This window comes from Rhinoraja longicauda, chromosome 16 (genome assembly GCF_053455715.1).
Source record: "Rhinoraja longicauda isolate Sanriku21f chromosome 16, sRhiLon1.1, whole genome shotgun sequence".
NCBI classification, from domain to species: Eukaryota; Metazoa; Chordata; class Chondrichthyes; order Rajiformes; family Arhynchobatidae; genus Rhinoraja; species Rhinoraja longicauda.
This window is the reverse complement of record NC_135968.1, coordinates 33164395-33308573: the sequence shown is the minus strand read 5'-3', so window position 1 is coordinate 33308573 and position 144179 is coordinate 33164395. Positions and strand designations below refer to the sequence as shown.

The 144179-nt window shown below is 41.5% G+C and overlaps 1 protein-coding gene across 2 annotated transcripts; it reads left to right on the top strand.

Moving 5' to 3' along the window:
- The first annotated feature begins 38623 nt into the window (after nt 1-38623).
- On the top strand, nt 38624-115400 carry LOC144600954 (carbohydrate sulfotransferase 15-like). Of its 2 annotated transcripts, none has more exons than XM_078412857.1 (8): nt 38624-38811; nt 74000-74715; nt 81481-81820; nt 91276-91419; nt 95288-95444; nt 100779-100935; nt 104839-104986; nt 111227-115400. In XM_078412857.1, exons 2-8 carry the CDS (start codon nt 74218-74220, stop codon nt 111412-111414), a joined length of 1632 nt encoding a protein of 543 aa, XP_078268983.1. In that variant the 5' UTR covers nt 38624-38811; nt 74000-74217; the 3' UTR covers nt 111415-115400. The 2 variants fall into 2 exon arrangements, with proteins under 2 accessions (XP_078268983.1, XP_078268984.1); XM_078412858.1 differs by lacking the exon at nt 38624-38811 and adding an exon at nt 39234-39305.
- Nucleotides 115401-144179: the final 28779 nt, after the last annotated feature.

Genomic DNA, 144179 nt, shown 5'->3' with positions numbered 1-144179 from the left:
ATTTTACTACTATGCTTTGCACTAGATATATTGCCGAGGTATATAGACAGCTCCTTCTGCAGCAGTTAAAGTGCTGCCAGAGGGGATGAAAAGGCACATATATTTGCACTTGATCTGTATATTTTCTTCTGCCACGGTCACTGACGTCTTTCCCACACGGTCGGCGCACATGCTTATTCATTCTCATCATCCACTCTGAGGCTTGTTTAACCTTCGCAATCTTTTAATCATCCCAAACATTCCTTCCAGGTGAAGCAGTGTTTTACTCCCACTTCTTTCTATTTTGTGCACTGCACTTGTTGCACACAATGTGATCTCCAATAGATTGTTGAAACCATCCACCACTGGGTGGATACTTTGCAGGACACCATACTTCAGGAGTCTGTAGGAGTCACCATGAGCATCCACTTGCCTGCCACTATATCCCTCTCTGGCCTCTCCGTCTTCAGCTTCCCATACCAGCATAAGCTCGAGGAACAGCAAGCACAACTTCTGATAAGACACATTACAGCATTTGAGACTCAACAGTGATTCAATGAGTCAATGGTACTTTGTTGTTACATGTACCCAGGCACAGTGACATGCTTTGTTTTGCTCACAAGCCAGTAAAATTGTGGAGCAGACCTCAGCTAGGCAGTACACGTGCCGCTATGTGTCTGGCACCAACAAAGTTACAAAAATTCACCAAACAGTCCTGTATACTGCCTGCTGCCGCAAGTGACAGCAGCCCCCCTCCCCACCCCATAATTAGCCATTCTAGCACTGTGTCTTATATTTCCCGAAGATAGACACAAAATGCTGGAGTAACTCAGTGGGACAGGTAGCATCTCTGGATAGAAGGAACGGCTGATGTTTGGGGTCGAGACCATTCTTCAGACTGGCCATTGGATGGTGCACCAGTCGGAAACCAGCCTGTTTGTTTTTCTAGCATGAGTGAGGGGTGATTCAGGATGAGCTGCTCAGAAAATCTGGAGCGGTGACTAGGAGAGTGACCAAAGACTCTGTTGATCTAAAGAGTCCACACTCTTCTTCAGAAGTACAACAGCATGTAACTTCCTCTGTACCTTTGGTAAACATTAGACCTCTGGAAGGTGTTGAAGTATCTCAGCAGGCAATCCCTCATTACTGCCTTGTTTGTGTTTCTGTTATTGATATTTTGTTTTCCATTTTAATCTCAGTGAAGTGATGACTGATATTGACTTCTTTATATCGTTTTCCTGTTTTCATTGCAGTTGCTTCTCTTGTGGTTTGGTTGCGGGTGTGATACCTGGTTAGTTGTTACATTGTGGTATTCCTCTGCTTTCTTATTCATTTTTTAAACTGCTGACCAAACGTTCATCCTGGACGCTCTCTATCGGTTTCTGCCACGTCTTGCAGAATTCTTTACAAAGCCCAACAGTACGTTTTACTCCACTTGCGATGCAATATGTTATGCAATATGAACTGGTGTGAGTAGTTTGTTCACCAGCCATGAGGAATGTGATTCCCACCAGCGTAACTGTTTGCATTTGCAAACTGCTCAGTTTACTGAGTCAGGTTTGATGTCTTCCATTGCTTTGTCAATCTTTGTGAAATTCTGCCACTTTTTTATTTGAAAATTTAAATGGCAGTAGATGGGGAATGTAACTGGAGGAATTTAGTGATTGGTTGAGAATTTGCACAGGGAGTCTGACCATCTTGACTTCTTGAAATGTAAGGCTGACGGCACTGATGTCAGCGATGGATTTGCATCAAGACCCATAGTAGTGTAGCCATGAAAGCTTTTCATACCTATTATCCCTTGTGAACACCATTTGCCAATTGCAGGTGTAAAGTTTTTCCTCAGTTCTCATCAGTGACATTCAAATGCATCTGCAATCATACTTCCTCAGGTTTCTGCATTGGAAGACTATCAGCTTCACACCCAGCATAAACATTGTTAAGTTATTAATGTTCTGAAGTTTATTATTGTACTGCACAGTCAGGAATGCACATTCATTGTAATGGGATAAATATAATTTGCATACAAATTCAAAACCTATTTTTATATTTTTATTTCTGCATTGTTTATGTAACTTTTATGTAACTTTTATAAGTCATTTTCACAGGTAGGCAAAAAAAAATCTTGAATTCCAACATCTTCAGTATTTTTATATGTAGATAAAAAACTTCATAGGCATAAAATGCCACTGGATATTATTAGGGTAGTTAACCCAGCAGGCTATTGACCTTATGATTTGGAAATACACAGCACCCTGGGCTACTTTGGCTTCTGTTTTTCAACATGTAAGAAAAAATATGCAGTGAATGGTTTATTGTCAATTCATTGTTGTTTAGTATTAAAATACACGGAGAACTATACCCAGCAATAGGAAATTCTTTCAAATTGATTATTATTATTTTGGGATCTGGGAATCTTTGGCAAGATCAGCACTTATTGCCCATAGCTAATTGCGCTTGAAAAGGAGGTGGTGACCTTGTATCATTTCACTCCTTCTAGCAAAAATGCTTTCATATTTCTGTTGGTACAGAGTTTTGGGATTTAGATCCAGAGACAATAAAGAAGATGTGATATGGGTCTGTATTATTTAGAGGGAAATGCTGCAGTGGGTGATGTTCCCAATCCACCGGAAGTTCGAGTCCTTCTTGTTTGTAGAGATCAGAGATTTGGGAGGCTGGAGTAGCTTCCGCAAGGTACAAGCAATGCATATTGTGGTGGAAGGAATGAATGTGTGGGGTGATGAATGGTGAGCTAGTCAAGTGTGCTAGTCGCTTGCTGAGCTTCTTGAAAGCTGTTAGAGTTACCGCCATTCAGGCAACTTGAGAGAGTGCCAACATAACCCTATCTTCTACATTATAGAGGCTTTGGGGCATCAGGAGGTGAGTCAGTCACCAAAAGACACACAAAAGACACATTTATTCTCTGCATGGTTGGTCCAGTTAAGGTTTTGGCCGGAATATTGATGATGAGGGATTTGCTAATAGTAATTCCTTTGAAGATCAAGGATAGGTAATTTGACTCTTCCTTGTTGGAGATGGTTATTGCCTGACAATTTGTGGCATGAACGTTGAATGCCACTTATTATCCACTGCCTGAATGTTATCCATGTCTTGCTGCATGCAGGCATGGACTATTTGATTTATTGAGCAGTTGTGAATAGAATTGAACATTGTGCAATCATCAACAAACATCCCCACAAACATCATCCCGACTTGATGATGGAAGGAAGGTGATTGATGAAGTAGCAGAAGCTGGTTGGACCTTAGTCACTGTCTTGAGCTGCTCATGCAACAATGTCCTAGGGCTGGGATGGTTGTCTCCAATATTGGCAGCATCTTCTTTTGCACAAGGTACAACTCCAACCATTGGAGTGTTTTCCCTTTTGTTGCCCATTGACCTCCTTTTGCCCATAGCTCCTTGATGTCACACTTGATTATACATGACCCTGATGTCCACTCAGTCTTGCCTCATGGAAACCTACTTCTCTGCTGAATTGATGAATGATGAATTGAGGCCACAATGAGGTCTGGAACCATCTGGCAAAATCTAAACATATAAATCAGCAGATTATCAAAACGTAAATGTGTTTTGTGAACACTTTTGACAACACATCCCGTCACTCTGTTATAGTCTGGTTACGAAGTATTATGATTTAGTTTATTGTATTATTGATTATTATATACTCATTTGTTGTGTTGTTGTGTTAATGTGCCTGTAAAGCTGCAGCAAGTAAGAATTTCATTGTTCCTATCCCAGTGCACATGATAATTAAACACTCTTGACTTTTAACTCTTGACTTTTGACTCTTGAGTCACTCTGTGTAGAATGAGAATCTGTATTGGATCCATTCTTTCCTTAAAGGCTTTGTGGTAACTATCCTAAATCTCAACAGTGGTTTCAGGGCTTGTGATGACTTTTACCTTCTAATGGATGCTTATTGCAAAGAAAAGGAAGGAAAGCAGAAACATAGAAACATAGAAAATAGGTGCAGGAGTAGGCCATTCAGCCCTTTGAGCCAGCACCGCCATTCAATATGAGCATGGTGGATCATCCAAAATTAGTACCCCGATCCTGCTTTTTCCCCATATCTCTTGATTCCCTTAATCCCCAGAGCTAAATCTAACTCTCTCTTGAAAACATCCAGTGAATTGGCCTCCGCTGCCTTCCGTGGCAGAATTCCACAGATTCACAACCATCTGGGTGAAAAGGTTTTTCCTCATCTCAGTCCTAAATGGTCTACACCTTATTCTTGAACTGTGACCCCAGGTTCTGGACTCCCCCAACATCGAGAACATTTTTCCTGCATCTAGCCTGTCCAATCCCTTCAGGGGCTGAAAACCTGAGTTGACAATACTTCATAAAGTTCACTATTCCCAATTCCATTCTGTATTCGTGCCTTAAATATTTGAAACCCAACTGAAAGTCCAGGCACTTTACTCATTGGATGCTTTGGAGGGCAGAAGTTTTTGCACTGAATTTTGCTTGCATTTTCTTGCAGTTAAAAAAAGTTGCTATTATTCTATTGATAATGGTAGCTGCTTACTAAAGCAAAACAGACTTCCTGTTGAACAGTTTTTGTCCATTTGTGTAACCACTCCCTGTCAACAGCAGCTAAGTAATAATGATAAAGTGCTATAGCACAATAGTTGATTTCAGTAGAACGCTGGCAATATTACAAACTAATAAAACCAGCCACTTTGATAACTGTAGGCATTGTCCTGAAGATGTAAATATTTGAAAATGGAATCCAGATTGTGTTCAGTATAGAGACCTTGCTGTTGAAATTGGAGCAGATTTTATCCATTTTACTGGCATGAACAGAAGCAACACGAGTCAATTTCATAGGCCAAGGATCTCTGAAATAAATCGGAATCAAGATTGTATTCACCTAATTTCCAGGACAGCTTTCTGCTCACTATAAGCAATGGTTTTAAAGGAATGTTTGGCACAGACATTGTAGCTGAAGGGCCTTTTCCTGTACTGCACCCTTCAATGCTCCCTGTTCTATGTTCTTATTAATGTTCTTAAGGTAGGAGGATGACTGAAAGTGTTTCTCTTGTCCGCTGTAGTTACAATTGTTTCTAATCCTACGTTCCACCTCTGGACTCTGCAAAGGAGTCACAGGCAATGATGGTCCAGTTTTATACTGCCATCATAGAGTCTGTCCTCACCTTCTCCATCACGGTCTGGTTTGGCTCAGCCACCAAGCATGACATCCGGAGGCTGTAATGCGTCCTTCGATCAGCCGAGAAGGTTGTTGGCTGCAACCTTCCTCCCATCGATGAACTGTACACTGTAAGGACCAGGAAGAGAGTGGGAAAGATCATCTCTGACCCCTCTCACCTCGGCCACAAACACTTTGAAGCACTTCCCTCTGGAAGGTGACTTCGGACTATCAAAGCCGCCACAGCCAGACATAAAAACAGTTTTATTCCACGAGCTGTAGCTCTACTCAACAGTCTGTAGCCTCCTTTTGCTCGGGTATTTTATTTCATTCTTCACATGCTTAAATGATAATGTTTTATTTTTAATTGTCTACTGTATATCGTGTTATTACTTGCAAGCAAAGTACCAAGGCAAATTCCTTGTATGTTTTCATATTTAGCTAATTAAATTTATTCAATTCAATTCAATTCAATTCAATGTAACTCGACTGTTGTCTAAATAAAGTAGGACAACAATTCTGGAGGTGTCTCAGGCTTAAGACAATAGACAATAAACAATAGCCAATAGGTGCAGGAGTAGGCCATTCGGCCCTTCGAGCCAGCACCACCATTCAATGTGATCATGGCTGATCATTCTCAATCAGTACCCCGTTCCTGCCTTCTTCCCATACCCCCTGACTCCGCTATCCTTAAGAGCACTCTCTTGAAAGCATTCTCTCGAGAATTGGCCTCCACTACCTTCCGAGGCAGAGAATTCCACAGATTTACAACTCTTAACCAATAGAACCTATTCACTCGGATATGTGTCAAAAATTGACCATAGTAAATTCCCGAGTCTTATTCCTCTCCTCTCCAAATATTGGAGTTGCCTAGAAAATCAGCTTTTAAAATGTTAGTTTATTAAAAATTCTTGCTGTGATAATTTTGAAGTGTCCAGGTCTTGGAGAGTAAGTACATCATGTTTTGTGACAATTCATTATTATCGGCAAGGAAGGTTCCAAGTCCAATTCTTGGTCTGTGTTGAGTTAGGGAATCACAGTGAGAAGGATAGTTTGTACTTGAAACAGGCTCCCACATATCCAGTTGTTAAACGTGCCAATGAGCGATTCATGACTGAAGCAGTAGGATGTGATACCATTTGGTCTTCTCAAATTTAACGGTAATTTCACATGTTGTGTGTCAGGGAAGCGGAAAAAATGAATCCAGAAATCGATGGAACTGACTTACATCAAAGCTTCATTGGTTGTTTTGATCACATTTGTACCTGAGCATGCTCTTAGAAAGCCACATGAGTTGGAAAAAAGAAATCCTCGGATGAAATGGATGTTTAGTTAAATATGAACAAAATAATAAACAAATGGATTGTCCGTATTCCTTTCAGTCCAAGAGTGAAATTATTTTGAAAACATTGTGGCTTCCCAATTGCTTGCATTTGGTGCTAATTTTACATGGCTTTTGCAAATGATGCAAGATGTTCAGAGACAGTGTTGGAGGAAGAGTGGCAGGCACTCGAATGAAAATAAAAGGTAGTTCGGCAATTTCTTATCAAAGAGGAGTGTTAGAATATGCAAACCTGGAAAATAGATCCGTTAGAGCCTGCTTTATCAAGAATAAAGGTATTCCCACCTGGGTTCGATTGCTCCTGTGACGATCTATGGGTGAAATAGTGTCCAGCAGGACACTATTTTCCACCCAGGTACTTGTGTCCATGCTCAACCCACCTGCTTGCTTTTTATGGTTATCAGTTACATGCCTAAATGGGTTCTCAAGTTGCGCATTGCATTTTTCCTCCCATACTAACACAATTAGAAATTTTGGGTGCAACCTTTGACTTCTTTTAAACAATCACCAAAGACTAGAAGCACATCCCACTGAGATTGCCAGTGGAACATCAATTTAAAAGTCTCCATTCTGACATTGACATTTTGCATACAGCTTCAGTTTTCAGTGCTCGCGGTGTGTGAAACCTCAGCAAAGTGTCCTGGGACATTGATTGCAGCCATTATTGGACAATGCACATCATGGCTAATTGTTGTGATTCTGTCTATTGATCAGTCCATGTTTCATTGAACTATGGGGTCACTTGCACCATGAAACTCAATAAGGACGGAAATAGCAATGGAGGGGTGCCTCGAAGATCACCATCTTCAACTCCACTTCCATGTGGTCTTCTGTGCAACAGTATCTGCCACAGGGAGCATTCCTATAACTTTATTGACCTTCCACACGACCAGTCCAATAAAGAAGAGGCATTTGTGAGGTTTCTCACTGTAAGTAGCCCGAGTTTTGTTTTCCATTATTTTTTTGTGAGGGTTCCTATTGGGAAGTAATGCTATATAAGTATAAGTTTACTGCAACAACAAAGGATGAAATGATTTATTGCAACTGGCAAATGGGAAACTTTAACAATTTTAAAGTGTGCTGGAAAAAAAATACCTGGAAAGAATGTAAAACTATAGTTTTTTGCGTTATTCAGTGGTATAGCTCAAAGGAATGGAAATAGTTCAGTTCTAAGAAAGGCAATCACTTCACTTTGTATCTCCAGAACTCTCTGGAACTCTCTGGAGCTTTTTCCTGTCCTCTGTTTTCAATCATCTCCTCTTTACATCTCCTCCGTTCAGATCAGTTGGGAGTAAAAAGCCTGTCATTCTCTCCCAGCTGGAAAAAACACTGCGCTCTCTCGCTCTCCACCAAAACACAGACTTTCCTTTGTTTTTTTCATTCCTCCCCCTTCTCTGCAGATTTAAAACACAGTTAATGTCAATTTTCCTGGTTCTACTGAAAAATCATCAACTTGAACCACCTCTGATTCTCCCTCCAGAAATGCTGCCTGATCTGCAGCGGAGTTCCGGCATTTTCTGTCATATTTCACTTTTCCAGTATCTGCACTTCTTTTGGTTTTTAAATATTAGTGTAGGGATTCATTGGGATAATGCTTGATGGGATAAACTCTCAATTCCAAATTAATATTCCAAGCCTCTGAATACGAGACCAGTAATGTCGCTGCTGGACTTCTGTACTCCCAAGGCGGGAAGGGAATTTTTCTGGCCTGTTAACATTCATTTGGTTCATAAGACAGCAGTGAAAGAGTACAATGGTCCCCGATGTTTACCTTCCAAGGGGTTCCTTATGCTGAGTGCAATATTCAGGCAGAACTTCATTCATGGAGGAAAATAGAGACGGTTCTTCAGTGCACTTGCAGATAACACACTTCAGTGTCTTTGGTGCTCAGGAGAAGTTCTCCCCCAGGACTGACTTGAAACCTGCAGATGGCTAATAACTTTCCAAAGCATTCTTGCAAGTTATTAGATTGTCATAAAGTAAAAATCTGTTTGGTTTACAGATATTTTTCAAGGCAAGAGATCCAAAAAATCATGGTTGACTGCAATGGCTCTATGAAATGGTTGAGAAGCTTGGGAGGCTAGGGAAGCAAGTAGGGATGGGGAGGAGAGAGGGTACAATAAGGGATGTGAAACAAATGCCACCTTGCCGATGATGTCCACATTTCATGAGCATAGAAATGGAGAAGGAGAACCCTTGAGTTGTTCCACAGAGAGAGTAAGGGGCGGTTGGTCCATGGATGTTTAACAGCTGGAAGGTGACCACAAGCAACATGACTCTGCAAGCTCCAGTAAATTCACTGCATTGCACCTGCCCATAATGATCCTTCACCGTTTGCACTGCAGTGGGTCAGGAATGCAGCTCCTCAATGTCTTTAACATCACACGGTGATGAGCAACAAAAGCTAACTGGCCATCATCTCTCACCAGCCACAAGTGATTAAAGCATAAAAAACACAAATCCCCACAATGACACAGATGCCATTTTGCCATCCTCTATATCTCTATGGTTATCTCTATATCCCCTTCTAATCAAATCTTCAAAGTACAAACCAAGAAAATCAACATTTCAAATATCTTTATACATCTAATCAAGACCAAAAATCGTAGAGTTGTCCGATTACTAATCAGCCTTACTCTAATCTCTCTCTTCTAAACACCTCTGCTTAGCTTTGTGTTCTGATGTTGTAGTTCAGCGTGGCAAAACCCAAACAACTGGACAGCTGTTCCCTTCATGTTGGTGTGTTCTGGTGATGGAGCGTTTCACCAGGCAAGCTGGGCAGTTAGATCTCGTTTGGCTGGCAGTGAGAGGGACCCTCCCAGTCTGATCCTTCCTGCACTGCTGGTATCTTACAACTAATACACACTGCCCTCTGGGTGGCCGTTACAGAGAAAAGATGACCACCCACCTCTTATCAGAATGTGGATTTGCGAAGAGAGTCTGGAGAATGATGCAAGTCTCCTTGTCACGGTTCATCTCTGGAGTACAGCTCCGTAATAGAGGGCTCTCTGATTTATTCTCTGATTTACGGGCTGTTGCAGAGACACATTCAGAGATAGACCCAGGATTGAACCAGGTCTCTAGTGGTGGAAGTCTACCGCTGTGCCACTGTACCATTTGATTTAAGGACAGTTTGCGAACCCAACCAAATATAACACTAATGAATGTGTAGACTATAAGAATGTCGGAAGAGCTTTTGCACTGGACCTGTTTTGTACGTATTTTTTCTTCGGAATAAACTTTAATTTTGGAAAAAATGTAATTCTCCTTGTGTGTGTGTCTGCGTCAGACTGTGCATAGAGCCAAGGCACATACGTATCATGTGTCATTATCTGCTGAGGTTCTAGCCGGTGTTGCGAAGGATGGACCTGGCGCAGATGCCACGTAATGTGCCAGTCAGCTGGACATTGCCGCACCATCTCTCCTTGGTGGAGAAGTTCTTCCAGATCAACATCTATGAGCATAAATCCCTCGGACAGTGGTCAGCAAGGAACATCAACCTTACTTGGTTGGTGGTGAGAGGGATCCTCCCAATCAGATCCTTCCTGTAATGTTGGAGTCTCACTACCGATTCACACTGACTCCCCCCCTCCCCGCCCCCAATCTTTGCACATCCTCAATCCTTTCCACCCATCACTTTAATTTCATATTTCATGGATTTTGTGTTTTCATAACTGTTGGCAGATCAATTTCCCTCCTGGGACAAATAAAGTCCCATGGTATTGTCCTCAGGACAGCTGCCTGCGGTAAAGAGGAGATGGTTGCCCACCGCAGAGTGTGGATTTGCATAGAATTATGCAAGGGTCCTTATCATGGTTCACCTTGAACAGCTCCACAACAGAACACTCTATGATTTACAGGCTGCACCCAGTGATGGACGTTAAGTCCTGCTGGAAGACCATCAACTTGGTAAAAAATGCGTGAGAAAAAAAAGCTGCAGATGCTGGTTTAAATCAAAGGTAGACACAAAATGCTGGAGTAACTCAGCGGGTCAGGCAGCATCTCAGGAGAGAAGGAATGGGTGACGTTTTGGGTCGAGACCCTTCTTCAGACTGATGTCAGGGGAGGGGTGGGACAAAGATAGGATGTAGTCAGAGACAGGAAGACTAGTAGGAGAACTGGGAAGGGGAGGGGATAGAGAGGGGAAGCAGGGACTACCTGAAGTTAGAGAAGTCAATGTTCATACCGTTGGGGTGTAAACTGCCTAAGTGAAGTATGAGGTGCTGTTCCTCTAATTTGCGCTGGGCCTCACTCTGACAACGGAGGAGGCCCAGGACAGAAAGGTCAGATTGGGAATGGGAGGGGGAGTTGAAGTGCTGGGCCACCGGGAGCGGACTGAACAGACTGAGCAGACTGAGCCTCCGCTCAGTCCGTCTCAACCAAAGATACTAGAGGAACAAGATGGACCATACCATTGAAATCGCCTATACTGAAGTGTAGTACGCAAAGGAGCCATTTTAGTAAGCAAAACCCACCATTCGTTATGCCTCACGCAGTGTAATCAGTGTTTTGGGGGAACAGTATGTGTGATTATACCATTAAAGTGCAGAATATATCTCATCTATCAATTCACAGATTTTTGTTATTTTGCTTTTAAAATGTTTCTGCAAGTTTCTGCCTACTAAAATGGTGCCTTGACGTACTACGGTTTTTAGGGTCAAGCGGTCTATCTTGTTCCTCTAGTATCTTTGGTCTCAACCAACCTGATCTCCCGGTGGCTCAGCACATCAACTCCCCCTCCCATTCCCAATCTGATCTTTCTGTCCTGGGCCTCCTCCATTGTCAGAGTGAGGTCCAGCACAAATTGGTCTGAACAGCCTGTTTCCACGCTGTATCTCTAAAGAACTGCAGGAAAATTGTTGGAGTGTTAGAGATGTGAGCACAAATGTCATCATGAGAGGGGTCAGCGGATTTATTTTCAACAGGCGTTTGGGCATCTCCCTGCCCTTGGGCAGCAACAGGCCTGGTGGTCTACCAGAGGGCAATTCATTGTATTATCATAAGCCCTAACCTTTGATCCAGTGTATATCCTCTTCAATTTTCAGACCAATCAAATAGCTAAGTAAGCTAAGTCTGAAGATGGGTCTCGACCTGAAACGTCACGAGTCAGAAGAAGGGTCGACCTGAAACTGGCCTGTTTCCTTTAACATCATTACTTTTTTGCATATCTTTCATTCATTTGTTCTATATCTCTCTATATTACTGTCTATTTCTCTCATTTCCCTCCCCCCCCCCCCCCCCGACTCTTAGTCTGAAGAAGAGTCTCGACCCAAAACATCACCTATTTCTTTTCTCCAGAGATGCTGTCTGACCGGCTGAGTTACTCCAGTTTTTTGCGTCTATCTTTGGTTTAAACCGGCATTTGCAATTCTTTTCTACACAACTAAATTTTGATGTTTGGTGTGAAGCAGTGGAAGTATTCTTAAAAAGAAATTTAAGCAGAATCAAACAGAATTGAATACTTTGAACGAGCGAAGATTTTCCAAGTAAGTTTTTGACCTTTAACATTTTTGATGTTGAACTTACATTTTTGTTTGGTTATATTTGTTTTAGGCTAGATTTCCATTTATTTTGAATGCTTTGGTAACTAACTATCAATACCACAGGGAAATTCTTTCCTGTCAGTTATCTTTTTGTATGAAACCTTAAAATGCTGCCAGGAAAATGGCAAAGAAATATGTCACTTTTCATTACTCCTCTTATTGGCTAATTATTTCCATCTTTAAATGTATTTTGGTCCATATGAATCTTGGCACACGGGATTATATAAAAGTTTTCCTTAAATATAAACTGGAATAGAATGAACTACTGTTGGAGTAAAACTGAAAACTGGCTAAAGCTAAGAAATCTGTCCCAAACTACTTTTGAATGTAACATTATTCATATTTTACAGCAAAATGCATTTGTGGGAGATCATGCTTGGCGTCTTATGTTAACAGACTAAATGGACTTTCCCTATTCTAATAAAAATATAGCTTTGGGATATATGTACGACAGGCACAAGGGGTCCACAAAGAATCTTATATGGTGAGCACATAAATAAAAATCCTGTGCGTATGGCTGTGTCTGGAAACTAAATGCAAGGTCTCAAGATAGAATGAATGATGTATTTATTGGCTGCATTGGAAAAAATGGTGACTCATGATGTTCCAACAATGTGGTTAAGATCATTTGCTTTGCACCTACATAGTTGAAAGTTCAGCTCCCAAAGGTGTCTAACATTCCAGCCCGCTGAGCAACGTGTGCTGAGTTTCACGAGCTACATCTAGGGTCTCCGCTGGCTTGAAGTAAAACAATGCCAGTGTAAGAAAAGAGCATCATTTATTCAGAGAAACGGAACTGATTAAATTTTAATCTTGACTGTAAGTTAAAAATGCGCACTCTCACGCAGATATTGTGATACGGTTCTGTTCATGTGCATGTAGTTTAGGTGTGTACAAAGCAGGCCTCAAGTTAATCAATCACAACTACAGCATAGATTTTTAAAGTAGCCAGAGGCATAATGGAATTAATAAAGCTGGCGAGGATTATTTGATTTTAACTTTTAAAGCAAGAGTGGAACCCTACCTAAATTGCTGAATTAATGATAATAGGCCTGTGCCACAATGGGCAAGATTGACCATCCAGCTGCTAATTCCAGACACTGTGGTCCCCCCCTCCCCCCTAGCCCCTCCCATTGTCACTGATCTTCCTGCTGACATCTTTGAGTTCTCTGGCCTCCTTCTCCGCCACTCTGGAAGTCTCTGATCTCCCTGTTGGTGATCGAGGAGCACTCTATTCCTCTTCTCAGCCACTCCTACAGTCTCTGACACCCCCCAACCTCTTGCTCCTTCCCACAATCATTGTTTCTGATCTCCATGCTCTTTTGCCTGCCTTTCATTTGCTCCTCCAGTCTCTGATCTCCCTCCTCTCTCTCTCCTGCTCCCAGAAACTCTGACCTCTGGCCTTCCTTTTGGCTGCTCTTGGAAGCTCTGGCCTTCCTTTTGGCTGCTCTTGGAAGCTCTGGCCTGCCTCTCAACTGCTCCCAGTCTCTAAAACATAGAAACAGAAACATAGAAAAATAGATGCAGCAGCCCATTTGGCCCTTTGAACCAGCACCGCCATTCAATATGATCATGGCTGATCATCTAAGATCAGTACCCCATTCCTGCTTTTTCCCCATATGCCTTGATTCCTTTAGGCCAAAGAGCTAAATCTAACTCTCTCTTGAAAACACCCAGTGAATTGGCCTCCACTGCCTTCTGTGGCAGAGAATTCCACAGATTCACAACTCTCTGGGTGATTTTGTTTCCCTCATCTCAGTCCTAAATGGCCTACCCCTTATTCTTAAACTGTGACCCCTGGTTCTGGACTCCCCCAACACTGGGAGCATTTTTCCTGCATCTAGCCTGTCCAATCCTTTAGGGATTTTATATGTTTCTATAAGATCCCCTCTCATCCTTCTAAATTCCAGTGACTACAAGCCCTGTCGACCCATACTTTCATCTCTCATGATTGCCTCCACAGTCTTTTGCCTCCTTCTCAGCCATCTTTGTGGTCTCTGATCCCTTTGCCTGTCGCCTCCTACAGTCTTTGGTCGCTCCTTCCTCTTAGACACCCATGAGGTCTATGGCCTTCTTCTCAGCTACTCTCATAGCGTTTTGACCTGTTTATTAGGGCCATCTACAGGGCTTGCAACCTGCCCACCTAATCCCAGATCACTTCTTTTTGCAGCAACTCCCATGAACCCAAACAATCACTTCCCTGGATTGGAGAAATCAACTTTAATGCTCCAAGGGATGTGTATTGTAAAGCTACTTGATAATTGCTTAGATTAAAATTACTTAGATTAAAATGCCTCACATCTTTAATTTGAATAAATCAATAATTTCATTAAAATTGGATAGTTAAAAGTTTTGCTTCCACTTTTGGAGTTACAATGAATTATCTCCATGCTTATTTACAGTAGATCTACAGGGGCAGACCACAGATGGTGAAATGGCATAAGAGGCTAAATATGTCAGTGCTTTAGATCATAAGACAATATCGCAAACGACACACAGTAATAGAGAAAAATTGCTTTGTGCAGCCTGCTTTAAGGTGTTACAATATACTTGTAAGTGGCGTGCGACATGTATTTAAAATCAGATCCCCAGTAAATTGTCAAATGCAAAGCTGAATTCATTGAGACTCGAAACACAAAGTATCAGGCTACTCTCACTTCCATGCCTCAGTCCAGGGATGGGTCTTCAAAACGTGGCCAATTTTGAACTTGATGCTTTCTCCAGTTACTGGCAGAAACTGAGTAATACATTCAGAAACATAGAGGCTCTTCCTTCTGCTAGCAAACCTCATCAGGATCACTTATTTGCTTGACTTACACAGAAAAGAACTGGCAGAATGACTTTTTTTTGCATTCTGTTTAACAAGACCGCAGATGACTGGGGTAATGAAGTATATATCATTGCTGAACTTCAAATGCAGAGCCGGAAAAATTGAAATCATTTGATTTGGACAATGCTATTCTTGAAGTGATGAATTATTCAACTGTGTCACAAGATGCCATGCTATGTCTGACAATCTAAATTGAACTTGACAAGGTATTTGGGATAGAGACAGACAACGCCATTTATATGTGCAATGAAGTTCTGAAGGGACTAGTTCATTCTTTAATGTGTACTAGACCAAGTGGACCCATTGGGCCCAAACCTCTCCTGCTTTGGTGCAGCAATCTCCCCCCCCCCCACTCCCCTCTCCCCCTCCCCCTTCCCTTTCCCCCTCCCCTCCCCTCCCCTCCCCCTCCCTCCACCCCCTCCCTCCACCCCCACTCCCCTCCCCCTCCCCCACTTCCCCTCTCCCCTTCCCCTCCCCCAACACCATCCCCCTCAACCCCACTCCCGCTCCCTTCACCCCCCTCCCCTCCCCCTCCCCCACTTCCCCTCCCCCATTTCCCCTCCCCCCACTCCATCCCCCTCAAACCCCCTGAACCCCCCCATCCTTCTCCACCCCCTTCCACCCTCCCTCCCCCCTCCCTCCCTAGGAGATAGATTTAGACTTTAAAATGTGAATAACTTAAAAAATATAACACCAATTTCAATGAAACGTCTTCCATTAACACTGGTGGGTAAGGTGGGCCGGAAATTGTTGTGCTATCGTGTACCATTTTGGCAGTAGTTCAGGAGCAAACAAACAAACAAACGAGAGTTTTAGGAAAATAGATAACATGCAGTGCATTGTTGTAAATCTGGTTAACTATCAGTGAAGCTCTCAAATGAGCAAATTCAGCAAAAAAAAATTAAAAATAAGATATTCAAACATTGCCCAACTTGCAAATTGGGTCTGTGTCCACAATCATCGATGAAAAGATGGAATCGTGATTTCAATAAATTCTTGATCAGACTGAATGTGTCAGTCGGACAGTGAATCAAATGAGTGGGAATTGATGCTCTAGTGATGTAAACACTGGTCTCTCTATTAAAAAGACTCAAACCTGCCATTTGACAAGCAGTTCATTGCTCTCAAGGATATACCATTGACAAATTATCAAATCTTTTGAGATTAAAAAAAAAGTGCTGAAGGAATTCACAGGGGCCAGGCAGCACTTATCGATGATGTTTCAGGTTGGGATCTTTCTTCACACTGATTGGAGTGGGTGTGGGGGATCTGGAAGAGAGAGGTAGGGATGGGACAAAGTGTGGCAAGTGATAGGTGGATCTAGCAGGAAATGCTAACCCACTGTTTGCTGCCTTAGTGCACGTATACTGGATCAATTTGAATGGAGAATTCTATGTTCACACCGTTATGTTGCAAACAAGACAAGTGGAATATGATGTGCTGTTCCTCCAGTTTGGGCGTGGCCTCATGCTGGCAATGGAGGAGGCCAAGGACAGAAATGTTATATGTAAATAGGAAAGAGGTCTAAAATGGTTAGCAACCGGGAGCTCCAGCAGGCCTTGACATACAGGTGGAAATGGTGAGTGTTCAGCAAAATGGTTGCCTCGTCTACGCTTGTTCTCGACAATGTAAAGGAAGCCACTCTGGGAACACAAAATGGAGTAGATAAGGGTAGAGGAAGTGCACATGAACTCTTGGTGTCCCTGGGTGCATGTGAGGGAGGAGATGTAGGGATATGTTACATCTTCTGTGGTTGCAAGAAAAATAACTGGAGAGAGGTTCTCTATGGAAAGGGGTGGGATGGGTAGATATAACTGGCGTTGGGATCCTGTTGAAAGTGGTGGAAATGTGGGAGAATAATGTGTTGGATGCGGAGGCTGGTGGGGTGAAATGTGAGGACCAGGGGAACTCTATCCTCGATCCATTTGAGGATCCTTGTGAATCCAGCATCTGCAGTGCCCTGTGTCTCCAAATCTTTTGAGCTGTTTGTTGTTTCCACCCATCAAGCACACAACACTGTAATGTAATTGACACAGACGTCTGTGCAAAGTAAATGCGCAGTGTGGATGGAGAGCAGAGTGATTTTCTTTGAGTATTCTCGGCCAAAGCAGTAGACATACTTCAAGAATGCTACTGTACATCAGCAGTCGAAAGAGAAATACCAGGGCAGCTTAAAGCATGCCAGCATTCACACAGTCGGGTCATTTATGGAGGCTGTGTGGGGATTTAATATCAAACAAGTGTAAACAATAGTGGTGCATACACTCATCCTGGACACAGTTCACAACTTTGGCCATAATGCTCAAACACAGCTTGCCTCATCCAAATGAATTTGTAAATGAAGGTGAAATAAATGCTTGGAGGAATTTTTGAGATGCACCTGAAATAGTGCATTAATTTCCAGAGTAAACTGAGGCACCAAGCTATTGCTACCCCCCCCCCCCCCCCCATTGACACATTTGTCTTTATAATGTGATTTTCTACAACAGGAAATTCCTTAGGTACACATCTATCGCAATATTGCAGAACTACCTGTAGTGCCCTTTGCGAATTCTGCAAGTAATGGCACAGCAAACCATGAAAGTAGACAATTCCAAAGATTCAGGGATTCCCTGACCATAGAAATGTCTCAGTCCTGCTCTCTTGATATAATGCTCCCCTGCTCTAGATTCTCCAGTCATGGGCGCAAGATTTACTCCATCACTCAACTATGAGACATGGTTAGCACGCAACAAAAAGCTTTTCACTGTCCTTGGTCCATGTGACAATAAACTGAGATAAACTGGGTGTGAGACTTTGAATGGTAATTGCTTCAGGGTGTGTAGTAGACTTGGTAAAGATTGTTATGGGACTTTGAGATTAGTGGTGCAGTTAATTACAAATGAAACTTGATGATTTTATATATATTGACATAAATCTAGCACGTGAGATTATTAAAGTTTTAGGAGCATTTTGCCCATGCCTGTCAGATTTCAGTCCTAGAATTGACTTTATTTGCAACCTCCTTCCAATTTAAATGTTATTCACAGGGAGTTTCCTGTCAGTCTGTCTCAACCAACCTGAACTCCGGGTGCCTCAGCACTTCAACCACCTCCCATTCCCAATCTGACCTTTCTGCCCTGGGCCTCCTCCATTGTCAGAGTGAGGCCCAGCGCAAATTGGAGGAACAGCACCTCATATTTTGCTTGGGTAGTTTACACCCCAGCGGTATGAACATTGACTTCTCCCACTTCAGGTAGTCCCTGCTTCCCCTCTCTATCCCCTCCTCCTTCCCAGTTCTCCTACTAGTCTTCCTGTCTCCGACTACATCCTATCTTTGTCCTGCCCCCTCCCCTCACATCAGTCTGAAGAAGGGTCTTGACCCGAAACGTCACCCATTCCTTCTCTCCTGAGATGCTGCCTGACACTCTGAATTACTCCAGCATTTTGTGTCTACCTTTACAGAGAGTTGTTGCGCAATGCCTGAAAATCAGGGTGTCCACTCTCTCTCTCTCTCAGTATAGCTTTCAGCAAATCCCAACGCCAGCCGACATATTTGTTTCCACCTACAAAACAGCTCTGCGTTGGATGTGCAAGCTTGGCTTTCATCTGCCCCTGATTGCTTCATCTAATACTAGCCCACACACACAATTGATCATGTATAGGAAGGAACTGCAGATGCTGGTTTAAACCGAAGATAGTCACAAAATGCTGGAGTAACTCAGCGGGACAGGCAGCATCTCTGGAGAGAAGGAATAGGTGACGTTTCAGGTCGAGACCTTTCTTTAGACTGAAGAAGACCCGAAAGTTTACACAATCCTTCTTTCCAGAGATGCTGCCTCTCCCACAGAGTTACTCCAGCATTTTGTGTCCATCTATTGATCCTGTATGTGTGTACTTCCAGCAAACGGTGGGTTAAAATTTGCTGGAAAATGATATCATAGGGTTGAAATGGGCACATTAATTTTGTGTTCAAATGGATGAGAGTGAATCTCAGCCCAAGTGCACATTTGCAAGCACTACACAACCTGGTCCACTGATTTATAATGTTTGAAACAGAATCAGTATTGATTTCACAAAGGTACAGATGTTGCACAGCTAAGACTATAATTTAATTCTAAGGTGCAGCTGCTTTTAACAAATTTCTTGTGATACATTAAATCATCTGAAAGGGGATAATATATAATCTTATAATCCATTTCAAAACAGTCGCCTGATGCTGTATATTTATTTCACCTGGAAATTAAGTAATCCATAGTCTAAATAAGCAAGTTTTATTTTCATGGAATAACAAGCAATTTGTGAAATAACACAAGCAATTTGAGGTAAACGTAAGTACAATTGGTCTTTATCAAATGTTTTCTTGTCTAGTTGATGGTGTACCCTTCCTTGTCTCCCAAAACCTTTTAGTTTATAAAATTACAATAAAATTACAAAGAATTATTTCTGCCATCTGCAGCAGATAAAGTTTTGAAACATGTGCTGAGGACTGAAAATGATGCAATTCAAAGAGAATTATTAATTTATTTTTAAAACGAACCAAATTCAAATATGCAAGCTTTACTCTAGTTGTACCCATTCCTTCTCTCCTGAGATGCTGCCTGACCCGCTGAATTACTCCAGCTTTTTGTGTCTACCTTCAATTTGAACCAGCATCTGCAGTTATTTTCCTACACATATTACTCTAGCTGTATATACATGCCAAGCTTTACTCTAGGTGTATAAAGGTGAATGTTCTCATTTTTACACAGCAGCAGCATTTAATTTGAAAATCCAGTAGTTTTTTAGGTTAAATTAATGACAGATACTTTATAAGGAGCAAAAATAATTGGCTGTGTAAAGCAAGCCCTGTAGACAGTGACTCAAGCCAGTAGGACTTCAGTCTGTGCTTGTGTAGAAATAATTTCTATGTATTGTAGCAAATCCTGTTATTAAGCCAAAAGGTGATTCTGTCAACATGCCATACATATTTTGTTAGTTTAAGAACTTACCAGATGGGCACATGTTTCACAGAGAGCTTTTTGTACAGGGAATACTAAATCTACTTCAGGTAACATCTGATTGTTACATGGTAACAAGCTGGATGGATGATAAGTAAACTCCAGACAAGAACTTCCTGACATCTGGGTAAATGTATAAAGTGTTTTACTACGTGCCACAGTGCAGAGAGAGGTTTGATGGCATGTGGCCGGCAGCGTGAGAGGTCACCTCTGTACTAATAAGGGACGGGAGCAGTGACCTTGGACCGAAAGCTGTCCACCCTCCTCAAAATACAGAGCTCAGTGGATTTATAGTGGAAAGCTCCCAATTTCAAGTGGGTCATTAGAGGACTAAAGAAGGAAAACGAGGAGAGGATCAGTACTGTTTTGGCACTTTCATTTATTCCTCCACAATTAATGGAAATATAAAGCTTACGCAGTCAACTGCAAAAAGAGTTGTAATGGTGATCACTGGATGCAAGTTACAAAGCAAACATTTACCTGGAATCAACTAAAAAGGTGCATGAGGATTAAATGTTCTTGAGGCCATTGACAATATAGCAGAGCTTGCCAGAAATCAATTGCCCTTCTCACGCACATTGCCAATTTGAGGTGGACTTAATTTTTATAAACTGGGCAGGTTTAAGATTGCAATCCAGATTCTCACTGGGTGCCTTGTTGCTGGAAGGAATGGACAAAAGGTTTAAGTGCAGCATTTAAAAGGCTGCAGCCACGCAAATGACCGGAGCACAGGAAATTAATTTAAGTAAGAGCTAGAGAGTGAAAAATAACAAGAAAACAACTTCAAAAAATAGAAGGAATCACGAAGTACTTATTTCGTGATGCTGAGGATATAGTGTGTAAACAGAGATAACAGTAAAGAAAGGCAGGCTGTTTGATACTTGGAGTGAAAAGTACCCATCCAGACTAACTTCAGGTAGTTCATTATCTACTCTGAACAATTGGGGTGGAATAACTCCAAATCCCTGAATAAAATGAACAACATTTAACAAGACTTTTTATCCAGTTTCAGTTTATTCTGTTACATGTTGTACACAGATTTAATTTGGCCTATTTGCTGGCAGTAGGTATTTCATTTATAAATAGTTAAAACCACTAGAAACACAAAAAACTATTTAATCAGACTCTTCTCACCAGAACTGGAAGGGGGTGACAATGGAACAAATTAGCCGCTAGCACAATGAGCTCTACTGCGTAATAATAACTTAAAAAATCGACAGGATCGTCAATATAACATTGTGTTTCTTGTGATAAGCATCTTCTTGGGAGGATATCAAGGCTATGGAAAGAATAAAGAAGAGATTTTCTGGGTGGATTCATGGGTTGGTCCTTGTGTCTCTTCACCAAAGTCAGGGATCCTTCCTGTGACAGCAACAACGGCATGGGTTTGTTTTGCGAACTGGGTCAGAAACAGAAAATGCAGAAAAGTGCAGAAGATCAAGAAGAAACAAGAAACTTTCCCTCTCCCCTCACTCTCATTCTGAAGAAGGGTCACCTATTCCTTCTCTCCAGAGATGCTGCCTGACCCGCTGAGTTACTCCAGCTTTTTGTGTCTATATTCGGTGTAATTCGGTATTCTAGCATCTGCAGTTCTTTCCTATTCAGAGGTCTGCATGGTGGACTCTCAGCGTGTGGCCCAGTAACAGAAGTATTAGGCTGTAATCAAAACAAGCATCCAGGCAAGATCTCAGCGGAAGTTGATGAGAATGTGTGGGGAATAAATATATAATCCTATCAATCTTATTACCACGAATCAATCAATGTATTTCCTTGTAACCCCATGACCATTGACTCCACTCGGATTGCCTTAACAGCACTTACATTAGGGCCAATTGACCTAATAGATAGACATGTACAAAGGCAAGTGGTAGAAAGAATTGGCCATAATGCGGGCACGTGGGATTAGCGTGGATAGGCAAAAATGGTCGATATGGATGTAATGACTGAAGGGCCGTTTCTGTATGTACAGGTATAACTGCATGGTTTTATGACCTAGCCTGTATCACTTTGGAAGAAACTGGAATATGTAGAGGAAGCCCATGCTGTCACAGTCAGATGCAACCTCCACACAGGCAATGCTGGGGTTAGGATAAAGGCCAGCTCGTTGGAGCTGCAGGTACTGTGACACTGTTTCTTTGCAAAAACCAATTGTATCCCTGAAGAAATTGCACAGATGGCCACCTTTAGCAATTTATACAGTTTTTCAAGGGACTCTGCCAATGTTGTGGTAGCAGATTTTTCAAACTCTGTGAAATTTTGACTGAAGGCAAGGTTTTAAATTAAATGTTAGAGCCTTATTATCTGCCCTGCTTCAAGTGGATTGTTGTGAAGGCAAGAAAATGGGGAAAACATATCTGTGGCCTTGACCCCTTCTGATCCTGTCTTCCTGTCCTTCTCCCATCTTTGCTGTGATCGTCAGAGCTGATCAGGTCTTGGGTTATGAGTGACCTCCATTACTGCAAGGAATGGGCTCATTAGCATGCAGAAATCATAGCATTTATGTCTCTGCAATTGTAGTCATTAAAGACGGATGCCAGCAATGATGTGTTATGAACAGTCGTCAGATACGTATTGTGAGAAAAGCATTGATATACCAGTTGAAAGTTTAATTCACACCTTCTGGGTGACTGTTTGCAGGGTTTGCTGTGAGTGAAAAATGAAAGTGGTAGGTTCCACTTTTATAAGTCCAGTTTCTATCAATAAGGCAGAGGTGAACATTGAAAGACACATAGTGAGGAGTACTTCAGCGGGTCAGGCAGTGTCTCTGGAGAACATGGATAGGTGACGGTTTGGGTCGGGACCTTTCTTCAGACTGGTGAACCCTGGGCTCATTGGTGTCATCCCCTGTGTGAATGATGGCAGCAGCGCTGAGGTGAAAGGTGGCTAGGTGTGCCCAATTCACTGACCCGATTTGTGGGGCTTCCCCCTGAGATGCGTGCCAATACTTTAAAACACTTGCACAGGAGCGGACTTATGCATGATTCATCCATGAGAAACAGGACCACGCACTCCAATTTCTAGGTAGTTATCTGCCGCATCTGTTCCTGAATCACGCAGTGTGGCACAGAACACGGAGTCTGGCTGCTCGCTGTTTTCCGTCTCGAGTATTGCATTGTTGGCGTGCAGGCAGACTAGCCTGAGTGCCCAGCAGGGCAACTCAAAGCATTTTTTTCCATCCTCTCCAAACGCTGAAAGACATTTTGCCCAAGGTCATTATATTCAAATGATTGCATCCTTTTAAATTGTACCCACAGCTTTTAAGGAAGCATGTTATAATCACTTAACTCAATTGGCCTCACGACCCCAGGCAAGGTCACATCATTACACAACAGGCTTCTCATGACACGACTACATAATTAACCCAGTAGCCATTTGATTGTGCATTTTGTCACAGTTAATCACTCAGCTGTAGACTTCAACATGCTTATTGCTTTGTATACATAATGAATAAATGTCCTGAGTTGACTACATTGCTATGATTCATTAATCCCCTGGTGAAAAAATAAATAAAGCTTTAAACTAAAAATCAAAATGTTCGCCATTCCACTTCCATTAAAATTAAATTACTGTTTTGGTTCACAGAATATAAAATCTGCAGTGTATATTTGGTTTTAGACGTAAGAGCAAATCAGTAGATTTTTTTCAACAATACTGTTTGGCTCCACAAGCCCATCAGAGATTAGTAGCAGCCATTCATTCACCATATGGTTTGCCTCAATCCCTCTCCTGTACATGGAATCCAGTTGCATTAACACTTACTTCAATGTTCATCTTCAGCAAAAATTCTACTGCCCAAAAAATACATTTCTAACAACTTTTGACTAATTTACCATTTTCGTTGATACTGATAATAGAGTTTGTGTATCTTTTGATGGGATCTTGAAATCGTGAATTACACGAATTGAAACTTTTCTCCTTGTGTTTCCTCATCAGTTAAATGTATAGGAAAGATGTTACTCTCTCTCAAGAGAAGTAACAACTTTCCAATGATTAGGTGAGCAGAACAGCAAAGCCTCTTAATCTCTTTTCCAAGCAATATTTCATAAACTAGTCCCTTTACCAGATGTTCCCCTTTCTCCTTTGCTATTAAATAACAAATGTCATTGTCCTGTCAATTGTCCCTCACAATAAGTGCCTGGAGCTTCAAGAGTTGCCATTAGGGTGGTGAGATTGACATGACAGTGGGGCACCAATATTCCTTTGATCATTAGACCTTCACGGACAACTTTGGTTGTGCCGAAGGCCTTAGATGCAAAACAGAGGCCATTACAGGATTTGATGGCTCAAAGTATACTGTTCAGTTGTTTCCCAAGACACAGCACGGGCAGTTCTTGGCCACAGAGGTAACTTGAGTTGTAAATTTGTGGAATTCTCTGCCACAGAAAGCAGTAGAAGCTAATTAACTGGATGAATTTAAAAGAGAGTTAGATAGAGCTCTATGGGGCCAGCGGAATCAAGGGATATGGGGAGAAGGTAGGCATCGGTTACTGATTGTGGATGATCAGCCATGATCACAATGAATGGCGGTGCTGGCTCAACGGGCCAAATTCTGCACCTATTTTCTACATTTTCTATGTTTTCTATGAACCTGGGCTGCAGCTGACTGGCAAATATATCATTAGCCCCAGTATTTGTGGGGTGTGGATCAACAGGAAGGACCAGCATCTGATGATTAGGGTGGTGAGGAATAGGGAAGATGGAGGCTGGGACTTGAGTGGAAATGGGAAAGGGCCAGCTGCTGGTATTTGAGAGGGAACAGGGTGGATAGTAATTAATGGGGGATGGGCAGAGGCGGATGGTAGGGTGGTTGATAATTAATGGGGGGATGGGAAGGATTGATGGTTGGTCCTTGATGGGAGGTTGAGAAAAGACATCAGTTGGTATTTTGCAGAGTTGGGGATGTGGGGTGTTGGGGAAAGATCAACAGAAGGTATGAGAAAGATCAGGACTGGGATACCAGTAAGTGGGGAAGGGATCGAGGTGAGAAGGCCAACATATTTATGGAAAAGAAGCAAATTCAGGAGTTGAGATGCATTGGGACAGGCAGCACATCAATGGATGGGATTTTGGGATAGGGGACCTCAGATCAAAGATAAAGCTGGAGATTTAGGATGTTGGGGCACTATCATTAGAGGATGACAGATTCAGGACAGATAAGGGATTTACTTCACTCGCAGTCCCTTCCAGTTATTGTTGTGACAGTAATATATGTTGTTCCTCAAGATGCAAGCTGTGGTTGCTTCCAGGTCTAAGCTGCAGAGAGAACGATATCATCTTGCGATGTGGATTGTGGAAGCGGATGTGGAATTATCGTCAAAGTCATAAGGTCAGTAATGTCAGAAAAAATGTCCCAATGAGCTTTTGGGGTGATGTGAAATGATACAAATAATGTCACGCTTCACTCCAGAAACGATTTTAATCTTCAATTGTTTGTCACCGATAAAGATGGCAAAACCCAATCAACTTTCTCGGCTATCACAGTCCTCAATATATATCTAACATTAAGCTTTAAAAAATGTCTGCAAACCAGATTTAAATTAAAATCGTATATTGGTGGGTGATAAAAAGACATGCTATTTCATATCATTTCTGCACTAATGTTTCTCCCCACAAATTCCACCTGGTGTGAATCTGTTCATCTGCTCACCATTCACCTGTAACAATCCCTTGTTTCTAAAACAACTGATTTATTTTTGAAATATTTTATGGACATTCACAATAATTTGGGGCTGCATTTTGGATGGTCTTATTACTGATTTATCAATCCATGGAAATAATTACCACTGTAACTGATAATTGTCAATAATGGTGCTTGAAACACAGAATATCACAAAAATAAGATGGTTGTAAAGTTTCTTTAATTCTACAATTGCACCCATTGGGATTTCATATTAAATTGGACAATTTCAGGTAATTCCAAATTTTCTCTCCTCCTCAGATGTGGCAGTACCTTTCAATTTCCATTTTTTTCCAGTATTTTTTATTCTATTTTGTCTCCAAATGTGGGTATTTAGAGTAATTATTGAGGTTTCCATCCCTCTGTAGGATCGTTCCCTCTGTTCTCTTTGATCCTGCTCTCCCCTGCGATTTAACAGCTTTGTTTTCTCACTTTTCTAGCTCTGATGAAGGTTGCTGGATCAAGAATGTCCGCTCCACTTTCTCCTCTGTTCATTCTCCACTGTTAACACCTGACCTGCTATTTCCAACATTTTCTGTTTTGTATGCAAGGTTCTTGACCACACAAAATCACAGAAAACCTTTTGAAAAGATAACCTGATGGAGTTGTGCTGGGCTGACCCTGATCCCATTCAACTGCATCATTTGGCAATCTACTTTCATTTGTGCAGGAGAACTGAAGAAGGGTCCCGACCCAAAACGTCACCCATCTTTCTTCTACAGAGATGCTACCTGATCCGCTGAGTTACTCCAGCACTTCGAGTCCATCTAAGAATACCATAAGCAGAAGCAAGAATAAACTATTTGTTCCCTTGAGCTCAATCTGCCACTTATAATAACATCAGGGCTGATTATTTACCTTAGTGCCCCTAAACCCCATATCTTTTAATTCACTTAACATCATTCTATCATGAACGTAGCCTGCACCTGAGCCTCAACAGCCATGTCAAGTACAGAGTTTCAAAGATCTGCCACTCTCAGGCTGAAGAAACTTCTTGGCATTTCATTGTTGGATACCTGATGTCTTATTTTGATATTGTTTTTTCTGTTTCTGCACATGCCAGCCAGGAAAACAAAATCACTCCTGCATCTATCCCGTCAAGTCCTGTAAGTAACACTAGTTCAGTGTTCCATAGACCATATAAAAGGCAGCATTAGAATATACCCACATATAGGAATACAAATAATTGTGTATGTCTAAAGGCACATAAATGGACAGGTGTCTCATGAGGAAGGTGAGACAAGGAGTTAGGCTCATATCTGTTGGAGTATGATAAAGTGAGAGGCTGATTTGAATGAAACATAGGATCATGAGGAGTCTTGACAGGGTGGATTTGGAAAGGGGATTCAAAAATCTAAAAGTCACAGTTGAAAAATAAAAGGTAGCCATTTCAGACAAAGATGAGATACATTTTTTTCTCTCGATTGGTTTATAAGATTTTGAAAGTTTTCTTCAAAGTGCAGTGGAAACAGGGAGAATATTTCTGAGGCAGATATGGACAGCTACTTAATAAGAAAGAGATGCAAAGTTACCAAGGGTGTAAGAAGGAACTGCAGATACTGGTTTAAACCGAAGATGGTTACCAAGGGTAGATGGTAAACTGAAGTTGATATGATAATCAGATCAGCCATGGTTTTATTACATGTTGCAGGCTCAAGGTGTCAAATGCACTACTTTTGCTCATAGTTCACATGCCTGCTTGTTCAGCAAGCAATGTGCAGAGGGCTAACACGTTTGGTATGTGAGATCACACCATATGCTGCAGAAAGAGCATATTGCAAAACTGAAAGTACTGACACCTCACCATTCTGTCTACAAAATGAAAAGCTAACTTTAATGTTAATGGGGATGAAGTGGAAATATTTTATTGTTACTTAATTATTGACATCTTGTTGTACGAAAACATGAACCTATCCATTCACTCCACAGATGCTGCCTGGCCCATTGAATTACTCCAGTACTTTATTTTGTTCAAGGTTACAACACCTCCAGTTCCTTATCAGTATTGTGTTTTGAGTGCGTACAGGTCCTTGAGTTGTGTTAGAATCTTAAGATGTCGGAGTTATTGAACTTAACAATGAAGAGGCTGTGGCAATGTACTGAAACAGAACCATGGCACAGAAATGATGGGTCAGTCCATTGTTACCAATGCACTGGGCAGAGTATGCAAAGAATGACACAAAGCAAGGCAAGTATACTCGTAATACTGAAACTGGCAGGTTCTGGTACAGTGGGGAATAATCACAAACATACACAGCAGTAGTTGTGGAGAGAATCAGAGATTCTGTTTTTATACACAGTTTATTTTAGTTTAGTTTAGAGATACAGTGGGGAAACAGTCCCTTCGGTTACCAAGTCCACACCGACCAACGATCTCCGCACACTAACGCTACCCTACACATGCTAGGGACAATTTACATTTATACCAAGCCAATTAATCTACAAACCTCTACGACTTTGGTGTGTGGGAACCCGGATCGCTGGTGCTGTAAGGCAGCAGCGCTACCGCTACGCCACCGTGCTGCCCAATCACATCTAAACCAAATAAGGTGATGGATGCAGAGCCAAAAATAAGTCTGAACTCTGAACCCAGGGTGGGAAAAGGTTTGATTAAAAAGGCTGCTGGAAGCATGGAATAGCTGATGAGAAAGGAAAGGAAATTCAAAATCCCCCATCACTAAAGTTACTTGTGGAATATGTCTGATCAGTGTTGTTCATGAAACTTCTTATTAAGAACACATAGTCCTTGAATAAAGTGGTAGATGAAATTAAGGAACTTAAAAGGTTCTTTTAAGAACACATAGTCCTTGAGTAAAGTGTTAGATGAAATTAAGGCCTCAAAGGTTCATTCATAATGTGGACAATGGAAGTCAAAGCCTTTGGCATCTGGTGGATCTTGGAGTCTGAATGGGTTGAAGCTGCAATGTGACTGGAAAGATGGTGGAGCGTTCCAATGGAATTAAAGCCCAACATACATGCCATAAAGAAAAAACAAGACAGACACAGGCTGAAAAGGAAGTTAGAACAGTTTAGCAACAGGAAAGTAAGGAATGTCAGGATGCATAGCAACATGGAAACAGAGGCAAGAGGACAGAATGCTAAAAGACTATTTAATATTGCCATTGAGATTATGATATTCAGCAGAATGTCAAATACATTGGGTAAATTTATCTGTTGCTGTCATTACATGCGGTTAATACACAGTTGTGCTGGGATTTATGTGCACTGTATACTGCATGCAGATGACAAAAAAAAGGATGGGGATCCAATGCATTTAATACAATCTATTCACAGGCTTGGAAATAATTATGTTAATGCAGCAGTTATAGAACAGAATGCCTCTGAGACCTGACTGCAGAATCACAAATGCCTGAAGTAGGCATTTTAGAGATGTTAATTACAGTTTAAAGTGTTTGGTAGACAAGAAGATTAAAAGATTGTGTGACTTTATAATTATTCAAATTTATAACTGTATCTCTGCAAGTAATTAGTTTATTGTCTATGTAAACAAGTACTTGGAGGTACAGTACATCTCTATGTTACCAAGCAGTTGCGTTCTTGGAAAGAAATCTTAGATTTTACATAAAGGAAACCTTTTGACGTAAGTTGACAACATTTATTGTTTCTTTCACATTTTGTGTATGTTAATTTTTTTTCCCTCGCATAAAATTTGTAAGAGTGATTTGTTTTTAATTCCGTATCCTAAATTTTAGGTAATGATCTGTGAAGTCCCCGAAGTGAATTTCCGTTACTTGAACTGCTGCAACATGGGGACACACTGCATATCTTGTTTTATATATCATGGGGAAAGAGTATACTATATGCAAGTGTAAGTGTACTTTTAGGAGCTGAGCGTATCATGGGGTGTGACCTTATAATGTAAGTGTCAAACTGACTTGTGAGCTGAAATGGAGTTGTCAGTTAAATTAGCAGCACCATATTTCCAACTCTGCTTAGGGAAACAAGTACATGTTTTCGAAGAATGCTTGGGCTAGTTCAAAGAGACCAGTAGATCATGAGGACACCTGGGAGGTCAGTGAGATAAGCTTTGCTTCCTCAGAGACATCTGAGACTAGCTCGGTGCCTGATAGGACACATACCTGTAACTCACACCATTATGGTGCCAAGGAGAATAGCGAGCTTGACACATAATCACCAGTTGCCCTTAGTGATGAAATTATTATATAAACACATGATTCTACCATGAGAGCATGAGCTTCATCTTCGGGGAGAGAAAAGAGCTTCACAAGAGAGAGAGGGAGAGCTTGGACCATGGTGTGTGTTGGTGCCTGCCAGTGCAGACAGGAGACTCAAATAGGGCGAGAGGCGTAAGAGTTATCTTGAATTGTTTCTTCATTGATAGTTGATTGTTTTTTTTGTGTTTTACTTGTGTTTGCTTTAGTAAATAGTAATTTGTGCTCTTCACCATGTGTTTCCTCCATTCATTGATCTGAATCCTTGAATCCAGCATATATTTCATGACAGACCTTGACACATTGTTTTACGTTTAGGCAACATCTAGCAATCTATGGATATTATATTGGAACACATTTACTTTTAGTTTAAATTTTAGGGATACAGAATGGAAACAGCCCACTGAGTCCACACTGGCCACCAATCACCCGTTCACACTATTTCTATGTCATCCCACTTTTGCATCTGGTCCCTACAAACCAGAAGCTAATTAAGCTCGCTGGAATTTAGACTGAGGGGGGATCTTATAGAAACATATAAAATTCTTAAGGGGTTGGAGAGGCTAGATGCGGGAAGATTGTTCCCGATGTTGGGGGAGTCCAGAACCAGGGGTCACAGCTTAAGGATAAGGGGGAAGTCTTTTAGGACCGAGATGAGAAAACATTTCTTCACACAGAGAGTGGTGAGTCTGTGGAATTCTCTGCCACAGAAGGTAGTTGAGGCCAGTTCATTGGCTATATTTAAGAGAGAGTTAGATTTGGCCCTTTTTGCTAAAGGGATCAGGGGGTATGGAGAGAAGGCAGGTACAGGTTACTGAGCTGGATGATCAGCCATGATCATATTGAATGGCGGTGCAGGCTCGAAGGGCCGAATGGCCTACTCCTGCACCTATTTTCTATGTTTCTATGTTTCTAAGCTACAGATCAGCATGTCTTTGAGATGTGTAAGGAAATTGGAGCACCTGGAGGAAACGTTGTTTGGGAAAAGTTCAGGATATTATGTCACGGGGAAGGTAATATTGTGCTATTGTGAAGAGGCCATGCATCCCAGTACACCTGCATTAAAACATTGAAGGAACTCAGCTAATATAAGCAGAAACCATTGGGTCTTCAAAATGTCAGTCAGACTCTGTGGAAAAAAGGCACAGAATAAACTTCTGAAGTCATTGACCTTGTCTCATTTCCCATAAATTTAACCTCCAGCAGAAAAGCCAGTGAAGGCTAAGCAAATAATGTACAAAGGAGATGAGGACAGCTTCATGCTGCCATTCACGAAAGATAAACGTCCTCGAGACCATTTTATTGACATACAACGAGTACAACATTTCAGTAGGTATTCGGAAAATAGTTCAACAAAAGCATGTGTAAAGGAAGGAGATTTCTTTCCACACTGGAGGAGGTTGAATGGCCTAGAAATGACACTTTCATTTTCAACATCTTATTAAATTCAATGTGTGAATCTCCACTGTGAAGTGTTGGAAGCAGAATGCCAGGAAGCAATGTATTTACATTTTACAGCTGCGCCATGCTGCTTTTAAAGTAGCAATCAATAATAGTTAAGGTGGATGAATAGCTTCCTCCCTGGGTCGGGGTTGTCACAGTTGTAGGCATCAACTATTTTACATCTGGTTTATTGGTGCTGCATTTGCTCTCACTATATCAATGGAATGTGAACCTGAAAGTTACGATAAATCAATAAAGTATTTTTAAATACAAGAATATACCTGAATAACAAACCAAAGTTAATTTAGATATGGCTTAAAACACAGGTATTTTTCAAAGCATTTTAACTGGCGTGGAATAAAGAAACTGAAAAATGCATTAGATGACAACACCAAAAATCAATAATAAATAATGACTGGTGTACTGTATTGATTTTTTTTGAAGGTCAAACATTTTAGAAAAATCCCAAAATTGCTGATGGGGAGGAAGGCTATTGAAGAGGTAAAGTAAGCAATTACTACTAATTTTGAAATAAATGGACCTCTGACTCCTTAGATTAGGACATAAAATGAATAACAAATATCTGCTGGTAAATATCCAATCTCTCAATGTTGACTTCCACCAATGAATTTTTGTCACTCAAGGAAATTTACCCTGGCCCTTGCATTTTACGAGTTGATTGCTGACGTGGTTACTGCATTACAGATTCTCACATTTGTTTCTTCTCATTGCGTTGTCATAATGAGGAGTACCAAGTTCTTAGGTACTTGGTAGCAAACTATGCAATTACTAACTTTAATCCAAGCAAACATCAATCTAGGAATATGAACCTGAGGGAGAAGCCTATGTATGACCTTATTCTTACCAATTTACCTGCGGCCAACACATCTGCCCATGGAAGGAATCAATCTAACATACAGACTATTTGGAGGCAAAGTTACACTGAATTCACCCTTCATGTTGCATGGCACAAGATACCTACTAAATGGGATTGTCCCAGAACAGATCTGATGACTACGAAACAAACATTGATAATAAACTGAGGACAATAAGGAGCAGCTGAAAAGTGTACCACAACAATCTGTAACCTCATGGCTACACATATACCTGACTTTACCATTATAAGCGTAGTGATGTTTAGTTGCAACATTACAAAAGATGGTTAGGCTTCACTTGGAGTATTATCTGCAGTAAGAAGGACTTGGTTGCATTGGAGAGAGTGCGGAGGAGATTCACTAGGATGCATTTGATTGGAGACCTTCAGTTATGGAGGATATTGGGTCAGTTGGACTTGGTTTCCTCTCAAGTGAAGGAGGCATCAGAGTGACCTGATAGGTATATGATGATGAAAGGCATAAAAAAGTAGATAGTTCAAATCATTATTCCATGGTAGGGATATCAAAAACAAGAAGGCATAGGTTTAAGGTGAGAGGAAGGAGTTTTAAAGGGGATCTAAGGGATGTTTTTTTTAACTCAGATAGTGTTGATATCTGCAAGGTGCTGCCAAAGTAGATGGTGGAATCAGATACAGTCATAATATTTAAGAGACAAAAGAAAATTTATAACATCAAGACTTCATTTATCCTAACGTGAACTGGCAAACTAAGTCATAGGAAAAATGGGGAGAAATGACTGAAATGTATTCAAGGGAAGTTTCAGGCTCACATGAAAAGGGGCAAGTGGGCCTTATTTTAGAAAGAGACTTTTTGAAATATAATGATCAGAATTTTGTTGGGTTTAGAGAAGTTCTGGATGGTTGAAATTTATGTGAACATTTTCAACTAGCAGGTGATATAGTAAACGTGCATCGGCAGACTTTAGCTACGGTTTGGACTTGCTCTTAGATGAACGCATTAGAGAAAGGAGAGAAGGAATGGGTGACGTTTCGGGTTGAGACCCTTTGTCAGACTGATATCAGGAGAGGGGGCGGGACAACGATGTCCCCTGACATCAGTCTGAAGAAGGGTCTCGACCCGAAACGTCACCCATTCCTTCTCTCCTGAGATGCTGCCTGACCCGCTGAGTTACTCCAGCATTTTGTGTCTACCTTCGATTTAAACCAGCATCTGCAGTGTTTTTTCCTACGCATTGGAGAAAGGGTAGGGTATCATAGCGAATGCTCCCTGGATGACCAATAATATACGGATTACAATGGAATAGAACAAGTTGGTTTACAACGCATATTAGTTTTAAATTTAGTGATGAACCAAGCTGAATACAAAAAGCGTAAGGGAAAATAAGATGGATGAAGAGTAGAGTTGTGCTTGAGTTCGATTCAAATTTATTGATGATTATAATACTTCCATACTACCTTTGAAAACAATAAAGTCATAGAGAGATACATCATGGAAACAGGTCTTTTGGCCAACTTCTTATCAACTCCCTCAGGATTCTACCATTTACCTATGCAGCAGGGGCAGTTTCTAGTGGCCAATTAACCTAGCAACCTCAACCTCATTTGGATGTGGGATGAAAATGGAGCATTCAAAGTAAAACCCATCCATTACAAGAAGAGCGTGCAAATTCCACACAGGTAACACTGAAGATCAGGACTGAACCTGGGATCCTGCACTCCGAGAAAGTGTCTCATTAGCTGCCACCATTATGTGTATCTTTGAAGGGTTGAGGGAAATCAATGACTCCATATATCTATAGCAATGCTGCACAATTTGTGGGATGAATACCCATACATTATTACCAAATGATGATTTCAAAGTACCCTGCAATGTGTCTGAATTAGTTTTAATCATGAAGGTGCCCATGCAAAGAGGAGCCCAGCTTTAGAACAGTATGAAGGAAAAAGGCTTATAACAAACACAAGCCCAGGATGTTTAAAGTCACAACCAAATTATTGGCTGTGGGCTTTCCCAGATATTAGTTTAAAAATCTTCTAAACTCCAGGCCATAAACTAATTAAAATTCTCTCAGCAGGAAGTGCTGTACTTATATCAAACACATCCCTTGCCTGTGTGAAAAGCCATGATTCCAAATCAATTCACTTAGGTAACACTTCAGGGAATATAAAGGTATCACATTTCATCGTTCATTGGTGGGAAAACTCCTGAGAAGTACAAGATCAATAGAAGGAATTGTGGTTGTAAAAGTGATGAGCACAAATGCTGTCCTGTTGGGGGAGACTATAATGCTTCAGGGGCACAGTGATAACCACAGGAGATAATGTTTGAGCATGATGACAAATCCTAACCTGAAACACCATCTATCCATATTCTTCACAGATGTATTCCGAACAGCTCCATCACAGAGGACTCTGTGATTTACGGACAGTTCCCAGGGACGCATTCAGAGACTGACATCGAGTGCTGCTGGAAGGTCATCAACTTGGTCAAAGACGCTCTTTGGCCTGCCCGAACTTTGTTGACCTCCCAGTAGAGAGAGATGTCCATCGGGGAATGTTGCTGACTGGCCCGCTGCAGACTGCAGGAGTACGTGCTGAGGGACGCACTGAAGCTTGGTGCAGCCAACGCCAAGGCTCTGTGGGGGAGGGCCACAGTCTAGGGTCCTTCCGCTGCTGGACATGGGGGGCAGGGTGTGGTGGAAACGCCCCTCAAAATAAGGGAAGGGATTCCAGTGGACCACATGGCAAAGGTGGGGGGTAATTTTTGTGTGATTGGTGTATTGAATGTATGTACTGAATGTATGTACTGAGGTGATAAAATCAGCAACAATTTTATTTCTTACATTCCCTTATGACATAGGAAGAGGCCATTCAGCATTCACTTTTATGCTAGCTCTCAGAACAATTCCAGCAATTTCATTTCCCCTCTTATTGACTGGCAAAGCTGGCACAAAAGGCCAACTGGTTTACTCTGGCCTCTGTTTCCTGGGTTCTCTGTCTGAGGAATTGTGCCAGGGGGGACATTGGATCTCTGTTTATGATGCAAGTTAGCAACCTAAAGCTTTACTCTTTCTCTCTGCACAGATGTTGACTGACCAGCTGTTCATTTCCAGATACTCTCATATCAGAATTCAAATATGTGTGGTAATTTTCTTGATGACTGAGCCCCTATTTGAGGGGTGGGTCGATGGAACCCTTTCTGTGACATTGCATCAGCAGAAAGGGAGTGTGGGCCCCTTTCTAAGAGATTGTATAACAAATCAGGGATGTAATTTTGAGGCTCTATAAGGCGCTGGTCAGGCCACATTTGGAATATTGTGAGCAAATTTGGGCACCATATCTGAGGAAGGATGTGCTGACTCTGGAGAGGGTCCAGAGGAGGTTTACAAGAATGATCCCAGGAATGAGTAGGTTAACCTATGATGAGTGTTTGTCGGCACTGGGCCTGTACTCGCTGGAGTTTAGAAGAATGAGGGGAACCTCATTGAAACATACAGAATAGTAAAAGGCTTGGATAGCGTGGATGTGGAGAGGATGTTTCCACTAGTGAGTCTAGGACTAGAGGTCATAGCTTCAGAATTAAAGGACGTTCTTTTAGGAAGGAGATGAAGAGAAATGTCTTTAGTCAGTGGGTGGTGAATCTGTGGAATTTGCCACAGAAGACTGTAGTAGCCGTTAGTGGATATTTTTAAGGCAGAGATAAATTGATTCTTGATTAGTACAGGTGTCAGAGGTTATGGGGAGAAGGCAGGAGAATGGGGTTAGGAGGGAGAGATAGATCAGCCATGATTGAATGGTGGAGTAGACTTGATGGGCTGAATGACCTAATTCTACTCCTATTCCTTATGACCTTATGATTGTGTTTGGAGACTGTATGTCTGCGGATTTGTATTGGTGCTGTTTTGTTGTTGGTATTGGATGATTGTCACATGTACCGAGATGCAGTGATAAATTTTATTTTGTGTGCTACCCAGGCAGATAATACCGTAGACGTGGACATCAGGTAGTGGAAACAAGAAAATAAGCAGACAATAAATAAATAAATATAGTGTTGCACCCGCAGAGAAAGTGGAAATAAAAAAATAAAGAACAAAGAACGTGGGCCTGTAGATTGCAGATCTCAACCTAGATTGAAGATTAGGAATTCATCCCTTATACAGTATATGAGAGGTCTGATAACAACAGGGAAGAAACTGTTCTTGAATCTGGTGGTACGTGCTTTCAAGCACTTGTATCTTCTCCCTGGCCGAGAAGATTGAAGGGGGAATGACTAGGGTGTGAATGGTCCTTTCCTGCGGCAGCATGAAAGATTGATAGAATCAGTGTGTGGGGAGGGGGGGAGCAGGCTGATTTGAGTGAAACACTGGAGCATGTTCACAACTCCCTGTGATTTGTTGTGGTCCTGGGAAGAGCAATTGCCATACCAAGCTGTGAAGCATCTGGATAGGATACTTTCTAATACTAAAAAAGGCAATACGAGGAGAAAAGATGAGGTACGAGGGTAAACTAGCCAATAATATAAAGGAGGATAGCAAAAGTTTTTTTAGGTACGTGAAGAGGAAAAAAATAGTCAAGGCAAATGTGGGTCCCTTGAAGACAGAAGCAGGGGAATTTATTATGGGGAACAAAGAAATGGCAGACGAGTTAAACCGTTACTTTGGATCTGTCTTCACTGAGGAAGATACACACAATCTCCCAAATGTTCTAGGGGCTGGAGAACCTAGGGTGATGGAGGAACTGAAGGAAATCCACATTAGGCAGGAAATGGTTTTGGGTAGACTGATGGGACTGAAGGCTGATAAATCCCCAGGGCCTGATGGTCTGCATCCCAGAGTACTTAAGGAGGTGGCTCTAGAAATAGTGGAAGCATTGGAGATCATTTTTCAATGTTCTATAGATTCAGGATCAGTTCCTGTGGATTGGAGAATAGCAAATGTTATCCCACTTTTTAAGAAAGGAGGGAGAGAGAAAACGGGTAATTATAGACCAGTTAGTCTGACATCAGTGGTGGGGAAAATGCTGGAGTCAATTATAAAAGACGAAATTGCTGAGCATTTGGATAGCAGTAACGGGATCGTTCCGAGTCAGCATGGATTTACGAAGGGGAAATCATGCTTGACAAATCTACTGGAATTTTTTGAGGATGTAACTAGGAAAATTGACAAGGGAGAGTCAGTGGATGTGGTGTACCTCGACTTTCAGAAAGCCTTCGACAAGGTCCCACATAGGAGATTAGTGGGCAAAATTAGGGCACATGGTATTGGGGGTAGGGTACTGACATGGATAGAAAATTGGTTAACAGACAGAAAGCAAAGAGTGGGGATAAATGGGTCCCTTTCGGAATGGCAGGCAGTGACCAGTGGGGTACCGCAAGGTTCGGTGCTGGGACCCCAGCTATTTACGATATACATTAATGACTTAGACGAAGGGATTAAAAGTACCATTAGCAAATTTGCAGATGATACTAAGTTGGGGGGTAGTGTGAATTGTGAGGAAGATGCAATAAGGCTGCAGGGTGACCTGGACAGGTTGTGTGAGTGGGCGGATACATGGCAGATGCAGTTTAATGTAGATAAGTGTGAGGTTATTCACTTTGGAAGTAAGAATAGAAAGGCAGATTATTATCTGAATGGTGTCAAGTTAGGAGGAGGGGGAGTTCAACGAGATCTGGGTGTCCTAGTGCATCAGTCAATGAAAGGAAGCATGCAGGTTCAGCAGGCAGTGAAGAAAGCCAATGGAATGTTGGCCTTCGTAACAAGAGGAGTTGAGTATAGGAGCAAAGAGGTCCTTCTACAGTTGTACCGGGCCCTGGTGAGACCGCACCTGGAGTACTGTGTGCAGTTTTGGTCTCCAAATTTGAGGAAGGATATTCTTGCTATGGAGGGCGTGCAGCGTAGGTTCACTAGATTAATTCCCGGAATGGCGGGACTGTCGTATGTTGAAAGGCTGGAGCGATTGGGCTTGTATACACTGGAATTTAGAAGGATGAGGGGGGATCTTATTGAAACATATAAGATAATTAGGGGATTGGACACATTAGAGGCAGATAACATGTTCCCAATGTTGGGGGAGTCCAGAACAAGGGGCCACAGTTTGAGAATAAGGGGTAGGCCATTTAGAACGGAGATGAGGAAGAACTTTTTCAGTCAGAGGGTGGTGAAGGTGTGGAATTCTCTGCCTCAGAAGGCAGTGGAGGCCAGTTCGTTGGATGCTTTCAAGAGAGAGCTGGATAGAGCTCTTAAGGATAGCGGAGTGAGGGGGTATGGGGAGAAGGCAGGAACGGGGTACTGATTGATAGTGATCAGCCATGATCGCATTGAATGGCGGTGCTGGCTCGAAGGGCTGAATGGCCTACTCCTGCACCTATTGTCTATTGTCTATTGTCTATTGTCTAATACTAGGATACTTTCTAAGGTGCAGCTGTTGAACTTGGTAAGAGGCGTTGGCCACATATTAAATTTCCTTAGCTTCTGAGGAAGTAGAGGCGTTGGTGTGCTTTCTTGGCAGATTGCATCAATGTGGTTAGACCAAAACAAATTGTTGGTGGTATTTACACCAGGAAACCTGAAGCTCTCGACCATCTCCACTTCAGCACCGTTGACACAGGCCATGATGTGTATCCACCCTGCTTCCTGCAACCCATGTCTAGCTCCTTGGCGTTGCTGATATTGATAGAGTGAGTTTGTTGCCTTAACACCACACCACTAAGCTCTCTATCTCCTCCCTGCACTAGTCTTCGAGATCAGCCCCTCTGCTGTAGTGCCTTTCTGCAAACTTGGAAATGGAGTTGGAGTAGTCCTGACGGTAAGGGGTTTGACACCAGATTGTCGCGGGGGGGGGGGGGGGGGGTGGGGGTGGTGGAGTAGTTTTCTCGGTGAGCCGCTGTCTGCTACTGTGTTGAGGCAGGTTTGGAGGGGGCGCGGGGTTGTGATCTAACTGGCTGCCGCTGAAGCTGTAACACTGCTGAGCTTGTGACTGGAGGTCACTGTCGGGCTGCAGCCTCGGGGAGACAGGGAGAGAGGGAGAGAGGGAGAGGGGGATAGAGATAGAGATAGAGATAGAGATAGAGATAGAGTCCTGGGCTGGGCTGGGCTGGGTACGTGTGGGTTCCTAGTCGTCAAAGAGAAACCGAACGGGACGTTTCTGTCGGAGAAGCCGAGCCGGCAGTGAGGTGGAGGGAGGGAGGGAGGGTGGAGGGAGGGAGGGAGGGTCGGTGCGCCAGGCAGGCAGGCAGGCAGCCGTGTGTTGGAGAATGTGAAGCGGCGTCTCACTAACAAGGAGCAGCAGCGGCGGTGGAGGTGAGTGAGTGAGTGAGTGAGAGAGTGGTAGCGCCGGGCTTTAAACTGTTGTACGGACCGCTGCGGCTTCAAAGGAAAGTGTCTGAAACAAAGGTGGGCTTTTATTGTTTGAAGCGATCTGTGCAATTCCCCCCTCCCTCCCTCCCTCCCTCCCCCCCAGGCTCAGCGCTGCCCCGGGAGCTGCTTGACAACAGTACCCGTGTCTCCGCTACACCCCGACCCGCGCCCAGCGGCGGCTTCACCGGCCACACTTCATTGTCGCTCCCGGGCCGGTCCCTGGTCTCTGGTCCCTGGTCTCTGGTCCCTGGTCCCTGGTCCCTGGTCTCTGGTCCCTGGTCTCTGGTCCCTGGTCCCTGGTCCCTGGTCCCTGGTCCCTGGTCCCTGGTCCCTGGTCTCTGGTCCCTGGTCCCTGGTCCCTGGTCTGGTCCCTGGTCCCTGGTCCCTGGTCTCTGGTCCCTGGTCTCTGGTCCCTGGTCCCTGGTCTCTGGTCTCTGGTCCCTGGTCTCTGGTCCCTGGTCCCTGGTCCCTGGTCCCTGGTCCCTGGTCCCTGGTCTCTGGTCCCTGGTCCCTGGTACCTGGTCTCTGGTCTCTCCCTGTCCCCCCGGGCGGCTACCTCGTCCACCCCGACTGCCCGCAACATGTACCGATGCTCACGCCCTGTCTGTCCCGCCACCGCCAGACATCCCCATCCCCCCCCCATCCCCATCCCCATCCCATCCCATCCCCATCTCCATCCCCATCCCTATCCCCATCCCCATCCCCATCCCCATCCCCATCCCCATCCCTATCCCCATCCCCATCCCCATCCCCATCCCCATCCCATCCCCATCTCCATCCCCATCCCCATCCCCATCCCCATCCCCATCCCCATTCCCACCCCAACCATCCCCACCCCACCCTCACCCCCACCCCACCCTCACCCCCACCCCCATCCCATCCCCATCCCCACCCCCATCCCCATCCCCATCCCCATCCCCATCCCCATCCCCATCCCCACCCCCATCCCCATCCCCATCCCCACCCCCATCCCCATCCCCATCCCCATCCCCACCCCACCCTCATCCTCACCCCCACCCCCATCCCCATCCCCATCCCCATCCCCATCCCCACCCCGGGCTGCCCACAGTCCGTGGACCAGCGATGCACTGAGGCTTCCCAGGGAGTTGGCGTAGAGAGGGCAGACAAGACAAGGAATCCCAGACTGAACAGGGGCTGAACTCCCCGGAGAGTGTGAGTGTGTATGTGTGAGTGTGTGTGTGTGTGAGTGTGTGAGTGTGTGAGTGTGTGTGAGTGTGAGTGTGTGTGTGTGTGTGAGTGTGTGTGAGTGTGAGAGAGAGAGCCTCTTGCCTCCTCGGTTGCGCTGATGAAGCTGTTGCTGGTCAGAGATGTTAAACACAGGAACTTTGTCCAACATTGGAACCAACTCCGACTTTATTCAGGAACTTTGCGCTTTCTAACTGTGAGTGTTTCCGATTTCGTGCCCTTTTATGTCACCGACTAATTCTTTTGTTTTGAGAGTTTGGGACTTGTGAACACACACACACACACACACACACACACTATGTGGTAGAAACGTAACGTCTATCCTCCTTTCACCCCGCCCTACGTAAAGGATGGATTTGGTTGTTCCGTTTCGGGGCACATGACAATAAAACACTCGTACACGTTCCTAATGCACGGCGCTGTGCGGATCGTGTCCTCGTTCAATGCTCCGGGAATTATTCCCCTGTAGTTTCTGTCTATTTGTGGCCTCACCTTGATCATCGCAAACGTGTGATCTACAGCGTGAAGAGCTGAATTGGATGGAATTCAAATTACACATCACGTGCAATGTAAAATGTGTGATATTAAATGTATCGGTCACATTTCATGATCAAAATAATTAGGGGAGGTATTAAAAATAAAAAATAAAGCGTATGGAATATGAAAGTAATATTCTTTCGTGAATGAAACCTTTGTCGTATTCTAATGCAAGATGTAGAATACAAAATAATTGCTTGTTTCACTTCAGTTCTGATCACTTGCTTTGATATCGCCATGAAAGTTGCATGGTAGTTTATTCCCACTACTCTCTGAAAGAATAACAAAGGAATAGCTCTGAACAAAATATGGACTGAAGTTTAGGGAATTGTTATGTTTTACGAAATAGCGTGTTATTTATTGTCTGTTCCCGAGTACACGAGACATTGCAGAGGCCTTCCCGGAGATGCTATAGCGTTAAACAGCTAGGGTTATCATATGTGTATTATGACCTGGTAGAATGAGCTGATTTATTTTAATTTGCCAGTAAATTGACTTATCATCGTCGAAAAGAATGTTTCATTTTTTTAAATAATAAGACATCCGATTCAACGAGGATTTCTTGGGGGTAAATATTCCAGACTTTACTGCGAAATCGCTTTTAAATTTGCATCGACTCATAACGGCAAAGCATTCAGTGCTCACTGTTGTACTTAAAGACATTTCTGGAGGATGTACACGGTCCATCCACTGGTAGCTGCTGGCGATTCGCTATTTCTCCGCTGGGTGCGCTATTTAGCAGCCTTTGTAACCCAAGAACATCAATGAACTGATGTGAATGATGCTGTTCCTTCTGTAATGTTGTGCTTTATGATATGAAATGGAACCAATTTGTTAATGGTGTACCTTTTAAAAAGATAATTGTATATCTGTCGTTTAACTTCTGTGCATAAGTTACAGAGTAGAATTAGGCCATTCGGCTCATCAAGTCTACTCCACTCCGCCATTCAATCATGGCTGATCTATCTCTCCCTCTCAAACCCATTCTCCTGCCTTCTTCCCATAACCATAAATTTAGACACCTGTTTGGTTGTTTAAAAAAATATATTATTTAACTTTAGGTATTAGCTTCAGCTTCCACCAAATCTTTCTGTTCTAAACTACTTTCATGCTTGATCATTTTCTTTGTTAAAACTTTCCTGTTCTGCTTGCAAGAATGTCTCTGAATGTCTGCCCAGCTGTTCAGTGCAATCGCTGTGACTGGACTTCAGAGATCCATTGAAGTGAAGAATGGGAAAGGTGAATCTGGTCAGAGATTCACAGGTCTTTAGAGAAGTTTATTTTGAGGTTATCGGAGAGCAGATTTTCTTTGTAGTTGACCACAAGGCCTGGACCAATAACTATTTTAGTTATTACACCATTTTAAAACTTTTCTTCTGCTCCCCAAGATAAAGCTTATCGAACAGCTTCCATAAGGTCATAAATGATAGGAATCGAATTAGACCATTCAGCCCATCAAGACTACCCCACCATTCAGACATGGCTGATCTATCCCTCCGGACCCCATTCTCCTGCCTTCTCCCCATAACCTTTGACACCTATACTAATCAAGAATCTATCTATCTATCTATGCCTTAAAAATATCCACTGACTTGGCCTCCACAGCCTTCTGTGGCAAATAATTGCACAGATTCACCACCCTCTGACTAAAGAAATTCCTCCTCATCTCCTTCCTAAAAGAACATCCTTTAATTCTGAGGCTCTGACCTCTAGTCCTAGATTCTCACACTAGTGGAAACATCCTCTCCACACCCACTCTAGCCAAGCCTTTCACTATTCTGTATGTTTCAATGAGGTCCCCCCTCACTCTTCTAAACTCCAGGGAGTACAGGCCGACAAACACTGATAATAGGTTATCCAATATTTTGATATCCAATATCTGCTTTCAATGGAACTAAATGTAAAATGTCCCTGTCACTGTAGTTGAGTAAATTATGTCAATGATGGAACATGAACTGTAAAGGTTCTTATTCTTTGCACAAGATAATACTGAATAAACAATATGGGAATTGTGAATTGTACTCATTGATCAAAATGGCTAGTCTGGTTAGTTGATTTTCAACTAAGTATTTTATTTAAACCATTTTTTGAGGGTGGCACAGTGGTGCAGCAGTAGGGTTGCTGCCGTACAGTGCCAGAGACCCAGGTTCAATCCTGCCTACAGTTGCTGTCTGTATGGAGTTTGTACGTTCTCCCTGTGACCGTGCGGGTTTTCTCCGAGTGCTGCAGTTTCCTCCCATGCTCCAAACATGTACAGGCTTGTAGGTTAATTGGCTTTGGTGAAATTGTAAACTGTCCCTAGTGTGTAGAATAGTGTTAGTGTACAGGGTTATCACTAGCTGGTGTGGACTAGGTGGGCGGAAGTGCCTGTTTCCGCACTGTATCTCTAAAGTCTAAAAGCTATGTGTCGCTTTACAAAGAAATCTAAATATTAAGTGAAAATTATCTGCACCATGTTAGACCTAGAATTGGTGGTTCCAGTCTTGAAGGAGTTGGTCCTATTTATTTGCCACATGGCATTGAAGGTGACCTTTAATCACTGTCCTTTATGTTTTACTAAATAGCCCCTCCATTGATTAAACTGATATTTTACCAGAAAATGTGATTATTTTTAACGTAACTATGGCATCCACAAAGATGTTTCCTGCTTCCGTTCCTCTGTTTCTTGTAAATGTTATCAAGCCCCTATCCGGTGATACAAGAAGACTCACGCACGTTCAAAATTTCATAGTACAGTACATTCAATTCAATTATTTTATGGAATTATAGAGATATGGAGCATGGAAAGCACCGTATATATGCTAATCCTAACTTTTTGTGTTCTCCCTACGTTCTTATCAACTTGCCCTGGATTCTACCACTCACGAACAAACTAGAGCAATTTACAGCAGCAAATTTACCGACCAATTGACATGTCTTTGGAATGTGCAAGGAATCAGGAGCACCCAGAGAAAACCCATGCGATCACAGGAAGAATGTGCTACTCTACACTGACAACACACAGCATCAGGAGTAAACCCAGGCCTCTGGCCTTGTGAGGTTGTGATGCCTCTATCTGCACTGCCATGCAGTTCATTCATCTTGAATCTCTTCCCAGCCTAGAGTGCTACTTCCACTTCTCCTGATTGCTCCAAAGCAAGCTGGAATTAATCACTTTGAATCCATTGCAAGCAACTGTGAGAAAACTGTCTTCTCCTGATCCATGCCAAGTAGATTCACAGCACACATCTACACTGCCAGGCTCCTTCCTGTCAATCTTTGTGAAAATTCCTTGTGAATCTTACATTTGTTTCATCTGGTTAAAAAGCACCCGATGGAAGGCAAGGTCTGATTTACAAAGCATCACTTTGTATCTGACACCCCTGATAAAGAGCTCCAGGAAAGTGTGTCCAAGCTGAATAGTTGGAAGCAGGCGATCATATCCTGATACTTCCTGCCCTACAGCTGAACAGAATTGGCATCGCTCGCCTTTCTTTGCTCCATCTACAACATTCTTTGAGTCTCTATCCTTGTTTGATTTTTTTCCTTCCCTATGTTTGGACTTTCTGACTCTTTCCCAATCCCACTTAAATCTCTGCCAATTGCCTTAGTAGTTTTAACCAACTCATTCCTTGTCTCTGTGCTTTCTCATTAAAAATGGGCTGTGCCTTTGGCCAGAATGGCTGCAATTGTAGAGTCACCAAGAGCAACTGGATCTGGATCAATTGGCCAGGTGGGCGGAGGAATGGTTCATGGAATTTAATACAGTAAAGTGTGAGGTGTTACATTTTGGGACATCGAACAAGGGCAGGACCTACACAATAAATGGTAGGCCTCTGGGTAGTGTTGTAGAGCAGAGGGGTCTAGGTGTACAGGTGCATGGTTCCTTGAAAGCCAAGTCGCAGGTAGGTAAGGTGGTCACAAAGGCTTTTGGCATTTTGGCCTTCATCAGTCAGATCATTGAGTATAGAAGTTGGGAGGTCATGTTGCAGTTGTATAAGACGTTGGTGAGACTTCATTTAGAATATTGTTCTAGATTCTAGGCACCATGTTATAGGAAAGATATTGTCAAGGTTGAAAGGTTTCAGAAAAAAATTACGAGGATGTTGCCAGAACTAGAGGGTGTGAGCTATAGGGAGAGGTTGAGTAGGCTGAATCTCTATTCCATGGAACGCAGGAGAATGAGGGGAGATCTTATAAAGGTGTACAAAATCATGAGAGGAATAGATCAGATAGATGCACAGTGTCTTTTGCCCAGAATAGGGGAATCGAGGACCAGAGGACATAGGTTCAAGGTGAAGGGGAAAAGATTTAATAGGAATTTGAGGGATAACTTTTTCACACAAAGGGTGGTGGGTGCCAGGAACAAGCTGCCAGAGGAGGTACCCCAGCTTTTAAGAAGCAATTGGATAGGACAGGTTTGGAGGGATATGGACCAAGCGCAGGCAAGTGAGACGCGTGTACTGGGACATTTTTGGCTGGGGTGGGCCAGTGGGGCCGAAGGGCCTGTTTCCACACTGTATCACTCTATGACGCTATAACCAGAAAAACTACAAACTAGTTCAATCAGCTTCTGTTTCAATCTGATATGCACACCTTTTGCCACTTCTGGGTCATTGCTGAGTTCATTATTTCTCCTACTTTAACACCTGAGTGGTAGATACAATAGACAATAGGTGCAGGAGTAGGCCATTCGGCCCTTGAATGAATGAATGAATAGGTTTATTAGCCAAGTATGTGCATATGCAAGGAATGTGCTTTGGTGCTCTGCTCACAAATGACAACACAAACATACAGTTAACAATTAAGAATAAAGCATAAACACATCAAACCCTTCGAGCCAGCACCACCATTCAATGTGAACATGGCTGATCATTCACAATCAGTACCCCGTTCCTGCCCTCGCCCCATACCCCCTGACTCCGCTATCATTAAGATACCGTGCCATCCCCAAGTCAGAGAGATGAAATTCTGAACTTGCCACTGAGACAGACTGGATAAACTCGTATCTTTCCTAACCTGCTGAGAATCATTTTATCATCAATAGATTGCGTATGTACAAACACAAACATTGTCTGAGTACCAAGGAAAGAATAACATTGGAATTCTAAATCATGAAAGTTCCAGAGCTATTGCAAAGGTATAGCCACACGCATTGATAGTAAGGCTTTTTTCTTTAGAGTGGTGCATTGGAGTGAAGTGCATTGGAGTGAAGAAGGATGCTTGTGATGTGAATGATGTGTGCACAATGATCTACTAGGTTTGCTAGTTAGAGAATACTACATGTGCCCTGCGAAGTAATCTCTGTGGTTGTTCTGAGGTTGTTGCAAGATCTGAGAAGAAATCTTGACTGGAGCTGCATTTATACCTGTGTAATTCCAGCATCAACAGGATTCACATTAAAGATTATATGCACGGTTGGTGAATAGGTACCAAATTTCCCAACATTTAAATTTATAGTGACAGATCTACTATTGATGGATAATTAATTGAGGATTGCAATATTTTTTATTTAGCAATATTCTATATTGATACGAGAACAGGAAGCTGTGACAATAAGACGAAACCTCAATGTTGCATGAAAGTCTGAGATGAGTAATGCAATGATGGGTTAAGGAGCAAAGACAATTTCCAATGATGCAACTACATTTTGGTCATGTTCATGTTTATACTTTGGGTAAAAATTCAAGCTTTGAAAATTAACCCCCCTCTATTTCCTTCAATAAATAAAAAGAAAACAAATGTCACCACAAAAGGCACCAAGCTCCAGTCTGACTTGCCATTTGTCTTTTATTGTTTTCTGTTTCTTGGGTTTAGTTTTTTTAGTTTAGAGATACAGCACGGAAGTAGGCCCTTCAGCCCACCGAGTCTGCACTGACCAGTGATCCCTGTACATTAACACTATCCCACACACACACTAGGGATAATTTTGCGTTTATACCAAGCCAATTAACCTACAAACCTGTACGTCTTTGGAGTGTGGGAGGAAACCGAAGATCTTGGAGAAAACCCACGCGGTCACGGGAAGAACGTACAAACTCCATATAGACAGTACCCGTAGTCGGGATCGAGCCCGGGTCTCCGGTACTGTAAGCGCTGTAAGGCAGCAACTCTACCACTGCGTCATCGAGCCGCCTCCTTCAGGTCTTCGGGTTGTAGCTTGTGGTCCACGTTGCCACATTTCTGGCTGACCATAAATTTCTGACCCTTAATCTGTGAATGCATTCGAACTTTCACACTGCTTGTGTATCATTTCATTCTCTTGCATGCCCACAGGTGCATGGCATTCATGTGTGATTGAGTCTTTAGCGAGGCATTATGATAATGTAAGCTGGAAGACATTCATGGACTAAGTGTTCGTTGATGGGACTTCTGTATCATTAGGGCAACCTATAGGATGTGGAATTGTTGCCTATCTGGTACTAGTTGGTCAGCACATTTCTGACTTCCCTCCATGCATTGTCAAGCCCGGACGTCTAAATGGAGTTGGAGTTAAGATGCCAGGGTACACCTTGTTCTCTCATACAGCCTTGCCATGAATCTAGCAGCAGAGTGCTGATGGGTTGAGGTGAGTGGCCGGGTATACATTGCAACCAGCCACCCAACTCTATGCAAAGGTTAGCAGACATAACAATTTGATTCCATACTTTATGTTTAATTTTAGAGGGTAAAAGATGTGCAAGACATTGGGAGATAGATTAATTGATCAGTAACTTGTTTTTTTAAATTCTAGTTTAATAGGGTAAAGACCAGATTAAAATGGTTTGTGGGTGTTGCTGGTTGTGAAGTTTAAGGCTTACCTGCACTATTCAGTCTTTTCTGCACTCAGTCTTCTCTCATTCTGTCTCTGACTCTTGGGTATGGCCAGCTTTCCAAACTTAGAGTGGATGGGCACTCAAGATGGGATGGAACACAGATGCAGATTTATGCAAGTGGGCTGGATCCAGGATGTTCTGGATCCTACATTTTGTGAACATTTGCAACTATTTGTGAACTATCCAGTGATCTAATGGAGTAAATGGGAGTACCTCAAGTCCTGTCTGGAAGATGAGTGTGGTAGAGTTTCAATATGTTCACCTACAGCTTACACCAAATCCAATATTGGTTTGTTCTTGCTTTTAGGCTCTTCATTGAACCAAGCGATTGTGAAGCTGCTGTGTTCCTAACATTATTACAAAATAATTCTGCAGCATTCAGTTTGGACTAGTAATTAATGTTTTAGAAGTCCCTAGTGTTGACAATGAGTGCTCGCCACCAAATTCTAACCAAATGGTTTCATTATATTCCTGGAGTCCAACCAGATTGTCCCACCTCCGAACTACCCAACAGTGTCCCAAATCCTTGATGATTGCTTGCAAAGTCAAATGATGCGATGGCATCCTGTGTGACAGACACAGAGAGAGAGAGACACACACACACACACACACACACACACACACACACACACACACACACACACACACACACACACACACACACACACACACACACACACACACACACACACACACACACACACACACACACACACACACACACACCTGTGCAGGTTCAATTCAATGCAACTTTTGAAGTATGGATTAATTGGTTTCATATTATGTGTAAAAATGCTCATATAATATTTCAGCTTCTACCATAATTACCTTTTTGTGCGTTCCAAAGTGCGTAGCACTCAGTCGAATTTTTAAAACATTGGATATCAATTGCAATAGATTGCCTTGAGAATTCTTTAATGGAAATGGCTGTCTAGTCAACTTAATGGTATCACAGCTGCTGGATGACAGTGATTTCTCTCTTCTTAAGTCATAAGTGATAGTAGAATTAGGTCATTCGGCCCATCAAGTCTACTCTGCCATTCAATCATGGCTGATCTATCTCTCCCTCCTAACCCCATTCTCCTGACTTCTCCCCATAACCTCTGACACCTGTACTAATCAAAAATCTATCCATCTTTGCCTCAAAAATATCTACTGACTTGGCCTCTGCAGCCTTCTGTGGCAAAGAATTCCACAGATTCAACACCCTCTGACTAAAGAAATTTCTCCTCATCTCCTTCCTAAAAGAAAGCCCTAAGGCTGACCTCTTGTCCTAGACTCTCCCACTAGTGGAAACATCCTCTCCACATCCACTCTATCCAAGCCTTTTACTATTCTGTATGTTTCAATGAGATTCCCCCTCATTCTTCTAAACTCCAGCAAGTACAGGCCCAGTGCCGACAAATGCTCATCATTGGTTAACCTACTCATTCTTGGGATCGCTCTTGTAAACCTCCTCTGGACCCTCTCGAGAGCCAGCACATCCTTCCTCAGAAACGGTGCCCAAGATTGCTCACAGTATTACAAATGCGACCTTACCAACGCCTTATAGAGCCTCAACATTACATCCCTGTTTTTCTTATGCAAGCCCTCTTGAAATAAATGCTAGCATTGAGTTTGCTTTTTTTACTACTGATTCGACTTGCAGATTGACTGATGACTGTTGGAAATAGATGCTGGAAGTTATTGGATCATTCTGTGCAGCTGTCAGTGAGGTCTATAGTGAGCACCATTGGTTTGCCAACTGATCTCAAAATCTGGACCATGATTTACATCCTGAATTAGCAGTGAAACAGTGAGGCCCAAAATTGACCAGTGAAGGTGCGGAGTTCATCGTTGCCTTGTACTTAATTGTTCCCAGCAGCGCTCGTGTGTTCAGTTTTGTAAATTGCACTCCAGCTAAAGAAAGAGGTCCTCAACTTTCTGGGAGGAATGTTGGTTTAACTTTCAGAATAACTCTACTCATTCAAATGCTAACCAGAATGTAACATTCAGGGAATTCATGACACGCTTAATTTGAAACTTGATGTGTGGTAACAATAATTGCTTGGAGGAAATAAAGATGAATATGGAATTATGCTTCCTAAACCCCTTCACCACAGGGGGTTTCCGAGTGACTTCCGAGTTGTTAAAGATTTATTGTTGGTATGGTCAACAACCCTATTAACACTCTTATGAGACTATCAGGGTGGTACAATTCCTACATGAATACACTGCAATATTTTCTCAGCTAGAAATTCTGATTGAAAGCTGCATGATGATATCTCCAATGAGTGTTCCATTATTCAAATCTGTTTTTATACTTCATGAATCTACAGAATTAGTATGTTTCACCTGACCCTAACCCTATCATTCATTCACTAATCTGTCAATCCTGTTACTTAGCCAGGTTAGAATGCTCATTTAAGGTAGACACAAAATGCTGGAGTAACTCAGCAGGACAGGCAGCATTTCTGGACAGAAGGAATGGGTGACGTTTCAGGTCAAGACCCTTCTTCAGACAAAGGCTAGATCATTACAATGCTCATTTTCTCAGCTTGGTCCTTTTAACTTTTTTCTTTCCCTATCTTTTAAAAAAAACTTTTTCAATCCATTCTCTTTATTCTTCGATAGTTGGAACATGAAGACAGTCTCTTGGGTTTCATACCAAATTATTAATGGCAGCTTCAGAGCTTCCACATCGCAGGAGATCCTTTGGTCAGGGGAGGAGAGGAGAAAAAGGGGCAAGAAAGGATGCATAGTATATTCATACAGATCCAGCAGCATGGCAATTAGGATTCAACTTCGCCTGTCCTGAAATTGCATCAATATTGCAGGGGAGTGAGCAATTTTTATCCAATTTCTCCAAAAGCTGACAGTTTCTGTTTTCACATTTACTTTCATCCCTTTTCCTGCATATAATTTATTTAACATCTCTCTTTTTTTTATTGGCGTATCCATTCAGTTTAGTCTAGATGGACTCTTTGAAAGTACACATCCTTCAGTAGTCTACAGAGAATAAAAATGCTCCTGGAAATTGAAGTCATTAATACCATTATGTAACTCCAGTGTATATTGAGCTCTGGGTCAGGTAGAATGGATCATTCAGCCCTTTTTATCCCTGTACTTTAGTGAGCAGTTTCATGAAGAACAGATGGAATGTTTTTTTATAAACATGGCATCACATACGCAGTTACTATTTAACCCTAAATTGAATGTGGTCTTACAACAGACAACTTTGAACTGTTATTGAAACACAACATGTTCTTTCAGTCTATTTCCTTTCATCTTTTTTCTTTTATGAACTTTGAATGGCATGATTTAATTGGCCCTTAACATTATCGTGTCTTTGTAACTGATCATCCCGGTGATTGCTCTCCCTTTATCTTTAAATATTCGATAGTAAAAAATGTGGTGGTGTTACTTGGGCTGTTAACTTTTGTTGCTGTATAAATGTCAAAACTGCAGTAAAACTAGAAAGACAGCAGAAGTCTTTGTGTCACCATTTTCCACTTTATATTAGTCCTCAGAACAAACAGGTCAAAACGAACAAAGAACTATATGGAAACAGTTTCCCTTTTGAGGAGGCAAAGTAGAAAAACACCACAAATCATGTTATGACTGTGCTTGATCAGTTTGGCATGTCTCTTGATTTTTCCCAATGACACTTTTGAATTACTAGCAAAAATTGATGCCAAAATGTATTGTTATGATTTGCCTGAAGATACTGCACTCCCATTCTGTCCCATGGACTATCTAGGTTCATCGTTGTCTCTAACAATATCCTGGTGTACAATTGATGTGAATGTACCCAATTTAAATTCCTCGTTATTTTGAAAAATTCTGCTATTCAGAATTTTCTGGAGGCAGGGGTAGAAGATTAATTCTTTGTACTGCCTTTGGTTTCAGTGCACACCTTTGCTATTTTAATATCGATAAATGCTTTCATATCAGGCATTTATTTTGATGTCACTTTAACAGCAAAATAATCTTAATTTCAGTTACAGTTTAAAAGCAGTAACATCTGTTTCTAGGTTTTTTTTCCTGTGCATTTGCACAGAAGAAAACCTACTGTGCTGTCAGTCTAGAATTTTATATATATTTTTATTTTTGTTGTCTGTCCCTGACTTTTTTTATTTATTAGATTATATTTTTTTACCTTAGCAGAATCTTTTTCAAGACCGAAAAAGAAAATGCTGAGGGAAACCATTAGAATGCAGATGTCACGTCGTCAGCAAAAAGTAAATTGCTCAAGAAGTTCAGCGGGCCAGGCAGCATCTGTGAAGGGAAATGGACCGTTGACGTTTCAGGTCTGGCAGTCCAGAGGAAGGGTCTCAACCTTAAACATCGACTGTCTATTTTCCTGCACGCATTCTTCCTGGCCCGCAAAACTTCTTGAGCAATTTACTTTTTGCTGACGATTGTGACATCTGTATTCTTCTGCGTCTCTCTTTCTCAAGACTGTATCATTATCTCTTTGTTACAGACATTATGCAAGGCATGGAAAATCACGTCTAGGTTCATTTCATCGTGCCATTAAGCAGAAAGCATTTGTCACTAATAATTGCTGTGTTTCTGAGCTTCTGCCATCTTTTAAAATATGCTGAGAGAACATCTTATTCATATTTTGCAAACTATTTGCAAAAATATAAACTATGAGAAATGTTTTTGCGTCAGTTGCTCTCCAGACAAAGTTGTTTTTTCTCCTATGCATAGCATCTGCATTTCATTCGTCTTGCAATTTGATGTAAGGAGGTTAGGCCACGAGCAAGTTTATCTATGTTTATTTTGGAAATAGCTTGCTTTTTCTTTAGAGAAAACATCTAGTTTTTCCCCCTGAAGCTGTCATTAGAAAACACAGACAAATCCAATGGGGATTTCAGAGGGAATGCCTGTAGGGTGGTTAGAGTGTTAAACCCATTACGACAGAGCCTGGTTGAGGTGATGAGCCATCAGTACATTCAAGGAGAAGCTGGATAAATACATGAGGGAAAGGGGTAGAACGATATGATGGAGTTGGATGTAGAAGAACAGGGGAAAAGTTTTGTGGACCAGTCTCTGGCATCCATCCACTGGGAGTTTGGCTTCTATGTCGTTAATAAATTATTCTCAGAATTAATTCCAGAATTGTTGATGTTCCCCCAGTCATTAATACTGGAAACATTCCAGATTATTTTTTTTAAAATAGTGGACAGTTGCTTTCAACCAAAATTATTTGTTAATCTTTCCCAAGGCAGTCAATTTTCAAATTCTTATTAACCAATCTTGGGAATCTGTGTAATTTGATCTTTGCCTTATTCATTCTTGAAACACCATTGTTAAGTTGGGCTAAAATTAGCTTGAAGATGTTTTGCCTGGTTTGCTTGGAGCCATTGTGCTAGTGACACCAGGTTCAGCATTCTGTCTGCACGCATAGGACCTGAACTTGCTGGCTTTTCTTTGTCAGTGATTTCTGAACGGGCTTCAACCAACTATACATAGGATTTCAGCAATGGAGCACGCAGGACCCCAGCATTTCACACTGGCGAATCTGCTACCCGAGTCTGAACAGCAAGTCCTTTTGGCTTAAAGATAGACACAAAAAGCTGGAGTAATTCAGTGTCAGACAGCATCTCTGGAGAAAAGGAATATGTGACATTTCAGGTCGAGTCCCTTCTTCCTTTTCTATTCCCATTCCTTCTCTCTAGAGATGCTGCCTGACCCACTGAGTTACTCCAGCTTTTTGTGTCTATCTTTGGTTTAAACCCGCACCTGTCAGTTTCTTCCCACACAGATCTTTTGGTTTAGTGGGCAGGAACAGATATAAAGTATCCAGGTAAGTATTGGGTAATTAATATGTTCTTGATTCAAATTTACATCAATATTTCTAATAGTTTTAAATTCTTGCACTAACTTTATGTAATACTTTAAAAAAAAATTGTTGCTTGATTTTTTTTGTTTGAAATTTTAGTTTAATGGGCATTTATAGTTTTGACAGGTTTGACAATTGACTAAGCCAAGGGGCATGGCTGTTATTTTATTTAGAACTTGTAGAACGGAACATAACAGAACAGGAACCGGCCCTTTGATCCTAATTGTCAGTGTCAAACATGACTCAAGGTTAAATTCATCTCCTCTGCCATTACACAATCCATACCACTTCATCCCCTGCATAACCAAGAGGCTATCTAAAAGGCTATTTAAAAGAGGCCTTTTAAATTCCACTATTGATCTGGCTCCACCACCACCCCCGGCAGCATGTTCCATGCACCCACCACTCTGTGCAAAAACAAAAGCTTGCCCCACACATCTCCTTTAAACTTTGCTCCCCTGTCCTTAAAGCTATGCCTCCTAGTCCTTGATATTTCTACTTTGGGGGAAAAGGGTTCTGACCGTCTACCATATCTATGCCTCTCATATTCTTTGTACTTCTATCAAGTCTCCCCTCAGCCTCCGACACTCCAGGGAAAACAATCCAAGTTTGTCAAACCTCTCATAGCTAATCCAGGCAGAATTCTGATAAACCACTTCTGTACCCTCTCCAAAGCCGCTACATCCTCGTAAAATGGGGTGACCAGAACGACACACAATACTCCAATTGTGGCCGAACCACAGTCTTATAAGGCAGCTACATGACTTTCTGACTCTTATATTCAATGCCCCAACCGATGAAGGCAAGCATGCCATACACCTATTATACCTCTCTATCTACTTGTGTTGCCATTATGAACCTGAACACCAATATTCCACTGTACATCAATGCTGTTAAGGGTATTGGCATTAACTGAAGACAGACAGATGCTAAAGACTGGACTAACTCAGCCAATCAGGCAACATCTCTGGTGACGTTTCGGGTCGAGACCTTTCTTCAGACTGAGAGTCGGGGGAAAAGGGAACAAGAGATATCAATAGTACTTAGGAGAAATGAATGGAAAATCTGCAAAAAGCAATGATAATCAAGGAAATGTGGGGACACAAGAGGCCATTGTTGGCTGTGGGATTGGTAATAACGAGTATACAGACAGAGGAACTCAACAGGATGACAGTAAAACTAGTACAACAACTGTGGAGGGGGAGGAACGGAGAGAGAGAGGGGATGCAAGGGTTACTTGAAGTTAGAGAAATCAATATTCATACCGCTGGTTTGTAAGCTGCCCAAGAACAAGGTGAGATGCAGATCCTCCAATTTGCATGTGGCTTTACTCCGACAATGGAGGATGCCCAGACAGAAAGGTCAGTATGGAAATGATAAGGGGAGTTAAAATGTTTGGCAACCGGGAGATCACGTAGGCCGAGGTGGACTGAGCAAAGATTTTCAGCGAAACAATCGATGAGTCTGCACTTGGTCTCGCCGATATATAGGAGTCCACCCCTGGAATAGCGGATACAGTAGATGAGGTGGGAGGAGGTGTAAGTGAATCTCTGCCTCACCTGACAGGTCTGTCGGGGTCCCTGGACAGAGTTAACTGTACGCTTTCCAATTGCATTTGACCTCCCAAAGTGTAACATCTCACCCTTGCTTGGATTAAACTCCATCTACTTCTTTCTTTGTTTCCAATTCTTTCAGAAGATCCTGCTGTATACTTTGACAGGCCTAATCATCAGATTTGTTGGGTTTGTTCTGACCCACCTACAAGGCAGCATTGTTTGTGGGAAGGAACTGCAGATGCCGGTTTACACCGAGGATAGACAGGAAATGCTGGAGTAACTTGACGGGTCGGGCAGCATCTCTGGAGAAAAGGAAGAGGTGAAGTTTCAGGTCGAAAAATCCATCTTCAGACTGAGAGTTAGGGGAGAGGAAAACTAATCAGTCTGAAGATGGGTCTTGACCTGAAATGTCGCCTATTCCTTTTCTCCAGAGATGCTGCCTGACCCGCTGAGTTACTCCAGCATTTCGTGTCTACCTACAAGGCAGCACTGCATTGCTTGAGGCCACAGTCCTGCTCATAATGCCACCATTGAGGATTGAACTAGTGTTTTGCATCAAATTGACAATGGTGAATGCAGAAAATGTAGATCCACCCTTACGATGTAGATCGGTGACTAGAAGCCTATTGATACTTCTCTGGCCTCTGGCTGATATTTCGCCGAACGAAATAAAAAAAAGTTGGTGGCAAGCCACATGGAAGAACCGTAAGCATCTGTTCTGCCACATTGAAAAATGGAAGGGAAGAAATGCAAGTGGGATCCTGGCTTGAGTTCTGATGTTTCTTTGAGCAGTGGAAAATACAGTCTTTTAATGTGTGGTTAACCAATCCATGGACAGCCCATATAAAAATCTGGCAATCCCCAACAAAGTTGGACAGGAGTCAAAGCTGTGACACATGTTTACAGTAATTTGATCAAAAGTCTCACTATGCTTAATGAAGATTTCCAGGTGCTGACGCAAATGTTTGTGCAAACTTGGAAGTCAAAAGCCAGGCTAGTCTGAGCATTGCCCACAATACCAGGGCTAATGTGATCTCGCCCTCTACTTGTGTGAACGTGAATGGGTTACAGATTCTTCATCAAATTAGAGCACAATTTATGGAGCGTTGGACAGTTCAAATACATAGAAACATAGAAAATAGGTGCAGGAGTAGGCCATTCGGCCCTTCGAGCCTGCACCGCCATTCAATATGATCATGGCTGATCATCCAGCTCAGTAACCTGTACCTGCCTTCTCTCCATACCCCCTGATCCCTTTAGCCACAAGGGCCACATCTAACTCCCTCTTAAATATAGCCAATGAACTGGCCTCAACTACCTTTTGTGGCAGCTGATAGTGCCCACAAACTAGTTTGGCATTAAATATTGAAAGGGAAATTTTGAGGTGTTCTGAAGAATTCTGCTGGGAATATAACCACCGATTTAGCAAATCGTATAACTATCGATAAGCCATTTCATCTAGATTTTGATCAAATGGATTAATAAATCCTGACCACTTTCCTTTGAAGTGGCATTAACATGCTTTAGTTTATGAATAATGTTACATATTGCAGAACAAGGGCTATACCTGGTTTGTATATAGTATTCTTGTAGGAACCACAGAATTTCACCATGCTCTTGGAAATGTATTTAAGTAGTTTCAACTTGAAGCTTGAGTTATGGGGGATTTGGAGTGAATTTGCATAGAGTGGCACAGCAGTAGAGTTGCTGCCAGAGTCCTGGGTTCAATCCTGACTGTGTTTGCTGTCTGTATGGAGTTTGTATGTTCTCCCTGTGACAGTGTGGGATTTCTCTGGGTGATCCGGCTTCCTCCCACATCTCAAGGACGTGCAGGTTGTGGGTTAATTGGCTTCTGTAAATTGCTCCCAGTATGTAGGATAGAGCTAGTGTGTGGGTGATGGCTGGTCAGTGTGGACTCAGTGAGTGGACCAAAGGGCCTGCTTCCATGCTGTATCTCTAAACTAAACTAACAAGGTGGATACTTCATTCAATTGTATCAGGTTATTTAGGTTATCTGTGGAATTTTGATGTAAGTGTGTTAATATATTTGTCCCGGATGACTTGCATTTACATTTAACACAAACACACTTTCAATTCAGTAGAGTGTGGTTGTGTTTTCATAAACCACACAATGATAAGTTCATGATTAGTAAAGGCATTAATGCTTGAGGAGTGATTAGATAATCTAAAGTTATTTTATTATAGAACCACGGAACATAGAAATGGGCTATTCAGCGCAACCTGTCCATCAGGACCATCGAGGCATTCAATGGAATTTGGAAGGTTGATGAGTGATTCAACAAATATTTTCATCGTATTAGGGAGAACAGATAGATATCCAATTGCAGGACACTTTCTTCAGCATAAGACAGTTAAGAGTTTGTTTTAGCAATCACATCTGCTTGGGTTTGGATCACTCTTGAAATTCAGGGCAATCCCACATTTGCAAATCAGAACGATTCATTGTCTCCTTCAGATGGGGCTGCATGGTGGCAAAGTGGTAGAGTTGTGCCAGAGACCGGTTTGATCCTGACAACGGGTACTGTCTGTATGGAGTTTGTACATTCTCCCCGTGACTGTGTGGATTTTCCCAAGGTGACAATAGACAATAGACAATAGACAATAGACAATAGGTGCAGGAGTAGGCCATTCAGCCCTTCGAGCCAGCACCGCCATTCAATGCGATCATGGCTGATCACTCTCAATCAGTACCCCGTTCCTGCCTTCTCCCCATACCCCCTCACTCCGCTATCCTTAAGAGCTCTATCCAGCTCTCTCTTGAAAGCATCCAACGAACTGGCCTCCACTGCCTTCTGAGGCAGAGAATTCCACACCTTCACCACTCTCTGACTGAAAAAGTTCCTCCTCATCTCCGTTCTAAATGCACCAGTTTCCTCCCACAGTTCAAAGATGTACAGGTTTGTAGGGTAATTGGCCAGTAAGAATTGGAAATTGTCCCAAGTGTGAAGGGTACTGCTAATGTACAGTGATAGATTCAGTGCAGATTCAGTGGGCAGAAGGGCCTGTTACTTTGCTGTATCTCTAAACTAAATGAAACTAATTCAATAAAATGCCTCCTTTGGAGTGTCGTGAGGGGACATAGTTCACTTTATTCAAAAGAGCGGGTATTGTTTGGCATTCTCAAAATAAGGGCTTTCCTATCACAGTGCTGGAGTGGAACATCCACCAGCAAAGCCATCTTGTATTCACTTCATTCCCTCAGCCCCTACCGCCTGATCTCCTGACCTTGTGATACTGCAATCTAGACCTGCACAGCTGACCTAGAGCTCCCATACCCCTATTGCTCAGCTTATTGCTGGTGCTGCTGCTCCATAGCACAATGCTTCTCTCATCCGCTGTCCTCTCCCGGAGAAGGATCCTAGATTCTTCATTTTCCTTGCATCAACCTCTCAGCTCCAGGAACAAGGCCATTGATGCATCTTAACACCATCCCACCCATCCTGCCACACTGTTCCCTGCACCACTAGGATGCAATATGTCTCCTGCCGGTTCAAGGAATGCAGCCCCCATTGCCCTTGCTTGCAACTCGAAGTATAAGGCTGCTGACTGTTCTTCCCCCTCCCCCCAATATCATACCATCCCCCCACAGCATTAGGGTCAGATGCCCTCTCCCCCATGACCTCGCGCACCAACAACAGCACAAAACACAACAGGCTCAAAGCTATCTATGCAGCTCCAAAACATGGCTTGGATCAGACTACCCAGTGGCATACTTTTAATGTCAATATCTGAATTTCACAGCATAGACAATGAGTTGTATACAGTTTACCGTGGTTGCCGCTGGTGCCCCACTGTAATGGCCAATGTGCAAATGTTTTGGCGCACTGGAAGTTTTAAAAATTCAGCAGGCAGAACCAAGCCTTTCAGGAGTGCAGATAGCAAATGTTTATACATTCAAAACATATCGCACATACAGAACTCTTTCCCGCAAATACACATTGATGCTAAAATTATGGCTTATTTGCAAATCTTAGGTTGGTAGATTTTTACTAACAAAGAGATGGCCAACCAAATGAACGACAGAAGGCTGAAGAGACCACTCCTTGCAACGTTTCAGAGTGAGGCGTGATATAACACAATCATGAATAGAGCCCAATATGCTTTTGCAATATGGCGTGAAATAATATAACATAATTTGCTCGTATGAATCATAAACATGCTGGCAGCTTGTCTCTGTGTCGCATGTCAATGCAGGAAATAATAATATTTCGAGTGCGAAAATGCTCGTCTCCTGCTCAATGGTAACCAAAACCAGCAAGTTCTGAGAACTTGCTGTTACTTACAATAATGCTGACAGAGTGAAAACTGCCGTGGTATCCATGATGCCGGTGAGGTTTAAAAAAAAACTGGAACTTTAATCTGTGTACTTTGAGTAAATCTTTCCAAGGAAATTAAACTGGTCTTATTTTCATATCAGTTTAAGTATACCATTTGAATTATTCTACTTAGTGAGATTTTATTTTCCCTGACTGTCCTTGAACTGACGGTAGTTTCAGCTGTAAATGCATCCGCTTATTGGTTTGTCAATAATCATCGGTGACTGTCTGCCTTTGATACTCACACAGACTGATGTTCTGCACACGCCCCATTTATTTATCAATAATTCTTCCATTTGGTTCCGAGTTTTGGAACGCTCGACCTGTAATCAGGATTGATCTTACCTACAAAGTGGTAGAGTTGATCTTACCCACAAAGTTATTGTATAAAATCATTCTGAGAAAAGATTTATATTAAAAATTAGGAAAATAATTTTCCAGGATAGGAAACGGATTATAACCTGCACTGGGACGGACTTTGCTAAGAACTGGTCATTGGAGAAGGTTTAAATATATAATTCACTGTTTTTCATAATGATGAGGGTTTCTTTGATATCGGCCAGCTAGTTCAGCTTGTGAAGTAGAGCAGTTGAAACTGGTGATCAAGTTGAGTTGTCACAGCAGTTAAAAAGTTACATCAAACTCTGAATCTCAAGCATAAAATCCCCATTGAAACCTGCAGTACTGGACATGATATTTCTGATGAGGAGCAGCCTTTCAGTGCTGAAGTTGTTATGTCAATCGTGTGTATAGGACGTTTCTGTGGGTTTACTGAAGCAGATACAAAATTGAAACCTTAAAGCACGATGTGACTGGTACTAAACGTTGTTCTGTCACTACAGGATGATCATTGCATTAATTCCCTAATGTGTTATTCCAATCTACTTTGAAAGGCAGAAAATCATGCTTCTTTGACCAAGCACCTTTGTACATTTATTTGACAATGGCTTATTTCAGGCCTAATGTTCCAGTTGTTTTAATAGTCATGGTCTTTCTTTGAGAAAGGGAGTTCCAGATATCGCTGACTTCTGTGCAATGAAGTGATTTTTCCACCTGTTTCAATGGTTCTAATTTTATGATGATGCCTTTTTTTTCTCCATTTCCCTCATTGGAGAAAATAATTTCTCTGTCCATCCTGTCCAATCCTTTTCAAAGCAGCAAGTAAAATTGTTATGCTGTGCTTGGCTTCCATATCATGCTTAAACTATCCCAAAAGCAATAAGCGACAATATTATTCACCCATTCCTTCTCTCCAGAGATGCTGCCTGCCCGCTGAGTTACTCCAGCTTCTTGTGGCTATCATCAGATTAAACCAGCATCTGCAGTTCCTTCTTACACAATATTATTCACTTTACCCCTGAAACATCGTTATAATGGCTAAAGGCAATGGACACAGAAAAGGAACATAAAACATGGAATAATATAGCACAGAAACAGGCCCTTCGATCCGCAATGTCTGTGCCAAACATGATGCCAAGACCAACTTTTAGCCGCTTCACATAATCCATATCTATCCATTTCCTGCATGAGCATGTCCCTATCCAAATGTCTCTCAAATGCCATTATTGTATCTGCGTCCACCACCAATCCTGAAATGTATTCCAAGTACTCGCCACCCTCCGTGTAAAGACTCGTCATCATTTCTCACTCTAATAACACTCCGGCAATAGCACAGAAGACTTGTGCTCCAGAACTAGTAGAGGCAGAGGAGCGGGGTTGGAGTGTAAGAGTGCGTCCAGTGGAGGTGGGGTGCAGGGGCTTTGTAGCCAGTTCCACTGCAAGACTCCTGGGGGAAGTTGGAGTCAGAGGGCAGGCCCAAAGGAGGGCAATCAAAGAACTTGCAAATGCCGCCGAACGGAGCAGTCACTGGCTGTGGCTGAAAAGAAAAGATACTGTCTGGGCTGTCACGTGACCATCTTGAGGCTAACCATAAGACACACACCCAGGTCTGATCACCCTGCGGTGGGCCTGCCTCAACTGAGGGTGTCTTGTGATAAAAGGCCGAAACACCCAGTGGCGTTGAGGTACACAACTGAAGATGTGTCGGAATGGTAGCAACATCACCTAGTGGTCACCCCCAAGAACAACACCAGTCAATTGTAGTGCAAACCTTAGGGATTGTAACATCTAGTCCTACTAATCATTCCCTTGGCCAAGATTTCCAGTACAGCTTCATCCCTGACAATGTCGAAAATACTCCAGGCGTGTCCTGTCGACTAAAAGTAGGACAAATCCAATGCAGACAATTGCCGTTCCATTAGCTTATTCTCGATCGGGAGCAAAACGAGGGAAGGGAGAATCAATAGTGCTGTAAAATGGCGTTTGCTCAGCAGAACCCTGCTCACAGAAGCTCAGTATGTGAATTCTCAAAGTCACTCAGCTCCTGACCTCATTACAGAGCTGAACTCCTGTGTTGAAGTAAGAGTAACTGCTGTTGACAAGAAGGCAGCATTTGATCAAGTGCAAGGAGCCCTGCCTAAACTGGCAATTGGGTGTAGAATTTAGCAATTGGTTTGCCTAGATAACTTTCACTAACATAATTCAGTCCACTACAAACATCTCACTTTAAGTTGGTTGGCAATGAAAGCTGGTCCTCTTGTGAAGCAAGTAGCTTCATTTGAATTTTAATTGAGTTTTAATTGGATGGCAATATTGCTGACTACTCTCATGGTTAGTTTTTTCAGAACGTGCTTGAAAAGTTTAAGCTGCAGCACTTCCATTATCTCCATTTGTGTTTTACATTTAAATTGAGCATTTTTTATGTTCATACTTCAATAAAGTGAATTTAACTACAGCAGTGGATATGAATCAGCATTTTAAAAATATATCTTGAGATCAAAGCATAAGTACAGCATAGGGCAGTTTGTATTCAAGATTAAAGGATACGATGGCATTTATATGACTAGCTTGACAACAACGTTGATAATTTAAATATGTGATATTTTCAGAGCTGTAACAAAATTGTGCAGCTATGAACTTTACATTGGGATGGAATGACGCTGCTAATCCTTGGTTTGTCTAATAATTGAGTTTGCATTGACATAAATCTCTCTGCCTGTATGTGTTGAAGATACTTTTGATTTGCTTTGAGTGAAGGTTCAGGTGCATGACAATCCCTGCACTTTCATTGTTGCTATTTCAAGTACCCGTGAACCATGGTGTATCATGAGGCCAGTGACAGTTTTGTTTCTCTATTTCTGTATCTTTATGAGGAAGGCCTATTCCAGGGGAAAAAGGCAATGTTACTACTTAATAAAACAATAGCCCCTGTTTAACCCAACGCTGGTGATTAATTATATCATCTAATCCCAAATTTAAACCGAATTCATCCATCCTCTTTTCTAATTTCTTAAAATGCCTTCCGTCACACTGAATGGCCTAGGCTTCTGATCCTGGAGCTGAGAAGACCCATGGCCGTATTTACTGTAGTTCTCTCACCTTTTATTTCACTGAACTTTCCACAGTGCCCTGTAGCTATTGTCCTAGCCGGGACTACCTTACTGTCACCTCTGAGTGCTGAAGGTAAAGAGCTTCCTGGACTGCTGGCTCATCATTTACTGAGAGGTAAAACATGAGAGGTAAAAACATTTCCATTCGAAGCTTGCGTGGGGCTACAATATCCACACAGTTACAATGGTAATGAATGTAGGGCATTTTGAATGAAATAAACAGGAAGAGTTCTTCCGCTCATCGTTTCCTCAATAAGTTGTTTTAATAGCAAGAGACACCGATTAAGTAAAATAAAGTTGAGTACAAGGAAGCAGCTGTGGAACCTGAACACCATCATGAAGCCTGTGGCTGGAAGGCCTGTTTCTGCCTTACGGATGTTACAGGCGAGAACTTCTTTACTTTGATCCAATGTTGTTATGTGATAAATATCATTTCATATATGTTACATGTTTACCTGACTAATACATGGTCAGGTTTATTAATACATGGTCAAGTTTATTGTCACATGCACAAATAAAGTGAGGTAGAGGTACAATTAAATTGTTTGCTTGGTGTTCAGTGCCATCACCAACTCCATGCATATCTTGGGTTCAGGTTAGTTTAGGTGTATTATTATCACATGCAGAGAGGTAGAGTGAAAAACCTTATTTTGTCCCTAGAGTGTAGGATAGAACTTGTGTATAGGTGATCGTTCAGTGTGTACTCAGTGGGCTGAAGGGCATGTTTCCACACTCTATCTCTAAACTAATCTAAACTCAAAGATATTCAAAATATCATTAAAAATATATATATTCTTTGTGAATTGCTATGCTTTTTCCTGTGCTGTATGCTTGTTGATTACTTGCTTTCAAATTAAAGGGTGGAATCTACGCTACCTGGAGATATTTTTCTGAATCTTTTATTATCTAATATATTTTTGCTTGTGTCCAAAATCCAAAGATCTCGATTCTCGAGTTTAATCCTTTATGACATTATGTATACTTTGGTTCACCATCCAGATAAAGCTGTATAAAAATAATTTAATGATGCACAAGAGATTGCAGATGCTAGAATCTTGAGCAAAAAAATTAGTGCTGGAGGAACTCAGTAGGTCAGGCTGAGATCCTCCAGCATTTCCCACGTGGACAGATGGCATTTCGGAACAGGATCCTTCCACAGAGCAGACTTTGTAAAGGAAACTTGTGTTCTGGAAAGGGCAGCACAGTAGCACAGTGGCGCAGGGGTAGAGTTGTTGCCTTACAGCACCAGAGACCCGGGTTTGATCCTGACTATGGGTGCTGTCTGTACGGAGCTTGTACGTTTTCTCCGGGTCCTCCGGTTTCCTCTCATACTCCAAAGACATACAGGTTGCAGGGTAATTGGCTTCTGTAAAATGTCCTTCGTGTGTAGGATAGTGCTAGTGTATGGTGTGATCGCTGGTTCAGCACTGATTCAGTGGACCGAAGGGCCTGTTACCACACTGTATCTCTTAAGTCTAAAGAAAACAAAGTAAATACATCACTGCACTTCTTCCGGTCTGAACCGGGAGACGGTCTGAACAGTTCTAACAGTTAAAATTTTACTTTGAAATGATCTAAGTCAGAGTTGCCTGTAAACAGTAGCAGAGCAGAACTGCCTCAACTAGATGATCACAGGCTTTTGAATTTCCAACATATAGTAATCGACCCAGAACAGGAGGGAATGGAATAAAGGCAAAAACCATGCATTTTGTTCTGCTTTGCAGTATCTGATGTTTCAGTGCAGATTCTTTGGAATGTTTTCACTCGTGGGGCAAACTGTATCGTTCTAACACATTTTTACATATAGTGCCTCATGCTAACTTTCTTTATCTGCACATTGAAAAGTGTTTGCCTTTAATTAATGTTCAAGCATAGTTCTTTAGAAGTAATCATTTTGAACCAGTCAGAATGAAAATAAACATGTTGGATTTGAACATCTAATGGAATGTAAAGTGCAAACAGTCATTTGTTAAATATGCATGATATCAAAATGATGTTATGCACTTTTCCGGGTTTTTCAGTCTGAAGAAGGGTCTCGACCCGAAACGTCACCCATTCCTTCTCTCCCGAGATGCGGCCTGTCCTGCTGAGTTACTCCAGCATTTTGTGAATAAATATCTTCGATTTGTACCAGCATCTGCAGTTATTTTCTTATATTTCCGGGTGGTGGAGTAGCAGGCTGATGGAAATAGGATCAGGAAAACACCTAACATTCCACTCCGGAAACAACAAAAGCAGTTCTGAATTATTTCTGTGTTCCTATGGAAGGTAGCTGATCTTAAATTGGCATGGAGAAAAGAAAAAATAGTCCTCGGATGATGTAATATTCCCTGTTATTGTTGGGTTTAAAAGGGGCCACATAATCCGAATTGTGTTAACAGACGGCTAGATCTGCACCAACGGCCAAAATTAAAATGATGTCGCCTAAGCAATAATATATTTTCCAGCTTTATATAATCTCATCAGGGTTTGAAGCAATCAACCAGAGATGTCTATCTCAGACATCATGTGGCTGGTGTTTCTAATTTGTGATCTGTGTCTGTATCCCTAAACTAAACTAAACTAAACTAAACTAAACTAAACTAAACTAAACTAAACTAAACTAAACTAAACTAAACATGAAATGAAGAGAATATATGCATTTTTACTGTGCTTTACTAACATTGACATCACATTGTAAAACACCAAATCCTCTTTGGTATTAGATCTAGATGACCATTCTTTTATATAAGCATCAAATGTTGGCATCTTTGGAAATGATCATAATTAGGTCCCAGTGGATGAATTAATCTGATGGACTGAAGCAAGATTTTACATTTTAGTGATGGAAAGCCAGAGTGATTTTTCTTTATTTCCACTCACTCTCCTAACTCGGAGATACTGAACTTACACTAATTATCATGGAATTGTAATGGGGCTAAATCTAGGATTGTTGTTGAGATATTCCTGGTATCCTGGTTCAGTTATTCACAACATCAGTTAAAGGATTATCCAGATGTTCTCTGTGCTGGAGAGTTTGTGCCTGCAAATGTGCACATCTGAAATCTCATGACAACTCTAGAATATACCTCCCATATCTTCCCGATTCTAAACAGCTAAAAAGAACGAATAGAAAATAAATGAAACTTTTCAGAGTTTCATCGCTGTAGTCAATTCTGTAAATGGTTAGCTCATAAAATATCCAACTGTAGGCCCCAATCAATTAAAGGATTACATAGTATAAGAAAATAACTGCAGATGCTGGTACAAATCGAAGGTATTTATTCACAAAATGCTGGAGTAACTCAGCAGGTCAGGCAGCATCTCGGGAGAGAAGGAATGGGTGACGTTTCGGGTCGAGACCCTTCTTCAGACTGATGTCAGGGGGGCGGGACAAAGGAAGGATATAGGTGGAGGCTCATTGTTCTCTGTGCAGATAAATACGTGCCTGCAAATGTGTTGGGCAATAATTATCATGAAACTGTACATTTGAGATAAGAAGAGATGAAAAAGAGAGATTAATGTCAATGTGTACAAAATTTATTTTCCCAAAGTCTCCCCCTCACCCACCATCACCACCATGAATCTGAAGAAGTTTCTGACTTGAAACGTCACCTGTCCATTCCCTCCACAGTTGATGCCCGTCACACCAGCATTTGGTGTTTTTACTGAGGCATAGATTGATTATAAGGAGCAATAGAGATTCCTTAGCTCCCTGTCAACATCAGCAGCAAGCTCCTTCCATGTTTTAAACCATAAAGATCATAGGATTGATTGGGCAGTGTGCAACCTAGCGGTAGGAATATTGATTTCTCTAACTTCAAGTAACCCTTGCATTTCCCTCTCTCTCCTTCCCTCCCCATCCTAGTTCTCCAATATGTTTCACTGTCTTCCTGATTAAATATTACTGATTGTATGCCTCATTGTCACCTTCCCCTCAGCTAACAATGTACCATTCTACATTTCCTTGAATCATCGTCCCCTTTGATCTGTGTTTTCACACCTTACCCTTCCATATCTCTGTCTCCATCTCCCCTAACTCAAAGTCTGAAGAAGGGTCTCAAACTGAAACGTCACCCATTCTTTCTCTCCAGAGATGCTGCTGTCCTGCTGTTACTCCAGCGTTTTGTGTCTATCTTAGGAGTGATGTGTCTTTTCACTTATGTCATCAGTCATGAGAAGAGGCTATCCAATTGATGCTGAATTATCTGTAGTTTGTCCAATAAATCTAGATTATCTTGGTATCTTGGTATCCTTGCAACCTTGCCAATCTGCATTGAATCAACCCAGTGGCTAATTTAAGAGGTTTTTGGAAGATGCATTCTTTCTACCTTAAATAACTCTAGATGTTTACACTCCAATTGCACTGATTTCCTCCTTTTGCCCCATCTAGCCATTGTCAAATCATGGATCCCAGATATTACTGAATGTCAATAATCGAGCTGGTTCGCATTCTTCACCTCTGATTTACACACCGTTGTGGTTTGTTAATAATTTGCTGCATTGGTTTTCTTCACCAGTGAGTCTTTAGCCACAGGGCGGTAAATCTATGGAATTCATTGCCACCGATGGTCGTAGGTCATAAGTGATAGGAGCAGAATTAGGCCATTAGACCCATCACGTCTGCTCCGCCATTCAATCATGGTTGATCTATTTCTCTCTCCAAACCCCATTCTCCTGCCTTCTCCTCATAACCCCTGATCCAAACGCACATCCCCCACATCCAAACGCATCATATGGTTGATGCTAACCACACAATCTTGTTACAAACTGAGAAATAAAAAGAAAGACCTGCATTTACCAGGGCTCGACAAACACAACACAACTCAGTATGTGCGCCATCTTGCGGGGTCTGGTGGGGAAGGGGTATCTTATTGAATCCCATTCTCCACCTCCACTGTCAGCATCACCACCTTGGTCTGAAGATGGTGGGTGAGGCCAGCACATTGGATATTTATAAAGCGCAGATTGATAGGTTCTTGATCAGTAAGAGTGTCACAGATGATGGAGTGAAGGTGGAAGAATGGGGTTCAGAGCAAAAAACAGATTGGCCAAGATCCAAGGTGGAGGAAACCTGATGGGCCAAATTGCCTAATTCTGCTCCATTGTAGCATGGTCTTATTGAGTCCAAATCATCCTTTTGGCTGGAATATACTTTGCAAAGTCTTGGACTTGTAAAAGACCATGACAAAAATGTGCATCTTTCTCTAAAGGGAGTGTGTGACTTGTGCAAGGCTCCCACATGGCAAGAATGGAATATGAGGTTTTGCCGAATCTTGTGGTTGGAAAGAGAGATCAGCAATTGGCGTCAAGGTGGTATAAGAAGATAACTGCAGATGCTGGTACAAATCGAAGGTTTTTATTCACAAAATGCTGGAGTAACTCAACAGGTCAGGCAGCATCTCGGGAGAGAAAGAATGGGTGACGTTTCGGGTCGAGACCCTTCTTCAGACCAAGGTGGTGATGCTGACAGTGGAGGTGGAGAATGGGATTCAATAAGATACCCCTTCCCCACCAGACCCCGCAAGATGGCGCACATACTGAGTTGTGTTGTGTTTGTCGAGCCCTGGTAAATGCAGGTCTTTCTTTTTATTTCTCAGTTTGTAACAAGATTGTATTCTTAGCATCAACCATATGATGCGTTTGGATGTGCTACTCATTATTATTGTTTATTCAATAGCTATAGCCAATTGCCAAACTTAGAAGGCAAGCCATGCAATGTATCATTTTCCAAGAATGTGGCTTCATCATTAGTTGTTTATGTTGGAACACTGTAGCCTTCTTCTTTTGATTGAGAGTAATTTTAATTTTTTGGTCTTTGAACAATAATTTACAAAAAATACTTCATTCAATGAGACTGGAATGTGCTTAGCACAAATCTCAAAATACCTGGAATCAATTTCTATCAATTTCTAATTTTTTAATATTTTAAAGATTAGAACTTGATGCTCTGCAAAGATGTAGTATAAACATGGATCTAATTTGTCCTGAGTTTCCTTTTTCTGTTACTGTTTTCTGAAACTAAACATAACAATTTAAAACCTGGGCTCAGAATTTGCTTCCAGGAGTTAAATGATGCCACTGTATGCCCACTTGACACATAGTGCTCTTTACTAATATCATGCATTCCCTGTGCCAAGACCATCTCCTTTCCCAGCACCCACTGCTGTCAGGCAGAGATTAGATGGGCCGAATGGCCCAATACTGCTCCTATCACTTATGAACTCACTTATGAGCAAAGGTATCCGTGGCACCCGGCAAATGTGTGGTTTTCCAAGAAGGATGGGTAGCCCATCATGTGAAACGAATGCTCATTAACACGAAACTAGAAGCCAATTTTTAATTTTCTTCTTCATCGTCTGCATGTCTAACACGACAATCTTCTGCATGTTAAGTTGTCTTTTGGCTTCATTAGTTCCTCCAGGATATGAATCCCTGTACAGAAGACCTTCCAATGGTAAATCCCTCAATGGATCACCATTTAAGCCAAGGCCTGACTAGGCCATCTGTCAAGGGGCTATAATTTTTCTGGAAGTCTCAGATGGAGACAAATATGCAATTAAATTAAATATGCTAGGATTTTTTTAAACAATTAAAATGTTTTTTTTTAAAACAAGACTCTTAAAAAAAACACTTGCTCCTCTTAAATTAGTTTAAAAAAATTGTGAAAACCCCTTTTACGTGCATCTGTCCGTCTCCAGTTAAATAAATGGGTCTCTATTTCAAAGCCAGGTCTGACCAGTGTAGTTTGTGTGCAGAGTACCAGGAAAATGTAAACGTTTGAGCTTTGTCACATAACTTCATGCTAGTTCGGCACTGGATCTCAAATGTAAATATAATACAATCAGGTGTATTGGAGGACATTGCATTTACTTGGGAACTCTTGAATCTCAGCAGAGTCACAGAGGTAAATGGTTCCTTAACACCTAACAGTGGTTGATTTGAACCACTATACAATGTGCTGAATAAGTATTGGGCCTTTGACACATATTTATGATAGAAACGGAAATATCAAAGGTAACATTTTGTTAAGTAAAAGATATCTTTGAAATATTTGTGTCAAGGAATGATAATATCTGCACTTAAGATTGGTATCCTAGGGGGTCATAAGGGCAATAAAGATAATTTCATAGAACACGGAACAGTACATCATAGCAACAGGCCCTTGGCCCACAATGTCCATGCCACTGCTTATGTCACCAAAAATTAGAGACAGGCCTCAGACTATCTTTAATTGGACTCTATTGGTCTTTACCTTGCACTAAATGTTATTCCCTTTATCCTGTATCTGTACACTGTGGACCGCCTGATTGCAATCATGTATAGTCTTTCGACTGGATAGCACGCGTCAAAAAGCTTTGCACTGTAGCTCGGTACACGTGACAATAAACTAAATGAAGTTATAAGATTTTCAAAGTTTCTTCTTGTCAGATTAGCTGAGAACTATTTAAAATTCACATCAACTCTATTGATATTGGCTTGATTGTGGTGGAGAAGCCCACAAGCAGTGCAACTGGCAAAGAGTCACTGGACAGAGATTCAGAATTTTGGAGCTGGGCTAATCATGCACATAAATTCCATGGTTTTCAGCATTAGGGTGAACATCTGTAGCTGTCTCATCTTTACTGCTGCAGAGCCCAGACCATAGTGATGGGTCACTTGCAACATCTGCTGGAGTGATCATCTAAGCTGTTCTCAGCAAAGCAGGAACAGCAACATCATCGTTTAATTTTAGTGAAGCAGGAAATGAGATTGTCACTGTCGATCCTGTCTTGTGGTAAGACTGCAGAACAACAATCATTAAGCAAGACCTCAAGTTTCATACTGCAGTGCATAAACATTTTTGAAGATCGATAGACCAAGGACATTTTTTATGTTACTTTACATAATCTTGAGATTCTCCATGACCTCTAAATATCCTTGGGCTCTGTGTTATTTGTATTTAGAAAGCTGTCTATGTCTTTTTTGCTGCAGAAATATGTTATAGCACATTTTTGTTTACTTTCTTGGCATTAATCTCTTATTTTGAGTTGTTCTTCCTGGAGTGAAGAAGAACACTACACATGTTGTGGAGATGCGTGCTGTGCTTTGGAACTAATGTCGTGCATTTTTAAAATTTGTTTCGACTTTTGCCTTGGCTTTTAAACAGAATAGATTGACTATCTTCCCTTTTATTTATATCACATTCATCTCTTCTCTTAGACATCAGCATAAATTTAAACTTAGAAACATCGAAACACAAAAAAGGAATAGGCCCTTCGGGCTTTCGAGTCTGACTTGCCATTGATATAGAATTGCCTGATCACCTATCTCAAGATTCCCACCTTCTCTGCACCCTATCATTCCTTTATCTACTTCCTCAAGGGTGTTCTGTGATTTGGCCTCCACATCTCTCTGGGATCGCATATCCCAGCAGTTTATCACCATCTGAGTGAAGTCATTTCATCTCATCTGAGTCCTGAATCTCTTGTCCTGTGACTTAATACTGAAGCTCTTCATTCCACACTTCTCAGATAAGGGGAACAGATTTGCCAAATCCAGACAGCTAGGTTTTGATTAGATCCCTTCTCTTTCTTCAAAGTTCAAATGGAAGTACAGCTACTTGACTATCACTCCTGATATACCAGTTCTGCCAAACCAGGAATCAGCCTAGTGACTTTATTGATGTACTCCCTCTTGGAAGGTATATCCATAGATGAGGAATAGGTTGCATATTGACAAGGACAGACAATTCGGCTGACAATCTAGGCACAATTTGACAAATTCTGATCAGATAAAACTACTGGATCACCAATTTTAATGCCTACTCCCTGGGATATATTGATATTTAATTAAAGGCACTAAGCACCCCCGATGATACATGAAGTAATTGTATGTCATTTTGAGATCTGCCCTCTCCCTCGGTCTCTCGGTGAAGACTCTCGCAAAAGACTCTCATCTCTCGCAAAAGCTTTAAACTTGCATGCCCCTCCCTTGTCTGACTCGCTGTGGGAATTGTAAACATCTTTTCACAAGTTTACAAGTTGTAGGAGTAGAATTAGTAGAACTAGGAGTTTGTACCCGTGTGGGTTTCTTCCAGGTGCTCCGGTTTCATCGCACATTCCAAAGACGGACAGGTTTGTAGGTTAATTGGCTTCTGTAAGTTCTCCCTAGTGTGTAGGATAGAACAAGTCTATGGGGAATCATTGGTCAGTGTGGACTCGGTGGGCTGAAGGGCCTGTTTCACACTGTATCACTAAATCAAACTAAAGAACATTGGATAAACCAACCACAGTCTCCTCTATCTCAATTGACTTCAGAAAACAAAGCCAGTAGGTTGATCTGCATCCTGAATAGCAATTAATTTCTGAATATATTCAAGTCAATGTTTGCTTAAATTCAATTCAACATTTCCACGGAAGCCTGTACTATAGCAACACGATAGATAAAACATTGCATATATGGTACATATCTTAAATGACCCTTTTGAAGCAAAACCTCACTGACTTAATATAGTGGCATCTGAAATCCTGCAATAATATAAATTTAAAATGAGAACTAAATGTAAACCACTGTGGATGCTGCATGTATGAGATAATGGGAGAAAATGCTCAACATACCACATGGATAACCTATCATTTTTTAAAGTAGTGAAGACAAAAAATGCAACAAGTTACAAATCAATAAGTCAAAGCTTGCTGAAGTCCTATTGCATCTTACACCTTTGCCAATTCTGACAATGACCTAAATGGTTAACTCTGCAGCTTGACCTGTTGAGTATTTCCAGCATTTTCTGTATCCTGACACATCTAGATGACCTTTATATGTAAGATGTAGCACAGTGGTGTGGAAGAAGCTAGCTGTCCAGCAAACGCCAGAGAGGCAATATATCTGCATTTTCTTTATTATGCAATATGCACAACAGTATTTGGTATCGCAGTTCAGAAATCCAGAGAGATAACCAGGCCATAGAGGCATGGTGCTCGATGAAACCCTCGCTAATTCCCATACTTGAGTTTCTCCCGCACCTCCCCACCCACCAACTGACATTCCCACACATTTATGTCTCCAACTAATATTCCCTACCTTTCTTCTGGCCCTCCGATCAATCAAGGTTCTTGATGGAGTGCCTGATGTGGCTTTTCAGCCATCTCTCCTGCCCTGATCCAACACTCTAACCCCATACCCAACCTTTCTTCGGGTCCCTGAGAGTGCGTTTTTCTTCATGAAATTGTGCAACCCAATCATTCAATGGCTACTGAAGTTCACAGCTCCAGGACATTAGACAGAAGCAGCAATGGCTGGCTGTACTGAGGCCACGTCACACACTTATTAGGACTCGCAACAGTTTATAAGTAGTTACACTTCCTTTTCCGTTAAACCTTCATGCATCCTCTGGTATCTTTGCAAGAATTGGCAGGTGATATTCTGAATAAAAAAACAAATTCAGTGCTACTAACCTTGTTAATTGCATCCTATGTGCCAAATTTCAAAAGGAATTGCAACATATTAAATGCAGTCATTTGCAATTTTCAGACAAACAGAGAAATGGGAAATAAGGGAGATCACAGGTTCTTACTGATTCTGGAAATTACTTTTTTTACATAGGACTAAATAATATGACAAAAATCACCCTTTTCTGACACAGTTTAGTTAGATTTCCTCTGATTGAATGTTTTATGTGTAAATATTTTTAGTTTTTGTAAGAGACACGATATTGAAAATTGGCAACTGAATAAAATGCCTCTGCGTGGTTGAATGCCTTTAGTCTTAGACATTAGATTCCATCATAGAATAATAATATAGTGAGTACATTCCAGTATAATCTTTCAGTGCTGACGTGTATTGCTGTTGCAACACTGCCGGATGAATGCATATAATGCAGCATATAAGGGTTTAAAAACACTAGGAAGTGTAGTGCAAACACAGAGTGGTGCTTTATATTTATTGCAGGTTTTCTCTTTCTACAGGTACATTTTCAAGATTGATTGTCTTCACTGAGTGACGTCAGGAAAGTATCCAAATGGCTTGGGAGCAAGGTTGAGTAAAGTTACGTTTCAAATGAGGCCATTTCAATGGTAGGATGCCAACAGCAATTGGTCAAGGACTTCAAGTGGAGATGTAGTAACTTGATACATAGGTGCTATGAACCGATGCTTTACCTTCACAAGCTTCATGACCAAGTAAAATGCATTCAGCACCTAAATGTACAGAAAATAAACTTGCTTCATTTGCTTGTAAAAAAGACTTTCAGAAACCGCCTCGACTATTTTATGAAGCTGAGCGACAACTAATGAATTTGCTTGCAACACTGAAGGTCAAAGCAGAACGCAGGTTTAAATGGAGTGGATATATTTTTGCGTGGAAAGCAAAACTGGGCACCCTGTTTTTGGGTGTAATAATACTATGCCTCATAATGGCATCTTATATTTTAACCAGAGACCAACAGAGACTACTGCTCACTCCATCCCCATTCCAATACAGTACCAGCACAAATAACGACTTCCTAGAACTGGACTCGATAGAAATTGAGGATGACGGTGACGATTTTTCCTCACCGATAAATTGGTTGGGAGACAGCAATTATTTAAAAACTGAACTCATTATCGAAACCCGCAATTCCAAACTTCAGCTCATGCCAAGGAAACTGCCACAGTGGGATGATCTTGTCAAACAAGAAGCGCATGTAAGTTGGAATTCATTTTTCTGTTGCTGTTTGTTTGCTCATAAGATATCATCAGGCATTGCTTGAACAGCTTTGCAACCTTAAGACTTTAAAATTAAAGGTATAGAGTGCTCAACAAATTTAATAAAATCATTCAGGTATCTTAAGAATCTAGCTCTGAGCTGTGATCTGTGACCAATACCACACATAGAAACATAGAAACATAGAAAATAGGTGCAGGAGTAGGCCATTCGGCCCTTCGAGCCTGCACCGCCATTCAATATGATCATGGCTGATCATCCAGCTCAGTAACCTGTACCTGCCTTCTCTCCATACCCCCTGATCCCTTTAGCCACAAGGGCCACATCTAACTCCCTCTTAAATATAGCCAATGAACTGGCCTCAACTACCTTCTGTGGCAGGGAATTCCACAGACTCACCACTCTCTGTGTGAAGAAATGTTTTCTCATCTCGGTCCTAAAAGACTTCCCCCTTATCCTTAAGCTGTGACCCCTAGTTCTGGACTTCCCCAACATCGGGAACAATCTTCCCGCATCTAGCCTCTCCAACCCCTTAAGAATTTTATATGTTTCTATAAGATCCCCCCTCAGTCTTCTAAATTCCAGCGAGTATAAGCCTAGTCTATCCAGTCTTTCTTCATATGAAAGTCCTGCCATCCCAGGAATCAATCTGGTGAACCTTCTCTGTACTCCCTCTAAGGCTGGAATGTCTTTCCTCAGATTAGGAGACCAAAACTGTACACAATACTCCAGGTGCGGTCTCACCAAGGCCCTGTACAACTGCAGCAGAACCTCCCTGCTCCTAAACTCAAATCCTCTTGCTATGAATGCTAATACACACATGTTAGGTTTACAAGTTGGACCATGGAGCTAACTGGTTAGAATTACTAAAACGGTGGTTCTGACCAAGACTCTAAAGTTTAATCTTTCATGTATCCAATATTGGATAACCTTGCCCATCTGGAGGTGTAGCATTTTTATAGTATTTGGAATGGATACATAAACTGCACAATACTTTTTCTCAATTTACATAGCAACATGTAAAATCATAAATTAAAATCCTGATCCACAATCAAACTCTTGCATACATTTCGTGGTTCAGTTTAGTTTAGAGATTCAGTGCGGAAACAGGCCTTTTGGCCCACCGGGTCCGTGCCGATCAGCGACCCCCGGACATTAACACTATCCTACACACACGAGGGACAATTTTTACATTTGCCCAGCCAATTAACCTACAAACCTGGACGTCTTTGGAATGAGGGAGGGAACCGAAGATCTTGGAGAAAATCCACACAGGTCACGGGGAGAACGTACAAACTCCGTACAGACAGCACCCGTAGTCAGGATCGAACCCAGGTCTTCGGCGCTGTTAGGAGGAACTCTACCGCTGTGCCATCGTGCCACCCTGTTCCCAACAGTTAAATGTGCTAACCTCTTTTAAAAATAAGGGGAACGAAAACTTTTAAAACTCACTGCATGTGGTCTATTGGCTATTGTCATCTACACTGTAACACAACAGCACATCACAGCATCTAATGGAGTATTTGTTCACTCACAATTGCACTCACTGCCATAATCTTCAGTAAGAATGCACAAAATTGGAAAATGTATCTTGAATTTTATAGAACCAAATACGCTTTGAACTAGAGAGTACTAGGATGTACCTTTAGAAAGGAGATGAGGAGGAATGGCTTAATTCGGCTCCTATAAATTATGAACTTATGAGAAAGGTGCAAAGTGCATCTTGGTTCACACATCAGTCCACAAAGAACAGACCAAAATACTAAACACATGCTAAGTTTTTTCTACAAACATTCCATCAGTGATGTGCTTGAGAGGTTATTACCATGGGCTCAGTTTTCAATGACAAGGCAAACACTGTGATCTTTCCCCATAGAGTCTTTGCAGCATCTGCACACAACTTCAGCTCATCCCTCAATAGAACATTCAATTGGAATCATATCCAAGCATTAAAAGTCCAGCCGATGTTGGTTTATCTCATTATCCTAGTTGCAGCACATCTAGATCAGAGTCTTGTGTTATACGGATGCTTGGATTGAACCTTAACAAAGACAATAGACCTTCTTGACAATCACGCACATCAAAAGTAGGTGTGATCTCATCTCCACTGCAACCACCAGAGGATTAGATGACAGTGGGATTGAGACTCTAGTTGTACGTGAAGTTCTGACAGGGACGACTCTTCTGTAACTACCAAAGCAAGGTCTTGGCGCTTGTCAAAGAGCTATAGTTATGAGCATTCTACTTTGGGGAAGCATCCAACAGAATCCACTCTCTCCTTTTCTCACAGGGCTTTGATGACATTCTGTGCAAACCACTGCCTGATTGATTTGTGGTCAAAGATGTTTTTCTGCACATTTTTTTCTGCAAGGCCCAGATGGTGCAGCACAAGCCAACTGAAGGGAAACTTCATTCACAGCAACATGGCTCAGCCCATGCTTCATAGCACCGGGGATAGGCAGACCCCTGCAAGCGGCAAAAGTTGGTGTTTGTGTACCCTGGAACAGTGCATGGTTCTTACACATTTTTTCCAAAATATACATTATTCATGAAATAAGTTAAAGGAATAGAACATGGCAGTGTCTTCATTTACTGCACCAAGCATCTCATTATATTTGCTTACAATATTTACAGTTTGTCAACATGTCATCACATTTTCTGTTCCAAACATTTCAAAGTTGCCAAGAGGCTGTCCTTCTTTCCTAGTATTTTCAGTAGTACAATAAATTGATTTGTTCACACTGAGGAGATACACTCAAGAATTGTGGCAAACATTAAGTCTATTTTTAGCACAAGGATGATTTTAATTTCCTATATTTACATGCGTATTTTCTTATGGTTCAGCCCATCGATTCTGTATTAGGCCTCTGAGCAATCTCATCAATCCCATTCCCCCACTGATTTACCTGCAACCTATGGGCGGCACGGTGGCGCAGCGGTAGAGTTGCTGCCTTGCAGCACCGGAGACCCGGGTTCGATCCCGAATGCGGGTGCTGTCTATATGGAGTTTGTACATTCTCCCCGTGACCTGCGTGGGTTTTCTCCAAGACCTTTGGTTTCCTCCCACACTCCAAAGACGTAAAGATTTGTAGGTTAAATGGCTTGGTGTATGTGTAAAATTGTCCCTAGTATGTGTAGGATAGTGTTGGTGTGGTCAGTGCGGACTTGGTGGGCCAATGGGCCTACTTCTGCGCTGTATCTCTAAACTTAACTAAGCTATTCTTTCCTGTATGCCCATCAACTCCATTCTGATTCTTCTATCCCCGACCAAGTAATTTACTCTAGTCATTCACCTATCAATACGTCCCTGGCATGTGGAAGCAAAGCAGAACATCTATGTAACTACATGGTGTGCAAGCTCCACAGAGCGCCCAAGGGAAGGATTGAACCTTAATCGCTGGTGCTGCCACTTAGTGACTTTCCACATCTCCGTCAAAGAAATCTCAGAAACCTCCTTTTGAACTAATTATATGATAGAAGAAGAAGAATTATTCTCTAGAGTTATTCCAAAGTTATATCAATTCAACAGTACTTTGCACACACCAAGGTCCCTCAATCAACAGCAGGGCAGATAGAACAGACAACAATACAGCACAAGAGCAGTCCCTTCGGCCCACAATGTCTGTGCCAAACATGATGCCAAGACCATCATTTATCTATCTGCACATCCATCCATTCCCTCTATATCCATATGCTTATCCAAAAGTCTTTTGAATGCCACTAACATCTGCTTCAACACACCACACACACAGTGGGCACCAGGCATTTACCACCCTCTGTGTTTAAAAAAAAAAACTTGCCCTGTACAATTTCTTTAAACTTTGTACCACTCACCATAAAAGCTCTGCCCTCTAGTATTTGAAATTTCCAACCTGGGAAAAGGATTCTGATTGCCTACCCTATCTATGCCTCTCATAATTTTACATACCTCTAACGGGTCTTCCCGCAATCCGGCATTCCAGGGAAAACAATCCAAGTCTGTCCAACCTCTCCCTGTAGCTAATACCCCCTAATCCAGGCATCCTTTTGGTAAACCTCCTCTGCACCCTTTCCCAAGCCTACATAGCCTTCCTCTAATGGGACCACCAGAACTGCATGCATTGCTCCAAATGCAGCCTACCCAAAGCTACAAATGACTTCCTGACTTTTATACTCAATGCCCCGACCTACTTGTGTTGCCATTTTCTGGCAGTTATGGGCATGTACCTCAAAATCCCTCTGTGCATCAATGCTGTTAAGGGTCATGCCATTAATTGTATATTTTCCCTTCACAATTGACCTACCAAAGCGCAATAACTCACATTCCAAGTGCCATTTCTCCATCCATTTCCCTAGTTGATCTATATCCTTCTGCATACTTTGACAGCCTTCGTCAGAGTCTGTGACCTGGTGTCAATAGTCAATAGTCAATTTATTTGTCACATACACATAAATGTGCAGTGAAATGAAAAATTACCCGCAGTTCAACAATAAGACCAATAAGAATAATCAATAAAATGCAATAACACATACAATCATAAACCAACACCAAACAAAAGAAACATCCATCACAGTGAGTCTCCTCCAGTCACCTTCTCACTGTGTCATCAGCAAATTAACTAGCCAACCTGTTTACGTCCAAGACTAATTATCTTTTTAACTTTGCAATGTTTATTAATGGCATATTCTTACTTGGGATGCTTCTTCGTCTACTTCCTTGAAATCCTTTTAACCTATAATCAATAGACAATAGGTGCAGGAGTAGGCCATTCGGATGAGAGAGGAAACCGAAGCAAATCCTGTTGTTAGGTTTTGAAAGGCAGTATTAACCCACATATATTCTAAACTGTGCATGAAAGCTCTGCCACTAAGCCATGATGATGCTTGGAAATGGTGTACACTATGTTTTCTGGCAGAGTCAGGCTGCAGTCTGCTTTTGGCACAAACCAAATGGCATGCCCCTGAGGGTATCTAAAATTTAGTTTTGTATTTCATCTCAATAATTTGGGGGCAGCAGAGTGGCACAGCTGGTAGAGCTGCTGCCTCACAGTGCTGGAGACCCAACTACGATCCTGACCTCGGGTGCTGTCTGTGTGGTGTTTGCATATTCTCCCTCTGACCTCAAAGGTTTCCTCCAGGTGCTTTGGTTTCCACTCTCATCCCAGACGAGTGTGGGTCTGTAGGTTAATTAGCCTCTGTAAATTGCCCCCGAGTGTGTAGAAAGAGGTATTACATGGAAATAGTGTGAAAGGGTGATCGATGGTCAGCGTGGACGGTGGTCTGAAGGTTTTTTTTCGATGCTGTATCTTTCAATTTGGGTATTGTTGACATATACAATTCCACCTCAAAAACATTGCCCGTCTCCGTCCATCCCTCTCCTCCACAGCTGCAGAAACCCTCATCCACGCCTTCATCACCTCCCGTCTGGACTACTGCAACAGCCTCCTCTATGGCTCACCCTCAAAAATCATCAGTAAACTTCAATACATTCAAAACTCCGCTGCCCGTCTACTCACCCACTCCCCGATCCATGACCATATCACCCCCGTCCTTTACAAACTCCACTGGCTCCCCATCCCCCAGAGAATCCAGTACAAAATCCTCCTCATGACCTACAAAGCCCTCCACAACCTGGCCCCATCCTACCTGACCGACCTCCTCCACAGGCACACTCCCACCTGCACCCTCCGCTCTGCTGCTGCCAATCTCCTGTCCCCCCCCCCCATCCGGACCAAACTCAGATCCTGGGGGGACAGGGCTTTCTCCATCACTGCTCCCACCCTATGGAACTCACTACCCCAAACCGTCAGAGACTCCTCCTCACTCACCACATTCAAAACATCACTGAAGTCTCACCTGTTCAGCACTGCCTTCAACCACTGAAGGTCACCCCACCTTCTGTCTCCTTTTTCTGTTCGTTTACTTATTTATCTATTTATTCACTTCTCTATGTTCTAGAAATCCCTGTAAAGCGTCTTTGAGTGTATGAAAAGCGCTATATAAATGTAATGCATTATTATTATTATTATTATATTGGGCCCTCAAATCAGCACACCTGCCTGTTCTCTCTCTCCAACAGTACAATGCAAATTAAAACAAGGAGAATCTTTAATATCTCTTCCATTTAAAGAAAATCATGGGAATTCAATTCATGAGAGATAGAAACAGGTTGTGTATTTTGTTATTCCCTATTCAAAGGTCAAAATGGTCCTTTTGTGTGTTTATTTGCAGCTGGAGTCAGAATGTGGTAGAGTTTGAGGGTGGAGTTTGATAAACTTGAGTAGCTTGTTCTTTGATGATAAATAGGTTTGTAGACATTTTGTTTTTAGAATTTCTCGAGTAGTGCATCTGTCCCGGTGCTATTGGTTGAAGAAAAAAAAATGGCATTTAATTTCACTTTGCAGGATTATGCTAAAAAAAAAATTGCATGTGTCCCCTGCTTATTCAGTCCCGTAGACATGAACTTTTAAAATACAAGTTTTAAAAGTAGACTGAAAGAACAACATTAGGTTCTTCATAATTTGTTTAATGGTGCAACGATCATACTGACCCAGTAATGACTATTATCTAATATTTTTCTGACAAATATTTTTCACGGGTTGAAAATAACCCATCTGTGCTTTCAGACATTATCTCACAAGATCAGTGCAACCACCCTGAAAATAAAATTGTGTGGTTAACTATTTTGCAGTGTGTGGTCAATATGTTTTAAAGTGAATGCTAAAGTATTGACTTGCTTCAATATTTTGCTATGTTCATGTTACAGATATTTTCAGTCATTCCAACAAATTTCCTTCAAAATGTAAAGAATCATTGTTGGTACACAAGATATACGGAGACTGCATCCACGGACCCTTACAAGAATAATGCATATTTTTTACACACAAAGCATTTTCAGATTACATTTGATCGCCTGCGAAAGGTAATTTGGAAACATTTGCAACACCACGGCGGTGAACATTATCGGCTCCGCTGTCTTCCCTATTTCTACATAATAGGACAGCCAAAGTGCGGGACTACTGATCTATACAACAGACTTAGACTGCATCCTGAAGTGAGCTTTTCCATAGTCAAAGAACCTCACTGGTGGACAAGAAAAAGGTTCGGTAAGTGGTAAAATTGTTGCTTACTTCCTTGGCAAAGTTAAGAAGTTGCACTGCAAAGCCAGCATTCCCATTTAAACTAATGGAGGACCCGGGGTGGGGAGATCGTCGTGAGGGAGGAGGGGGGAGAGCAATGGACAATGGGGGGGGGGGAACAAAGGACAATGGGAACCCGGCGTGGGGGAACTGTTGCGGGGGGAGGGACAAAAGGGGGAGCCGGCGTGCTTTGTAACTTTGTCAGCGCCTTAGGTGGCTACTATTTGTAAACATTGTGTATGCCAGCAAAGAATCTCACTGTGCCGAGACACATGTGACAATAAAGTATTACTATTCCTCCTTCCTTTTGTGAATGAAAGAAAAATTAGTCTAATAATAAGCATAAAAATTCTAATAAAGGGGAATGCGTCAAGGTGCGATCGGAACTGTCCCTACAGATGAGTGATGAAAAATGGGACTTAACGTCCAATGTTAAGAATAGACATTGCATGTGGAAAAGCCATTATTAAATAGTTAAATTGACTAAAAAGACATTGTAAAATTACTTGCAGTGTGGCAGAAAAGTATATACAAGATGTTATAGACAATAGGTGCAGGAGGAGGCCATTTGGCCCTTCGAGCCAGCACCGCCATTCAATGTGATCATGGCTGATCATTCTCAATCAGTACCCCGTTCCTGCCTTCTCCCCATACCCCCTGACTCCACTATCCTTAAGAGCTCTATCCAGCTCTCTCTTGAATGCATTCAGAGAATTGGCCTCCACTGCCTTCTGAGGCAGAGAATTCCACAGATTCACAACTCTCTGACTGAAAAGGTTTTTCCTCATCTCAGTTCAAAATGGTTGTCCTAGAAAACTTACATAAAAGTGCTAATGAATTTTAGCATGAAGGCAAATGTTAACAATTCTTCCATAAGTATATAAGTGGGAAACATCACCTTCACCCAGCAAATAATGGAAAGTGTAGAGAGAGAGATGGCCAAACCATTAAAAATAGCACTGCAGTTTAGCATTAGAGCAAGCACCACCAACAAATCACTGAGATGTATTTCTCATGGTATATAATTCAAAAGTTTTAAAATTGGGCAAGATTTGTTTTGAACGTTGCCAGGCTGTTCTTGGAATCCTGTGCACAATTCTAGTCTCAATATTATGATGGGAATGTAAGGACAGGATAAAAGGACGAAAACAAATATCAGTGGCTCTGAGACGGGGAGATTACAACTGCTGGGAACTGTTCAAAAGGCAGGCTTTTCCTTCTCTGAAAAGAAATATCGATGGTGATCTTTAAAAATATAAGTGGATTGTAGAAGGTAGCTGTGAAAAATATGATTCCACATGAAAACAATTCAAAACTATGGCTTATAAAAATAAAGATCTGGCATTTCTATTTGACGGTTGCTGCAGAAGATTAGGGAATTTTGAGCAGAATTTGCATTTTGCTCTGCACGTTCTGTGATATTTGAAGTTGATTTTAAAGTCTTTATGCAGGTATTATCACCATTGGGAGTATTCAGTAACTGTACTTATTTTCAGGCCTTCGAGGAAGGCTCCAGAATTAAGCCAATCACGCGTGCACTAAAATATACATTTTGAAAGATTTTAAGTACTTATTGCTTGTTATAACCAACTAAGTAGCTGACTTCTCAGTCCTTAGAAATTGAGCGTTAACAGCCAGTGGATTAATGACAAACAGAAATAGTCATTTTTGTAGTTTCAGCTGTTTTAATTAAATCACTAAGTTACCAACTTTTGAATTCAAAGGTTCAAAGCAGATTTTACATTTGGCATAAATGTAGTGGTTTATGCAGTATAGAAACACATCTCTTTTTAAAGAGTTGTCCAAGACTCCACAACTTTCAGAAGGAATGATCCATTTTTAAACACCAGCATGTGACTCCACAATATGTTAATTTCCATCTCAGAATGGGCAGGCCAAACCAAGGTTTCACCAAAACACTTTGTACATAATGGGAAACTCAAAAAACAAAACTGCACTGTCGGTGTGTTGGCCATTTGAAGGTCTGGAAAAAAAAAGGGGGCTGAGGTGTGGAAAGGTTATGGGTGTGAAGGAAAAAAATATATTGTGTGCATCCTTTGTGAACATTTGCACAGCTTGGCATGATCCAAGCATTTTGTATTTTGCTTTATTACAGATCACAACCCATTCATTATTCTATATTTACATTTTAAGTACGAGTGCACAAGTTGTGGGATGTTCCATTTCATGGTCTCTAATTTGGGTAATTTAATCATCTGCAGGGACTCGCAAGATTTCCCTGTCACTCCCACAGTTACTACAGCAATGGCATTCAGATATCTTGTTTTCTTTGCTGAAAGGACATTAATGATGGTCACGAGTATTTGGTTAATTTTCTGGCGTTGAGTTTGTAAAATTTTAATCCCTATAAATAAATAAATTCTGGTTATAATTTAACGCTTGAGAGGGCGAAAGGAATATGTTGCTTCATTCCCCGTATTCAGGTTCAGCAGTAAGATGGAATGCAGATTGTGAAACCGGTGTAGCTATATTTAACTTGCATTCACTGGCGCGACCACACGATGTTAACCATTAAAATGAACTGTTGTGCTTGAAATGTAAAATGGGAACAGTGCCATGTCCCATCTTTTAATTTAGTTTAGAGATACAGTGCGGAAACAGGCCCTTTGGCCCATCCAGTCTGCATCGACCAGCGATCCCCGCACACTAACACTAACCTACACGCACTAGGGACAATTTACAATTATACCAAGCCAAATAACCTACAAATCTATACGTCTTTGGAGTGTGGGAGGAAACCGGAGATCCCGGAGAAGACCTATGAACAAATCCGTACAGACAAGCACCCGGAAATATTTGTCTCCTGATTTCTAAGCTCGGTTAATTTGCAAGATATTTATAGCAACTTAGGTAACTCCTGACGGACTCCCTTAATCTTGCAACATCCTGTGATTTTCGTAGCAATTCCATCAAAGTTATGGAAAATATTGAGGGGCCCCAGTTTTGGGAAAAGAAAACTTGTTGTTTAACAAAATTCCAATTGTTTCAAATTGGGGTTTATTGTTCTGTAGAAGCTTCCCACAGTACAGTGGTTCACACATAAATGTGCAAGAGGTTGGAACTGTGGATTGACATTGATTCCGGGGGCTGAAGTGGACAGCTGGGTCTACTAAGGATGGGAGGGGTGAAGTCCTCAATTGAAGAGAAAAGTAATCTTGGTTTGAACGTGTGAGAGAAAGATGGATTGGATTCAGTTCAAGAGCCGAGATGAAAGGTCACCAAATTGTCCTTTGTCTTGCTGCCAAAGCAAGACAAAGAACAATTTGGTGACCTAGGTGAAAAATGTGAAGAGGGTAGCATTGCTTTGAGACTGGGCACTGGAATTATTTGTGAATTGTCGGAGATTAGAAGGAGAAAGCCCCTTTGTAAAGAGAGGACAAGAAGCAAACCATCTGTTGAAATTCTATATGTAAGTTTGTGTTTTGATTGTACATTTCCCAACTGGGGAATGTTTAAAATGAAGCAGAGCTCTTTAGGTTTAGTTAAACACCAAAATGTCCCAGGGAAGCATCCCCAGTTATCCATAGTCGGCCTGGACTCAACATAGACTCAAAAGGGCCTGTTCCTATGCTGTATCTCTAAATCTTCCAAAAATGATAGAACAGAGCAAAAGAAGTTTTAAAACAAAATTACAAATGGAAGGTTTTGCAAATACAATGAATAAACCTTTTCAATATTCCTTTTCAAATATTCATGACGCTAATATTGATTGTAAAATCTACAAAGGAAAATGTTGACTTAATTTGTTGATACATCACAGGTACTGCTTGTCAAGCTCGCAGCCAATTGGGCAACCTGCAGTATTCTGGAAATTGCTAAAAGTCCTCATCAAAAATCCTTTAACCTGATTGCCACCCTGATTCAAGTGTAAAAACTTTACCTCCCCGATTTCTGCCATCAGCTGCCTGCAGAGATCACAGCTACCATATTATTACATTGATACCTGACATGTTGGTTTATCATACAAGTAAGAGGTTGAGCAGATGATCATGTCTTTCCTGGTTTGAACCAGAACCAGGGGTCATAGTCTGAAAATAAGTTAGCCATTCAAGACAGGTGAGCATTTTTGTGATTCTTTACCCAGGAGCTTAGTTCCCTGAGTACATTTAAGTAATATCGATCAATTCTTAGATATTAAGAAGATAGAAAGATGTAGGACTGATGCTATAAAGTCACGCTGAGGTAAAAGATCAGATGTGTTACTAGTGAACAATGGAGAAGACAACAGGGACCCAATAGGTCCTGTTAGAAGTCTGTTCGAATCTTGAAGGAACATTCTCCATGGTCGCCAAGGAGCAGAATGGGCTGCTCGGGGAGAGAGAAAATGCAGGGAAAGTGGAACACACCTTTGGAATGCGTGCTCAATGGCCTCCACCCTGAAATCCAGGACAATCTTGTGGCCCTGCACTACTTGGAAGTCCACCATAATTGACAAGGGTGAAAATGTCGTGGCTTCTTGACCACGAAGATTCAGGAATGGTTTAATGCTGATGACCAACAGCTCAAGGAGCAAAAATAACCACAAATGTAAGGTGTCCCTGGATTAGAAGCTTCACTTTTCCTCAAGGGAAAATAACTCTCCTTTAGACACCTGAAGACACAGTTCCAATATGAAATGTAATGTAGAGAATAGATATAGGGTGGAATGAATGCAGGAGACTGTGCAATCTGTGGGGCATCCCTGACCTGTATGGGTTCTTCAGTATGTTAAGACCATCAATGCCCCAAATGCACAGCCTCCCCCCACTGAGGATCAAGACTGGAGGTGAACTTATCAAGGACACAGTTCATGTCATGGGAGCAGAATTAGGCCATTCAGCCCATCGAGTCTACTCCACCATTGAATCATGGCTGATCAATATGGCCCATGAGATTTTGGAGTGGGAACAAAGTACTCAGTATAGGATTGAGAATCTCGAGCCCATGAATCTGTAGTACACAGAAATGCTACATAAGGAGCAGGGCAAGTGCACTATCTGTTGAACTACCCACCACCCATTCCAGGAGCCATTGTTTTCTCCAATGCAGACAAACACATTGGCCTCGATAGTTACCTCTGAACCCTCAATCTGGGAGTGGACTCTTTAGAACTGCCGAAAAAGAGAATGTGTATTGGTAATGACTTCTTGTCCCATGGCTTTATATTTAAGTTTGTTTTTGAGTCATCTCTTTTCGAGGTTATATTGACAGCACTGATGCATTCTATGGTGAAGGACTGCATTTTCACTCTATCTTGAATGTAATCGTTGCAGCAGAGGTAGTCTGGAGTTACACCTTCATGGCATCACTTGATGTTATGGCTTGCCATTGAGTATCATGTATCAAGTCATTCTGACAGATTGAGATTGCTTCAGAGAATGTTTCCCGCTTTTGATTATGTTGAAAGAACGGGGTTTTTTTTTCTGGTTCTCCTGTTGAACTCTTGAAAATTGAATACAATAGCATATTGTACATTTAGCTGGAAGAATGATGATTATTATTATTGACGTTTTATGGTTGAGCCAGATTTGGATGTGTGCCCTAATTCCTGAGAGACCAGAAGGGCTTTAATGTTTGGCAGACAAGTTTAGACACACCATTGTGGTTTTGAATTGACAGCAATTCCGTTCGGATATTATCCGATTCTCATAATATGGTTTCTCGGTCTGGTGGATAAATTCAGCAATATGCTCTGTTCATTCACACGTAAATTTCCCCGGTGTGGGACGAATAAAGGAATATATTATTATTACATATTTAACTGTAATGTTTTGGATATATTTGTGTTCTAAATTTAATTTAGCTTCTCTGAAATGTAATCTTTTGTGATAGAGATTCTCTCTAGCTACCTCACTAGAAGTGTGGAATGGAAGAATATAAATATTTGAAAGGTTGGGGGGGGGGGGGGGGGGGAGATAGAGAGCAGCAAGGATCTGAGCATGAGGAGGTGAGGCCACGGATAGATCAGCCTAACTCATGTTTACATACGCTCAGGCCGCCTGAACCTACCTGATCTCCCGGTTGCTAAATATTCTAATTCCCCTTCCCATTCCCACACAGTCCTTTCTATCCTTGGCCTCCTCCATTGTCAGAGTGAGGCCTTGTAACTTTGTCATCTGAATATTCCAATCTGTAGTACATGGATTTTGTTGATCTGAACGAGGAAATGTTGGTGTTTTAATCAAGATCAGATGACTTGAGTGAAACAAGTATTATTTTGAGGTATTATTTCAGGATAGCTGTGGAGAGAATGGTTCATCTTGTGAGAGATTTTAGAGCATATAAAATCTTTTTTTTATATAAAATTATGAGGGGAATAGGTTGGGTAAATGCACAGAGATTTTTACCCAGGCTAGGGGAATCAAAAACAAGAGGACATACGTTTAAGTTGAGACTGGCAAGATTTAATACAAACCCGAAGGGCAACTTTTTCACTCAGAGGGTGGTGGGTATATGAAACAAGCTGCCAAAGGAGGTAATTGATGCAGGTATTATAATAGCAGTTAAAAGACACTTGGACAGGTACATGGATAGATAAAGTTTGGAGGGATATGGGCCAAATGCAGACATATGGATCTAGCTTTGATAGGGCATCTTAATCGGCATGGACCACTTGGGCCGAAGGGCCTGTTTCCATGTGGTATGACTCTGACTCTACAACTAGAGAAATAATTTAAAAATAAATAGTTTAGGAACAGCTTCTTCCCCTCTATCTGATGGAAGGTTCACTTCTGAATGGTCCTTCCATAAGCTAGGGTACTGTCTGATTCACTGCTACCTAAAGATACTAGAGGAGCAAGATAGCAGCGCCGGAGACACAGGTTCGATCCTGACTACGGGTGCTGCACTGTAAGGAGTTTGTACGTTCTCCCCGTGACCTGCGTGGGTTTTCTCCGAGATCTTCGGTTTCCTCCCACACTCCAAAGACGTACAGGTATGTAGGTTAATTGGCTGGGTAAATGTAAAAATTGTCCCTAGTGGGTGTAGGATAGTGTTAATGTACGGGGATCACTGGGCGGCACGGACTTGGAGGGCCGAAAAGGCCTGTTTCCGGCTGTAGATATATGATATGATATGATATGATATGATATGATAGACCACTCGACCCTAAAAACCGTAGTATGTCATGGCGCCATTTTAGTAGGCAGAAATTTGCAGAAACATTTAAAAAGAAAAAGAACAAATATCTGTGAATTGATAGATAAGATATATTCTGCAGTTTAATGGTATCATCACACATTACACTGATTCCCCCAAAACACTGATTACACTGCGAGAGGCATAGCGAACGGTGGGTTTTGCCTACTAAAATGGTGGACATTACACTCCTTTGTGTACTACACTTCAGTATAGGCGATTTCAACGGAGTGGTCCATCTTGTCCCTCTAGTATCTTTGCTGCTACCCCATTACAGACATTGGAATTTGTGAATGGAACTGTTGTGCTACAATGCTGAGAACTTTATTCCGCACTCTGTATCTTTCCCTTTGCTTTACTTATTATACTTGAGTTTCACTTGGTTGCACTTATGTAGAATATATGATCTGACATGACACTAATGAACCTAAATGCAAGGCAGAGATGAGGTGAGATGTTTTTCTTTCAGAGCCTTGTGAATCTTTGGAGCACCAAAATTCAATAGATTCTTGGTGAGCAAGGAGGTGAAAGGTTACTAGTGTAGACTGGAATGCTGATTGGAGGTTGCAGTCAGATAAGTCTTGTTCTTCTTGAATGGCAAAGTAGGCAAGAGAGTTTAAGTTGCCGCCTTCTGCCCCTACTTGATATGTTTGCATGTTCTTTTAGGCTTGCTTGCCTCACATGGGCATACAAAGCAGGAGAGGGCAGAGAGGAGTGGAGAATGAGTAGAAATCTTCTTTAATGCTTCCTTCCGACAGTTGGCACCTGGAAGTTATGTTTAAATCGGGACAGATTTGTGGGCTGTGCTTGCAGAAAATGATTATAATTTTCAATTCTTGAACTAGCAATTTATTTATTTGATCTCCTGATATGAGCAAAGCTGGAAAAGGTACTTTTATTGTCCATCTAGTTTCCTGAGATGTTGGTGTTGGTCTTTTTAAGCAGTGATATCTGTGTTCCAATTTCATGGCCTAATGATAATGAAGGATGGTGACTTCTGCTTAAACAAGGTGGTCTGTGGCATGTCGAACTTTAAAATGATTCACAAATTAGAAAGTGGCGGATAGGTAAGAGCACTGGTTATCATACATCCTCTACCATAGAACAGGAACAGGCCCCTTGGCCCACAATGCCCATTTCGAACATAATGTCAAGTTAAACTAATCTCCCCTGCCTGCACATGATCTACATCCCTCCATTCCCCTACATATCCATGAGCCTATCTAAAAACCTCCTAAACGCCACTATAATATCTCCCCCTACCCCCATCCCTGACATTCACCGACCACCCACTTTATAAAACTCTTGTTCCTCACATCTCCTTTAAACTTTGGCCCTCTCACCTTAAACCTATGCCCTCTGATCCTTGACATTTCCACCCATGGGAAAAATGTTCTGACTGTCTACCCTCTCTATGCCTCTCATAATTTTCTAAACCTAATGAACATTCGTGAACATTTCAGCAACAGCTTTTTTCCTACAGCTATCAAGCTACATCCAAGAAATAAGCTCTGAACTCCATAGGCATGGGGACATTGGTTCTGTTTCTGCATTATTTTAGTTTGTTTGTTTTTATGTGTGTGTGTTATATAGATGACAGACAGAGACTTTTTGTTCCGTTTATTATATTGTTTACAGAGTACTATGTTTACTGAGACATCATAAACGGCCAAATCATAGACAGCATAGTGCTGTCTGAGACATATGACAATATCAACACTTGCTCTCGTGAATCATTTTATGTTTTTGACCAATTGACAGCTTTTTGGTGCTCATCCATGTTACCCTGCTGCGCTATTCTAGTTCCACATTTATTGAGGCAGGTTTGAAACCACAAACTCTGCTATAAATAACATATGTTTCCAAGTTAGAGCCTAAGGAATTCTTAGTTATTTTATTCCAATGTACTGTTGAAAGATCAAGCAAGAGCAACATCTACACTTGGAAAAAGTGCAGTCCCAGTGACATCAGATTATCCCGACAACCCTAAAAGCCTGAAGTCTAAAAGCCTGAAAACCACTAAAAAGCAGAGCCTGAAGAAGGGTCTCGACCCAAAAGTTCACCAATTCCTTTTCTCCAGAGACGCTGTCTGACCCGCTGAGTTACTCCAGCATTTTGTGTCTTCTCAACACTAAAAATCAGTTTGAAATACTTGACAGCATTTTCATTGGATAATCTTGAACTATCGCTTGATATTAATAGAGTGGAGATGCAATTCAATAAGTACAGAAGTTGAATTAAAAAACAGTTCTAATTCCTGTATTGAAGCCTACTCTTGTTTACAGGGATCATTCAGCCCTGGAATGGGTTCCATGGCCGTTATCTAATTGAAGATTACCTGGATTTGTTTGATCTGGCAGCACATCAGATTCAGAGTCAGATTGCCAACTCATCTGGTGAACAACAAATTAGCAGCAATATGGTTATTGGTGAGATATTTTTATGCTGTATTAAGCTGATTATCTGTGTCCCCCAAAAATTGAACCTCTCTCTCAAATACTTATTATGTGGTTGTCATCGTATGGTTGCAGTTAATTAATGAGCACCTGATTAATGGAAATGGGGTGTTTGAACAATCTTTTATTCAATACAGTTTCGATTTTCGGCTTACCAGCGGGACATCTGATAAAAGTTCAATCAGTTTATGTATGAAAGGCTTAATTCTATTGCAACTAATATTTTACCAGATTGCCAATTCTAAATAAAACCAGCTGTCAAAATGTAATTTGTCTGCACTTAATATTTGTTTTGTTAAAGCACATTTTGTTCCCTTTCCCCTGTTTTGACTCCCTGTCCTCCTCATCTAACCCAAACTAAGAGCATGGAGTTGATTCATTGGCAGGCCTTTTGCTGAGCCTGATTACGTGGCAGAGATAAGATTGAAGCCGAACAGCAGTCTGAAGAAGGGTCTCGATCTGAATTGTCACATATTCCTTCTCTCCAGAGATGCTATCTGACCCGCTGAGTTACTCCAGCTTTTTGTGTCTATCTTTAGTAGTCAAGACAAACTGTGTATTCTGGAATTCTTCACAAACAATATTCTTTGCATCTTTCAGATAGAACGTAGGTGCTAGAATATTTTAGGAACGCTGATTAATTCACAAATCGCTAAGTGTTTTTTTTAAAAGTCAGGTGGTGCAGATCCTTGGATTGGTTTTTATTTCTCCTCTGAAACAATTCACATAGACGGTGCTTTTGGCATTGCAGCTGGATTCAGGAAAATGTGGGAATGAGGCCATATTCTCAAATGCACACAGGCTCCAAATATGATCAATTGCCTGAGAACTAGACACCTGGGTGGCATGGTAGCGCAGCGGTAGAGTTGCTGCCTTACGGTGCCAGTGTCCCGGGTTTGATCCTGACTACAGGTGCTGCCTGGACGGAGTTTGTATGTTCTCCCCATGACCTGCGTGGGTTTCCTCCGAGCCCTGGTTTACTCCCACACTCCAAAGATGCACAGATTTGTAGGTTAATTGGCTTCTTAAAATTGTAAATTGTCCCTCGTGTGTGTAGGATAGTGCTAATGTGCGGGGATCGCTGGTCGGTGCAGACTCAGTGGTCCGAAATGCCTATTTCCGTGCTGTATCTCAAAACGAAACTGATTAGTTGCATTTAAAAAAAATTGTTTTTACGCGGCATTGCATAAACTTAAACCAGTTATAATTCTGGCTTAAAACATACGATTGGTCAGTTTCTAAAGTCATCTTTTTTTGCTTGCTTGTTCAAAAAAGGCATAGAAGCCCATCCAGTAGTGATGCGTCATTGCCAAAGTTCATTCCTGACTTTGACGTGAAGGTATTCAGACCCTCCTGCAGTTGTCAGGCATCCAGTTGATTAAATTGAGCCTCCAGCTTGTTTTGAAACATCTCCTGGCATTGCTGAAATCCCTACAGCGATTATACTTGGCCTCCTTGTACATTACAGGATCATCCATCTAGAGAGCCTCAGATCTTGAGTGAATCTCCCTGTTCATCCATGGTTTTTGGTTAGGTTAACCTCTAATTGTCTTCAACACATTTCTTGATGAAACCGGTAATGACTGAGGTATACTCTGTCAGGCTTGATGACGTGATCCTGAACATGTTCCTATCATCCGATTCAAGGTAGTCCTGAAGTAGACCCTTGGCTTCCTCTTTTCAGTGGTGCCTTGCACTTCAGTCCCTGTCTGTAAGCTGGCTGGAGCAGGACTGACAGATGATCAGACTGTCAAAAATGAAATCAAGGGATGGAACGATCTGCATCCTTGAAAGTAGCATAGCAGTGATCTAGAATGTTAACACTCCACGTGGGGCAGAAGACATAAAGTCGCAGACATACAGCATGGAAACAGGCCCTTCAGCCTAACTTGCTCATGCCAACCAACATGCCCCATCTATACTCGTCCCACCTGCCTGCATTTGCCAATATCCTTCTACATCTATCCTATCCATGTACCTGTCCAAATGTCTTTTAAACATTGTGATAGTACCTACCTCAACAACCTCCTCTAGCAGCTCATTACATATACCCACCAGCTTTTGTATAAAAAACAGTTGCCCGTCAGGTTTCTATTAAATCCCCCCCCCCCCCACTTACCTTGAACCTATGTCCTTTGGATTTTGATTCCCCTGCTCTTGGTAAAAGACATACCCATAGCATTTACCCTATTCCCCCTCTTGATCTTATACATCTTATACACCTCTGTAAGATTCCCCCATCCTCCTGTGCTCCAAGGAAAAATGTCCTAGCCTGCTCAACCTCTCCCTATATCTCAGGCCCACGAGTCCTGTCAACATCCTCGTAAAATACCATGCAGATGAGATTTGGGAAGTGCATTTATGAAGTTGTTTTGATTGTGATCACCAGCAATGATGAATAGGTCATCAGGTTTCGCTGCATTGAAAGAGTTGACGACTAAATATAATTCACCCAACGTTGGCTTGGGGTAGTATGTGGAACCAATGCAGTGGTGGAGGTGAATCCTCTCTAGAAAAAATAGGCATTCCGGGTCAAGGTAGCAGGGTTGAGCCAACTCCTTCACATCAGTGCATCACAATGCGTTGATCATAAAACAGATGCCACCACCCTTAGCCTGAGGAACTGTACGGTCCATATGATAAATAGAGAAACCCTCAGCTTGTGTAGCAGGGTCAGGTGAGTCAGGAGCGAGCCATGTATCAGTGAAACAAAGAACATGGCAATCCCTGATCTCTCTTTGAAACATTAGTCATTAAGGAATGGCACCCCATCATCTTACCTGAAATCAATGCTATTAGCTACACAAACACAGTTCTTGACATTCAAGAAAACATCAGTGAGCTGAGAAAGTTATAAAGTGCAAAATTTATAAACCTCCCAAAGCAGCCTACACAATCAGCCTGTTAAATGCAATCCTGTAATCACAGCAGTGTTCAACAGCCGACCATTACTTTTTTGCATATCGTCCATTCATGTGACTATATCTTTCTACATCACTGTCTATAATCTCTTGCTTCCCTTTCTCCTGACTAGTCTGAAGAAGGGTCTGAACCCGAAACATCACCCATTCCTCTCCAGAGTTGCTACCTGTCCCGCTGAGTTACTCAAGCTTTTTTTTTTGTCTATCTTTGGTTTAAACCAGCATCTGCAGTTCCTTCCTACACATCCAGTTCCACTTATCAGGTTATTTTAATGTGAACCGAGCACCTATTGTACTACAACAGCTCTGCTAGCTCAGGATCAATCTCATTAAGTGTCGGAAGGAACTGCAGGTACCGGTTTAAATCGAAGATAGACACAAAATGCCGGAGGAACTCAGCGGGACAGGCAGCATCTCTGGAGAAAAGGAGTGGGTGACGCTTCGGGTCGAGTTCCTTCTCAGGCTGAAGTCACTAATGGAATTTTGCTTTTTTTAAAAACCCAATTTGATCTGTACACTTTCCATGACCAGCTCTTTTCTTTTCATAACATTAATCTGAATCAGCAATCCAATTGAGTAAGGCTTTTTGCGTACTGTCTATTAAGCTAACTCTCAATATGCAGCTGAAATGTGGAAGCCTGTTACAGACAAACTGGTCAGCTAATAATCTTTCATTCTGCACTCGTGTAGATGCTACAATTGGATATTTATGGGAGAGGGGAATAGCGGCTTTAATTTTGATGTTCACGTTTAAGCTTTTCGTTTGAAAATAGCTGCAATGTATTCTGCATCATTATCTGGCCAATTAATATTAGCTCACCGGGCTTTTCAAAATGTGTTTGTCCTTCTGTGCTTCTCATCGTTCATGGGTGGATGAATCGTGCAAGTTTTAAAGTGAACACTGTGTTTTCTTTTTCTAGGTGAGGCAAGTGCTTCCACAATGTGGGATAATAACGCGTGGCAGAACTTCTACGGTCGCACGGCTAACAGTGAGCCGCCATATTTAATTCAGGACTTCCTGCATGCAGTTCTGCCAGCTGCTAAACTTATTGTTATGTTGAGAGATCCTGTTGAGAGGTCAGTCTGAAGTCATTGGGTATTGTGCAGTGTTTTTATTGCCAAATTCTAAGGAAACTTGAATTCTTGTGAAGTATGGCCCTGGAATGTTAATGACTGTTTCTAACGATCCAAAACCTATATCCTTTCTGTGGCTGCGGTATCCACTTCAAGTGAATGTATGAGCCAATTTCCATCCAACTGAGACGATGGCTTCACTAAGTGGAACAAATGAGATGGAACAAATGATTCCAATGAAATTTTACCTGAATTAATTTTCAACAATAAACATGAATCGACTCACATCCTCTCTCACCTCCATCTAGGGACCCCAGCAGCCTTTTCAGGTGAGACAGCTTCATGTACACTTGTTCAAACCTCGTCTACTGCATTCGGTGATCCCGATGTGGCCTTCTTTCCATTGGCATGATCAAGCGAAGACTAGGCAGTGTAAGAAAATAACTGCAGATGCTGGTACAAATCGAAGGTATTTATTCACAAAATGCTGGAGTAACTCAGCAGGTCAGGCAGCATCTCAGGAGAGAAGGAATGATTCACAAAATGCTGGAGTAACATTCCTTCTCTCCTGAGATGCTGCCTGATCTGCTGAGTTACTCCAGCATTTTGTGAATAAATAAAGCGAAGACTAGGCGAGCATTTCGCTAATCTCTTGTGCTCTTTCCATCAAAGAGTTGCTGGATTTCCTGGTTGCTAACCATTTTAACTTCCCTTCCCATACTGACATTTCTGTCGAAGATAGACACAAAATACTGGAGTAACTCAACGGGACAGGTAGCATCTCTGGAGAGAAGGAATGGGTGACTTTTCAGTTTGAGACCCTTCTTTAGACCCGAAACGTCACCCATTCCTTACCTCCAGAGACACTGCCTGTCCTGCTGAGTTACTCCAGCTTTTTGTGTCTATCTTCAGTTTAAACCAGCATCTACAGTTCCTTCCAACACCTAATATTTCTGTCCGTGGACCCCTTCAGTGCCAGTGAGAGCATGTGCAAATTGGAGGACAGCACCTCGTATTTTGTTTGGGTAGCTTAGAACCCAACAGCGTCATCTCCCGTCCTGAGCCCCTATTTCCCTTTTATATCCCCTCTTTCTCTTTCATCCGGCCCCTTTCCACTTGTATCCCTCCCTCCAGCTTTACATTTCACTCTTCCTCTCCTCTACTTACCTGACTCCTTTGTCTCCTTTTCATGTCTAGTCTTTGTCACTTACTCCACCCATCTGCCAAACAACACCTACCCCTCCCCTCGCCTATATCCACCTCACTTACTGGGCTTTGTCCCACCCCCATCCCTCTCTTCCAGCTTTATCCCCCTACTCCAATCAGTCTGAAGAGATGTCCCATCGTCTGCCCATTCCCTCCTCAGATGCTGACTGACCCTGCTGAACTCCTCCAATACTTTGTGTTTTGCTGAAGATGTCCAGCTTCTGCAGTTTCGTGTGTCTCTAAAATACATCTATTGTCTACTCTTACTATTAAAGATAAATTATTTTTAGAACCAATAGTATACTTCCATGTAATTTGCATCTTTTCACCCAGAGAGTTGTGATTCTGTGGAATTCTTAGCCACAAAAGGCAGTGGAGGCCAATTCACTGGATATTTTCAAGAGAGAGTTAGATTTAGGGCTAAAGGAATCAAGGGATATGGGGAAGAAACAAGAAAGGGGTACTGATTTTAGATGATCAGCCATGATCATATTGAATGGCGGTGCTGGCTCGAAGGGCCAAATGGCTTACTCCTGCACCTATTTTTCTATGTTCGATGTTTCAAATTCAAATGAATGAATAATTCTGAAGATAAAAGTCTATATATCAAGAGTACACCATGAAAAACATAGAAGGTTTATATTTGTTTTTAGCTTGTTTTTGGTTCGCCAGTTAGAGCATTTGGTGAAATTACATATTTCGTTAACGGATTTGTGCATTTTAGATCGTCATGGTATAATATGAAGTTCTTAAGATATTGTAGCCAAATATGGATTTTGCACTGAATTGATGCCAGTACTTGGTGTGAATTGCCACAGATGGCAGTGGAGGGCAAGTCATTGGGTACTTTTAAAGTGGAAATTGATAGGTTCTTGATTAGTAAGGTTGTCAGAGTTTATCGGAGAAGGTTGGAGAATGGAGTTGAGTGGGAAAAATAGATCAGCCACGATTGAACGGCGGAGCAGACTTGATGGGCTGAAGGGCCTAATTCTGCTCCTATGTCTTATGAATTTATGAATTGGTGATGTTTAATCATCAGTTCTGAATTGACACAACTATGCTATGATGCCTTAGGTGCATCTTTGGTGAAGGCTTGGCACTGAGGTGGCACTGTGCCACTTCTAGTACTAGATACAGTCAATCTGGCAGCCAAGATGTTGCTGTAATTGTGTGATGTGCAGTGGCATCGCAGAATTCACGTGGACGAGCCACCTCCATTTGAGAGCAGGGCGACCTGGTCAGTAAAAATGAGGCAAAAGTTCCAACATGTCTCCCCTTCACCAATGCCATTAAAGTAACAATAGAGTGTCTGTGACAAACATGGACATAAACCCAGAGGACCCACCCCAGTAGGCAACGTCTGTATCCAAAATAGTTTACCGGAACAAACACAGGTGCAACAAACCAGAAAAAATAATCTTTGGCAACACATTTGGTTATTTTAGTTTTAAGCTGAGCTTTCACAATGAGATTTTGACTGAAACTGAATTAACTTGAATTGCTGCACTTTATTTTAAAGTAAAGTATATTTTGCATGCAGAACGACAGTTAGCTTTGTTCCACCTATGATTATAAATGTAATTTATGTAATTCAATTTTTAGAAAGCCCTGAAAGTTCCTCATGCCATGACTTTGCATTGGTAAATATCTGTTACATTTCTGTGCGGCTGGTTTTAATGCAGTGGAGCAGCGACATTATTGACGATGATGACTCACTGGCTGTGCATTTTTATGTTTTAAGACCATGTCCCACCTGGTTGTAGATGAACCAGGAATCTTGCCTTTGGGCCAGATCAAGCCAGGGCAACTGGGCTGTATCATGCTTTCTATCATTCCATGGCATTTGCCTTTCTCATTATTCCTTGATACACTACAAAAATGGCACGTCCACTGTCAAACTGTGCAGACTTGGATACGATGTTAAAATGGATATTCACAAGAGAAAGGTAGAGGTTGGTATCCAGGGAAAGCACCAAGCAGGCATTTGATTATGAGAGGGCAGAGCGCACGATGTAGTGAAGGCTGGGAAGAGAACATTGAGACAGCACTTCATGTCTACTGGAGAAGGGAGAGATGCATGGTATTGTGTAATGGGAAGAGGAGTGACGGATCCATAGTATTTCACTTTGGCAAGAGGAGTGAGAGGTGAGATGCTACCTTTTGGGGAGAGGAGTGGGAGATGGAATGGTGGTGCATTATGGGGAGAGGGGTGGGAGATGGGATGGTGGTGCATTATGGGGAGAGGAGTGGGAGATGGAATGGTGGTGCATTATGGGGAGAGGGGTGGGAGATGGGATGGTGGTGCATTATGGGGAGAGGAGTGGGAGATGGAATGGTGGTGCATTATGGGGAGAGGGGTGGGAGATGGGATGACGCTTCATCTAGGAGAGATGAGTGAGAGATGGGATGGCTCCTCATGTGGGAAAATGATTCTTTAAGTTCCAATCATGCCAAGGCCTAATCTAGCAAAACTTTGAATGTACACCACATATGGGTGACTTTCTTAATAAGTGATACTCCTTCATTTTGCTATTTCATAGTTTATATTTGGATATAGTAGTTTTTGGAGAGTAAATGTTGATTTTGCTATCATGTTTTTAAAAATCCAGCTGTGGTCTGTGTTTAGGTTATTCACGACTGCTCTTCTGTTACCCACATCTGAAGATCATCCAATTGGATCTCTTCCTATTTTTGCTTTTCCCCCAGCAATGAAAAAATACTTCTCATGCAAATAGTGAATATTCCGTGGATGCATTAAGAATTATTTATTTCTTCTTATACCATTCAATTAGGTTATGCATTCCTTGGTAAAAGTTGTGTAGGGAAATAACTGCAGATGCTGGTTCAAATTGAAGGTAGACACAAAAATGCTGGAGTAACTCAGCGGATCAGGCAGCATCTCAGGAGTGTAGGAAAATAACTGCAGATGCTGAGATGCTGCCTGACCTGCTGAGTTACTCCAGCATTTTGTGTCTACCTTGGTAAAAGTTTATTACTTCTGCACTGAATTGGAAAGGCAAAAAAATACATTGTTTCTAAAATTTTTAAATTTTAAAAAATACATTGTTTCTAAAATTTTAAACACCAATAAATTATTGGTAATTTCGTTGTACTTTGATTTATATCAAACTTTTATGTTAAGCTTCGTGTTTAAACTAACAATTACTGAGAGGCTGATTGAACAGTTTAGAATTATGTGGCTCAGAATTGATGCATTCAAGTATTATCATTCACAATCAGCTTTTCCTGCAGGCAGCTGTTCAGATACATAGATTCATTTCCCTTACTCACCCAAAATCAACATCCTTTGAAAATAAGTTCCTCTCAAATTGTTAGTGCATTCTTTTGTCCTATTCGTACTTCTCTCAGAAGTGGAAAAGGGATGAGGTTGTTGTCAACAGCGACATAATTTCCAAAATATATTGCTGGTGAAAGGTAATTTAAAGTTTTCTTTATGGAAGGGCACCACATTTTACCAGTGCATAAATTGTGAAGTTCAGTGGAAAATCATCTGTAGGTACTGATTCACTTTAAACTTTTTAAGTTAGAGCTATAAATAAAAAATCCAGGAAATATGAGAGCACTGTAGAAATGAATTGGCATTCCAAAAATGTTATTTGTTCAAGAAAAAGGAGTCATGTGGAAAAAGAATGTCTGAAGAAGGGTCTCGACCCGAAACGTCACCCATTCCTTCTCTCCAGAGATGCTGCCTGTCCCGCTGAGTTACTCCAGCATTTTGTGTTTATCTCCGATTTAAACCAGCATCTGCAGTTCTTTCCTGCACATGTGGAAAAAGAGTGCAGTTTTTAACTTGAAGACAAAAGAAGGATTGCAGATGCTGGAATCTGGAACAAATAAAAACGTCACTGGAAGAACTAGATTAGACTAGAAGCAGCATCTGTGTAGGTAAAAACTGTATATTGACATTTCAGATTGAGACTCTCACTCCTGATGCAAGGTCTTAAAATGCTGACACATATTGTTTGCTTCTACAGATGCTGCTTCACCCACTGAGTCCGCCCAGTGTTCTGTTTTTAGTTTCTTTATTAATGTGTCTTGATATTTTGCTGGAACCAAGCCAATCAATTTATAACCATGAATGATACTCATTCGTCTGGTTTTTTTTTATAGGCTGTATTCTGATTACTTGTACTTCATAAGTGCTAACAAATCTGTGGAGGATTTTCATGAAAAGGTAAAAGATTCGCTGCAGATATTCGACGGCTGTCTGATGCACTCTTCTCTTCGATCCTGTGTGTACAACTGCACAGTAAACTCTGCCATGCCTGTAAGTACATCTTTGAGCAGCCAATTTTAAAGCAAATTCCCCAGTGCATTATATGTGAATTAATAAAACAGTACTATTTTTGGCAATAACCTCAAATATGTCTGCATTATGCAATGCTTAAACTATTTGTTACAAATCATTACATTCATTACTACAGTTGGGAGAAACTGCATTTCTGAGCTTATTGATGGGTGTTAGAATAACACATGATTCCTTTGTGTTTAGCAACATCAAAGTATCTAAAATGCCAGCTGAAAGCAGCATTGAATAGGCAGGAAAGTGGACCTGATAAAATGTTTGTACAGGATTTAAAATAAGACATGATCACAGGAGAATTATTATTATGTAGGTCTATCACTGATTTTCTGGCACCCTTGGTTCCAGAGCCTTGCCGGATTTACCATTTTACCAGACCAACAGGTCATGGCCTCCAAGAGGGATTCGAATGGGGCCAAAATGGTCCACCCATGGGCAACCGGCCCACAATGTCGGCGTCCTAATTCGGCTAAGGGGCTGGTTCCAGCCGGGCTGGAATTCCAGAGCCCTGGCCGCAGGGGGCAAATTTGACCTGCCGATTGGAAGCCTGGCTACAGATGTCCCGTTGACAATAGACAATAGACAATAGACAATAGGTGCAGGAGTAGGCCATTCAGCCCTTCGAACCAGCACCGCCATTCAATGCGATCATGGCTGATCACTCTCAATCAGAACCCCGTTCCTGCCTTCTCCCCATACCCCCTCACTCCGCTATCCTTAAGAGCTCTATCCAGCTCTCTCTTGAAAGCATCCAACGAACTTGCCTCCACTGCCTTCTGAGGCAGAGAATTCCACACCTTCACCACTCTCTGACTGAAAAAGTTCTTCCTCATCTCTGTTCTAAATGGCCTACCCCTTATTCTTAAACTGTGGCCCCTTGTTCTGGACTCCCCCAACATTGGGAACATGTTTCCTGCCTCTAATGTGTCCAATCCCCTAATTATCTTATATGTTTCAATAAGATGAGTTGAGGTTGAGATTGGCCGCCTCACTCGGCCTAGGTGCCACATTTTCGAGGGGACTCCTGAGGGTGGAGTGGAGGATTCCAAGTGCACTCTCGTTCGGATTTAAGGAGGTGTCGGGCCATCAGTTGCCGGAAAATCAGTGGTGGACCTGTAATGGCTCTAACACCACAGCAAATAGTAAGCAGAGATGTGGTACTCCTAAGTTATTTCAATTAATATTCCAAACCTGGGAAAGGAACTGTCATTACAGGTTTCTATACAATTTTTTTTTTTTTTTGCCTACACATTTCTGCAATAAACAAAATGGGCTGATATTAACCTGACAAATTGGGCCTTATATCAAGAACCTTCTCTTCTTGCACATCTCCATGGCACAAGTGCATCCTATAGTATTCCATTGCCCCATAAGATTGGTTTAAGGCACCCGATGACAGTGAATAGCCTCCTGGGCCTAAGGGCCACTGTCCATAATTGAAGGCAGGGTGCAGGATTGCCAGATAATTACTTGCTCTTAAGCCTCTGTCACATAAAGCAGTCAGTCACATAGAATGTCCAATGCATTAAACTCGCACCTGTAAGATATCAATTCTGAGGAAACAAAATGAACATACTCCAGCCTGAATGGATCTGTCGACAGTGCTATAATATTTAGCATACTGTCAAAATATTCCAGTTCTGTTTTTTATGCATTAATTTGCAAGTCGGATGTTACATAATTAACAAATAATTAAGAGCACAAATTAAGTTTAGTAATTTAAGATAAAGAAGTTATACATTACACATTTCTCCAAAATGTGGGTATGTACTGCAGACCATGGTTCAACATTGATCTTTAATCGCTAATACTAACCGGGCAGCACGATATTGTATAAATGCTCATTGGAGACCTCTCTCGGTGTTCATTTATTTTGATATTAATGAAACCAAAGATTGAAAGGGACATATAATGACAGTTGATACTATAACACTTGTTCAATGCTAAGGGGTCAAATATCATCAGTGTTCATACCAATTGGCCCATCAAGTCTACTCCAAAATTAAATCATGGCTGATCTATCTTCCTCTCTCAACCCCATTCTCCTGCTTCCCCTGATAACCCCTGATAAGTTGCACAGGACACTTTTGGTACGTTACCAATATCAGATATTCATAGTTCAAGCTCAAAATGACAAAGTGAAAAATAAAAACCTTTAGCTGCATTCACAACTGAAAGTACTGAATTGGCATGAGAAAATATTGCTATTCTGACAATGTCCTGTTATAAGGTCATAACCATTACAACTGGGCTGACAATTGGCCGTCAGGATTAAGAAAATATCTTCACGTGGGAGTCTAATGCACAACACTGGAAGGAAATATCACCCTGTCTTAAGTGGCTCAAAACGATTTGTCCAATCACATGATAAGATGTAAGCTGCCACCGATCCCACAGTCTCTAAATCTTTTTTGAATTGTTTTACTTTGTAGTTTTGTAATGACCTAATTATTGCACAAGGCTGGATTTGTCAAGCCACTAAAGCAGTTCTGACAGGGAGTCTCCAGACTGAAACTTTAGCTCTATTTTTCCACCCATGATCTGATCTCATGTTGTATGGAATGTATCAGCAATATCTTAAACTATTTACTACTGGCTTATGTTAGTTTCTACCTTCACCCTTGCTATTTCATTCTGGCAAGTTCAAGCAGAATCAAACAGACTATTTACAGAAAGCAGTTTGTACAGTTTGACATCCTTCAGAGGGTTAAGGGCAGTTACTAAACTGATAACAATTTTAGGCTTGATAGTGTAATTCTGAAAACATCTTTATTTAGAGCCAGCTTTTCAAGTGGACACGGCCCTAGTTTCATTCTTTCCAGAATGCCATCTAACGTATGTTGCAATTAAATCTATACTGTAGTTGGGATACTAGTAGACGATGAGATGAAGCTTGTAGAGGTTACTACGCTCTTAATTATTTGACCTCATACCGGCTCGAATGGACTGACATAAATAAAAGCTGGTGCTAATTTGGTTGAACCATACTCCAATATGGAAAATTGGGAGTGTGAAAGAACCAAAATTCCATTCCTAATATTAGTATTATTCATGAAGAACTAAAAGAGGATTAAGAAAACTATCTGCCATCCTGAATAAGTGGTTATTAAAGCTCCTTGGGCACAAGGTGATAAATTAAGTTCAGCCTTCACTGCTTGAATTCTGTCAGAACTTAGGACCAAGTATCCTGCAATTTCCTTCTATGGTGTCTGATACTGAAGGCATCACGGGGCATCACAGGAGAAGGCAGGCACGGGGTATTGATTGGGGACGATCAGCCATGATCACAATGAATGGCGGTGCTGGCTCGAAGGGCCGAATGGCCTCCTCCTATTTTCTATGTTTCTATGAAACTTGATAATAATGGCAACACTTACTGCCTGAGAAGGCAGCCCATCTCTTGACATCTTTTCATTATTTGTTTCCCAGTGGTCATTCATACCTTATTTCCTGTAATTTCCATAGAGAATTATTATAACTTTTCACTATAGCTTCAGTAGGTTTGCCAGAACTCTAAAGTGGTATTTCTATTGTTAACTTTGAAATTTTTCTGAAATTATGGAGGAAGATTGGAAAAATCCTTTGGAAATCCTCCCTCAGTGTTTTGTTCCTGCTTCTGCTTGTTGTCGTCCCCATTGGGAATTCCTGACGTTAGGGCAAAGTTATTGAGGGAAGTGACTGCATCAATTGTGGTGCAATGTTTTCATCCACCGTACCACCGGATATAATAAAATACTTGACATAAGCCAATGGCAGAAGTTGAATTTCTTTAAAAATATTCAATAATACCAGCCAAGATGTTTCATTAATTGATTGGCCAAAAAACGACCAGAGTAAAATTGCCAAACAATATGTTGTCTGTTTTAGGTACGATTGCAGATCGGGTTATACGCTGTCTTTGTGTGGGACTGGTATTCAGTTTATAATCCAAACCAATTCCTTATTCTACGGCTGGAAGAACATGCGGCTGATTTGAAGAACAGTATGAGCCAGGTTTTCAGATTCTTGAACTTGGGTAAGGATTCTGTAAAAATTGCATTATATGTCCTTAAAGTGCATTATTTAATACAGCCATCATCTGAAACACAGTAGTTGATATCTGTATTTTTTACGAAGCTTACAGAGATCAAGAAACTTAACACTTCAGTTTGTTTAGTAAAGATTCAGATTTAAGCCAATTTACACATAATAAGCCCACATTTTAACTGCAGAATTACAATGTTTCAAACTAATTCAGAATTGCTGTTTTCCCTTAATTTTTCAAGTCGAATCTCACACCATGTACAATGTACACTCTCGGCTGGTTTACGATAATTCTTATTTGTAACATGAAGTAACATTACTACTGGAAGTCAAAGTGTGGTAGCACCTAATTTACTACAAAACATAATTTGCATCTTGCTTTGATTCTTTTTTTCCTTCTCATTCCTTCCCAGTAGTATTGATACTATGGATAATGTATAGGATTGATGTATGATTACATTTAAACAATAGGATTGCTCTAACTGCTGCTGCAAGTTGATAGACTGGCAATCTGCATTTGATTACCAGAAAATAACCAGAAACTAGGAAGTTATCATTTAGCAATAACTTTTTGGCCATAAAATCCTAAAATAAAATGCATTGTCAACTTTGTGCATTCTCATTGCTCTAATTATCCCCACAAAGTTCTCAATCATTGGTGCTGATGTTGACAGAGTCCACAAATACAAAAGGCCAACACTCAATCTGCTTTAATTTTAGCTAGCAGTCTTTCTTTAATGTCTTCTGGCAAACTTTCGCTTGCATCTGCAAATCCATCATTAATTTTCTGCTTAACATTCTGGTATTTCCAAAGTCAAAAATAAGTCATTCTATTTTTCCTTTTTGAATTTTGAACATTTTGCTTGAATGTAGATGATTCAGGGGTGGTATTAAATATCATATATTTAATATGGTAAAAAGATTTATGGAACAGATTCAGCCAAACAAGTGTGAGAAAATAAGGAATAATGAGTCATATTCTTAATATTAATGCTTAACCCTATGGGAGTGAAATCTGGAAATGTTTTTCTATACATGCCAATATAAAATGTAAAGTCTTCCCTTCAAAAGCCTGTGATTGCTGGGTCAATGCAATTTTCTAGACCCTAATCATCCAATTTTTATTGGGTGAATGCATTTAATTTTGAAGTCATTAGACAGGAACTTGCAAAGGTTAATTGTGAGAGGCTGTTTTGTAGGTAAATGGGCCTCCTGTAAGTAGGAGGCTTTTAAAAGTGAGATATGGAACTTCCAACAGAGCTGTGGAGTCGATACCCAAAACACCCGACTTCAACTCCGACTCCTTGATTTCTTGGTCTCCGACTCACGACTCCGACTCACGACTCTGACTCCGACCCTGACCCCGAACCCTAGGTATAATAATTCTAAATCTGCTATGATGACGTTACACAAGATGGTGTTTCATAAGAACTGCACGAATCATCAGGCTATCTTTTAAACCCATGTCCTTAAAGTTTTGAGTCTAATCGTTGTAGCTATGCTATTGTGGCTATTTCATTGTTTATTCTTTAAAAGAAAACCATAATTCATCATGCTAAAAGAAAAAAAAATTACATGTAGGACTATGGCAAAATTAAAATTCCATTGAATTAAATAAAAATCACAACTTGGAATGAAGGGCAGTGGTGGCAGGATTAGAGAACCTTGGTTTATTGAGGCTAGGGTCAAGAAAAATAAGGAGGTGCAAGTCAGCTTTCAGCAGCTAAGATCAAGAAAATCCTTTAAGAAGTAGAAGATATTTAGGAGTATACTTAAGGGGGAATTGAGGAATGCAAAAAGAGGATATGAGATGACTTGGGCAGATATGATGAACCCAGCGATTCTCCAATTATATTTGGAGCAGAAGGATAACCAAGGAGAAAATAAGACCCTTAAGGATCAATGTGGCCATTATGTTTAGAGCCACAGGAGATGAGCAGGGTCTTAAATGAATAGTTATAATTTGTATTTACTGTGGATAATGTCATGGAAATGAAGAACGATGTACTAGAACACCCACGTTACAAAATAGGAGCTACTGGAGGTCTTAAAACAAGAAGGGATTTGACATGGTAGGAAGTTAGGGAAGAAATTGCAAGAATTCTTGCTGAGAAGCTTGCCACAGGTACCACAGATGAGGTACTTGAAGACTGGAGGGTAATGTTATCCCTTTATTTAAGAAATTGTTCCAAAAACAAGCCAGGGAATCGCAAGCCGGTGAGCCTAACATCATTGGTGGGAATAGACACAAAATTCTGGAGTAACTCAGCAGGACAGGCAACATCTCTGGAACGAAGGAATGGGTGACATTTCTAGTCGAGACCTTTCTTCAGACTGAGTAAGGGTCTCGACCCAAAACATCGCCCATTCCTTCTATCCTGAGATGCTGCCTGTCCCACTGAGTTACTCTGGCATTTTGTGCCAATTTTCGATTTAAACCAGCATTTGCAATTCCTTCCTACTTCATTGGTGGGAAAGTTATTGGAGGGTATCCTGAGGGATAGGATTTACCGGTATATTTGAAAATTCAAGGACTGATTAGGGATAGTCTGTACAGCTTTGTGTATTGGAAATGGTGTTTGATTGAATCTTGAATCTTTGTGTATGGGGAAATGGTGTTTGATTGAATCTTTTGAAGAGGCGATATAAAGAGGATCAACGACAGCAGGTTAGTTGTCATGGTTTACATGGACTTTAGCAAGGCCTTTGATGATGCTCTCATGGTTGGCTAGTCCAGAAGGTTAGATCACATCCAGCAGGTTGATCTGGGTGAGCTAGCCAATGGACTTGGTACGAGTCAGAGGGCATTAGTGGAGGGTAGGTATTCAGATAGGAGGTTGTTACCAATGATGTGCCTCTGGGATCTTCGCTGAGTCCACTGTTGTTTGTCATTTATATAAACTATAAACTGTTTTGATGGGAATGTAGTTGGCATGGTTAGTAAGTTTGCAGATACACCAAAATTGTTGGCATAGTGAGTAATGAAGAAGGTTGCCTGAAGATTGCAACAGGATCTTGATGAACTGGAGAACTAAGTCAAGGAAGAATTTAACTGAAAGGTGCGAGGTGTTGAATTTTGGTAAGTTAAACCAGGCCAAGACTTGCACACTAAATATTAGGACCTGGAGAGTACAGAAAAGATTCACTGGGCAGGCTGGGAGTTTATTCTCTCAAGCTTAGAAGGTTGTGGGATGACCTTATAGAGGTGTATAAAATCATGAATGGCCATTTTTGGGTATTTTTCCCAGGGTAGGGAAGCCTATCATTAGAGGTGTAGGAAGGAACTGTAGATGCTGGTTTAAACTGAAGATAGACACAAAATGCTGGAGTAACTCAGTGGGACAGGCAGCATCTGTAGAGAGAAGGAATGGGTGATGTTTCAGATCGAGATCCTTCTTCGGATGAAGGGTCTTCTGAAGAAGGGTCTCAAATTGAAACGTCACCCGTTCCTTCTCTCCAGAGATGCCGCCCGTCCCACTGAGTTACTCCAGCGTTTGGTGTTTATCTTCTATAATTAGAGGGTCTAAATTTCAGTTGAAAAGGGAAAGATTTAAAAGGAACCTGAGGGGCAAATTTTCCACACTGATGGATGCTTATATGGAATGAGTTGCCAGAGGAAGCTGTCGGGGCAGGTACAACTACAATATTTATACATGTACACGGATGGATAAAGAATATGGGTCTTGGTCAAGTGGATGAGTTGAGCCAAAGGGCCTGTTTCCATGCAGTACAACACTATAACTGACTCCATGAATTGATGAATACGAATGAAAAGCAGCTTAAAAGTATCACAATTAGAAATTAATGGTCAAGGATTTGAATGGTCTACTCCTGCGTCAACGTTCTTAGGCTGATTTGTTTCATTAAGATGCATCTAATAAATAATTTATAAATCGACAATAATGTGATAGGATGGGAAATTTAGTCTAGATACTAAAATTATGGATTTGGATATTACATTCTGGCATTAAATCTCCTGATTGTCTTACGATAACATTCTGTTGTCATTTTAGGAAGTGAATGCCTATATCCATTGCAGACACAAGTTGAAGGATTTACTTAGTAATCTTAGTCGCATCTTTGCTATATGATCATTTCATTTCATTTTATCCTCCTTTGTGGTTATGTGATTAGGGCATTTAATCACCTAACAGTAGGCATGTGGTCAATGGAGAATGAAGTATGTGATTCTATGACAATTTAGTGGTGAGCATATGTAAACCTCTGTCGGTGATTTGAACTAATGGACTGTGAGATGTTGTATGATCTAGAATGGTTTGTCCCATCCATGGTTAATGAGAATAGCAACAAAAGCAAAATACACTGCAGGCATTGGAGACCAAAACAACAATGTCTGGCAGCACCCATGTCACTTAGAATCTGTGAAGAAAGAAACAGAATTCTAATTTCAGATTAAGGAACTTTATTTGGGATTGTAGAAGTTTGTAGTCAGTATCTCAAATTATGAGCTTTGGTGTTGAACAACAAATTGATAATTAATGTTGAACACTGGACTTCTGTTTGTTGATTTGATCTGATTAGCTGGTTTATTCTGGATGGTGAGGTAAATAGCATAAGCCAATTAACACCTTTCCTAATACATTCACAACTTAACAATGGTGCACATTTTTGTTGCACAATTTGAACTTTAATGCCCCAGGAATAAAACAGGATTTGCTAAATCAGCCGGCTTATTGGCCAAGCTACTTTTCATCTTGAAGTTTTGCTCTAAATTCAAAAGTAAATGTTTTCAGGCATTCCGGTTCATTAAGTTTCTCATGGAAATTACTACTAAAGATTGGACTTTATTAAAAGCCTAACAACAGTGGGTTAGGGAAATATTTTCTTTAAAGTATAAAGAACATAGGAAATAGGAGCAGGCATGAACCAACTAGCTCCACCATGCACGGCCGATTCTCCAGCGCCAAACGCCACTTTCCTGCACTGCCCTCGTATCCCTTGAAATCCACAAATTAATCCAACCCCATTTTGGACGAACTCTGACTGAGCCTTTGTGTAAACATCGTTGGAGAAAGAAATTTACGTTTTGGCCGAGAGCACTAAATATGTTGAAGTCATTCAGTAATACAGCTGAGAAACGGGTCCTTGGGGCCAACTTGTCCATGCCAAGCACGTCAATGAAAGTGAATGTTGGGGGTGAGTTCACCCAGTAACTGATGCACTCATACTTGTTTAGCATCAGTAATTAAAGTTGCATATTTTCCCCAGATAATTTACGCTTCAAATTTAATGGTAGGCTATTTCTGGATTTTATTTCATGATTTGCCGTAACACACAACGTAATGTTTCTCACTGTATCTTGGTAAAACTCCAAATAATAAGCCGATAGTAGTAATAATAATAACAATAGAGTTTCTAAACATTCATGATTAATGAAGAATTAGTTTAAAGAATTACTTATCAACTGCACCAAGCCATGGTATTAAGCAGCTGGTAGAGCTGCTGCCTCACAGCACCAGGAGTCTAGGTTCGATCCTGACCTCAGGAGCTGTCTGTGTGGAGTTTGCATGTTCTCCGTGACAGTGTGCGCTTCCTCTGGGTACGCCGGTTTCTTCCCACAAGTCAAATATGTGCGGGTTTCTAAGTCAATTGGCCTCTGTAAAATTGCCCCAAATGTGTAGGGAGTGGATGAGGAAGTGGGATAATATAGAACTAGTGTGAATGGGTGGTCAAGTCAGCATAGAAGCAGTGGGCCAAAGGGCCTATTTCCAAGATATATCTCCAAATTAAACAAAATAGAACTTGCTGGCATTCAGCAAATACAGTATCTTTTCTCTCCAAATTAAGTCTAGTTTAGTTTAGAAATACAGCGTGGAAACATGGCCTTCGGCTCATCGAGTCCATGCTGATCAGCGACGACCACTAACACAAAATTCACAATTTTTGCCGAAGCTAAATTAACCACAAGCCTGTACGTTTTTGGCATGTGGGAGGAAACCAGAGCACTTTGGGGTGGTGGGGGGGGGGAGACACCCACACAATCGCGGGGAGAATGTACCAACTCCATAGCGACAGCACTCGTCGTCAGGATCTAACCCATGTCTCTGGTGCTATAAGGCAGCAGCTCTACCGCTGCGCCACCGTGCCACCCTCAAATGAGAAAGAGTAAAACTAAAATATTAGTTGATGAGAGAAGAAAGAAAATTGGCTACCCACAGAGACTGGAAATTATTGTGCCAGCATTGAACGCTCTACTGCTCTTTATCAACAGGAAATTTGACAGAGAAACAAGAGGCAGCCATTATCAACCACCCTGCATCCAATACCAGACGTCCAAAAGACATAAGCCTTGGGCCCATGCTACAAGAAACGAGGAAGATTCTCAAGGATTTCTACAGACCCTTTAATGAAAAGCTGGCTTTGCTACTTAACAATGATTCTTTTTTATGGGAAAAATAAATACAGACCAAATTCACAAAGCTGTAAAATATTAACTGTTTTATACACTTTATGGTTCTGGATTATTCAACAGTACATTGATGGTAGGGTTCAAAAATTAGTTTTTTAAGTTTATATTTAAACTCTTACATGAAGACTTGTTCAAAATTCATCGTGGCTTGTGTAACGTTTAACTCCCCCCCCCAATCATAATGAGGAACATTTCCACATGCCTTCATTTAATCTTTCCACGAAATATTAATGTTTGACACTGTGATAAGTTCAAATTCTTTAGTCTGTATATTTTTTTTAAATGTAATCCCCATGTGATTTTCAATATTTTGTAGGTTTCACTTACACATGTATTTGGTAAAACTGATTTTTTCATAATGTCTTTTGATATTGCTGCCAAACAGAAATAATAATGAAATTTCAATAATGGTGCCTACATTAGTCTTCCAGTAACTTATATGCCATAATTATAATTTGCTAATAATTACGAGTTTCTATTTTTGTCTTTTTTATAATTTTATCTCTTCCAGTTGTTTAATGCGCTAAAACTAAAGATTGAGAAGGACAATCTCTGACAATTGTGTTGATCAAACATTAGTTTCCTGTTCTATTCTTTGCAGGTTCTCAACCAAGCGATTAAGTTGTTTTGTATTGTGTATTGAAAGGAACTGCAGATGCTGGTTTATACCGAAGATAGACACAAAGTGCTGGAGTAACTCAGCGGGTCTTTCAGTATCGTTTGAAGGAGGGTCCCGTCTCAAAATGTCATCCGTCCTTTATCTCCAGAGATGCTGCCTGACCTGCTATTTACTCCAGCACTTTGTGTCTAAGTTGTTTTATATTGTTTGCTTCTAAATAGATTCAGGATTTAATTATCATGCCTCGGGACCAAGATGGGCAAAATCTTTTTTTTTAACCTGGGTTCAGGTGCACGAGAGGCTTCCTTTAATGTGAGGCACCCAGAGGTTGTTACAAGCAGAAGCTTTTACTATGTGTTATAGGAAGAATACAAGCTGTGCTTTTACGGGGAAGTAACTTTCTGTTCACATTGCAAAGTTATGAGCAGCAGTGCCCTCTATTGTTAGAAGTTCCTAAATGAAAAACACATTCAATTTACCTCCTCAATGTATACCAGCTCAAAAGAGCTCATATTTGTCATCCAAAAAGAAAATATTGCAATGAAATTTCAAATTTCATCAGAAACTGTTTTCTTTATGTTCTGTATAGGAAAGAACTGCAGATGCTGATTTATACCGAAGACAGACAAAATGACGGAGTAACTCAGCGGGACAGGCAGCATCTCTGGAGAAAAGGAATGGGTGACGTGCTGTCTGAAGAAGGATCTTGACCCAAAAAATCACCCATTCCTTCTCTCCAGAGAGAGCCTGTCCCGCATTTTGTATCTATTTTCTCTATGTTCTGCCTTGTAAACTGCATCAACAAGCATGTGGTTCAACTCTTTGGGGGTCTTGCACACTTTTAGCCATAAGGACCATTAATGTCACTGATGAAATGATTTTTCTAATGTCTGAGAGCACTAATATTTTTCTTAATTAATTTTTACAATCAACAAGCTGACTGGGAAATTTCATTGTTATTGTTGTTTCAGTGGTTACTTTCAGGCCAGGTATTATTAATAATTTCTGAAGTAAAACAGTTTTTTAATTGTAGCCCCATGTGAGAGGTGCTTTGTCAGGTTTTATTTAAATGCCCATTTAATATTTTGTTCCCCTTGATTCACCCTGGGTTTGTTTGGAAAACAATTGTGGAAAATACAAAATTGAAGCTGAAACAAAACTGGATAAATCAAGAGAAAATCAGTTTAAAAAAATGCAATACAGGATATAGGACACAGGAAGGGCGAGATTGTTCCTGTCCTGCTGCACTATTCAGTGAGATCTTGACTGATCTAGTCTTGGCCTTAGTCCCATAATCCTGCCTGTTCCTAACCACTGCCTTCCGCCTACACTGAAATTCTAGCTTTCTTGGTCATGAATGTATTCAATGACAGTCTCTACAGCTGTTTACGGTGGTGATTTCCAAAGTTTTGTAACCTTCTGAGAGAAGAGGTTCTTCTTCTTCTTTTCCTCCTTCTTAAAGGTGGACCCCTTATTCTAATACTGTGCCCTCTGGTCCTAGATTCTTCTGTGAAGTGTAACATCCTCTCGGCATCTATCTCATCAGGTTCACTACTAATCTTCTATGCTTCAATAAGCTCACTTCAATTTCTTCTATTGAGCAGGAATGAGTAGAGTAGGGGCTTTCTCCACCAGGCAATCCTTCTATCCTTGGAATCAACATGGTAGCCCACCCCCCTCCCCCAACTGTCTCCAATGCAATTAAGATGATCAAGTATATTCAGTACTCCCATTAAGCCAAACTTCATACCTTTACAAACATTTTGAATTAGGCAATACAACTAATATGTTAAGCCTAAGTATCAATTGCAATAATACCATTCATAGACATCACTTATATGGATCTCAAGGTAGATTTTTAAGAGCAATGTGCCTCATGCCTTCAATCATGTACCCACTATTAAGATGATGGATAATAGCATAGAAGAGCGTGGAGAGGAACAGTTGTTATCTTGCTTTCAGCAGATAATATATATTGTGTGGCTGGAATCTTCCTTGGATGAGAAGACTCTGGTAACTTATCTGGCATATTGGCATTGTTACCCTGAACCAAACATTGGCATAAGTTGATGTATAATGAATGTAACTCTTGGTTTCCATCTGAAAAAGCCCAAAGGCTCTTGTAAAAGGTAATCAAAATATCATCATATCATATCATATCATATATATACAGCCGGAACAAAATACTTGTTCATTTATTTTCCTATTACATTTTGAATACATCTGGTCAATTTTGACATCACTTTAGGCAGCTTGAGAATTTAAGAATTAAATTAAAATTTTATGGGCTCACCCTAAATTTGGGTAAGTGATTTTTTTAAATCAATTTTTCACTTGAAAATTAACTGAAAATTCATCAGAAGAGATTAATTTTAAAATGATTAAACCCTGCTTAACCATAATTTCACTAATAAATTCATAATTCACATCATTAGAATGGCTCTATGTTGACTCTGCAATATGACTGCCGCAGACTCATTTAGTGGCACGTTACAATTTTTATATTCTGTATTCATACACGTTATGTATTTGGTTGAGAAACTCATTCTTTTATGGCCTTTCAACTGGCAGAGAGTGATTATTAATCCATTGATCAGGTTTGCATTTGAATGCAGGTGCACAGGTAAAAAAGTAGTGACTAGAATTTATACTAGTTCCACTTGATTACGATCAGCGTTCATCCATTTTGCGCTCCTTTCAAACTATTTCTTGTGTTTTGAACTGCCCACTTTCTAAAGCACTTTCTGAAAACATCAACAACCTCCTTTAACTTACCATGCAATATTACAATTATAATTTGAAATGTTCATTTTTATTTTTTGTTCGGTTCCACACTGATTGTTTTTTTGGTCATTATCATTTGTTTTATTTTATTGTGCAAATGGTGATAATTATCAGTTTTGTTTCTTGGGGACTACCTTCCCAACAACTGTCTCATTCATTGTGAGTTTACAGACCATTTAAAAGCGGGTTGGCAGTTATCTCCATTTTAACACATAGAAAGAAGGTTGACCAACTTCTCTATCTTTATACCACTGGTTCCATAACACGTAGATGCAGTCACACTGACAGACACACTTGCACTCACACAGAGACACACTCACACAGGGACACAAGTACTCACTCTCAGATACACATACACTCTCAGGCACACACATGCACTCAGATGCACACTCTTAGTAGCGCATGCACACTCAGATGCATATATACAAACTAGATCTGTTTACAGTGGCAATCAACGAGTTTAGCAAGGATCTTTTAGAACTTGAATTTTTGACAAAGTCATAAATGTGTTTTGAAGATATTATTAAGTTAACCACCAACCTTTATTTCCATTTAAGAATTCCCATTTGTCCTAGTGAGTATCTGATTTAATTACAACTGTTAATTTAAAATGATATCAGTACCAACGACATAAAACAGAGAGTTTGTATCGGTCTTATGATTCCTTTGCCCATGTTATGCATTTTTTTGCATTTAAAATCCAAAAACTGTAGGGGAAATAATTAAGAACTTCTGGATGAGTTTCTCCTATGTTACACACATGCAAGTGGAGATGGATAATAACAATCCCTAGTCTTCAATGAATGTGTTGATCACATTTGCAAAAAGTGATGGTTATATTACTACATAAATTCTTTTGCAATGTATTTCCCAATTTCAAAACATCATCAAGTATTCTTAAATTCGATGTAATTAGCTAGAACTACAACATACTAAACATTAGATTAAATAACATTAAAGTATTTAGATGTGGAATGTAAGCCAGAATGTTCTGCTGTTACTTCAGGAAAACCAACAGAAAAATATTTGCAGATGATTCTTGTGCTAATTTCTGGAGTTCAACTCAGGATTGAGTATTTAAGTGAGAATGTAAGCCAAATATAGCAAGAGCATGTCTAGCCAGACTTCCTTGCTAACTATAGGGTTGAACATTTATGACCTTTCTTTTGGAGCTTTTCTTTAATTAGTCTAGGAAAGTCGATGAAATATGGGCTTCAAATTAGATTGCAAACAGATATTTGGTGACTACTGCTTTGGAGTCTTGTTTGAGAAAGAATGTGGCCCAAGCAACACACTGTTGTTTCCGATAATGTCAGGCTAGGCATGGAACCATGGTTCCTTAATCCCAATCTTTCAATCAATGAGTGGCCCGACATGCCAAGACAAACCAGGTCACTGAACGTGTGAGCATTCGTAAGTGCATGTCTAATCATGGGGCAGCTCTCCCCGCTAGGAAAGCCAACATTTCCAAACTGGTAGGTGCACAGCTTCTGGTGAATGTATCTGGCGAGCTGCTCTCCATGACAATAGATGGCAGGATCAATGGCAGAGGTCACCAGTAAGTGGAGAATTGGAATGACACCAGCACTCAATGAGCCATGAATGATTAAGGCTGCTTTTCCTCATCATTTATAAACAATCCCAAATTTTGAGAATGAATGAATCTGTTCCTTTGATAACGGGAAAAAAATAGTTTCTACCATTAAGAGTTACACAGTGAGGTGCATATTGTGCATTTAGCAAAACCAAACGAAACCTGCAATTTCCATCCTTGGTCTAGTAATACATGGTGTTGTAAAATTCCTGCTGCTGCCCAGCTGGTTTAATTCTACCTCTTGGGAAATTTCATTGAAGAACTGTTCTAGACTTGAATTGGAAGAACCACTCCACTGTAATGTTGAGCTCTCCAGAACAGGGAGAAGGTTGTTGCATTAGTTGTGTCCTGGGTCACACAGTGGAGCAAACTGTAGAGCTGGGGCATTTTTGCTCTGGTGTCCAGGGTCACTGGTGCTGTTTTTGTAGAGTTTGCACTTTCTCCGTGTGACTCTAGATTTCCTCTTGAGGCTCTGGTTTCCTCTCTCATCCGAAAGACAAAGGTTAATTTGCTCATGTAAATTGCCCTTAATGTATTGGTGTTTGGTAGAATATGGGAAGAGTTGAAGGGGGTATGTGCAGAATAAAACAAATAGGATTAGTATAAATGGGTACTTGATGGTTGGCATGGACTTGGTGGGCACAAGGATCTGTTTTTGTAAGAACCCGGCGTGGGGGGACTGCCGTGAGGGAGAGTGGGGGGGAGAACAAAGGATGAGCTGAGTGGGATACTTTGTAACTTTGTCAGTGCCGTTTATGTGGCGACTATTTGCATACCTTGGGTATGCAAGCAAAGAGTTTCACTGTGCCTTGTCACATGTGACAATAAAGTATTCCATCCCATTCAATTGGTATGACTCCATGACTATGAAAATGATCACGTAGAGGTGTCAGGTTTACAAGTGTAATCTATCCCCACATCTTTGTCAGCGTGATCTTCAGGAACAATTTAAATGCTAAGAGGGATCCTACTTGCCCGTCAGAAATGTGGCCATTTATGGGCCCAGCAAGAAGCAGGTTGTTGATCAAAGTATTAGTGGAAACACACACCCTGTTAAGCAATAGAGATGAACAGTTTGAGCAGTAATGCATTGCCAGTAATGTAATGTAATGCAATGTATGAGATGACGTGATCCCATTGGGACTCTGGATAACTTATTTTTCAATAGTAATAATCCCAACCCCAGTTGCCACATCTGCTGCACAACGAGCTTCAGGGTAACGTACGGACCCATAAGGTACAACATGCAGTATATCATAAAAATCTTCAAGTCGTGTGCTGATGTAATGTTACAGTCAAGTCAGAGTGTATTTTAAATATTGTGACAGTCTCTGGGCAGGGCTCTGGAGAGAGTTGTAGAACAGAGGGATCCAAGACTGCAGGTACGTAGTTCCTTGAAGGTAGCGTGACAACTAAGTAGGGTTGTCAAGAAGGCTTTCGGCACATTTGCCTTCATCAGTCAGGGTATTGAGTATAGACGTTGGGTGGCTATGACACATCTGTGCAAGACATTGGCAAGCACACATTTGGAGTATTGTGTTCAGTTTTAATCACTCCTCTGTTATAGGAAAGATAATGGTAAGCTGGAAAGGGCGCAGAGAAGATTTACAAGAATGTTGCTAGGACTCGAAGGCTTGAGCTATAGGGAGAGGTTGAGCAGGCTATCACATTAATCCTTGGAGCGCAGGATGATGAGGGTTGATCGTATAGAGTTGTACAAAATCAAATGGGAAATGGATAGGGTAAATGCATACAATCTTTTATCCAGAGTAGGGGAATTAAGAACCAAAGGACATAGGTTTAATGTGAGGTGGGAAAGATTTAATAGGAACCTGAGGGGTAACTTTTTTACACAAAGGGTGGTGGGTATATGGAACGAGCTGCAAAATGAGGTAGTTGAAGCAGGTACTATCACAACATTTAACGGGTACATGATAGGAAAGGTTTAGCAGGACATGGGCCAAACACGGGTAGGTATGGCAAGTGCATCTTGCTCTGCATAGGCAAGTTGGGCCGAAGGAGCGTTTGCATGTCGTATGACTCTATGATTCTACCATTTCCTCTAGCAACTTGTTTCCTAAATGAGCCAACCTCTGAGTGAAACAGGTTGCTTTTAAATCTTTTCCCTCTCACCTCAAACCTATGCCCTCTAGTTTTACCCGGAAGGAAAAGACAATAGACAATAGACAATAGGTGCAGGAGTAGGCCATTCGGCCCTTTGAGCCAGCACCGCCATTCAATGTGATCATGGCTGATCATTCTCAATCAGTACCCCGTTCCTGCCTTCTCCCCATACCCCCTCACTCCGCTATCCTTAAGAGCTCTATCTAGCTCTCTCTTGAATGTATTCAGAGAATTGGCCTCCACTGCCTTCTGAGGCAGAGAATTCCACAGATTCACAACTCTCTGACTAAAAAAGTTTTTCCTCATCTCGGTTCCAAATGGTCTACCCCTTATTCTTAAACTGTGGCCCCTGGTTCTGGACTCCCCCAACATTGGGAACATGTTTCCTGCCTCTAACATGTCCAACCCCTTAATAATCTTATACGTTTCGATAAGATCCTCTCTCATCCTTCTAAATTCCAGTGTATACAAACCTAGTCGCTCCAGTCTTTCAACATATGACAGTCCCGCCATTCCGGGAATTAACCTAGTAAACCTTCGCTGCACGCCGTCAATGTCAAGAATATCCTTCCTCAAATTTGGAGACCAAAACTGCACACAGTACTCCAGGTGCGGTCTCACTAGGGCCCTGTACAACTGCAGAAGGACCTCTTTGCTCCTACACTCAACTCCTCTTGTTATGAAGGCCAACATTCCATTGGCTTTCTTCACTGCCTGCTGTACCTGCATGCTTCCTTTCAGTGACTGATGCACTAAGACACCCAGATCACGTTGTACGTCCCCTTTTCCTAACTTGACACCATTCAAATAATAATAATCTGCCTTCCTATTCTTACCACCAAAGTGGATAACCTCACACTTATCTACATTAAACTGCATCTGCCATGCATCCGCCCACTCACACAACCTGTCCAAGTCACCCTGCAACCTCATAGTAAACCTACGCTGCACGCCCTCAATGGCAAGAATATCCTTCCTCAAATTTGGAGACCAAAACTGCACACAGTACTCCAGACGTGACCCTTCACCTCTTTTATCCTCCTGATAACGTTATAAATCTGGAAAAGTTCACCCCTTAGCCACGTATGCTCCAGGGAAAGAAAGACCCAGTCTATCCAGCCTTTCCTTATAACTCGCGGTATTGTACAACACAGAAATGTGCCCTGATGCCTGTCTTTTGCCCATTTAGACTAATCCCATTGGCCCACATTAAGACCATATCCTTCTCAGCCTCCACAGTCCTGATGTTGGATCTCACCCCAAAATCAAGACCATCCCTTGACTATCCAGATGCTGCTCAACCTGTTGAATTCCATCAACAGTTTATCTTTGCTCCTTCTACACTTTGCCTAGTTAAGTGTCCATCCAAATGCATTCTAAACACAATAATCCTATCTGATTCCACTCCCTTCTTTGGTTTCAGATGTCACCAGCACTTTGTTAAAATCTTCCCCTAATTATCCCTAAAACCTCTTTTAAAACTCCTAGTTTTCACTTTAAAACTAAGCCCTCTTGTTTTTTGTACCGCATGTTTAATTCTGACCTCGTGAGCACTTTGGTGGCAAATTGTCCATCCTCCCGTCCAGAGTGTAGGAAGGAGCTGCAGATGCTAGTTTAAACCGAAGATAGATGGCCAATTCTCTGAATGCATTCAAGAGAGAGCTAGATAGAGCTCTTAAGGATAGCGGAGTCAGGGGGTATGGGGAGAAGGCAGGAATGGGGTACTGATTGAGAATGATCAACCATGATCACATTGAATGGCGGTGCTGGCTCGAAGGGCCAAATAGCCTCCTCCTGCACCTATTGTCTATAACATCTTGTATATACTTTTCTACCACATTGCAAGTAATTTTACAATGTCTTTTTGGTCAATTTAACTATTTAATAATGGCTTTTCCACATGCAACGTCTATTCTTAACATTAGACACAAAATGCTGGCGTAACTCAGTGGGACAGGCAGCATCTCTGGAGAGAAGGAATGGGTGATGTTTCAGGTCTAGACCCTTCTTAAGACTGAAGAATGAAGATCAACACAACATCTCCTCCACCCTTTGCTTTGTCACTGAGCTGGTTTGTAGCTAGTTTAGTCCTTCATAACTTCACGTGCTGTGAGCTGCAGGAAGCGTCTCGTTGGGTCTCTGGAGGTAATGAACCGTGAAGCAAATTGGACATGATACGTGCACACCTTAAGCTGAACCTCTCATTGAAGAGGGACTGAAGAGTTCTTGTCAAGATGGTCCGAAAGGGCTGAGATAATTTAGTTCAGTTTAGTTTAAAGATACAGGATGGAAACAGGCCCATCCACTCTGCACTGACCAACGATCACCCGTTCACACTCGCTCTAACCTACACACTAGTGACAATTTACAGAAGCCAATCTACAAACATGCACGTTTTTGGAATATGGGAGGAAACCAGAGAAAACCCACATGGTCACAAGGAAAAGGTATGAACTCTGTACAGACAGCACCCATAGTCAGGATCAAACCCGGGACTCCGGTGCTGTGAGGCAACAACTCTACCTCTGCTCCACTGTGTCACCCTCATATCAGTATCATACTCATTAGTGATCGGTGGCTGGCGCCATTAATTTAAAATCATTTCATAATTTCCACTGGCAGGAGTGGGATAATAGCTCACTGGCTGCTTTATGCACAATGCATCAATAAATAGTAGGGTTACATGCACTGAGCACTGGATATAATATGTTGAATGATCTGAACTTGATGGCATTACGAATGATAGCTATTTAATGAAAAGTGTTGTGCTCTTATCCAGCACGAAGAGGATCTGGTGTGGCAGTATTGTCCTTCATACTTTCATGTGTCTAGTCATCTCGGGTTGTCATGGATCTGGTGTGGCAGTATTATCTTTCATACCTTCATGTGTCTAGTCATCTAGGGTTGTCCCCTTCCCAAGGATTTGGCAGAAAAAGATTGTAAGCAGCAACTTCTCATTTTGGTGCCATTTTTGCTGAGGTTACAATGAGAGATCAGAGGATACCCCGATTGAAATTATACCGCAAACCTTGCACACAAAATGGTGTAGATGAAGTGAAAGAAAATGCTCTTGAACTGTATGTAAATCCAAAGCCAAGCGAAAGATGGGAGAGGTAATCGATAAGAAAAAAACATTAAAATAGTTTAAATCATGTTTAGCTCAAAATTTTGATGGGAATTGTTTGAAGCTTTGACGGTTTTGTAAATGAATCAAATGTTTGATTCTACAGGTAATAGTTATACACCGTCAATGCTCAATGGAACATGAAAGAGATAGAGGCCTTTCAGTCGATCCATTTTCCCATTAGATGCAGTAACAACTAATCCATAGTCTAAATTTCTCAATCATGAGTTCTCAACATGCTTGACTAGGAAAAGAACGATCAGTCTTGGCATCATACTCATGAAGTGGCCAGTGGCTGGTGCCATTAGTTCTAGTGCTTTACAAATGAAAGCACAATACATTGAGTGGAAGCCACAAATGCAGAAACAGATATTCACAGACATGCACCATGTGTGCATTGTGCATTCATTTCATTTCCCCTTCGGAAAGCTTTTTATCCACTTGAAAATGAATTCGGGGGAGCTGATGGCTTTGCAGCTAGTCATATCCATAATGGAATCTGGCTGTGATTAGGAGCATATGGGGAGCTTCATTGTGTCCAACATCAACAATCACTGTTTGGTTCTTGTTCCAGGGTTAGCATCATCCCTTGAATCTGTGAAACGTGCAGTTTTGAACTCTTTGAAAACCTCTTATTTAGTCATTCCATGTGGAGCTTCCATTCTATGCACATGTAGATTGCAACTGTATATCACCTGAAGGAAAGCAGATGCTAGAGGTTTTAAAGTGGTCTTCAAATCACATTTTTTACACACGTGTTTTCCATTCACAAACCTTAATTATCACAGTCTTGGGTTGCACTTATTGTTGCTTGTAGAATTTGGGGTTTTGATATTTTATTATAACATATAATGTATTAAGGTAACCTATTTTAGCACATATAGATAAAATCAATTAAAATATTGATGTGTGTGAAAATAATATATAACCTATTATAATAATGTTCATTTGCATTAACTTTAATATTTTCCATAGCTGTAGTACCATTAAATATTTTCCTGTTATCTCACAAGGCCACAACATAAAACTACGTTCCCAACCAACTTGGCTTTTTTCCTTGCTCATGGCATTGATGGTAGCACTTCACTTCCGTATTCTGATGGTTACAACTTAGTTTGTGGCAGTGGCAATAATTGCATTCCCTTCATACAGGCAATTATACTACCTGTAGACTGTAGTACGGTCTACATTTCTTACAATGTTACTTATGAAAGACACAGTATGGCAGTCCATAAAAGTTAATATAAAAAGATAATCTTATGAAAGATAAACTTTAGAGAAGTGGTAATGGATACCTTTCCTGCATTAAGGGTAATTAAATTTTTGACCTGCATTATATTGAACACTGACAATATTTGAGAATATTATCTCTTGTTATTGTTTCAAACATGTCACCTTGCACAATTAAGGGATATATGTTTTCCTAATTATCCTGTTTACATTGCAGTAGTTGTATGATAAATTGCAAAGCAATTTTAAATCATGGTTAAACTATTTGTGTGTACACTCTAAAGCAATTTTATTTTATAAGATTGATATGCTTCATTAAACATTGACTGTTTTACTGATATTGGTGATACAAAAAAATTAGTAAAAATGACAATCTTTTGTGCCTATTTTTTCAAGGGGCATTAAACTGCATGAAACAGTGAACTAAGTCTCACTGGTCCCTTTGGCATCTTGCAGAAATCAAGCCCAGACTGAAGATATTACATTTCCTGTCATCAAACGTTCAGAATGATTTTCTCTGCAAACATGGTGAAAAAATGACAGAGACTCCACAGCCAAGGTGCAAACAATCACGTACATTATTTGCCATTCCTCAATCTCCTGTCAGCGTTTAAGTAGATACTTTGGGGCAATGTGCAGAAAATCCAGACATTTATCTTTGACTGTAATGCTCCGCCATTTAATGACGTTTGTTGGTCTCAATCCATATTTTGGTGGCCATAGGCTATTAAAACCATCTTTACCTTACCACAGGTGGCACATTGAGACAGCAGAGGAATTGTTACAGTGAGGCTTGTTGGATAATACTGCACCCAAAAGTACCCAATGCTGATATATTGTTTTATTCTGCTCTCTATCACTAGTACTTACCTTGGGAATGTCACATTTACATCTTCTTTTAAAAGCACCAGATTTATTGGACAACCTGATGGTTTCCAAAGCATCCATTTAAATTGATTTATCTTTCAATATTTACGTGCCAGGCAAATTGTACTGAGCAGGATTCATGTTTCCTGTGTTTGTAAATCACATTTCCAATAAACATTGAAACACTGATGCATTGTACTGTCAATAATAAAACATTATCCATTTGTTTCACAGTATCTGGTTCTTTTCTATTGTCGGTTTTAAATGCTTGACTGCCCCAAAATACAAAGGAATGGGCAGAGGACAGTAGACAACTTATCCATCAGTCATATCTCATGATTCATTTGGACTGTACTTTCTTGGCTTTTAATTATTTTGGTGTCCACAATCCAGGAACAAAATTAACCACGTACCCTAATCCAATTGCAGTGAGTTACAGAGTTCCAAATTGCTAACATTCTGTGGGTAGAAATATTTCCAAACCTCACTCCAAGAAGCCCTGTCTCTTTGTTTTTTAATCTACTCCCCTTTGCCCTTCACTCTTCATTCAAGAAAAATTGGAAGCTTGAAATCGACCCCATCAGTTCTCCTTAATGTATTAAAAACTTGTATCAGTGATTATTATTCAATCACTTAAACATTTAAACTGTAGAAAAAACACTAATTCATGTTTCTTTTCTTCTTCCAATTGATTTATTGGTGTCCAGGACTCATTCTACTAAAAGTGCTCTTCAATACACTTGATTAATCATTAAATCATATAACATTTTTTTGTTGGCATTTTTTTGGAATTAAACTTGATGATACCCATTTATTAGTTGTACTGTATGACTCGTCATATTCGGGAGTGAGTAACTCTTGTACCCCGTGGTGATTTCCACAGCAAGACTGCATGACACGATGACATTTCCTGGGCATTTCAAGCATTGTGGGAGAATACAGGTCATAATGTCACAGAAGCAACCACCATTGGTATTCCCAATGAATAAAATGTTTGACTGGAACTCCATTTTGCAAGGAAAACTTGTGTTGGGATATTATTGTTAACATGGCTCAGTGGTGGATGAATGCACACAATTTTTTTAAAATGGCTCCTTACCCAGAATTCTTTGTTTGAATACATTGAAGAATGCTGTTTGCGGAGATGCGCCACGTAAAATGTTTAACACTGAGTACCTGGTGTTGGTGGTGGAGGTAGTTACAATAGCGATGTTTAAGAGATGTTTGGATGGCACATGGATGTGTCGGGAATGGATAGCTAAGAGTTGGTCTTGACATCATGTTTTTGAGCTGAAAGGCTGTTCCTGTGTGATGGGAGCATCTACATATGGTCTGTTAAGGAACCTGGTGCAGCCGCTGAAGCCAAAAGATAAGTCCTACGACGACATTGTGAACATTTTACAGACTCATTTTGAACCCAAGCCGTTGCTTATTGCGGAGAGATTCCGCTTTAACCGATGCAACCAGCGGGCGGACGAGTCTGTGACCAGTTACGTTGCGGAGCTGAAACAGTGTGCAGTTAACTGTGAGTTTGGAGCGACGTTGAACGAGACGCTTCGGGACCGTTTTGTCAGTGGGATTTGTAACGAGGCAAGCCAGCGCCGGCTGTTGTCGGAGTCCAACCTGACTTTTGCACGGGCATTTGAAATCGCCCTCAGCATGGAGACTGCGGAGAGAGACACGCAGCAGCTGCGGGGACATGAGGTACGTCCGAACCAAGTGCATAAAGTGGATGCGCACACGGCTAAGCAAACGGGGAGGAACTGCCATAGATGTAAGGGCAGAAATCACAGCCCACAGGTGTGTCGCTTTAAAGACGCAAAGTGTTACAACTGTGGTAAAACCGGGCATATTAAAAGGGAATGCAGAGGAAAAGTGGCGGCGGCACCGACACAGAGCAGATATAAACGACAGACTGATAAAAACACAAAGTATGTGGAGGCAGAAGAAATAGTGTTGCCAATGTTTTCATTAGTAAATGGCAACAACTGTAAACAAGCATACAGGGCATGTTTTGTGGTTAATGGCAAAGAAGTCAAACTAGAAATTGACACCGGAGCTGCCGTGAGCATTATCTCAGAGGAGCTGTTTCAAACCACCTTTTTAAAGCAACCACTAGGGCTTGCTGAAGTCACACTGAAGACATACACAGGGGAGGTTATTCCTGTGTTGGGACAGTTTGAAGCCACTGTCAAATATGAGAGTCAGAGTGAGCAGCTACCAATGATTGTGGTAAAGGGAGCAGGACCAGCCTTGTGTGGAAGGAACTGGTTAAAAAAGCTCACCTTAAACTGGAAAGAAATTAAACATGCCAGTGACAAGTCTCATCAGGAAGACATAAAGCATATTAAGGAGATGCCTCACCTGACATCAATACAGGATGTACTGGAGTTACACGCTGAAGTGTTTAAAGATGAACTTGGCACTCTGCGTGATGTCAAAGCAACAATTCTGGTGGAACCAAGGGCCCGCCCAAAGTTTTGCAAAAGCCGTCCACTGCCATTTGCCATGAAAGCACGAGTGGAGGCTGAATTGGACCGACTGGAAAAGGCCAACATAATTACTCCAGTCAAACATAGTGAATGGGCAGCACCCGTTGTTCCGGTTGAAAAAAAGGACCATACCATCCGTCTGTGTGGAGATTACAAACTCACTGTAAACCAAGCTGCCACCACAGAGACTTATCCCTTGCCACGGATAGAGGAGTTGATGGCAACCCTCAGTGGAGGAAAGGTGTTTTCAAAGATCGACCTCGCCTCAGCGTACCAGCAGGTACTTCTGGAGGAAGAATCAAAAAAACTGTTGACCATTAACACACACCGAGGCTTATTTGTCTATAACAGACTGGCTTTTGGTGTGAGCGCAGCACCCTCCATCTTCCAAAGAATCATGGAGAACCTCCTGAAAGATCTGGATGTAGTGGTGTATCTGGATGATCTCCTCATCACAGGAAAAACTGAACGAGAGCATCTGCAAAACCTGCATAAAGTGCTAAAGAGACTGCAGGAGAGCGGACTGAGAGTCAGGGATGCAAAGTGTGAGTTTGGAAAGAAACAAATCGAATACTTGGGTCATGTGTTAAACAGCCAGGGCATTCAGCCGTCACCGGAGAAAGTCAGAGCAATAAAGGATGCACCAGCCCCCACCTGTGTGAAAGAGCTGAGAGTTTTCTTGGGACTAGTGAATTATTATGGACGGTTCATGCCCAACCAAAGCACCGTGCTTGCTTCCCTGTACAGGTTGCTGAAAGACCAGGTGTCGTGGGAGTGGAAAAGTCGAGAGCAGAAAGCTTTTCACAAGTGCAAATCGCTGCTCACAAGTGACAAGATCCTGGTGCACTATGACCAAAAGCTTCCTCTCACTCTGGCCTGTGACTCCTCAGCATATGGCATTGGAGCTGTCATACAACACAAAATGCCTACAGGGGAGGAGCGCCCCATCGCCTTCTCATCACGCACATTATCCCCTGCTGAGAATAAATATTCTCAGATTGAGAAAGAGGGACTGGCGCTCATTTTTGGTGTAAAGAAGTTTCACCAGTACCTGTGGGGGAGGAAATTCAAACTTGTGACTGTTCACAAACCCCTGCTAACACTGTTTGGAGAACACAAAAGCCTGCCCACCATGACTGCAGCTCGAATCCAAAGATGGGCAATAATTCTCTCTGCCTATGATTATCACATTGAGTACTGTGCTTCAGAGAAACATGGTAATGCAGATGGCCTCTCAAGAGTTCCGCTGCCTGACACAAACGACGCAGGGACCACAGCCGTCACTGACAGCGTATACACACTGTTAACTGAACATCTTGAGCAGGCTCCACTGAACGCAGACCAAGTGGCACGTGCAACACGCACAGACAGCGTGTTGTCAAAGGTGCTGAAATTTGTCATGGACGGCTGGCCTGCTGAAGTGGATGAGACTCTGAAAGCTTTCCACACGCGTAGATGTGAACTTTCAGTAGAGCGAGGATGTGTCCTGTGGGGCACCAGAGTGGAGATTCCTGAAAAGTTGAGAAAAACTGTGTTAAAGGAGCTGCATTCTGGCTATCCAGGAATTGTGAAAATGAAAGCACTAATACGCAAGTACGTATGGTGGCCTAAAGTTGATGCAGAGGTGGAGCAAGTTTGCAGAGCATGTGAGTCATGTCAATTGGAGCAAAGGATGCCTCGTCAGGTGCCTTTGCATCCATGGGAATTTCCTGGCCAGAGCTGGAAAAGACTACACATAGACTTTGCTGGTCCATTTTTGGGACACACTTTCATGTTGGTGGTGGATGCTTACTCCAAGTGGTTGGAGGTGTTTAAAATGTCTAGCATCACATCACAAGCCACTATCACACGACTGAGAAGACTGTTCGCAGCTTATGGATTGCCGGAGCACATTGTCACGGATAATGGAACGCAGTTCACGTCAGAGGAGTTTAAAAACTTCATGCAGCAGAATGGAATCCTTCATTCTACAAGTGCTCCTGGTCACCCTGCCTCGAATGGCCTGGCAGAACGGTACGTTCAGTCATTTAAGGGTGGAATGAAAAAGCTGACACACACCGCAATGGATGTGGAGGACAGGGTCTCCCTCTTTTTGATGCAGTATCGCACCACACCAAACTGCACTACTGGTCAGTCACCTGCTGACCTGTTTCTGAACAGACACGTGCGCACCCGTCTGGATTTCATCCGTCCGGACACAGCAGCCGCTGTTCGTAAAAAACAGTACAAGCAGAAGTTTCACCATGACCTCCATGCAGCAGACAGGTGTTTCTCAGTGGATGACCCAGTGTATTTATACAATACGGCTGGGGGAGGACGCAAATGGATTCCTGGAGTCATAGTGGGTCAAACAGGACCGGTGTCTTACAAAGTACAAGGAGGAGACACCGACATCACCTACAGGAGACATGGAGATCAGCTGAGATTCAGAGTCATGGGAGATGGACTGGATCAGGACACTGAAAACTCAACCACTGACACTTCTGCACCGAGCCAACCCGCACAGCCGGAGGACATGTCATCATGCAGCGAGCCAGGGACTGTGGACCGTACAGCTGCAGCTGCTGCGCCGCTGAGTCCACGCCGATCATCAAGGGTCAGGAAGCCTCCAGACCGCTATGTCCCTTAAGCTTTATTTATTTTTTTTAAAAGGGGAAATGTTCGGCATGAAGGACTGTTTAGTTGTTTAAGTTGTTTTCATTAATATGAACACACAGATGGACTGAGACTTGTTAAAACTACAAGAGGGCGGCACGGTAGCGCAGCGGTAGAGTTGCTGCTTTACAGCGAATGCAGCGCCGGAGACTCAGGTTCGATCCTGACTACAGGTGCTGCACTGTAAGGAGTTTGTACGTTCTCCCCGTGACCTGCGTGGGTTTACTCCGAGATCTTCGGTTTCCTCCCACACTCCAAAGACGTACAGGTATGTAGGTTAATTGGCTGGGTAAATGTAAAAATTGTCCCTAGTGGGTGTAGGATAGTGTTAATGTACGGGGATCACTGGGCGGCACGGACTTGGAGGGCCGAAAAGGCCTGTTTCCGGCTGTATGTATATGATATGATGATATGATAGGGTCTCTAGTGATAACAAGTAACTTTGCATAGTAGTAACTTTGGGAATGGTTATTGTTAGTAATAAGGCACTTGCTAATTTCAGTTATTTAAGATTACCTTCATTTTAAAAAGGGGGTAATGTGGTGTATTTACCATTTTGAGTTTTGTGTTTTGGCAGCTGAGCCTTGCCGTAGTTCCGGGTATAAAGCATTGTGGGATACCTGATTACACTCTCTGGTAGTGTTGACGTAAAGCAGCCATATGTTGTATGCTAACCCATCTCACTCGTCGATTCTTATCATAATACACCACAAGATCTATATCCTGATGATAATTGGTGACAAAGATGAACGAAAATTAACCAGAACATTTTGGCAGCACACACCTCTTACCTTTTCTGAGATTTTGGAGTTTCTTAGAGCAGCTTGGTTAGACTCATAGAGTCATATAGTGATGCAGTGTGGAGACAGGCCCTTTGGCCCAACTTACCCACACCAGCTAACATGTCCCAGCTACACTCGTCCCACCTGCCTGTGTTTGGTCCATATTCCTCCAATCTTGTCCTATCCATGTACCTGTCTCACTGTTTCCTAAGTGTTGGGATAGTCCCAACTTCAACTACCTCCTCTGGCAGCTTGTTCCATACACCCACCACTCTTTGTGTGAAAACATTACCCCTCGGATTCCTGTTAAATTTTTTCCCCTTCACCTTGAACCTATGGTCCTCGATTCCCCTACTCTGGGCAAAAGACTCTGTGCATCTACCCGATCTATTCCTCTCATGATTTTGTGTACCTCTATAAGATCTCCCCTCATCTTCCTGCGCTCCATGGAATAGAGACCCAGACTACTCAACCTCTCCCTATAGCTCACACCCTCTTGTCCTGGCAACATCCTCGTAAATCTTTTCTGAACTCTTTCAAGCTTGACAATATCTTTCCTATAATATGGTGCCCAGAACTGAACACAATACTCTAAATGTTCACAGGGACGACACTGAATTTAATTGATTTGGCCTTTTGAACTTGTTTCAATTGTGTTTTCAAGATGGCCACTGCAGATGGTATTTTAAATTCACCACAGATTGCACGTGCAGGAAAGATGAAGTGCATTTCACAGCAAATGGAATGGCAGAAGAGGAGAAGAGGTTCATTTCACTCATTTTGAAACGTTCTGCCTCGAACAAAGCAGTAGACAGGTCATTTGAAGAATTGGTTAAACTTGGCAAATAGCAGGATTGTTCCACTCGCAGTCTGACAGTTCAAAGGTATAAGTGTAAGAGCTAGGTATCACAAAATGCTGGAGTAACTCAGCAGGTCAGGCAGCATCTGATGTGAAGCGAGAAGCGACATCAGTCTGAAGAAGGGTCTTGACCCGAAACGTCACCCATTCCTTCTCTCCAAGATGCTGCCTGACCTGCTGAGTTACTCCAGCATTTTGTGATACCTTCGATTTGTACCAGCATCTGCAGTTATTTTCCTACACAATTAGTGTAAAGAGCTCGAATCAGTTACAAGGTGAAACTATTGCAGACTTTGCTGCATATTTGTATGTATTGCAAATAAGATGCAAATTTTAATAACCATAGCAAGTAATATACAAATTTGTAGGAGATATTGTGGGATCACACGATTAGTAGAATCTGAGATGTGCAGGCTCAAATGAGGGTTCTTAGAATATCTGAATTTAAGTAGATGTTTGATATTATCTGAAAAGGAGACAGAGGTCAAGCAGGCACAGGATTTGCAAGGGCACTCAGCAAAGGCTCTGAGTGTTAACAAGCTGAGGACTGGCTCTTGGAAAAGGGGAGAAATTATCTCTGTGCTAACAAACTACAGCGGATTTATGAGTGCAATCACAAAGAAATTGTTAGCAGTAATCAGGAGAAACCTGGCAAGACAAACCTCTCGCCTCTTAACTCACCAAGATACTGGAGATAGCTGAGCTGGGAAATGGCTTTATTAAACTAAATCATTCAAGAGAGTCATGTTGTATTTCTTATTTGTGTGTCAATTGTCACAGAGGTAGGCAGCATTTCTATTTGGACAGCCAGAGAGGCTTGAATACACTGCTATAAACATTGCTACACTTTAGGCCTATATAAATATATATATATATATATACACACAAAAAGCAAAGTAAGACAATGTCTACTTGGGTAGGTTGCTGTAAGGCAACAACTCTACCGTTGCGTCACCAGGCCGCACATGTGCGGTGACAATGAGAGGTGGCATAAGTTAACAAAGCTCATTCTTCAGATTGTCCCTGGTAAAGGATAACATTTGATGGGCAAAACTAACCATCAAAGATGAGGCTGGTTTAGTGAGCGATGAGGGGCATGAAGAATCTGTGTGTTCAGCTCCACTGGACATCGTGTTTTGTGAATCATTCCTGATCTTAGATTCCCGTCAAAGAAACTGGGTCTCCAGTTCTGAAGCCAACTGCTGAGTTCACGCAGTGACTGGGATGGGGGGTGTTTTTGGTTCTCGGTGTTGCTCCTACAGCTGCTCTCTGCATACATTCATAACTTAGTATGGCTGTATGGTATCTCAAATTTCACTGTATCTTAATTGGTTCATGTGACAATAAATTGAATCTTGAATCTTGAATCTTAACCTGGTGTCAGATTTCTACCCAACTCTTCCGCAAACTGATGTTCCTTTTTGTTTTGGTCTACTTACTCCATTGACAGATTGCTATCACTCTTTTACAATAAGTATCACCTTCATCCATGAATGGATGCTATCTCTGTCCGCAAGTAAGGTGCACATCCCCTATGGATAGATGTTCACTTTGCTTGTTCATGATCTCCGGCTCTTACTTGAAGTGGCACTCCATTCCGTTCCGTTCACTTCATTTTTGATCTCCATCGGACATTGCCTCAGCAATGTGGTAGGCAGCAGGGGTGCTACCTGACCCACTGAGTTAATTCAGCATTTTGTGTCGATCTTTGGTCTTCTCCCTCATGGGTCTGTCCAGGGTGGAAATGGGATTCAACAACAAATGATTGACAACATTCTTTATGACTAAATGTGTCGATCTGTGTCACTTCTGTATCTGAACAAATATCCAAGCCAAGTGACGATGATTCTTGTCTCCAACGCCCAACTGCGACTGATGGAATGGGTTGTGAATTCAGAGACAAGGTGGCTGTTTAATGGAGAAACAATGCCACTGTATGATGAAGTAATGCTTCAATAATCGTTGCCATGGAGACATCATTACATGATTGAACTGAATCATAACAATTTGCAATGCTGTGACACTGGTGTTTTATGTATCTAGAACATAACACATCTGCTACTTGCTAAAAATGCGGGAAATACTCCACAGGCACGTCAGCATCTGGGAGCGAGAAATAGAGTGAATTTAGGAGATCAACCTTTTATCAAAGATCAATGAGATTAAATCTATATTCTCTTTCTCTCTGCACCGATTTTGCAAGATGCACCAAGTTTTAAAAATATTTTTTGTGTTTCATTCACATTTTCAACATTGGTTTTGCTTTCGATGTTAGTAGTTCTGAATTTTTTTTGTGCATGAATTATTAAGACATGGTGGCTAAGAGAGACGGACAGTTCTGGAGATTGCATGTCTCTTAAAGCTGTGGTGGAGTTTAATATGTGGAGTATTCCGCTCATTGGATATACACCTATTTACCGTGGGAGTGCAGTATTCCTTTGGGAAGTTGAAAGCTAAATTTTTCCTGTTTTGGAAAAATTGTCCACTCTGAAAGAACAATGTTTTCTGTGCATTGCATTCACTGCAGTCAGAAGGGTTAAATTAACTGCACCCAACTCATATTTCACCTCTGCAGATTGTTAGAAAGAAGAGGTTCTGCTGAAAAATGTCAGGATAGAGAAAATGTTGTGCAGATGCCTTTGTGTGGAGGGAGACTCAGAATGCAATGAGGCGTGAGAACACACTAATTCACATATTATTTTCTGGATTTGCAGAGTTAAATGTGCATAGATTACCACGTGTTGATTAATATGTCTTTTGAATAATGATATTGAATCTGTTTTTCTCAGAACAAATACAAGTTTCCTTTTATAGACAGGAAATGCTGGAGTAACTCAGCGGGACAGGCAGCATCTCTGGAGAGAAGGAATGGGTGACGTTTCTGGTTGAGACCCTTCAGACTGAGTCTGGGGAGATGGAAACTAGTGGTATGGAAGGGTAAGGTGTGCAAATGACAGATCAAACAGACGATGATCAAGTAAAAGTAGAACGGTTTATTGTTAGCTGAAGGGAAGGTGACAATGAGGCATACAAACAGTAAAATTAATCAGAACAGTGAAACTAGTCGGGGAACTAGGTGGGGGAGGGATGGAGAGTGAGGGAAAGCAAGGGTTACTTGAAGTTTCCATTTCTTTTTCTAAGTTTCCTTTACTCAGCTCAAATTCTCTAGATTGGTGTCTTTAAAGGCTATTCTCTAGCTGCCGATGGAAACGTATTCCCCAGCATGATCCTGAACAAATTCAATCAAATTCGCTCTCAATGTCTTCTGTTCTGAAACAACTCAGCTTGTCCAGTCTCTCCGGAAAGAAAATATGGTGACATTAATCAAAGTGGGAATTGCTACCTAAAATGCCGTGAACCCTATTGTTTGGAGGAATTGTATTGATTGCATGGTTCACGGCTGTGACAGAGGCTATGGAGGGTTAACAATATTACAGCTCTATCGAAGAGAGAAAGGCCAGTCAGCCAACTGAATGGTATTAGAGCCTCAACACTGGTGTTGGTCTTCGAAAGGATGCTGATATTAATCAGTAAACTCTGTTTTATGAGTAAACTCTGTTTTATGACGTGGTTGGGGTTTTACCATTTAAACATTCTTTTCCTCAGATATTCTTAGACTCTGCTTGAGAACTGAAAGAGTTGTGAATTTTGTCTGCCCATAATGAGAGATGATTCATAATATGTAAAGGCTCTAGGATGTGATTCTGAGAGCTGGGCATAACTGATGAGAGAAAAATCTGCTTTACTGCCTCAGACTATCTGCATCTATCTGGCTACAAGATAGATGCTGACTATCAACCCAGTCAAACACCAGGTTAAAACAGCATTGGAAACATGCAGTTCAACCAGCTTAAGAAACTCTATTGCATTCTGAGGACTTCTCAACTGCTATGGATGCTTCCTGGTGCTTTTAAGCAAAATATTATGAGATTTACAAAGGCCGCCGAATCACTCTACCGTATGGAGATGGATAACGAAACAAGTTGTTCTAAGAATCAAAAGATATTCGGATTCTTGTTTGTTCTAGTTCAGAGAAACCATGTTCTTGTCCTGCTAAGCATTGCCTTATTGGTTTGGTGTAAATTTTCTTCAGTTCATGGGAAAAGGAAATTAGTAACAGATTGGTTTTGCATGAGGATGTGCCAAAACAGCATTACTCACAATTAGATAAATATGCTTTAGCAGTTATTTATGGACCCTCAAAATTGCATAAATATTTGACTAGATGGATCTTTACAAATTTCATGGACCACAAGTTGTTACAGAGTATTTTTGGTGAATACAAGGGGAAGTCTCAGATAGCCTCAACCAGAGTGCAGGGAGAGGCATTGTAATTGTTCACATATGACCATGTTCTACAGTACAAGAGTGGAGCATCTGCTGGTTGTTGAGCTTCCAATGCTGGTTGAAAGAGTCCCATAGTTTGAATATAAGAATCCATTTAAGCCACGGTCCAAAGATTAGCTACCATGAAGAGATGTGACCCTTGCTTCTTTGGGTATGTGAATGCATAAAGCACGGAAGGGAAGGAGAACGTGAACCTATTATATTACAGAAGAAGCGATAAAGCAAACACCTGCATCAGTGAAGCTCTTTGAGAATCTAGAGTTGTTTCAGTCCAAGAAAGAGCAACTATTGTGATGCTGCTGCATAGACATCAACGTTTATCTTGTATCAAGTAAATTGGCAGAGGTTTTGTCAGATGACCTGGCATAGACGAATAGTTGGGTGACACCTTGTGATGGAATGTAAACCATACCAAGAAACTCACACGATGCAACCAGCATCTCTGGTTATAGATAGATGTAGATTTTGTGAGTCCAATCTCAGAAAAAGTATCATGGTCATCACAAATATATATTCAAAGTGGATAACGGCAGTTCCTTTGGATACATATGAAGCTATGATTTTGAAGCTGAGAATAATTATCACTGCGCATGCTTTTCCACAGTTGCTTGTGTTAGACAATAGAAATAACTTTTCTTGTGCTGAATTTGTTGACCAATGCCCATTGAAGTTCCACATCTTTGAGGGGTGAGCAGTTGAAACTGAGGAAGAGAGAGAGGAGAAATGTGCATTGATAGGTGTTACAGGTGAGGGAAAGTAATTGGCCGATGGTGGTGCCGGTCTGAAGAAGGGACCCGACCCGAATCATCATCCATCCTTTTTCTCCAGAGATGTTGCCTGACCCGTTGAGTTACAATAGACAATAGACAATAGACAATAGACAATAGGTGCAGGAGTAGGCCATTCAGCCCTTCGAGCCAGCACCGCCATTCAATGCGATCATGGCTGATCACTCTCAATCAGTACCCCGTTCCTGCCTTCTCCCCATACCCCCTCACTCCGCTATCCTTAAGAGCTCTATCCAGCTCTCTCTTGAAAGCATCCAACGAACTGGCCTCCACTGCCTTCTGAGGCAGAGAATTCCACACCTTCACCACTCTCTGACTGAAAAAGTTCTTCCTCATCTCCGTTCTAAATGGCCTACCCCTTATTCTTAAACTATGGCCCCTTGTTCTGGACTCCCCCAACATTGGGAACATGTTTCCTGCCTCTAATGTGTCCAATCCCTTAATTATCTTATATGTTTCAATAAGATCCCCCCTCATCCTTCTAAATTCCAGTGTATACAAGCCCAATCGCTCCAGCCTTTCAACATACGACAGTCCCGCCATTCCGGGAATTAACCTAGTGAACCTACGCTGCACGCCCTCCATAGCAAGAATATCCTTCCTCAAATTTGGAGACCAAAACTGCACACAGTACTCCAGGTGCGGTCTCACCAGGGCCCGGTACAACTGTAGAAGGACCTCTTTGCTCCTATACTCAACTCCTCTTGTTATGAAGGCCAACATTCCATTGGCTTTCTTCACTGCCTCCAGCACTTTGTGTCTATCTTCGCTATTATGAGAGATTGGACAAACTTGGATTGTTTACTCTGGGCTATCGGATAAAAGTTTATAAAGTTATGAGAAATATAAATAAGGTAGATAGTCAGAATCTTTTTCTCAGCATGATAATGTCAATGACTGTACTTTACAGACATATTTTTAATACAGTACAGAGCTTTATTGTCATTCGGTCCCGAGATACCGAACAAATTTACATTTCCAGCAGTCACAGAACACAACAAAAAAGAAAAGAACACAAAACACACGACCCCAACACAAACATCCATCACAGTGACTCCAAACACCCCCTCACTGTGATGGAAGGCAACAAAACTTCCACTCTCTTCCCCCACGCCCACGGACAGACAGCTCGACCCCTACCGAGGCGACCGATAGCGGTAATTTTCTTCAGTTCATGGGAAAAGGAAATTAGTAACAGATTGGTTTTGCATGAGGATGTGCCAAAACAGCATTACTCACAATTAGATAAATATGCTTTAGCCGTTATTTATGGACCCTCAAAATTGCATAAATATTTGACTAGATGGATCTTTACAAATTTCATGGACCACAAGTTGTTACAGAGTATTTTTGGTGAATCCAAGGGGAAGTCTCAGATAGCCTCAGCCAGAGTGCAGGGAGAGGCATTGTAATTGTTCATTGTAAGGGTGCGAAGGACTTGTGCGGGGACAAGTTTTAAAGAGAGAGATGGTTGATGCTGTTGGCACAGTGGTGGGAAGGGGGAGGAGAGTGTGAAATGGGGGAAGAAGGTGTGATAGTGACTTTCAAGAGGCATTTAGACAGGTGAATGAAAAAGCAGCAAATGGAGGGATTTGGGTTACGTGCGGGCAGATGGAGTTAGTTTAATTTGGCATTGTGATTGGCACAGACACCCTGAGTAGAAAAATCTGTTTCTGTGCTGCACTGTTCTATGTATTATATTCTATATAGTTTTGTTGTCAACCTTGGACTTTTTTCACTACATTTTATGTATGCTTTCTTCCCAATTAAAGTCAAAGAATGGGAAACATTGTGTTGTGTTATCAACGCCATCTAGTGGACATGTCGACAAAATAAATAAATGGCTTCATAGCACATACCTGGTACATTGAATTGCTGAATTGTGAGTTTGTATTTACTCAATGCTTGAATATATTGGGCCCGTTGATAGGATGCTTGACACTCTCAACTCAGCAGTTGCAAAAGAAAGTCAAACGGGATCAATAGTTGCGGGTCGTGCTGATCCTATTCTCTCCTCCCCCAACCAACACTGGTTTGGAGCAAGCTGGCCAGCAGCAGCTCATTGAGTGAGCTTATTGAATGGTGGTGGGTTGGGTGTGGGGGGAAATGACACAAAGAGTCCTCACTGCAGCACCCATTTGCATTCTGTTCAAGATGCAATTGTATTTCCAGACATCTTCCTAGGGCATGGTGCCCAGAGCAGTTCACAATTCTTCAGCTGAGGGCGAAACAGGGATTTGGACAATTTTTACTGTCCATACTTCAAAGTTTACCGTTCCAGTTGAGGATTAAAGAGACAGCATTGGTGGCATCTCTCCAGGTCCTTGAGATGCCTGCTGTAGATGATTCAGCTCCCAGGATCACATCGAAAGACAGAGCTTACTGCTGACTGTTCGGCCATCAGTTTTGGTAGGAAGGAACTGCAAATGCTGGTTTACACCGAACATAGACACAAAATGCTGGAGTAACTCAGTGGGTCAGGCAGCATCTCTGGAGAAAAGCAGTAGGTGAAGTTTTGGGTCTCGACCCTTCTTCAGACTCTCAGGGTTAAAACGTGGTGGTAGAGCCGGAGAGCATGAGGAATCACAGAGGGGGAGCGGAGAGAGAGGATGTTGCAGAACTATCGGTGAGAGGAGGAGAACTTCTTCAAAGTAGGCATACTTTGAGGAGATAATGTAGTGGAGCAGACAAAATGTGTAGGAAGGAACTGCAGATGCTTGTTTACACCGAAGATAGACACAAAAAGCTGGTTTAACTCAGTGGGTCAGACGGCATCTCTGGAGAAAGGGGGTAGGTCACGTTTTGGGTTGAGACCCTTCCTCAGAAGGGTCATTTTTGGGCCGGGTCTGAGGTCTTGTTCTTAAAACCCATTTCTTCAATTGACTGAAGGATGTGCTGAGCAATGAAGGCACATAATGAGTGGTCCACCTTCTCCAGGGCTTCGCCATGAAGTTTGGTCGGTGGAGGGTAGTGTGGCGCAGTGAATGCAGCTTGGTGGACGACTGAATGCTGAGTAAGATCCATCCTCTCAACTACTGAAGTTTGGGTGATCTTGCTTCTTTCTGAAGTATATTGTGGAGTGGATTCCATCTATCTAGAGGTTCCTCATGTGACATTTGTGGTATGCTGTTACTGAAATTGCCTGATGGAAATAATGATTTTTGTTTAGCTCATCAAAACCATCAGAATTGCAGGCATGTCTACCTCATAATACACCGTTATCCACTGAAAATATTTTCTTTCCACTCTTAATTATTTTGTGATAACATGGAATTGCAATAAAAAGAAAAATGGCCCAGTTGAATTAGAGCAATGGGAATTTAACTCAGATTCAACTGAAATCATGTCATAAATATTGGAGAAATGGTTATAAATGATAATTAGAGTGCTGAGAAAATTTACAACCAACCTACCCCATGGTTTTACAAGTTGCTATAAATTCTAATTGTTCCCGAGCGAGGTTGCTGCAAGAATATTGCCTTCAGTTCTGCTCATAAATTCACCTCTTGTTTACAACAAAAAATAGCTCCATGGTTTAAAATAGAGAGGAAACCCTATAGTTGATGATCTACATTCATTCGAGACATGGTGATATGATGACAGTGATGTCCATTTGTGGTCTCATTTGGGTTTCAAGTGTAATGTTTGGCAAAGATCAAACCACAGCTGAATTCTAACACTCACTGTTCAGAATAACAGTTCATTTTCCATCTATGGTTTAGGTCCTCCAGACAGTTATGTTCTCTTTATGTTAAGACTTGACTGACTTACGATTGAAATTGACTGAAGAGATGATTAAATTATTCAACACCTAAAGTCTGACAGGTTTATGCTGTTTTCTAAAATTAAGAAGTTTATATTTTTCAGAGGTTTGCATCCCTTCACACAATTGTTCTGTTTTGATGTCGATATTGGGAAGTAGTTGAACAGGAACGGCCCAAAAACATTGGCCATTAATTTGCTATGATTTAAACTTTACACGATACTGGCTGAATTGCATCATCAGCATTTGTGTTTGCCCTGCCTTCTGTTTATGATTTTGGTCAAAAAATGTTTTATCAATATGGCATGTTGTGTGGCCATATTGTGTCTTTTGCAATATATATTTTTTCTACTTTCGGTATTAATGTAAATGTAATTTTCTTTGTCGAATTACAAAAGTAAAACAAGAAAATTGGCAAACGATAATTTCATGACTGTGACGTGATTACCAAATACAACCTATGCATAAATTACTAAACTACGTGGTGTGGTAGGATTTTCCCTCATGATGCCCAATTTGCATGTACTGTGTTCGAAACATTAACCTCCACTATGAAAAGAATTAGTAATGTTTTTCCATTACTTTCGTCTATCAACGACTTCATGGGTGATTGGAAATTTGCCAAGACCACTCCAATCCAGACCTCATCACAGCCCTAGTCTAAACAGTAGCAAAGCACTGAGCTCCATAGAAGCATTTGACTGGTTATGCCATTAAGGGCACGAGTTAAATGAAGTAAATAGGTATCATACCTTGCGTATAAGAAAATAGTTTGGGATTGCATGGGGGTGGTGGTGGTGGTGGTGGGGGGGGGGGGGGGGGAATATTGGTAGAGATTAATCAGCCCAGGTTTAGTTTAGTTTAGCTTAGAGATACAGCGCGGAAACAGGCCCTTCGGCCCACCGGGTCCACGCCAACCAGCGATCCCCACATATTAACACTACCCTACATACACTAGGGACAATTTTTACATTTACCAAGCCAATTAACCTACAACCCTGTACGTCTTTGGAGTGTGGGAGGAAACCGAAGATCTCGGAGAAAACCCACAGAGGTCACGTGGAGAACGTACAAACTCCATACAGATGGCGCCCATAGTCAGGATTGAACCCGGGTCTCTGGTGCTGCAAGTGCTGCAAGGCAACAACTCTACCGCTGTGCTACCATGCCATCCTAGCAGTCTAGGATTTTGCTGCTGGAGTTCTCCAGAACAGTGTTGTAGACCCAACCAAAGATTCCATTAAATTCACATCTACACAGCAAATGAAGCCATCCACATTCGCATGCAGGAAGACCTAGACAACATCCAAACATGAGTGAGCACATGGAATTCACAATATATTGTGAAAACATGCAAATTTATCCACTTGGATAGACAAAACTTAAAAGCAAATTATTTTTTAAATGGTAGGAGATGGGTGATGTGAATATTCAAAGAGATCTGAATGTCCTTGTACACAAGTCACTGAAAGCAAACGTGTAGGTGTAGCAAACAATTAGGATGACAAATGGTAAATTGTCCATAATTATGAGAGGATTTGAATACAGGATACAGGAATAAAGATATCTCATTGATGTTATAGAGGGCCATGGTGAGTCAGCACATGGAATATTGAGTACAGATTTCATCTGTTTACATGTAAAGGGATGTACGTGCCATGTTGGAATGTATCAAACATTCACGAGACTCGTTCAGGGAATGGTGGGTTTGCCTTACAATGAGAGATTGAGTAGCCTAGTCCTGTTTTCACTTGAAAGTTTGGAAGAATGGGAAAGCAAAAATGTACATCTTTTATATGCAGGGGTGAAGATGCTGATTGTACTGAGGATGTTTTCTGACTGAAAGCACTGGAATCGTGGGTTACAGCCTTAAATATGGTTGAGGATTGAAGTGAGGAGAAATCTCTTCATGCAAAGGATGGTGAATCGTAGAATTCTTAGTTATCATGTCATGTTGATAGGAGCAGAATTAGGTCATTCGACCCTTCGTCTACTCCGCCATTCAATCAAGGCTGATCTATCTCTCCCTCCTAACCCCATTCCACTGCCTTCTCCCCGTAACCCTGACACCCGAACTAATCAAGAAGTTGGCAACTTATTACTCTGGAGGCCTGGGGAGTCTCAGTAATTGAGTTCCTTCAAAATGGAGATTGATAGATGTTTAGTTAAGGGAAAGAAGGGATTTTAAAATGCTGCAGAGACATGGCATTGAGAAGAAAGAAAGATCAGCATTGGTCTTGTTGATTGTTGAAGCAGGTTAGAAGGGCCGTGACCATCCCCTTCTTCGATTTCTTCTGTTTTATCATCCATGCCGCACAAGTGCCAGCCGATAACAATCTCCAACAAGGCACATTGCAAGGGGGCTGAGCGTGTCGTTTGCCTCGGTAGGGGTCGAGCTGCCTGTCCGTGGGTGCGGGGGGAAGAGAGGGGAAGTTTTGTTGCCTCCATCACAGTGAGGGGGTGTTTGGAGTCACTGTGATGGATGTTTGTGTTGGGGTCGGGTGTCCTGTGTTCTTTTCTTTTTTGCTGTGTTTTGTGTGACTGCTGAAATTTCGTTCAGTGTAAAAAGCCGAGTGACAATAAAGTGTTGTTATGTTATGTTATGTTATGTTATGTTATTCACTGCAGCTGCCATTGAGAAGCTCCCAGGTCCCATTCCAATACATATTTTTGGTGCAAACAACTGTCCTGCTGCTGAAATCAATTGTTGAGGCTGATTTCATGCTCTATGGGTGACCTCAAACCTGTATCAATGCCAAATGCAAAGGCAGTGCAAAGATAGTTGAAATCCAATTTCAAGGATTTTTTTTCACATCAGAATTCCATCCTCTGTAAAAGCTTGCTTCAAGATATTTGTAAACACAAATCTTTCTTTGCAAATGTTCAGAATTACCAATGAATCAAGAGGTTTGTGAAATGTTATAGTAGATACGATGGCTAGGATCAAAGGAAGAGGTTGAATGATGGAAATTTAAATAGAGGCTTAAATATTTTCCATTAAATTCGGTTTGCTGAGGATTTCTGATTGCAATATTGATTTATTTTCCTCTTTTACACATTGGGAGGCATTTTTATCTTTCTGACTTTTTGCGAGGCTCCAGCATTTTACAAAACTGGATAAAAAGATAAATATTTTCACTCAGTGTATTTCAAAACTTATGTTCAAGCGTGTTGGATAAAGGTACGGTCAAGATCAGTGCGTTGGTGACAAGTTAGCATAGAAACAATGCGTTACGTGTGTATTGGAACATGTAGAAACAATGCGTTACGTGTGTATTGGAACATGTAGAAACAATGCGTTACGTGTGTATTGGAACATGTAGAAACAATGCGTTACGTGTGTATTGGAAGTCTCAATATTTTACCTTCAGGCTCAGATTTATTGGTTCTCACTGCATGGATTATAGCTTAAAGAAAACCTCCAAATATTAAAAAGCAAATTTGGTAAATGTTTTAGATTGCAATGGAAATGATTCCTCGAAGATCTATCGTTCTTAGCATGGGGCATGGACAAATCATTAGTAATGAGCATACTTTAGGGTCTGAAGAAGGGTCTCGACCCAAAACGTCACCCATTCCTTCTCTCCTGAGATGCTGCCTGACCTGCTGAGTTACTCCAGCATTTTGTGAATAAACACCTTTGATTTGTACCAGCATCTGCAGTTAATTTCTTATACTTTAGGGTCGGGTGCTGGGAGTTCAATTCAATTGTACTGGTGCCCAAGAAACTCGTGAATGTGCTGCCAAAAGTGACGTGCTTAGTTCGTTGAATGTTTTGTGTCATGGGTCATTCGATCTGGGTTGAGGGAGTTTGTATTCTGAGGAACTCTAATCATTGCTGAGAAGGCATATTGAGTGGTACGCCCACTCACACATAGAGCAAGTCCTCAGCTTCATTTCACAAAGTGGTGTCAGCAGATCTAAACTGGAGATGTTTCGTTAAAGAAGATCCCAAGTCTTTATACTCTAACGTGCGATAGGATTTATTTTCCATAGTGCGTGCCTTTCCTTCTTGGAAGATTGCAGTCTGATCGATGGTTTGGCTCGCTGTTGGGTGAATAATCATCCAGAATAGAGCAGTAACCAGGACTGTGTGGGGAGCTTGGCAGTGAGGTAGTTATAGGCATTGGGGGATAGGGTGTGATCTTTGGTGGGGGGTGACAAAAGGAACAAGGAGCAGGAAGATAGCACATGGGTGGCAGTGAATCAGCTCTTGGTCACAAGCGTGATACTGGGATGTCCACAACCCAGTGAGCACAATGGGTCTGGCGAGCAGTTGAAGAGAAGTCGGGTCAAAGATGGAATTGAATCCAATTTTAGAGTGAACTTCCTCCCATAGTGAAGCAGCTATCTCCATATCACAGAGCAGGGTCAGCATCAGAGACTACTGATCCCCGGTCTACTGATCCTCAGGATCTCATCTTTCCTCAGACGCAGGTCACAAAGGCACTTAACATTTCCCCGCTAAAGTCCTTGTCTTCCATTAGGATTGTTTTGAAAAAAGTTCAAATATCTGAGATATGCAGCATTGTTAGTACATTCGAATTTCTTACTTGTATCCTGGGAGCAAATACTTTGCTCATTCCACCTTCTGTTCCATTCAAACTGGGAGAGAGCAGATGGCTAAAATTGCCAGTAATTATTTGTGCTGTTTATATGATCCTTCTTCCTACTGCTCACATGGTAAACATCATCACAGAAAGACACAAAACAGAAGGCATGCATTT

Excerpts from the sequence above, each read along its gene's own strand:
- LOC144600954 (XM_078412857.1), top strand. The coding sequence starts at position 74,218 with ATGCATTCAGCACCTAAATGTACAGAAAATAAACTTGCTTCATTTGCT. Across the intron at positions 74,716-81,480 it reads TTGTCAAACAAGAAGCGCAT|ATATTTTCAGTCATTCCAAC; the intron begins GTAAGTTGGAAT and ends TTCATGTTACAG. Across the intron at positions 104,987-111,226 it reads TTTCAGATTCTTGAACTTGG|GAAATTTGACAGAGAAACAA; the intron begins GTAAGGATTCTG and ends CTTTATCAACAG.